We start from the raw sequence: 144,179 nt of genomic DNA, 5'->3' as shown, positions 1-144,179 counted from the left end.
AATGGTGTCTGTAACAAACGTGCGTGCCAAGCAGAGAGCTATCATTGAGTTTGTTGTGGTGGAAAACCTCAGCATCGCAGATATGCAGATATTCACAGTCGCGTGCAGAATGTCTATGGAGACCTGCTAGTGAACAAAAGCACGGTGGGTCGTTGGGCGAGGCGTGTGTCATCATATCAACAAGCTCGTGCAAACCTGTCCAACCTCCCGCGTGCTCGACAGCCGCACACAGTTCCTGCAATTGTAGAACTTCCAGACACTCTCATTCGATGCGATCAATGGATCACAATCAAACACATCGCTGCACAACTGGATGTTTCAGTTGAGAATGCTGACACATTCGATCACCAACTGGGGCATTCAAAGGTGCGTGCCTGCTGGGTTTCTCGCATCTAACGGAAGACTTTAAAGTGCAGTGAAGGGTCATCTGTACCAAATTGCTTGCACGTTACGAGGCTGATCGTGATTATTTCTTGCCGAACATCGTCACATGCGATGAAACATGAGTCCATCACTTCGAATAGGAAACAAAACGCCAATCCTTGGAATGGCACCGCACCATCTCTCCTTCAAACAAAAAATTCGAAGCAGCACCCTCCTCTGGTAAAGTCTGGGACTCTGGAGGGAGTGTTCTGTATAATGTCCTCTCTCATGAGTATTGTGCTACACTCAGGAGATTGAATAAACGACTTCAGTGTGTCTGTCTCCACAAAAATGTGAACGAACTTCTCCTTCTCTACGACGACGCAAGCTTCTCACAAGTCTGCGCACCCGAAAGGAGCTCACAAAACTTCATTTGGCCTTTCTTCCTCATCCACCCTACAGCTTGGATCTCGTCCCTGCCGACTTCCATATGTTTGGCACAATTGGAACAATGAAGGATGCACTCCACATGAAGCAGTACGTGGATGATGGAAAAGTTATTGACTTAGCAAGACGTTGGCTCCACCGTCGACCAGTAGAGTGATACCATGCTGGTATTGCTGGCATACAGCTCCTCCCACCAGCATGGGGTAAGCCATAAGACAGTGTGAAACATTTCCTATGACGACTGCCATTATCCTCATCACTCACATCGAGTACACGCCTTATTACCTACGAACTTGCCCCTGCCGCATTGGTATTGTCACTGGTTTGTCGCAGAGGCCACGACAATGCTGAGATTTGTGTCATCCACGCTATTCATACATGAAGTTACTTTTACGTAAGTCAATATCGTCATTCTGCACAGCACCCACCTGTGGTCTATGGAGAATTTCCGTGGTATGATGGCAGCAAACCATCAGCACCAGTTCAGTCTCAATGCGTGGGCAGGGATTATGGTCTGTCTTCTTGTACAACCAGTCAACCTTCCACAACGCCTCAAGGCATATCTGCACGTCCCTGGGTAACCGTGTCTTCCCTGCTGAAAGAGTGCCTTGGGTGATAAGCTTGGTAACAAGGCTACTGCATAATGGCGCTCCAGCTCACTGCATTCTTATGACTGGAGCTAAAACATTAGTACAGACAGAATATGCCCACTTGCCTCATGTGTCCTCATGTGTGTTTTCGATGATTGAAACCTACACTGTCAATATCATGTGTCCATATGACCTCCTTTTGCTTCTTATACTCCCAGAGATGGTTTCTCCCAGTTTTCCCATTTAGTAAAATCATCCTGTCCATATAAAAAAGTTTATAATTTCTTTTAGTGATGTAAATAATGCAAAACATTTCTCCACAAGTACAAGACAACAGACAGCCTCCCTGCCACAGCACTGTCTGCCAAACAGACAATGCACGTAATCCATCTGTAGCTAAGGACATGGGCATTGAAATGCGTAGTGGTTGTAAAGTAAAAATAAAAATGACTGAAGTAGCTTACCAGTAACTGTTTGATTTCAGATACGTCAGTACTGTAACCAGCTGCATTATTTATTCTATCCATCCCTGGTGCTCAGCCCATGACTGTTTTGCTTACAAAACTGCTGACAGCGCAGGGCGATGTCTTTCAGTACTCACGGACTGCTTTTCTGAATCGTACAAAAGTTACACACTTACAAGGGTAATTCAGGAAGTAAGGTATACTTTAGTATTACAGACTAAGGAACTTTCATCGATTGGTGCACTACAGTTCAGAATGACAAAGATACATAACACTTTTTTCAACATAGTCGCCAAGTCTCTGTAAACAATGGTCACAAAATACCACCAATCGCTAAGCTCCTCAACATTGGAAAGCTGGTCTCTGGCCGTAGAGTAATTAAGGAACTGCTGTGTGAACGCCCCCATCATCATTGTGGCCTGTGGTCGATGCAGACAGCCCTTGTCCCAAATCAGCATCATCCATATCTGTGCAGCCTTGCTCATACTGTTGCCACTCTTTGACTGCGTTGGGAAGCGACACTGAGTTTGGTTCATATATTGCCAGAATTTCGTGATGAAGATGTGTCAGATTTAGATGGTTTGCCTACAGGAATTATACTGTCTCACATACTTTAGCTTTGGGGTACCATGGCAATTAGTGCCGTATGTGACCAGGAAGTGTGGCCATTTAGCGTTTGCCTGCCGTGACAGGTACAGGTGATAACCTGTGTACTGTCAGGTGGAAGAGACGTTGGATCCTAGGGTGATCAAGCAGACATGGTTATAATTAGTTCTATGTTTCCTAGATCTGCATCAGTTTTGACTTCATAAAGGTTTTATATTTACCATGTCATTTGATATGGATATGCAAAATGTATGCAAGTGACGATTGGCTTGATGCTCGAATGCCAGTCTGACAATATTTTAGATGGATCTCTTGGTGTACAGCACGATGGCCTTCAACAAATACTTAGAACCTGCAGAGAAAAATCATACAAGATTTTCTATATCTTGATAGCAGCGCAGGGTTATAAAGCATTCTCCACCGGATTATATTTCTCGACATTAACGTGAGTCTGTAGTTTGCTGTATTTTGCAAAAGTCAGAGTGAGATTGTCAGTGAAAAGAGATACAGTGTAGCAATACATCCAGGGATTTCAGTCCTGAACTCAACAAATTTTTTTGTAGTAGCTTCAGTGCAAGTATATTTTCTCAGAATTTCAGGCTGCCGGTTAAACACGGAAGTGCTCAGAAATGAAGCTGTCCTAAAGAGATAAGTTGTAATGAAACCAGAACTGATTTCAATTTGGGATACACTTTAAATAATGTTTGAGTGTCCGAAGCTAAAGGTTGAACATGAAAGATAAAAAGATAAGCTGTAATTCAGAAAATAATACGCAGCTAACAATGGTTTATTCATAAAATATGGGTCACCATGTGAGCTGTTTTATGAATCTTTGTTAAACATATTGACATATATTAATATATGATATGCTGATGTTTAAAAAAATTTAGATCACTACAATTCTGATAAATGGGAAAAGTTGCCAATGTTGAACCACCTCTATAAAATTCGTATCTCTTCTGCTATCCAACATTTAGTATGGTGAGTGTGAATTACGTGCTTCTTGGAGCCATATTGTCGGTGTGAGTTCTGTATGTTAAGGAACATACAGTCTGAAACCAGTATTGATTTTAGTGTAGTTTCCATATAAATTTTTTGTACCTGTACGTGGTGAAGAGAATTACTGTTTCAAGTCAAGTGCTAACATAGTGTTTTATTTATAACTAAATATATGTAAAATCACCTATGTTTTCAGACAGTCGTAATTTGCATTTGTTGTGATTCGTTTGTAAGAAACAGACAAAGAGAAAATGGCGACATTGCCTCTAATCTACTACTATAACTTTCTGGTATGTAAGGGTGGTTATAATTAATCTTTCCCTATTTAACACTTTGTAACACGGAAACTAATGACCGTACGAGTAGCAAACATGGTAGCATTAGTGTGCACAGTAAGGGGTGCATGATCTCCTTGCGTCACAGTGCCACCGTCCAGTTCCAACTATGGGCACCAGGTGCCGTGATCAGTCATCGTGATGCACAGTCTCACACACCTGACCAGTCGCAGTGCACTTGTTGATTTGTCAACACGAGCTTGGACAAAAGGAACAGGGCATTATTAGTGAAGCTCTGTTACCAAAGCAACAGTAATTCTGCAGCTAGACTTCGAGGATATCGCCGGATGAAAGGATTACGGAAGGTTCCTGTTCTCCACCTGCTGTGCGTGGCTTGATGAAGAAGTTCGAATCAACTGGAGAACTGAGCGTCGCTCTGAGAAGTGGCCGACGGTCGGTGCACCACAGGTGGTTGATGAAATCACTGTTGCTACGGCAGACATCTCTGCCCGCAGTTCCCAATCTTCAGACAGTGCGCGTAGTGTGTCACTTTCAGCTGAACATCCCGTGATCCACTATGCGGAAGGTGCTTCGAACCATTCTCAGATGGTATCCGCACTAGATCCACATCGTGCAGCAGCTTGCACCACAGGACGCACAACGACCTCTTGACTTCGGTCTCCACTTTCTCGCATGGTAATATTGAAGTTGACGAGGGCTGGCTCTGGGACATCCTAAGGGCAGACGAAGCTCATTTTTCTCTGATGGGTGAGGTGAACACAGAGAAATGCCAGGTGTGGGGATCTTTACCTCCAGCCACTGTGCATGAAGTTCTCTGTATGGTGAACGTGTCACCATATGGTGTGGCTTCACGGCTACATTCATCACTGGCCCATTCTTTTTTGAACAGACTGGCTTTCAAGGAGCAAAGACGTGCAATGTGACTGGCCAGCGTTACTGCGATATGCTTCGCTAGCATCTCATACCCGCACTACAGGAAAGAGATGCATTGAATTCAACAGTTTTCATACAAAAGGGGGCTCACCGCACATCACTCGTGAAGGTCACCCGCTTCTCCGAAACATATTTGGAAACGACCGAATTAGGAGTCGATCGTTTCCAAATGCTTTGCTGGTTCGATCACCTGATTTCACTCCCTGTGGTTTCTGGTTGTAGGGCTACCTGGGGTTTACTAGGGGAACATTCACACATGTGCTTATCTGGAGCGCAACATATCACGAAAAGTAGCCAGAATACCTATGGACATGCTTCGTTCTGTTGTGCAGAATGCAATCCTGCGGTTTCAGACTCTTCTAGACACTGATCAGAGCCATATGTAACCCCTTTTGTACCAGTAATGGTACCAGTATGTAACGGTATGATCTACCGTGGCAGCACTGCATTATTTCTCTTCCCCGTGTCCTTGACATTAACGCTACCAAGTTTGTTACTCGTATGACAATTAGTTTCCGTGTTATAACGTGTTAAGTAGGGAAAGTTTAATTATAACCACCTCGCTTGTACAATTTAAGAGACTTGATCAGATAGTGAGCTGTAAAAAACTGTGGTAAGCATTATTAGTGCAACATAATGTTTAGAAGGGATTGGTGAATTTTCTAACACATTCCTATCCTCAGTTTTGTATTGTAGCGTTGCAACTGGAAGGTGTTACTGATAGTAGAGTGCAGATTAATAGTTTTTAGCTGTAGCAGTATATCAAATTGGACACAATGGATTAAAAAAATGTGTACTTACCTATCTCTAAATTTTTAAAATTTTTTAAACTTGTCATCCTTAATTTTAATATTCTTCTCCGACTTATTTACGGTGTACTGTACTGTACAGCCTTCTGATCAAGGCCACTAAGTGCCTGAAACCCATTAAGAATTTAAATTTCTTTTTGGCAACTGGTTGCTGATTATTTCGACATATAAAACTACAGTTGCTGAGGAGGGAAGTGTCTAAAATGGTCATTATGATAAGTGGACTTGGAAATTATGAAGTTTATTATGAACAGAAACACAAAATATTCATTCACTGAAAAAGACAAACAGAATATTAATAATTACTGTTTACACAACTGCAACACTAGTGTGCTGCCTAATTTACAACTGGAGAGTGTTTTTATCCACATTGACGAATGGCTACAGAAACAAAAAAAATGTAATCCCAAAAAGACACAATAAATGTTTCGATTGCCTTCTGTCTAAGCAAGTGACACCCAATAATACTTACGTACTTACTCTGAACACTGAATTTTGTAGTAGAACTGCTAATAAAACTGACATTTTATTCAATTATAAAGAATCTGAATTTCTTGACAATGGATTAATATATAATATAAAACCAACACACGATCAAAATAATGTTGTAGAACTGATTTCTAGTGCCAAACTATGAGTGACAACAGATAGACAAGAACAAACTAAAGTGTCATGCAGAACTAATGATATTGTTGACAGGAATGTGGATTCTAGAAGTAAGAACACCTCCCTTGCCCAAAGGACTTAGAGTGACATTAATAAGATACTTAAAAATAACGATTCACTAGTAATCAAAACAGACAAGGGAAACACAGCAGTGATTGTGTATAAAAAGGACTATGCAGCAAAAACACAGGCTTTTTTAAATGTTAACAGCATTAAGCTAACAAACAGTAACTGGTGGATATATGTAACAAAGAAATTATGGAAGGACCTTCAACATCGCAGCACGTCAGCAATCGTTGGTTAATATATTAAAAAACTAATAACCCGCCTCGATTGCGATAAAAGCACCTAGTGTTAAGTGTTCTACATCTACATGATTACTCTGCAATTCACATTTAAGTGCTTGGCAGAGGGTTCATCGAATCACAATCATAATATCTCTCTACCATTCCACTCCCAAACAGCGCGCGGGAAAAACGAACACCTAAACCTTTCTGTTCGAGCTCTGATTTCTCTTATTTTATTTTGATGATCATTCCTACCTATGTAGGTTGGGCTCAACAAAATATTTTCGCATTCGGAAGAGAAAGTTGGTGACTGAAATTTCGTAAATAGATCTCGTCGCGACGAAAAACGTCTTTGCTTTAATGACTTCCATCCCAACCCGCGTATCATATCTGCCACACTTTCTCCCCTATTACGTGATAATACAAAACGAGCTGCCCTTTTTTGCACCCTTCCGATGTCCTGCGTCAATCTCACCTGGTAAGGATCCCACACCGCGCAGCAATATTCTAGCAGAGGACGAACGAGTGTTGTGTAAGCTCTCTCTTTAAAGGACTTGTTGCATCTTCTAAGTGTCCTGCCAATGAAACGCAACCTTTGGCTCGCCTTCCCCACAATATTATCTATCTGGTCTTTCCAACTGAAGTTGTTCGTAATTTTAACACCCAGGTACTTAGTTGAATTGACAGCCTTGAGAATTGTACTCTTTATCGAGTAATCGAATTCCAACGGATTTCTTTTGGAACCCATGTGGATCACCTCATACTTTTCGTTATTTAGCGTCAACTGCCACCTGCCACACCATACAGCAATCTTTTCTAAATCGCTTTGCAACTGATACTGGTCTACGGATGACCTTACTAGACGGTAAATTGCAGCATCATATGCGAACAACCTAAGAGAACTTGTAAGTAGGCTGTTTAGGTTTTTTTTATTGGTAACGCCACCTCTGTATGAAAATCACTGGCTGTGCTGTATGCAGTCTGTGGCTGCTTTGCATTGTTGTAATACTCGCCATTGTAGTGTTAGGCAGCTGGCTGTGAACAGCGCGTAGCATTGCGCAGTTGGAGGTGAGCCGCCAGCAGTGGTGGATGTGGGGAGAGAGATGGCGGAGATTTGTAATTTGTCATGAACTGCTATATTTATACATGATGATATCAAGGTAAATACATTGTTTGTTCTCTACTAATATCTTTCATTTGCTAACTATCCCTATCAGTAGTTAGTGCCTTCCATAGTTTGAATCTTTTATTTAGCTGGCAGTAGTGGCGCTCGCTGTATTGCAGTAGCTTGAGCAGCGAAGATTTTTGTGAGGTAAGTGATTTGTGAAAGGTATAGTTTAATGTTAGTCAGGGCCATTCTTTTGTAGGGATTTTTGAAAGTCAGATTGCGTTGCGCTAAAAAAAAAATATTGTGTATCAGTTTAAGGACAGTCGTGTATAATTGTCAAAAGGGGACGTTTCAAACTGCTTAGATTGACACCCAGGTCATTTATATAGACCAAGAACAACAGAGGTCCCAGGACGCTTCCCTGGGGAACACCTGATATCACTTCAGTTTTACTCGATGATTTGCCGTCTATTACTACGAACTGCGACCTTCCTGACAGGAAATCACGAATCCAGTCGCACAACTGAGACGATACCCCATAGGCCCGCAGCTTGATTAGAAGTCGCTTGTGAGGAACGGTGTCAAAAGCTTTCCGGAAATCTAGAAATACGGAATCAACTTGAGTTCCCCTGTTGACAGCGGCCATTACTTCGTGCGAATAAAGAGCTAGCTGCGTTGCACAAGAACGATGTTTTCTGAAACCATGCTGATTGCGTATCAATAGATCGTTCCCTTCGAGGTGATTCATAATGTCTGAATACAGTATATGCTCCAAAACCCTACTGCACACCGATGTCAATGATATAGGTCTGTAGTTCGATGGATTACCCCTACTACCCTTCTTAAACACTGGGGCGACCTGCGCAATTTTCCAATCTGTAGGTACAGATCTATCGGTGAGCGAGCGGTTGTATATGATTGCTAAGTAGGGAGCTATTGTATCAGCGTAATCCGAAAGGAACCTAAGCGGTATACAATCTGGACCTGAAGACTTGCTCGTATCAAGCGATTTGAGTTGCTTCGCAACCCCTAAGGTATCTACTTATAAGAAACCCATGCTAGCAGCTGTTCGTGTTTCAAATTCTGGAATATTCCATTCGTCTTCCCTGGTGAAGGAATTTCGGAAAACTGCGTTCAATAACTCCGCTTTAGCGGCACAGTTGTCGGTAACAGTACCATCGGCACTGCGCAGCGAAGGTATTGACTGCGTCTTGCCGCTTGTGTACTTTACATATGACCAGAATTTCTTCGGATTTTCTACCAAATTTTGAGACAATGTTTCGTTAGGGAACCTATTAAAGGCATCTCGCATTGAAGTCCGTGCCAAATTTCGCGCGTCTGTAAATTTTAGCCTATCTTCGGGATTTCGCGTTCTTCTGAACTTCGCATGCTTTTTCCGTTGCCTCTGCAACAGCGTTCGGACCTGTTTTGTGTACCATGGGGGATCAGTTCCATCTCTTACGAATTTATGAGATATGAATCACTCAATTGCTGTTGCTACTATATCTTTGAATTTGTGCCACATCTCATCTACATTTGCATAGTCAGTTCGGAAGGAATGGAGATTGTCTCTTAGGAAGGCTTCTAGTGACACTTTATACGCTTTTTTAATGAAAATTATTTTGCGTTTGTTTCTTGTGGATTTGGAAGAAACGGTATTGAGCATAGCTACAACGATCTTGTGATCACTAATCCCTGTAGCAGTCATGATGCTCTCTATTAGCTCTGGATTGCTTGTAGCTAAGAGGTCAAGTGTGTTTTCGCAACCATTTACAATTCGCGTAGGTTCGTGGACTAACTGCTCGAAATAATTTTCGGAGAAAGCATTTAGGACAATCTCGGAAGAGGTTTTCTGCCTACCACCGTTTTTGAACAAGTATTCTTGCCAACATATCGAGGGAAGGTTGAAGTCCCCACCAACTATAACCGTATGAGTGGGGTATTTATTTGTTGCGAGACTCAAATTTTCTCTGAACTGTTCAGCAAATATATCATCGGAGTCTGGGGGTCGGTAGAAGGAGCCAATTATTAACTTAGTTCGGCTGTTAAGTATAACCTCCACCCATACCAATTCGCACGGAGTACCTACTTCGACTTCACTACAAGATAAACCACTACTGACAGACACAAACACTCCACCAACAATTCTGCCTAATCTATCATTCCTGAACAGCGTCTGAGACTTCGAAAAAATTTCTACAGAACTTATTTCAGGCTTTAGCCAGCTTTCTGTACCTATAACGATTTCAGCTTCTGTGCTTTCTATTTGCGCTTGAAGCTCAGGGACTTTCCCAGCACAACTACAACAATTTACAACTACAGTTCCGACTGTTCCTTGATCCAAGCACGTCCTGTATTTGCCATGCACCCTTTGAGATTGCAGCCCACCCCGTACTATCCCGAGGCCTTCTAACCTAAAAAACCGCCCAGTCCACGCCACACAGCCTCCGCTACCCGTGTAGCCGCCAGCTGAGTGTAGTGAACTCCTGCCCTATTCAGCGGAACCCGAAACCCCACCACCCTATGGCGCAAGTCAAGGAATCTGCAGCCAACACGGTCGCAAAACCGTCTGAGCCTCTGATTCAGACCCTCCACCCGGCTCTGCACCAAAGGCTTCGGCGTAGATGACAACACTTTCTTCAGAACAACGAATAAAACCCACAAGTGCCTAAGAAGACCTTTGTCAATGATTAAAAGAACACCATAGCTATACATTTATAAACAAAAAAGAAAAGGAAAACACAAACAGTACATATGCACAAAGTCAAAACCACTACTTAATGATGTACGCTCCACCTCACACCGGCCTATGTTCGATGGGCCACTGCCCGCAATAAACTGCAGCTACGAACGTCCGCTCACTTCGGCATAAAGTAACTCGATATTAACTGGAGGTTAACCTCATGCCAAGGTTAAGGGCTTAAAACTGGATGTTTTGGAAGAAATGCAGATCCTTAAGCATCTGCAACATGTTAAAGACAATATCCTCAATGACCAACTCCTACTAAGAAATAGAAAATTTTTTGAAGGTTTCGCGCCTTTACTTTGTTCTTCATACTTGTAAATCTGATGATCTGGGGATTATCACATGCGCGCGCTGATTGGCGAGCGCGGTTGGTCAAGCTGTTCATCTTCTTTCTTTTTATCCACATTTTCCTTTTACGATGAAGGTGATTTTAGCCCGTTGAACACCTCACGTTTTATCCCTATATTCTTTCTTACCACGACATCTTTACATTATGTCCCCTCAGCCCCCTCCCCCCCCCCCCCCCCCCCCCAAGCTAACTACTGGCTTTAGGTATAGTTTTCACGAGTTCCTCCTGTTGTCACAGGTAGCTTCATATATAAGTTTCTTTACTAGCATAAGCAACCATGTGCGGTTATTTTTAGGTTTCATCTCCTATTTAGCTCGTCTCTTGTTCTATCCATTTCATTTTTTGATATACGTTGATCCACGGTTGGGAATATATAGGCTATTTAGCCTCGACCCAAGTATAAACTTTCTCGTATTCGTTTGCGCATGCGCATTCAAGTAACTTCCCTTGTCTTGCGCATGTGCGTAGATAGCGGGTCAGGCTTGTAAGTGAGCGGCCGTTCGTAGCTGCAGTTTATGGCAGGTCATGGCCCATCGAACATAGGCTGGTGTGAGGTGGAGCGTACACCATTAAGTTAAGTAGTGGTTTTGACTTTGTACATATGTACTGTTTGTGTTGTCCTTTTCGTTTCTACATGTATAGCTATGGTGTTCTTTTAATCATTGACAAAGGTCTTCTTAGGCACTTGCGGGTTTTATTCGTTGTTCTGAAGAAGGTGTAGTTATCTACGCCGAAACCTGGGTTAACACTTAACACTAGGTGCTTTTTTCGCAATAGAGGCGGGTTTTTAGTTTTTTAATAAATTATGGAAGGAATTAATGCTAGTGAGCACCTATTTCAACCTAAACAAAAACATAAATATCTTGACTGAGAACTCTTTCCCTCAAAGCACAAGTCAAGATTCATAAACTACATTAGTTCATTAGACCAATGGTTATTTCTATGGATACAGCTGCTTATCAGTATGTAAAAAAATTTAAGTTTTATTACACAAATTTTGTAAATACTAAAACACTTATACAATCAAAAATCTTAAATGATTTACTGATGCTCTTAGCAACATTAGACAGCAGAAAAACTCTATATTAGTATAGTTTGATACTGAAAATTTGTATACCAATGTGCCTGTCGTAGAAACCATCCACATCATTGAGAGTAATTTTAAAGCTCAAAATATTTTCACAGATGATGAAATAGATTAATTTGTTAGTTTATTGCACACTGCACTTAAATACAATACCTTCTTCTTCAATAATAAACTATATCAACAAAAAGTGGGATTAGCTATGGGCAGTTGCCCGGCTGGGTGTATGGCTGATATCTTCATTAACATGCTGAAAAATAAATTTCTAGTGACTTCTTAACATTTAAAAAAATATCATCTCATAAATTTAGACTACATTGACTATGGAATGCAGTGATTTGTCTAATACAACAGTTGAGAATTCAATAAGATTTGTTCAATATTACTGGCTTTATGGCTACATCATAAGCCAAACCAGTAATAATAAACAAATATTATTGTGATCGCAATTGTTGTTTTAATCAAAGTGTCATCCTCTATAAATGGTGCACTGATGATATCTTTCTTACACACCAAGGGCCACCTGCACATATTCCATACATGCATAAAAACATCAACTTCATCCATGAACTGTAAGTTGATGCAGTATTAATTACTTATATTTGTCCATCAAGATCAAAGACAATAATATTTCCTCTGATATATTTAGGAAACCTTCTGGTATTAATAGTATTGTTCACAGTACCTCTTGTCATCCAGAATGTGATAACTTTTTCAGACAAAAGTAAAAAACACTCTGAAAAATATTGACATCATACTGGATAAAACAGATCAGTCCCACTTCAACTGTCCTGTGAAGCCAAACAAAAAAGCCAACATGTCAGTGCCAAAAACAATAGAAATCATAGATAAGAGTCTGAAAACTTAGTCAACTCCCCAATGAGCAGATTAAGGAAATACACGCAACAATAAAGCTCATGACAGAACAAAATTACTTACAATTCAATAATGAATTTTATTTACAAGAAGATGGATCAACAGTAGGGCCCCCAGTTTTAGGAGCCTTAGCAAATATTGTTTTAAACCACATTGAACAGATTATTTTCACAAAAATAGTAAGAAAAGAATACAACATATTATACTGGTTCAGGTATATGGATGACATCCCTTACTTAATAGATGAACCACAAACAGAAATAGAAAAGTTACATACTGACATCAACAAGACACATAAAAATATAAACCTTACAACTGGAAGAGAACAGAACAACCAAATTAACTTTCTAGATATAACAACCCAAAAAATAAAACAATAAGCATAAGTTTTATATCTACCTTAATCCCACAGCAACAGATATTATCATTCCCACAATTGTCAAACCACCCACACTCACAAAAGCAGGCAGCACTTCGACACATGCTCCATAGGTTCAACACAATGCCACTCGCCAAAGAAAGAACTGGGCATAATAATCAGATAGCATAAAATAATGGGTACAATAGTAACATAGTCACAAAGCTTAACAACAAAATTAAAAGAAAAACAAATGAAGAACCAACCAAACCACAGAAAACAACACAACAGAGCCAAACACAAACATGCAGTCCCATAACAACTACACAGGATATTAGAACAAGATAAAAGAAAACACAAGATGGTACACAACGACATACAAACACAAACTCACCCATAAAATCACCAACATTTTCAAAAGACAAGGGATAAATATAGCATACACTACAGACAATGCTATACAAAGATACACCCCAAAACTAACAAAAAACAGACATATACCAGAAAGCAGGTATATATCAACTACAGTGTAACACTTCTGAAGGCAGATACATAGAACAAATGGGCAGAACATTTTATGTCAGATACAAAAAACACATGACAGCCTGGAAATATGGGACAAACCACTCCACTTTTGCAGAAAACTAAGAGAACATGAACACAAACAAACCACTAGAGAAAATGACATGAAACTAATTAAAATCGACAATAAAAACACCTCCTAACCCAGCAAGAAAATTGCCACATACAGAAAACCAAAGCAGAAAGGAAAACCCTGTCGAATGGTCAAGCACACATGCCAAGCAATTCATTGTTCACACTAAGGGATAAAATAACAGAATAACTCTCCCAAAGAGGATTAATATCACAATACCATCCAATATAATAATAATACCACCTAACATCTTTACATTCACTTATCCATGAACCCCTTCACAGAATATTGAAATGAAAAGTCAGATCAGCTGTTACCAAAGCTTTCAACCACTCGCTAGCAGCTAGTACATTGATACTCAGCGCCATACAATTCAAACTTCCAACCTCCCCCGCATTACAAAAAAAGTTCTTCAGCTCTCTCCCTCTCTCTCTCTCTCTCTCTCTCTCTCTGTCTCTCTCTCATACACACACACGACATAAACATCATGAATACAAGTTAGTTTTGAAGATATACTTCGTTACGTTTGCAACAAGTAGGTAAACACACCAAAGAGGAGAAAACACGTAATGGAATCGCAATATTTACGTTGTTAAAAGCAGTGCCCGAATAAATAGTTATATCGAGTGGCAAGAGGACAATAGTACACCACAAAAAAGAAGGAGAACATGGTGAACACTGTGAAAAAGGTCAGAATGCAAAGTTGTGCTTATATATCGGTAATAAAATGGCAGTGTGACCTCCAGACCAGATGAGAGGAAACGCAGATCAGCAAATCGTAAGTAATTAGCTTTTCACAAAAAAAATCGCGACGTGAACTGCTCAGTAATCTAAAAATAACAAAACTGAGTCGTTATACATCCCACTGATGATGCCTTAGAACAAGAAAAAGGAGAAACGCGTCTGAGATAAATAGATTAAGTGGCAGCAGGAAAAGGCGGTTTTATTTACAAAACAAGTATTTAATGGGTATGCCGCAAATAAAAACAATAATGTAAATGGGGATGTACAGAGTTTTCGAACGAAGCTGAAAACTCAGTAGAAGAACGTATTTTTAAATTTCAAGAAATGATTGGTCTGGCATAAGTAAACTTGTTTTCAATATGTAGAACAAAGCGGACTGCTGCATAATTTCGATGTAGAAGACGCCGTAACAGGCCAAAAATAGGCCATAGGTGTCCCTCCGAAAGTATCGGTGAATCAGAGGAAAATGACGAAGAAGAAAGTTAGCCAAAGCAAAAGAGGATAAATGTCGAACTATAGAACTACAGCTTCGCCTGTTAAATGGAAAAGTTATAGAGACTCCGCAGGGAAATCACCACAAAAACTCATACGTAAAACAGAGGAATGGTACTGTGAGTTGTGTGAGCAAAACTGAATGGAAAAAATGATCGGATGCATGACATGCAAAATGTAGATTAATGCAAAGTGTGCAAGTGTTTGGAAAGGAGAGAAAATGTTGTTTTCAGTGCCTGCAAAAAAGCAGTGTAAGAACTAAAATACGTAACATTTCGTTAAACTTAAACTAACACTTATCTTCAAGCTCAGGGTCATAGTTTATAAGGATGGTACTATTTATTCAGTCACTAGTGCAAATCAGGAATTTGCGCCACTTGCAGATATTTATAAATTAAGTATATTGTGTACATTTTTCTTAGAATTTCGGTTTTTAAATCAGATGCCAAGAACAACATCCTGCAACTGAGGGTGGCATGGTTAGATAATTTCGTAACTTATTGTCTAGACTGTAATAAATAAAATCTCAAAAGTGGTAATGTGTGCATGTTTCATAATATCCTCCGTCATTTCATGACTTAGCGTCATCGGCTCTAATGTTAATTATGTTCTTACGTGATCTGGATTTGATTAATTATTCATTTCCTCTTTCTGTTAGCGATTGTTCTACTCTGTATGGGACGCACACCGTTGTGCGATTGCTGGTATTTGAGCCTTGCAGTGTCTGCAACAGACACCCTAGCGCAGGTACTAAATACGAGCAGCGTGTTTTGTCGTCCTTTTTCTAATTTTTCATAAGTAATTACTGCAGTTACAGTGCTAATCTTCGACATGCAACGGCGTTAATCGTCGGCACGCAAATGGATAAGTTGTCACGTTAAATTTTCACGTTTGTGTCTTCCTGTCATTTTTCGACATAGTAACTACCTTCCAACGTTTTATCGCCGGGAGACCATACGCGTGTACGATAACAGGTAAATAATGTCTTACGTGTATAGAAGCATAGTATCTGAACCTCTTTTTTTTTCCTACTAAGTCTTCCGACCACAAGTTGGTGTTAGTAGATAGCGCCTTACCCACAAGTTTCGAACAACTGTTGCTTCGAAGAATAGCATGAGTCGTAAAAAACAGACCGCTGTAACCATTAATTTTTACGTGTATTGGTAACGAAATTACTTACTGGTTGAGATGGTGAACTAAAGGCGGCCTCTGTGGCGGAGCGGTTCTGACCACTTCAGCCCGGAACCGCGCTGCTGCTACGGTCGCAGGTTCGAATCCTGCCTCGGGCATGGATGTGTGTGGTGTCCTTAGGTTAGTTAGGTTTAAGTAGTTCTAAGTCTATGGCACTGATGACTTCAGAAGTTAAGTCGCATAGTGCGTATAGCCATTTGAATTTGTTGTACTAACATGCAGGGTTTGGGCATCAGATCTCAGTCTGGGCATTCTGTTTTAAAATCACTTCTAGCGAAGGATTGTAACATGGACATACCATTCCACGTAGTTCTCCGTCTCTCTCAAAGACCTTGTAAAAATAACTAGAGTCCCCGAGGGCGCTGCAGGCGCGGGGTATTTTGAATCTTTGGTTGGACGCCATTGTGCTCGCAAGAAGTCTCGTCACTGACTACTTTTTTTTTTTTTTTTTTTTTGCAGTAGCTGCTATTTTGACAGTACTGGTGGACGTGAGGCTCAAAACGTTTCATTATTGTGGTGCTGTAAAATAGCTCAGATGTCGGTGGGAACACCACACAGTCAGGTATCAGGATCCTCCCGAATAGTGAATGCAGCACAGGGCACGAAACGGTAGTAATATAGTTTACCTGATACCGGAAAAATCGTGTGATTAGACATTTCACTTCAGAAGTATAGAGCGCTTAACAACTAAATACTGAAAGTTGAGGTCATACTAATGTACTAACTTGCGTTTAGCTGTTAACAAACAGTTATGGCAGTTTCGAATAGTTTGCAAAGAAAAACTCGAGAAAACCTGGTTGCTGTTTGTTCGTAAATTAAATTGCTTTCTTGCGGTTACACATTTGAATGAGACACGTTTGTGATGTAACTGAAGGGAAAGTGTGTTATAACGAAAGGTGGGTATGGTTCCCACCACAGTGAATGCTGAACGGACTTTCGCACTGTCCGCTGTTCACAATAGACCATTTACGGGATTCCGGGGAATTGGTCTCTCATAATCCAGGCGCCGATCAGACGTTATGCTCCAAAAATCATTCTTCTTCCCTTGTCAACATCATCAAAACGTAAGCCACTTGATATCCTCTGATATATGAGGCTGTGTTTCAGACTCTACCATTTCTTACGGTCTTCAACGACACCCATCCATGTTGTTTGTACAAGATTCCTAATATCGTCTGCAATGTGCAATCTATTGAAATTAATCTTGTGGTAGTGAGGTGTATTTAAAAGCAGAATAAATATATTCTTGTTCTCTCTGTCTAGGCAGTGAGACACGTCATTTTACTTGTATGCCACATAGTGATATACTCTTAAAATAAGTCACGAAGTAGCAGATTCGAAAATTCGCCGAAAGAAAATGAGCTTTACACGACTCGACCGGTAGCTACGCCAGACATACAAATGCGTCACACATTCTGTTTAACCTCTATCACAAAATTCTTTTCGACACTCATGATCATGAGAAATAAAATACATTTGAAATATACACTGGTGTAAAAAGCATGTGGAAGGATGTGACGTTCGTATCTGTCACTGCCAAGTAATATAGCTCGATGAAACTTGGTCCATACAGAGAAGGTACTGCTGCAGTACTGTACACTACTAACGGTAACTGAAAGAAATACATAATCAGAGGAACAGAAATGATCTATTCAAAGACTAAAGTCACTGAGATTTATGATGGTTGCCTCGACATTTGAAAAGGCGGGCCGTGGTTCTTAATGCGACATACAATCAGCGCGGATGGTAATGTATGTTCTGCTACGTGCTCCCATGCGGGCCACATGGCTGGTAACGTGTTCTTATGGCAGAGCGTTCCATTCCTCCTCAAAAGCGGTTCACAAATGCTGGGTGGCAGTTGGTGCATATGGACGTGCTGCAATATGTCTCTCCGAAGCATTCCACACATGCTCCATGGGATTCAAGAAGGGGAAACGTACAGACCACTCCACTCGCCCAATATCCCCTCTTTCCGAGAGCTCCCCCATCTGTCTACATCCATCTCTACATCCATACTCCGCAAGCCACCTGACGGTGTGTGGTGGAGGGTACCTTGCGTACCTCTATCGGTTCTCTCTTCTCACGTATTGTTGGTGGAAAGAAAGATTGTCGGTATGCTTCTGTATGGGCTCTAAGCTCTCTGATTCAATCCTCATGGTCTCTTCGCGAGATATACGTAGGAGGGAGCAATATACTGCTTGACTCCTGGGTGAAGGTATGTTCTCGAAACTTCAACAAAAGCCCGTACCGAGCTATTGAGCGTCTCTCTTGCAGAGTCTTCCGCTGGAGTTTATCTATCATCTCCGTAACGCTTTCGCGATTACTAGATGATCCTGTAACGAAACGCGCTGCTCTCCGTTGGATCTTCTCTATCTCTTCTGTCAACCCTATTTGGTACGCATCCCACACTGGTGAGCAGTATTCAAGAACGAACAAGTGTACTGTAACCTACTTCCTTTGTTTTCGGACTGCATTTACTTAGGATTCTTCCAATGAATCTCAGTCTGGCATCTGCTTTACCGACGATTACTTTTATATGGTCATTCCATTTTAAAACACTCCTATTGCTTACTGCCAGATAATTTATGGAATTAACTGCTTCCATTTGCTGACATGCTATATTGTAGCTATGTATTCGCATCACATTACACTTGTCTACATTGAGATTCAATTGCCATTCGCTGCACCATGCGCCAATTCGTTGCAGATCCTCCTGCATTTCAGTACAATTTTCCATTGTTACAACCTCACCATATACTACAGGATCATCCGCATAAAGCCTCAGTGAACTTCCGATGTTATCCACAAGATATATATATTGTGAATAGCAACGGTCCTACGACACTCCTCTGCGGCACACCTGAAATCACTCTTACTTCGGAAGACTTCTCTCCATTGAGAATGACGTGCTGCGTTCTGTTATCTAGGAACTCTTCAATGTGATCATACAATTGCAATGGTCTTACTTTGTTCATTAAACGACAGTGGGGAACTGTATCAAACGCCTTGCGGAAGTCAAGAAACACGGAATCCACCTGGGAACCCCTGTCTATGACCCTCTGAGTCTCCTGGACAAATAGCGCAAGCTGGGTGTCACACGATCGTCTTTTTCGAAACCCATGCTGATTCCTACAGAGTAGATTTCTAGTCTCCAGAAAAGTCATTATACTAGAACATAATACGTGTTCCAAAAAATTTTACAACTGATCGACGTTAGAGATATAGGTCTATAGTTCTACACATCTGTTCGACGTCCCTTCTTGAAAAAGGGGTTGATCTGTGCCCTTTTCCAATCTTTTGGAACGCTACGCTCTTCTAGAGACCTACGGTACACCGCTGCAAGAAGGGGGGCAAGTTCGATGCGGTCGCGCATTTTCACCCACAAATATGAAGTCAGGGCCGAATGCACTCCTGAAAGAAGCGCACAGCGAAAGGCGAGTGTAGGGTGTTCAAGGTTTTGGAGGTCGGTACGACCGTGTAACATTATGCATCCCCAGCCATAACACTTGGACGACAAAAACAACCATATCTGACAACGTTCCAGGGTGCATTACATGTTACCACTTCTCAACATATGAGGGTATGTCCAGAATTATCAAACATGATTTTTTTGGTGGTACGTGTTGAGAGATGGCCACCCTTCCCGGCTAGTCACATCTCACTCGTGAGCAGAGATAGAACGGATTAACACGCCAGTGACAGAATGAATGTGACGAAGGCACATAACATCCGTAAGATCAGACATGGCAGTGATTGCAGAGGCAGTACTCACTATCTGTGCTTCTTCTTGCTGTACTGGGATACTATTCCTGGAGGTTTAAGAGGTGGACACTGGGCCGTCCGGGGCCGACGAGAACGAGGCTGCAAGGGCCCGCCGTAAGGGTCGCTACGTTGGGACGCAACGTAGCTGGGCCGAGAACTCACAACAGGGAGACAGTGGCACAGCAGGCACTGTGTGGGTGGGTGGTCGGGCGCCGATCTCGGTCCGTGCCAGTCTAGGACAACGCCATAGGTCGCAGTTACTGCGTTAAAAATACGAACCACCCCCCCCCCCCTCACTCCCCATTGTTTCCGCCAGTCTAGCCTGCGGACGGTGCAGAGTGGACGCAGGTGGACAAGGAAAACACGTCGGTGGCAGGCATGAGAGAATTCAAAGAAACGCTATTCTAGGCGTGCAGGAATGTAGGCTCCAGACGTAAATAACGCGTTTACAAAGCTGAACGAAAAACATCACCGCCGGTGCCGTTGTCACAGCGCAGGTGACTCTCCAAACTGACGCTGAAAGGGCAAAACCTATTTTTTCCTCTTCTTTTTCCAGTGTTGCGAAATCTAACTGGTGGGAAGAACATATTTCCGTTGATAGTCGGGTTTTGACGCACGTCCCGAGTTCCACTTTTTGAACAGAGACGGGCGCAAAAGATGTCGACTGGGGGAGAAGTTTTAACATGATCGACGAATGTAGTAGGACAGACTTTATGAAATTATGCTATTGGCTAAGGCTAGGCGCAAATTGAGGCGCGTATGGCGCGTGTGGCGCGACTCAGCGCAGCGCGCTTTTTTGTAACATCGCAGTTTCAAATGGGGCCGCGCAAATTGCGACGCGACGCGACTGGGACGCGACACGCGCCTGCGCCAGGTCGCGCGGCGTTGTGGTTGAGGCACAGTTTCTCGCGCCGCGCGTCGCTCTTGCCTCGCTAGCATCGTGGGAAATTTGAGGCGGGGAGCGGAAAAGTAGCCCGGCCATATGCTCACATCGGAACTGTGCATATGAGCAGTGGTAGTATTGCCCTTACGATAAATTTTGCCTTACTGTGAACTAAATTTCATTGCCTTTGGGTAGTGTTCCGTTTTTCGTCATTTAAACGCTCCAGCTTTCTTCGTTAGTATATTGTACAGGGTTATTACAAATGATTGAAGCGATTTCACAGCTCTACAATAACTTTGCTATTTGAGATATTTTCACAATGCTTTGCACACACATACAAAAACTCAAAAAGTTTTTTTTAGGCATTCACAAATGTTCGATATGTGCCCCTTTAGTGATTCGGCAGACATCAAGCCGATAATCAAGTTCCTCCCACACTCGGCGCAGCATGTCCCCATCAATGAGTTCGAAAGCGTCGTTGATGCGAGCTCGCAGTTCTGGCACGTTTCTTGGTGGAGGAGGTTTAAACACTGAATCTTTCACATAACCCCACAAAAAGAAATTGCATGGGGTTAAGTCGGGAGAGCGTGGAGGCCATGACATGAATTGCTGATCATGATCTCCACCACGACCGATCCATCGGTTTTCCAATCTCCTGTTTAAGAAATACCGAACATCATGATGGAAGTGCGGTGGAGCACCATCCTGTGGTACGTTTAGCTCCCTGCTTGCTTTATTCGTCGACTTCTGCGGGCTACGCGTGAAACTTGCACGCACGCGTTCAACCGTTTCTTCGCTCACTGCAGGCCGACCCGTTGATTTCCCCTTACAGAGGCATCCAGAAGCTTTAAACTGTGCATACCATCGCCGAGTGGAGTTAGCAGTTTGTGGATCTATGTTGAACTTCGTCCTGAAGTGTCGTTGCACTGTTATGACTGACTGATGTGAGTGCATTTCAACCACGACATACGCTTTCCGGCTCCTGTCGCCATTTTGTCTCACTGCGCTCTCGAGCGCTCTGACGGCAGAAACCTGAAGTGCGGCTTCAGCCGAACAAAACTTTATGAGTTTTTCTACGTATCTGTAGTGTGTCGTGACCATATGTCAGTGAATGGAGCTACAGTGAATTTATGAAATCGTTTCAATCATTTGTAATAGCCCTGTACTTTGCTGTTATTTATATCTGTATAGTTTAGTTTTGTTTTTCTTCTGTCAAGAAAACGCATACTTCAGTAACTGGTGAGCCATTGGCCGCTGGAATTGTATCATATTCCTCCGCGATGTTTTCAGATCGCAAGAAGCGACAGAGGGTAGTGAATAAGGAAGCATGGAATATTACAAAATCATATGATTAAGAATCAAGGTAGGAAAGTAAAACAAGGTTATCTTCTCGCTGGCTAGTATGCTGGGGTATCTGTATGATCTGTTATAAAGATTTAGAAATGAATAATCTCCACAGGTGTGATCCCTTTGTGCTCCTGGTAAAAAGCGTCCAAGATCTGAAGTATAGAAGTCTCACTGTTCTTACTCTGATATGAATGTAATAATGTAATACGACACACTGTACTACATGCATGTGAACATCACATTTCCACTGCAAGCTAGAAACAGTCGAAAAGCAGTCACAAATAACAATGTTTTAATTGGTTCGCCGTGATGAGAAAAAGCATTTCAATTGCTGCATGCACATTATCAGCATTAATAAACTAATTGTACAACAGGCTACACAAATGTAGGAATTGGTCGGTATTATTGCGAAAGTAGGAATATCCTAAAGAGTGTTATGATTAGATGTATTTAATTTGTTGAAGTTTACTGCTGACTACTTTCATGAGAATGTTTTTCGAACTCCAACTCACAAGGCACACATGGCTAGCTTGTGCATTCCTGTCGCACGCATTATCCTCCGCTGCTGACAATACACTGACCATTGTGTTGTGCAACAGATCATTTGTTTATTTTTCTCAATAACAACTATTTAATTCGCGATCACACATTGTCAGTTTGGCAAGCGGTAGGTGAGTAACTAGTATGTGGCATGTGCCTATGATTCCGCCTGAAGGAACGCTCGTCATTATTTTAATACCGCTCAGATCAAGAGAAGGAATAACATCTTTTGGTAAGTTTCCATTCCAGTCGCTCAGTGTTAAAAATACGATGGGTTACGGGGATTCCACCAAAATTCCAACGGAATTGGCAATCTGTTTTTGTGTGAGTTGTTAACCTTTTCTCATTCGAAGAAGCATCACCGTTTGTGAGTAACGGCCACATTTCTCTTGGTGGCTGGTTTAATTGTACTTCCTTTGTCACAGTGTAATTTGGCAAACTCATCTCACAGCAGCTATTGAGACAGAATTCCGAAACAGAGTGCCTCATTAAACAAGTAATTGGCAATCACAGAGCTCAATAGCTTACGAAAAACCCCATAGTGTCGGTTTGCAGTAACATAAGAGAAGAAATTTCATGCTTATTTTCGCTCTAGGAACCTCTTGTTTCACTAGCTGCCGATAACTCTTAAAAACTTACAGTCACTGGAGTCAAATAAATAAAAAGGGAAGTATAAGTAGTGATATATCGCCATAGATAAGAAAGTTCCGTGTGTTTAAGAATTGGCGAAACACTGCCCTCCTTGTGTGCTATCATTCGCCAAACTTTCGTTTCGATGTCTCGAGCGGTTTAGGAGATAGAGAGATGTTGCATTTCATTCTCGCGGGCGTGAAATCGGAAGTGAGCGCGCTACATAGGATCCATTTTCTCGAGATCGGAGGCAGATAGAGACCTCCCAAGTCGAACCAAAAATTCAACTAAATTTCATACGCAGCAACATATGGTGTAATACGCACCAAACGCAAAATCATAGCGACCCCTAATTTTCGATGCAAACTTTTTGAGTTTTGTGTAGTGTCTTACTAAAATGTGCACATCACAATAAGAATGGTCATTAGCGAGGTGATGGGCACTACGTCACGAAGCTGACATATAACACTACAAGTAAGGCAAAAATCATATATTTTCAGTGAATAGCTTCTGTAAAATCGTTTGAGAAATGTAACAGGTTGCGCGCGCTGTCAGTGCAGAGCGTCGCCAGTCGGCGCGTCCGAAAAATGGTGTACGCGTCGCAATATGCGCTGCACCCGCGCGACTCGTGCGGGACGTGCGTGTCGCGCTGTAGTGTCGTGTCACGTCACACGTGCTATACGCGTCTCAGTTTGCGCCTAGCCTAATGTTGGCGCCAAAACGGGAGGTTGGTCAGAAAATCTGAGGCGTGTGAAAAGTTGTAGCCCAGAACGGAGGAGTGCACGGTTTACAGACATTCAGATCCAGGTTTCGGAATCTACATCTACATTTGGTTCTCAAAATTAAACTTCCTCAATAGATTTCCTCAAAAAGAACGTATCCTTTCCTACAGGGATTGCCATTTGAGTTCCTGAAGCAACTCCGCAATACTTGCGTGTTGTTTGAATCTACCAGTAACAAATCTAGCAGCACCCCTCAGAATTGCTTCGATGTCTTCCTTTAATCTGCCGTAGTGTGGATCGCAAAGACTCGAGCAGTACTCAAGAATGGGTCGTACTAGTACTTTATAAGCGGTCCCCTTTAAAGACGAACAGCACTTTCCTAAAATTCTCCCAATAAACTGATGCCGACCATTCGCCTTCCATACCACAACCCTTACATACTCATTCCTTTTCATTCCGCTTTGCAGCCTTACGCTAAGAAATTTAAGAGATGCGACTGTGTCAAACAGGACACTAATAATGCTGTATCCGAAAATTATGGGTTAGTTTTTCCTACTCATGTGCATTGCTGTACATTTTTCCACATTTAGAGCTAGCTGTCATTTATCACATAAACTAAACATTTTGTTTAAGTCCTCTTGTCCTCTTGTATCCTCCTAAAATCACTCGACCTCAACACCTTGTCATACATTACAGCATCATCAGCTAACACCCCCATGTTGCTGCCTACAATGTCTGCCAGATCATTTACCAAAGTAGAATATAATAGCAGCCTTCTCACATCTCCCTTGGTCACTTATGACGATACCCTCGTCTCTGATGAACACTCACTGTTAAATACAACATACTTCATAAGTTTTCGAGCTACTCGCATATCTGGGAACCTATAGCATAAGCTTGTACCTTCGATAACAGTTGCACCGTGTCAAGAGTGTCTAAAAATATGGCACCTCCTTGATGCCATCGTCCACAGTATTACGCATAAAAAAACGGCAAACTGATATTCGTTCAACATACATGCACACGAGCTATTCATCATCATCGACAATTCTTCTATTGGAGCTGAAATTTGCATTAAATCGATATTACAACTCGAGTTCACTATTTTGCTCGTCCGTATTTTATACTTCTTATGTACAGCATTCAGCTGCGAGTTTTTCCAGTCGCTTGGGAGTTCGTGCTGGGCGATAGATTCGCGATACATGTAAGGGGCCAATACCATAGAGTACTGTTTGTAAAACGAAATACCATCTGGACTGGGTGACTATTTGATTTCAACTTTTTCAGCGTTCCTCTGCGCCAAAAACGAGTTTCTATGTCGCCCATATGGGACTCCATGCGATGGTCAAATGGTAGTATGTTTGTACGATTCTCCTGTGTGAACGATTTCTTAACCTCTAAATTTAAAACATTCGTTTTGCTACCTCCTACTGCCACACCAGACTGGTGAACGATTAACTTAATGGAAGCCTTAGACCCCCTTAGCAATTTTGCATAGGACAAAAATTTTTTCGGGTTGCGTGGTGCCGGGATGGAGAAGAGTTTGTACCTCTTTAATTCAGACGAATCTTGCATGAGAACGAGACATGTACTCGACCCCCTCCTTATCTACCAGCTAATTAATTATTCGCACAACGGTAACGGAAGGAAATGATGGTGGACCGTGCTAGTTGGTAAAATAAGGAGTGCACACTCACAATAATTTAATAAAAATGGTAATCTACTCAAAAAAGAGAACTTTATCATAATAAACACAGGAAATGGGATTCTGCCTATATCCACGAAATGATATGCGGATTAAATATTACAATGAGATCTATTATATGTTAGAACATAAATGCACATGATTGTCGACACACACACAGTAGGTTAAAGGATAAGGTACACTGAACTATTATGAGAACAAGAGTTGGCTCGAGAACAAGGGGCTCCTACTCTCTGTGATGCAATAGATCGACGATAATGACTGGAGGTCCTAATGAATCAAATATTAATCTTCCAACTATATACCAGTATCACAATTAGTAATGAGAGATCAAATGGGATCACATGGAGAAACAAGCAAGGTGGACTGGTAGCAAAGCGAGCGCGCGTGCTGCTGAGGGACTCAGTATAAAATTGATAAGGTCATACAATGCCGGAGCCGCAAAATACTCTACCAGCACTGAAATCTGCAGCACGTCGTCGGTAGGCAGCGTCCTGATGATGTAGGCACCGACTTGTGCCGTGCAGCGACTCTGTGTCAACCCCTGGCCGCGAAGGCTGTCCGAGAATTCTAAGTTCTTCCGAAAACGAGCGACCAAGTCGCAAGACCGTCCGACTCCGAGGAAGATCAGATCCCGAATCCCCAGCCCGCGCAACGAAAGAGCGTTGCCAGCATCGCTCTACTCCCTAATCTCCTGGAAAACTGCGAATCAGCATTCAGTTCTGATTCCAAAATTCCCCCACACTGTATCAGAGCATCATTCGCTCCAATAGCGACCGTTCCCTCCAATTTCGAGCAGGGCTTTATGACGTCAACTAGCCTCAGTTTAAGTCGACCAATCATGCCTCTGCTACTCAGCTGAGGGCACTGAACTTGCCATTTGACCGGCTACGGAAACAACCTGCCTAGACCACCGGCCATCCGGCGCCAGACAGTCGCACACAGCAGGGCACAGTCCACAAGTATTCTCAGAATCAAGAGGACAATGCAGTCAGTCAGTGTCAGCAATCTTCATTCCGGACGCGGGTCGTTTCGCCTAGGACCGACGTCAGTCGTTCCGCCAGGCACTTAAGCCTACTGTACGAACCCTTCAGGATTCAGGGAAGTGCAGACCCCAGCCGGAAGTGCCATGTGCCGCGTCCTAAGATGCTTGTCTCGCACAGGCCACCCAGGGAAGTAACTCAACATGTTTAACAACCAAGTGAAAAGTATTTTTTGAGCTCTCAGTACAAATACTCTCATTACAATAACCTTATTCCGTCTGTTACCACCGTGCAATGACATAGAACATTAATAAAATTGATGAAAATGAGAGAAGACATGCAAAAGAGGACATGGAACCTCTCAAGGTTCTCTACTAGATCTTTTGCCAAGGTATGACGGTCCTGCCTCTTTGTAGCTACAAGGTCTAAGATATTTCCACTGTGTGTGGACTACCGGATTAGCTGCTCAAGACAGTGTTCGGAAAACATGTTCAAACGTACTTCACAAGATTGCCTTCCTGTACCCCTTCTAATGAATCCATGTAAGTCCCAGTCTGTACACAGCAGGTTAAAGTCGCTTCCAATAAGTACCGCAAGATATGAGTATTTATGCGCTACTGACCATAGCCTTCATTTGAATGACTGTAGAACTGTTACAGTGCAATTGGGTGGCTGGTAACACTATCTGACAATTACCTGTGTTTCGCCTAGACCTGTTATAGGCGGCCAGATAACTTCAATGTCACACTCAGTTTCACCCTCAATAGAGACAGTATATCGTCAACTACAATGAACCCTCCACCTCCTATGGCGTCCCATTTACCTTTCCAATATAAGTTCCCAGCGCTTTCTACTTCGGGTTTGCGCCATCTCTCAGTCCTAAGACTAATCTGAGTGTGAGAACTCTCCTGGAGGACAGTAAAGTAGCGAACTTTGTTAGGAATACTTTGGCAATAACTGATAAAATTGCGATATTCGAAGCGTCTTTACTTTGAACACATCGTGGTCTCGTTGTCTGCATAATGACTGGCAAGTGTTCATCAGAGTACCTCAAACCCCCAAACTACCGGTACCATCTACCGTAATAAACTCCCATGTGCAATCCACAGGTACTATGCTACAATAGTAGCTACTGCCTGTGTGGTGCACCTATCAAGGATAGTCCTACAGTTCCCAACTCGATAATGAAGGTACAGTTATCTGCAGCCAAGACCATCACAGAGTCGACCAAGCCTACGGATGAGACCCCTCCACCAACTCCAACCAAAGGAGCCCGATCAACACTGGTAACAATGCTACAATCGCGAGCTATGCTTGCACTCAGCACACGAGGCCAGCCTTCACCGCCTCCGCCAGCCGCCTGTATGAGCTGACGGTGGCCTCAGATTCCATCGAAAGTCGTCACTGGTGCTGATGTGAGCCATTACTTGCAGACGACTAAATGCTGCAGCTATTATAGCTGCAGGCGAGGTCTCCTCCATATCTCGGTTGAGGCCCCCTGGCAGACATTACGAGTGTACATTGACTTTCCTTCCAGCCCTAAACGCTATCTTCCTAGGACGCCTCATAACGCGCCTAAAATTGGAACTTCCACAGCTGCCCACGTGTGTCTGCTCAGTCCCTTCTGAAGGAACCCGTTCAGTCACAGGGCGAGTAGGCGAAGCCAGACGACCAGCCTCCACATTGATCATCCAACTCAAGCGACACGAAAGCGTTCCCACCCGCCACTCACCCTGCTTTGAGGGCAGATCCACTGCATAGGGTGCGTTGTAGAAGGTGCCGTGGAAGCAGAGCTCGTGAGTGAGGTAAGATACACCAGAGATGTTCCATGTGACGTTGCAGACACTCTGCCACACCGATGCAGCAACCGAAGGCACCAGATCGTAAGCCGGCCGGAGTGGCCGAACGGTTCTAGGCGTTACAGTCTGGAACCGGGCGCCCGCTGCGGTTGCAATTTCGAATCCTGCCTCGGGCATGGATGTGTGTGATGTCCTTAGGTTAGTTAGGATTAAGTAGTTCTTAGTTCTAGCGGACTGATGACCTCAGCAGTTAAGTCCCACAGTTCTCAGAGCCATTTGAACCATTTTTAAACCAGATCGTAGCTAAAAGCGGAGTCAACTATTAGTGAACTGTGGCCAGTTCCTGAATACGCACGCAGCATGCACACATCGAACCTATCTTAGAAAGACTAACTGAAGAAGTAAACTACAAAAGCAGACAGAAACCTAGCTATGCAACCTGCTACCCTCCTGACGTACCATGACAGACGCTGTGCCTTAATTAGCTGTGTACCTGGCTGTTCAGAAGATACGAAAACTGCTCTACAGACGCCTGAATTTACACTTGATGCTAAAAACGCGAGATGAAACCTCTTAAACAGAAAAACACATACAAAAATTAAGAAATATATTTCTATGAAAACATAGGAAAAGCTAAATATGTAACTTGCCGAAAACATAGGAAAAGCTAAATACGTAACTTGGCGCTATGGAGATGTGTAACAGGTGACAGCTGGGGCCTGACTAACTGGCTTACTAAACGAACGAACACTTTCCATCAAGTGAGCGAGCAAGTAATTTTGGAAACAGGGTCGCCAGAATGGGAGCACGTCGCAGAGCGTGCATTAGCGTCCTTGGTGACCACACAGTCTATTAAGAATCGTGTCCTGCCTTTTCTAATGTCCAGGGGACCATCATAAATTGCGGCGAGTTCAGTGTAAGTATTCTCTTTGAAACTGTCATTTCCGTTTATCTTATCGCGTATTTCTTTGGTTACCTGCTACATTACACTGAAAGTGTTCTTTCTGTGTATTGCCCAAATTTTTTCGAATTACTTGGCAGTGACACATCATGCGTAAGTATGTATTTATGAAGCGTATCGTAACAACAGCAGAATGGGATATGCAAATTAGTCTTTCATTCTTATATAATTAAATCTCGTAAAACAGCGAGCGAAAGAGAAGGGTGACAAAGAATCATTTTATGTCGCGCGAATAGCGCCTCTGGATTCTTACGTGACCATCAGCAGAGATCACTAACAGTGCAAATCGCTATCCTAGACACGAGATATTACACGTCCAATCACCGACAATTGGACTACCGTCTCATAGTTTTCTTACATCCTTACTCTATCTTCCAGTTTTTCGTTTGGCTCTATGTCCCACTCCCTTCAATTTTATTTTCATGCTAGTCCCCACTACTCCCACAGCAATCTATCTGTTATCTTCTCGATTAACTAGTCATTCTTCCTCCCGAATTTGCAGAATGAATCTCGTCATTGGTGGTTGGGCAGCTATGAGTTTTTTAATTGTTTTCGCATTTGAAGTGAAACGTCCCCTTAGCAAAATTAATGAATGACTGTGCTGATAAACCTCTTACATTATTTGATTTTCAAACAGCTGAGCAGAACTGAACGTACTCAGACATTTCGCTCTTTACCTATTCTGATCAACACTAAACTGACACACAATATTTTTAGCGCAACGCAACTGACTTTCAAAAATCCCTACAAAAGAATGGCCCTGACTAACAATAACCTATAACTTTCATGAATCACTTACCTCACAAAAATCTTCGTTACTCGAACTACTGCAATACAGCGAGCGCCAATACTGCCAGCTAAATAAAAGATTCTAACTACTGAAGGCACTAACTACTGATAGGCATAGTCAGCAAATGAAAGATATTGATAGAGAACAAACAATGTATTTACCTTAATAATGTTCCAAAGTCATCATATATATATATATAATCAGTTCATGATACCCAATATTACAAATTTACTCTTTCTGATAGACACACGTTCAGATCGTCCGCTCTCAAGATTCTGCCATCTCTCTCCCCACATCCACCACTGCCGGCGGCTCACCTCCAACTGCGCAACGCTACGCGCTGTTCACATCCAACTGCCCAACACTACAATAGAGAATATTTCAACAATGTCAACCAGCCACAGACTGCACACAGCACAGTCAGTGATTTTCATACAGAGCGCTACGTGGCGTTACCAACATAAAAACCTAAATAGTCTACTTACAGAAGGTCTCGGCACTCTGCCAAATACAAACTTTGTAATACACGTTGAAAGACTGAAGGTTTTTCGACTCCCCCTCCTTCCACTATATTCACTCAGCTGAAATGATAGTCACATGCTCTCTATGATCAATGAGATTATTAGAGAGGGCTGACAGTGGCTGCAATACTGAATCCAGTCGTAGCTGGATGCCTGCAGCTGCCTGTGTTGGAGGAGACGAGCGCTGTTTTCGGTCCGGCAGTCACAGCTGCAGCAGGAGGAACTTAACGGTGCCAGTTCTCAGAAGGGCAGTCTGGACGGCGATTTTGCGTGGCAGAAGCCAAGGAAGGAGGTCACTGGCCGGAGGGAGCGAAGAGCGAGGAGCGGGGGGTCGTCGGGCGTGGCCAGTACTTGGATGGGTGACCCTTCCCGGGTAAGCCACTTGCTGTGGACGATTTGCCCTTTGCCTTTACGGCAGAAGGGACAGCAGGGGAGGTGGCCTAAAGTACCTAATCACCAGTCTTTGCACTGATGGCGCGGTTTAATTTCCAAACATCTCCGCAACGTTTCATGAAGTAAATAAAATGTAAACGTCCTGTGACTAGGGCCTGCCGTCGGGTAGACCGTTCGCCGGCTGCAAGTCTTTCGATTTGACGCCACTTCGGCGACTTGCGCTGTCGATGGGGATGAAGTGAGGGCATGCGACGCTGTTGACGCTGATCTGACCGTCGGATGGAGACGTTAAGCCCAGTGGCACCATTTGTGTTCTTCGAGAGAAGCACCAGCTTCACCCTTTCCCTTCTCTCAACATCTCCAACACGAACACCGAAACTACACTGTAAGTACAAACACACACACGCACATTTGACGCACTTACATTAACAAATACACTTCCTCATAACGATCTCGTACTTTGCAAAGGGAAGGTGCTGCGGGCGCAGAGGATAGTCATTCATGCCAATACGACTTTACTCTCGAGATATCTTTGCGTAGTGAATGGTCTTTACATTGCACAGGAAAGCATCGAATGTAAAGCGCATGTCCGAGGCTGAAACCGACGTAAAGGCTATTATGAAGTGTGTCACACTGATCTATTTTGACTACGTGTGCTGTTGGAATAGCAGCACTTCACACTTCATCGTGTAAGTTAATGGTTTCAGAAGCGAGACGAATGCCGTCCCCTGTAATTAATTACGCTGTAATAATTTATCATGTTTTTGCTATTCACATATCATACACTATGTGAACAAAAGTATCCGGACACCTGGCTGAAAATGACTTACAAATTCGTGGCGGCCTCCATCGGTAATGCTGGAATTCAATATGGTGTTGACCCACCCTTAGTCTTGATGATAGTTTCCAGTCTCGCAAACATACGTTGACATTCGGGAGGACGACGGTTCAATCCCGCGTCCGGCCATCCTGATTTAGGTTTTCCGTGATTTCCCTCAGTCGCTCCAGGCAAATGCCGGGATGGTTCCTCTGAAAGGGCACGGCCGACTTGCTTCCCCATCCGTCCCTAATCCGATGAGACCGATGACCTCGCTGTCTGGTCTCCTTCCCCAAACAACCCAACCGAACATACGTTGAATCAGGTGCTGGAAGATTTCTTGGGGAATGGCAGCCCATTCTTCAAGGAGTGCTGCACTCAAGATAGCTATCGATGTCGGTCGGTAGACCTGGCACGAAGTCGGCGTTCCAAAACATCTCAAAGGTGTTCTACAGGATTCAGGTCAGGACTCTGTGCAGGGCAGTCCATTATAGGGATGTTACTGTCGCGTAATCAATCCGCCACAGGCCGTGAATTACGAACAGGTGCACGATTGTGTTGAAAGATGCAATCGCCATCCCCGAATTGCTCTTCAACAGTGGGAAGCAAGAAGGTGCTTAGAACATCAATGTAGGCCTGTGCTGTGATAGTGCCACGCAAAACAACATGGAGTACAAGCCTCCTCCATGAAAAGCACGAACACACCGTAACACCACCGCCTCTGAATTTTACTGTTGGCACTACACACGCTGGCAGATGACGCACACCGGGAATTCGCCATACCCACACCCTGTCATTGGTTCGCCTCATTGTGTGCCGTGAATCTTCACTCCACGCAACGTTTTTCCCATTACTCCACCGTCCAATGTTTACGCTCCTTAAACCAAGTGAGGCGCCGTTTGGCATTTACCAGCGTGATGTGTGACTTACGAGTAACCGCTCACCATGAAATCCAACTTGTCTCTCCTCCCGCCTAACTGTCATAGTACTTGCAGTGGATCCTAATGCAGTTTAGAATTCCTGTGTGATGGTCTGGACAGATGTCTGCCTATTACACATTACGACCCTGTTCAACTATCGGAGATCTCTATCAGTCAACAGACGAGGTCGGCCTGTACGGTTTTTTGCTATAAGTGTCTCTTCACGTTTCCACTTCATTATCACATCGGAAATAGTGGACCTAGTGATGGCTCAAATGGCTCTGAGCACTATGGGACTTAACTGCTGTGGTCATCAGTCCCCTAGAACTTAGAACTACTTAAAGCTAACTAACCTAAGGACATCACACACATCCATGCCCGAGGCAGGATTCGAACCTGCGAACGTAGCGGTCGCGCGGTTCCAGACTGTATCGCGTAGAACCGCTCGGCCACTTCGGCCGGCACCCAGGGATGTTAAGGAGTGTGGGAACCTCACGTACAGACGTATGACACAAGTGAACCCAATCACCTGATCACGTTCGAAGTTCATGAGTTTCGCGGAGCGCCCCATTCTGCTCTCTCATGATGTCTAGTGACTACTGAGGTTGCTGATATCGAGTACATGGCTGTGGGTGGCAACACAATGCACCTAACATGAAAATCGTATGTTTTTTTTTTGGGGGGGGGGGTCCGGATACTTTTGATGACGTAGTGTATAAAGTGGCGCTAAATACTCAAATATTCGTGTGCAGTGCAGGAGTAGGCGGAATGTTTCTGAGGAACAGATGAATGTAACCCGTGGCAGTTCATGAGTATAACCCTGGGTATTCACAAATTTAGATAAATTTGAGAGGGTGAAATTAATAACATCTGCTACAAAACAGTTATGCTTATCTACAAGATTTTAAAACTACAACCACTGCCAATAATATCAATAATAATAACAGTAATAATAATAATATGCATGACTTATCAAACAAAAGAAATTATTGTGGAATTTTGTTGTTTTGTACATAATTAAGTACAGTTTCGGGCAAATACAGTTTAGGGCAAGACTAAAATAATGTTTAAGCTCTCGCAATTCTCCTTTCCCCATTTTCTTGTAAATGGCAGTTCCATGCTTTTCCTTTTTTTCGGACAAATGTACAAGATTCCTAACAGATGTATTAGTCCACGAATCTACTTCCGGGCTGAAAATTAAATATTCTTACGTTACACCCCCGCAACAACTTACGATAATTGTAGACTTCCTTGTTAAATGTTCACTTGTTGTCACGATTATTTGATCTCGTCCAACTCTCAGTGAGCGGATCTGGCCTCGGAGGTCACAGTTCCATTGCTACTAACCTTTCCTGGTAATTTACTTTTCTGTTCGCAGAATGAGATTTTCACTCTGCAGCGGAGTGTGCACTGATATACAACTTCCTGGTAGATCAGAACTATGTGCCAGACCGAGACTCGGACTCGGCACCTTTGCCTTTCGGGGGCTCTACCGACTCAACTACCCGAACACGACTCACGACGCGTCCTCATGGCTTTACTTTTCTGTTAGCATTTGAAACATATTCAACATGATGAGATTTTCACTCTGCAGTGGAGTGTGCGCTGATATGAAACTTCCTGGCAGATTAAAACTGTGTGCCCGACCGAGACTCGAACTAGGGACCTTTGCCTTTCGCGGGCAAGTGCTCTACCATCTGAGCTACCGAAGCAGGAGAGCTTCTGTAAAGTTTGGAAGGTAGGAGACGAGATATTGGCAGAAGTAAAGCTGTGAGTACCGGGCGTGAGTCGTGCTTCGGTAGCTCAGATGGTAGAGCACTTGCCCGCGAAAGGCAAAGGTCCCGAGTTCGAGTCTCAGTCGGGCACACAGTTTAAATCTGCCAGGAAGTTTCATATCAGCGCACACTCCGCTGCAGAGTGAAAATCTCATTCTGGAAACATCCCCCAGGCTGTGGCTAAGCCATGTCTCCGCTATATCCTTTCTTTCAGGAGTGCTAGTTCTGCAAGGTTCGCAGGAGAGTTTCTGTAAAGTTTGGAAGGTAGGAGACGAGATATTGGCAGAAGTAAAGCTGTAAGTACCGGGCGTGAGTCGTGCTTCGGTAGCTCAGATGGTAGAGCACTTGCCCGCGAAAGGCAAAGGTCCCGAGTTCGAGTCTCGGTCGGGCACACAGTTTAAATCTGCCAGGAAGTTTCATATCAGCGCACACTCCGCTGCAGAGTGAAAATCTCATTCTGGAAACATCCCCCAGGCTGTGGGTAAGCCATGTCTCCGCAATATCCTTTCTTTCAGGAGTGCTAGTTCTGCAAGGTTCGCAGGAGAGCTTCTGTAAAGTTTGGTTGGTAGGAAACGAGATACTGGCAGAAGTAAAGCTGTGAGTACCGGGCGTGAGTCGTGCTTCGGTAGCTCAGATGGTAGAGCACTTGCCCGCGAAAGGCAAAGGTGCCGAGTTCGAGTCTCAGTCGGGCAGACATTTTTAATCTGCCAGGAAGTTTCATATTCAACATAGTTCATTTTTACTCTGCACGCACAGTACTCCAAACACAAACTGCCGTTTGGAGAAATGATTAATTCAAGCAGTAATGTCTACGAACATCGTTACTTGACTAGAATGCAAATGAGGCGCTGAAATCCATAAGGGCCAAAAGCACACCGTCGCCAGTTCCAGATTTAAGTTAATATTGGAGAAAGTAGTGAGACAGCTTTTCGCCATCTTCATATTTACAATGTCTGCCTACAGCACAGATGAACCTGACCCACATTAAGATCAACAGATTTCAGAGGCATGAATAAATTCTACAGTCTCACAATCAGCGGTGACATGCTTTTGGTCCCTATGATTCTCAGCACCTCAAGTAGATTACCATATGATGGAATTCAAAACTTAATATACTCACTCAGACACCCATAAAATAGGTTTTTCTGTTAGTACAACTAGGACATATAATGACGTCAGATCTAATTTTGCTACAAAGTGAGTGAATTAGCATATCTGAGGAGTGTTCTATCATTTAGCTGGATTTATGCCGAGCGAAAGGGGATAAAAGTCTGCCACAGTGAGGTACCGCCTGCTGGCACTGATGTAAACTGCTAGTTGAGTAGCAAGGGCCAGCTGTGGCCATCGTGAACGGTGCACGTTGTTTCTCAAATCCGTATCTATTTGGCCTATAAGGCAATTCCGTCACCCCAGTTGCGCATGCGCAAAAGCTTCTTAAGCCGTGCACAATTGAAGGTGTGCTCGCGACCCTGATACCAAGTTTAACGGAGTCTAGAAGAGCAGCAGCGCAGTAGATTTAAGCGCCATATCTTTCAGATTGCCGCTTCTACAGGGGATAGGCAAAATAATGTGAACTTGGGAATGGTTTGTCAGTTAGGGTTTGGACCCCCATTTGCCCCTAATAAAGCTGCGATTCATCTTGGGATAGTGGCATACAATGACTGTATATTCTTCATTTGACTGTTAGGCCACTCTTCGATCAGAACCTCCTCTAACTCCTGTAGTGACGAGGGACGCGGAAATTCGCTCCGAAGTCTGTGCTCCAATATCGCCCACAAAGGTTCGATAAAGTTCAAGTCCGAAGACGGTGCTGGCCAGAGAAGACGCTGCAGTTCAGTTGCATGCTCCTCATACCACGATTGTACTGTCCTGGTTGTGTAAATGGGTGCATTATCGTCCTGAAATATAGCACCATCGTTGGGGAATAACATTTGAATCATGGGGTTCAGCTGATCACCTAAAATGCTCAAATAAACTTTGGCTGTTCAACATGTTCAAATGTGTGTGAAATCTTATGGGACTTAACTGCTAAGGTTATCAGTCCCTAAGCTTACACACTACTTAACCCAAATTATCGTAAGGACAAACACACACACCCATGCCCGAGGGAGGACTCGAACCTCCGCCGGGACCAGCCGCACAGTCCATGACTGCAGCGCCTCAGCCGACCGGTGTGGCCGAGCGGTTCTAGGCACTACAGCCAGGAACCGCGCGACCGCTACGGTCGCACGTTCGAATCCTGCCTCGGGCATGGATGTGTGTGATGTCATTAGGTTATAGTTAGGTTTAAGTTCAAAATGGCTCTGAGCACTATGGGACTCAACTGCTGAGGTCATTAGTCCCCTAGAACTTAGAACTAGTTAAACCTAACTAACCTAAGGGCATCACAAATATCCATGCCCGAGGCAGGATTCGAACCTGCGACCGTAGCGGTCTTGCGGTTCCAGACTGCAGCGCCTTTAACCGCACAGCCACTTCGACCGGCTAGGTTTAAGTAGTTCTAAGTTCTAGGGAACTGATGCGTTCAGAAGTTAAGTCCCATAGTGCTCAGAGCCATTTTTTTTGCAGCGCCGTAGACCGCTCGGCTAATCTCGCGCGGAGAAAGTTTACATTTTACCAAAAAAAAGCGCGAATGTTTTATAGCGTGAGTGACGCCGAGAGAAGACTGGACCCCGAATAAAATATTTGACAGCTAGTGGCAGTGGGGCACTTCAGGGAGAGACAGCGGACAGCCGTGGACGACGGTTGCAAGGCGTCGGCGCTCTTACCTCGGCGTCGGCGTCGGCAGCGGCTTTTGAGCTGTGGCGTCTCGTGCCGGCCGGCCGTTAGCCGCTGGCTGCCGCGCTGTTATAATTTGCCGGCAACAAACGGCTGGCGGCCGCAGCTGAGAAACGCAGCCACCTGGCGGAATATACGGCCTAGCCAGCAGGAGAGGGCCACAGGCGAGCCGCCCTGCGTACAACCGTCCCGTGTCTGCCGGCACGCGACGGCAAAGCCACGAGCTCGGGCTGCCGCCGTCCTCTGCACTCGGGGCCGTAACGTTATACGTGACGAGACGGACCTTGGCTCCGCTCCTTGCGCGTACTTTGGCTGACGAACTTGGGAGACGTCATATTGGATTTCGGTGTCTCCACCTGAACCTCGTATTTGGTGTGTTTTACATTATAATTTACGTCCTATGTACATACGCTGTTTCAAAACACCAGCAAATTGAGGCTCTATCGAAATGGCATCGCCGTTGTTGCAATTAAAGGTCGGATGACGACTTATCGGCGTTCAAAGCTTTCAGGTGGCTACAACACAGTCCGGAGCCACAAATTACCACTGAAGACCCAAAGAAACTGATGTTGTTGTGGTCTTCAGTCCTGAAACTGGTTTGATGCAGCTCTCCATGCTACTCTATCCTGTGCAAGCTTCTTCATCCCCCAGTACCTACTGCAGCCAACATCCTTCTGAATCTGCTTAGTGTATTCATCTCTTGGTCTCCCTCTACGATTTTTACCCTCCACGCTGCCCTCCAGTACTAAATTGGTGATCCCTTGATGCCTCAGAACATGGCCTACCAACCTATCCCTTCTTCTAGTCAAGTTGTGCCACAAACTCCTCTTCTCCCCAGATCTATTCAATACCTCCTCATTAGTTATGTGATCTACCCAACTAATCTTCAGCATTCTTCTGTAGCACCGCATTTCGAAAGCTTCTATTCTCTTCTTGTCTAAACTATTTATCGTCCATGTTTCACTTCCATACATGGCTACACTCCATACAAATACTTTCAGAAACGACTTCCTGACACTTAAATCAATACTCGATGTTAACAAACTTCTCTTCTTCAGAAACGATTTCCTTGCCATTGCCAGTTATATCCTCTCTACTTCCACCATCATCAGTTATTTTGCTCCCCAAATAGCAAAACTCCTTTACTACTTTCAGTGTCTCATTTCCTAATCTAATTCCCTCAGCATCACCCTATTTAATTCGACTACATTCCATTATCCTCGTTTTGCTTTTGTTGATGTTCATCTTATACCCTCCTTTCAAGACACTGTCCATTCCATTCAACTGCTCTTCCAAGTCCTTTGCTGTCTCTGGCAGAATTACAATGTCATCGGCAAATCTCAAACTTTTTATTTCTTCTCCATGGATTTAAATGCCTACTCCGAATTTTTCTTTTGTTTTCTTCACTGCTTGCTCAATATACAGATTGAATAACATCGGGGAAGGGCTACAACCCTGTCTCCCTCCCTTCCCAACCACTGCTTCCCTTTCATGTCCCTCGACTCTTATAACTGCCATCTAGTTTCTGTACAAATTGTAAATAGCCTTTCGCTCTCTATATTTTACCCCTGCCACCTTCAGAATTTGAAAGAGAGTATTCCAGAAACTGATACACCTGCCTAATATTGTATAGCCCCCCCCCCCCCCCCCCCCCCCCGCGAGCACTCATAAGTGTCGCAACACGACGTGTCATTGACTCGATTGTCCGCCCCGGTAGCTGAGTAGTCAGCGTGACAGACTGTCAATCCTAAGGGCCCGTGTTCAATTCCCGGCTGGGTCGGAGATTTTCTCCGCTCAGGGACTGGGTGTTGTGTTGTCCTAATCATCATCATTTCATCACCATCGCCATCGCTGGTCGTCAAAGTGGCGTCAAATCGGAAGAGCTGCACCAGGCGAACGGTCTACCCGACGGGAGGCCCTAGCCACAAGACATTTCCATTTTTTTATTGACTCGATTAAATGTCTGAAGGAGTGCTGGAGGGAACTGACACCATGTATCCAGCGGGACTGTCCGTAAAATCGTAAGATTACGAGGTGGGGGAGATCTCTTCTGAACAGCAAGTTGCAAGGCATCCCAGATATGCTCAATAATGTTCATGTCTAGGGAGTTTGGTGGCCAGCGGAAGTGCTTAAACCCAGAAGAGTTCCTGGAGCCACTCTGTAGCAATTCTGGACTAGTGTGGTGTCGCGTAGTCCTGCTGGAATTGCCCAAGTCCGTCGGAATGCACAATGGACATGAATGGACGCAGGTGGTTAGACGGTATACTTCCGTACGCGTCACCTGCCAGAGTCGTATGTAGACGTATCAGGGGCGAATATCAATCCAATTGCCCACGCCTCACACCACTGCAGAGCCTCCACCAGCTTGTACAGTCCCCTGCTGACATGCAGGCTCCATGGATTCATAAGGTTGTCTCCACACCCGCATGCGTCCATCCGCTCGTCACAATTTGAAACGAGACTCGTCCAACCAGACAATATGTTTTCAGTCACCAACAGTCCAGTGTCGGTGTTGACGTGTCCCGGCGAGGCCTTAAGCTTTGCGTCGTGCAGTAATCAATGGTACACGTGTCGGTCTTCGGTCCGAAAGCCCATATCGATGATGTTTCGTTGAATAGTTCGCATGCTGACACTTGTTGGCCCAGCACTGAAATCTGCAGCAATTTGCGGAAGGCTTGCACGTCTCTCAAAAAAATGGTTCAAATGGCTCTGAGCACTATGGGACTTAACATCTGAGGTCATCAGTCCCCTAGAACTTGGAACTACGTAAACCTAACTAACCTAAGGACATCACACACATCCATGCCCAAGGCAGGATTCGAACCTGCGAGCGTAGCAGCAGCGCGGTTCCGGACTGAAGCGCCTAGAACCGCTCGGCCACCGATGCCGGCCCCGTCTCTCATGTAGAACGATTCTCTTCAGTCGTTGTTGGTCCCGTTCTTGCAGGATCTTTCTCCGGCCACAACGATGTCGGCGATTTGATGTTTTACCGGATTCCTGTTACTAACAGTACACTTTTGAAACAGTCCTATGGGAAAATCCCCACTTCATTGCTACCTCGGAGATGCTGGGTCCCGTCGTTTGTGCATCGAGTGTTGCACCACGTTCAAACTGATTTAAATCTTGATAACCTGCCATTGTAGCAGCAGTAACCGATCTGACAACTTCGCCAGACGCTTGTCTTATGCAGGGTGTTACAAAAAGGTACGGCCAAACTTCCAGGAAACATTCCTCACACACAAAGAAAGAAAATACGTTATGTGGACATGTGTCCGGAAACGCTTACTTTCCATGTTAGAGCTCATTTTGTTACTTCTGTTCAAATCACATTAATCATGGAATGCAAACACACAGCAACCATAACGTACCAGCATGACAACAAACACTTTGTTACAGGAAATGTTCAAAATGTCCTCCGTTAGCGAGGATACATGCAGCCACCCTCCGTCGCATGGAATCCCTGATGCGTTGATGCAGCCCTGGAGAATGGCGTATTGTATCACAGCCGTCCACAATACGAGCACGAAGAGTCTCTACATTTGGTACCGGGGTTGCGTAGACAAGAGCTTTCAAATGCCCCCATAAATGAAAGTCAAGAGGGTTGAGGTCAGGAGAGCGTGGAGGCCATGGAATTGGTCCGCCTCTACCAATCCATCGGTCACCGAATCCCTTGTTGAGAAGCGTACGAACACTTCGACTGAAATGTGCAGGAGCTCCATCGTGCATGAACCACATGTTGTGTCGTAATTGTAAAGGCACATGTTCTAGCAGCACAGGTAGAGTATCCCGTATGAAATCATGATAACGTGCTCCATTGAACGTAGGTGGAAGAACATGAGGCCCAATCAAGTCATCACCAACAATGCCTGCCCAAACGTTCACAGACAATCTGTGTTGATGACGTGATTGCACAATTGTGTGCGGATTCTCGTCAGCCCACACATGTTGATTGTGAAAATTTACAATTTGATCACGTTGGAATGAAGCCTCATCCGTAAAGAGAACATTTGCACTGAAATGAGGATTGACACGTTGTTGGATGAACCATTCGCAGAAGTGTACCCGTGGAGGCCAATCAGCTGCCGATAGTGCCTGCACACGCTGTACATGGTACGGAAACAACTGGTTCTCCCGTAGCACTCTCCATACAGTGACGTGGTCAACGTTACCTTGTACAGCAGCAACTTCTCTGACGCTGAGATTAGGGTTATCGTCAACTGCACGAAGAATTTCCTCGTCCATTGCAGGTGTCCTTGTCGTTGTAGGTCTTCCCCAGTCGCGAGTCATAGGCTGGAAAGTTCCGTGCTCCCTAAGACGCCGATCAATTGCTTCAAACGTCTTCCTGTCGGGACACCTTCGTTCTGGAAATCTGTCTCGATACAAACGTACCGCGCCACGGCTATTGCCCCATGCTAATCCATACATCAAATGAGCATCTGCCAACTTCGCATTTGTAAACATTGCATTGACTGCAAAATCACGTACGTGATGAACACTAACCTGTTGATGCTACGTACTGATGTGCTTGATGCTAATACTGTAGAGCAATGAGTCGCATGTCAACACAAGCACCGAAGTCAACATTACCTTACTTCAATTGGGCCAATTGGCGGTGAATCGAGGAAGTGCAGTACATACTGACGAAACTGAAATGAACTCTAACATGGAAATTAAACGTTTCCGGACACATGTCCACATAACATCTTTTCTTTATTTGTTTGTGAGGAATATTTCCTGAAAGTTTGGCCGTACCTTTTTGTAACACCCTGTATAGGCGTTGCCGGCCGCAGCGCCGTATTCTGCCTGTTTACGTATCTCTGTATCTGAATACGCATGCTTATATCAGTTTCTTTGCCTTTTCGTTGTGAGTATGAGCCGGCCGAAGTGACCGTGCGGTTCTAGGTGCTACAGTCTGGAGCCGAGCGACCGCTATTGTCGCAGGTTCGAATCCTGCCTCGGGCTTGGATGTGTGTGATGTCCTTAGGTTAGTTAGTTTTAAGTAGTTTTAAGTTCTAGGCGACTGATGACCTCAGAAGTTAAGTCCCATAGTGCTCAGAGACATTTGTATGAGCACGGTAGCGTAGTGAATGTAGATGTGCAGTTATGATATCGAAAGAACTGTCTCGGTCCTACCTGCCGCAAATATTTTTTTCACTTTGTAACATTCTGGGACTGAATTAATAGAAGCATGTTCCGCAAAATTCGATTTTATATATGTGCAGGGTGAACATTAATAAAACAGACAAACTGTTGATACGGATTCCTGACTGGAAATGGAGGGAAATAAAAGGTCCTATGTGTTGTATCCTGCCCAGTCGTCAAAAATGGAGTGTCTAGGAAACCTGCGTCTCGGATCGCTTTACAACAGTTCTTGTAAATCGTATTAAAGAGTTTTATTACGAAATGAATCAGTGACAATGCTTAACTTGCAGTGACACAGGATAGATGGGTCTCAAGCAAAGGGTGACATACAATATAATCGTTGTCCTTCAGTATAACGATTCCAATACAAGTGAAGTAATACAATGGATGCTTCTATCTAGGTCGCTGGTCTTCAGGCTTCTGCAGAACTGAGTCGCGACCATTTTTTTCTTTATTGTTATTTTGACACCTTTTACAAAAGGTGGGCCGGGAGTGACAATATTACGCCGCTCTTCGGCCACAGTCAGTACAAATAGAAACAATGAAGACACAGAAAAACATAACATAATGGTGGACAAAAAACAGTAGACATATGAGTAAAAAACAAGGAGCCATTCACAGGTGTAGTAAAAAATAAAAAACGGTCAGCATTGTACACGAACACTGATGACTGAGATAACACACGTGAACGATGGAGCGTGGGGCGTTGAAAACACTGAAGCAGTAACACGACAGTACACACACAGAACCAATGGCGATGATCTCCGGCGTGCGAATGTTCACTTGACGTGTGCGAGTCTGGGAACCTGCCAAAAGGGGAAAAATGTGGGGTAGGAGGGAGAGGGGAGAGTGTAGATGCCAGTGGTAGTGGTGATGGGAGGGGGAGGAAAGAAGGTACGGGGTAGGGGAAGCCCGGGGCGAGGAGTGAGGGAGGAAGGGAGAAGGGAGAGAGGGTCTGTAAGGAAACAGGGAGGGGAAGGGAGGATCAAAGTTGATAGGAGGGGTAGATGGAGGGGATGAGGGCATCATCAGGGAGGAGGCGTTGGTAGAAGCCACCTTGGGAGAGGGTATGGAGAGTGGAGAGATGGAGAGCAGATGGGGCGTGGGGCGTGGGAACACAGGCGTGGCGGGAGACGATGGGAGAGACAAACGGGTGAGGGCGATCAAGTTTACGGGAGGTGTAGAGGATCCGTATCCATTTGAGGAAAAGGAGGAGGTGTGGGAACGGAATAATGTCATACAGGATCCGCATGGGGGAGGGGAGATGGATGCGATAGGTGAGGCAGAGAGCGTGGCGTTCTAGGATCTGAAGGGATTTGTAAAAGGTAGGAGGGGCAGAGATCCAGGCAGGGTGGGCATAGCAGAGAAGAAGGCGGATGAGGGATTTATCGGTGTGGAGGATGATGGACAGGTCCAGACCCCATGCGTGGCCAGAAAAGAGCTTGAGGAGACGGAGTCAGGAGCGTACCTTGGCTTGGACTGTCCGGAGATGGGGGTTCCAGGAGAGGCGACAGTCAAGGGTGACGCCAAGGTACTTAAGGGTGGGGGTGAGGGCGATAGGACGGCCATAATTGGTGATATAGAAATCGAGGAGACGAAAGGAGGCGGTGGTTTTGCCTACAATGATCGCCTGGGTCTTAGAAGGATTGGCCTTGAGCAACCACTGGCTGCACCAAGTGGTGAACCGGTCAAGATGGGATTGGAGAAGGTGTTGGGAGCATTGCAGGGTGGGGGCGAGGGCAAGGAAGGCGGTGTCATCGGCGTACTGGAGAATGTGGACGGGGGGTGGGGGGAGAAGTCGGGGCGCGACCAATCGGCGCGGCACTTATGTTCTCTTTATATAGATGCCCCAGCTGTCACGTTGTTGTCCTAGAGAAGGGACTGTCAGCGTGCAATTGGCTGACGTCTTCTTCACAGCCCTCTCTGTTTTCTCGTATCGGACTGGTGTTCCAACGCTTGACTTCATGCCTTAAGACTATGAACACGTGCCCGGAAAAGCATCTTTGACACGGTAGATGGCCCTGACGAAGTAAAGTTTCTCTGACCGCATGCCGTGTGTTCCTTGTGTGTTGCCGTCTCTGAGATTAACGCAGCGCAATGTAAGCACCACACCACAAGGAATTGTCTTTTATGGAATTTTTGTCACTTTTACTCTTTTGACACGGAATCTTTGGTTCCACGACAACATTGTGGTGAGGATGACCTCAGATTATTAAGTGATTTTATTTTTTACACCAGATGATGTAACTGTAACTGTTCTGAAGCCTGTTGTGTATCCAATAACAGTTTGTGGATTAAGCAACCGTCCTGCATTTATCTTCATTTTACAAAATGATCTTGTACAGTAGCGATTGCCCCACGAGAAGAACTGGCCTGATGACTGCGGAGTATAGTTTCAGATTGGTTTTTCTAATCAGGAATCTGGAACACAGAGGTTTCTGGGGAGGAAACGTAAATTATTGTTGTGTTCCGTAGTCTAATTTGGTATACGACTTATCTTCTATTGCAGTCATTTACATTTACGCCAGGGTATTTGAAGCTGCAAATGTGCTTGAAAGTGTAGTTTCCTGTACGAATATCATCACGTTGTTAGGTAGTTGTGTTTTCACTTTGTGTGATCATGCATTCTGTCTCTTCTTCATTACTTTTTAAACTTGTTTTCATGGCGCTATCATTTAGTTTCTTGAAAACTGCTTCAACTTCACTTCTGCAAGTACAACATTTAGGTAGTCCAGTATATTTGGTTGGTTATCTCTAATGTTTTCATTTGTTGCTTGTTTCCTTTCTCTCACTACTTTTCCCGTGATAAGTTTGAAGATAAGTTAAGATAGCGCATCAGCTTTCTACTGTCCGGCCGCCCTGATTAACGCCTATTGGATGGGCATGACAGTACTAAATTTATCTTTCAGAGATGTTCTCCTTCAGGAATGTAACCCAGTGACGACCCATGCTAAGAACCTGACGGGTTTGCGTGAATTTCTGTAACAGCTTTTACCACATTAACAATCCTTCATTGCACGTATCATCCTCATGTACCTTACGGTCATCTGATCACACCCAATGGGAAGAAAAGATCTTATATTACTCGATACAGAGTATCTCGTTATTCATTCTGAGAACGCACAGTGCCTCATGCAAATGTCCGAAATTTCTGGGGTTAACTTGGTTGAGGTGAAAACTCGACTAGAGCAGAGTACTCTCCTGACTTAGCATCAGTATTTACACACATCTAGAACTTACGGACAGCTGAGCCTAGCCCCGTATTGAAAAGCCTTGTGGACAAGATAACCTTTAGTAGATTCGTTAAAATAATACAGTCAAAAATGACATAAGACTACTCAAATGTGTGACGCACTACCAATCGACAGAATAAAAGACATTGGGTGGACCAACAAAGCGACATACATCAGAACGGTAATTCTTGCCTAAACCGTGATTTGGAGAAGGTGATGAGGATGTATATATTTATTATACCTGACGATGTTATATGATAGGGCCCTTTCTTTCATTTCTCCAACATCGTCACTATCTATAATGAAGAGTGATATCATAAATTATCTAGCCGAAAACTAAGTGCCAATTCGACTAAAATATAATCTTAATTTCAACATAAAACATTATTATTTGTTTGTTATTGTGGCTAATGACCTGATGAAAGGCATTTTTTTCCAGTTGACGCCACTTCGGCGGTTTGCATACCAACTGCTATTGGTGGGAAACGTTCCTCATACATGGAGACTTGGGGAGCTGTAAACGATCCTGGCAGTATAGGCTAATGGAAACGTTCTTACTAATCACTTAAGAGGTCACATGAGGAGAAAAACAGCCTGACAGGGTCAGTTAATTTAAGCATAGCCGTTAAGGGGGTGGGGAAGGGTCGGAGAGACTAACGAAAGAAAACTATCTTGATAGGGTAAGCCAACTGAAACGCTATCTGCCATCTGGAGAGAAGTTTCACAATAGAAATGTCAAAAGAAACGTCGGTCATACAGAAGTATTGCTGACAATCCTGCTTAACCCTTGAAAGGTGGCTACACTGAGCCACAGCGCCAGAGATTGCGCCAAAGAGTTTTATTCTGCCGCCTCCACTGGCAGTGCGTGTCGAGATGTGGCAGTAGTCAGTGCTTATCGAGATGTAGTAGTAGTGAGTCGGTGTTGAGATGTCGTCGTAGTGAGTGCTTGTGCAGATCTTGCTGAGAGGATATTGATAGCTGTGCTATTTGTGGCCATGTTGTATGCAGTTGTTTGATGGGCTAGACAGCAGATGTTGTTCGAATGGAGATATTGTAATGATCAGAGTGCTTTTCGTCAATATATATGAAGGTAAAAAAAAATTCCTTTTTTTTCATTATGTCTTAAACAATGCCTCGTCACAGGTTCAGTCAACAAAGCATCTGGCTCGTGTTCTTGTATTAGAGTGTAATTCTGGTTTCCTTACGCAATTATAGTATTTTTATTTTTTTTAATTGCTTCAGTATAAATGGTGTTCAAAATATCTTGTCTTATTGACGAAGAACCGTGCCAGATGTGTACGTTGAATCACACTTCCACATACAGAACAGTTACACTTGTGCTTTGGTTTCGTACGTTTTATAGTTGCTGGGGACTTAATTAATTAATTGTGTTAACGGAAATTTTCTTTCATTCTTTGTTGTTATTCTATGCAGTCAGATTGCGTACTAAAACTAGTCAGGGGCAACCGTTTACGAGACAGCGTAACCGGACAGACAGCTACTAAAAATTAAAAATATTTGCATTCATAATATATAATTAAGCCCCCATGCACCCTCACTCAACGAGTGACAGAGCTTAACTACCTACAAAAAAATAGCAAATGGAATTCAATTACTGCATATTTATTTCACAATATTCTACGCATATGGGGGAAAGCTAAACATAGCGAACATCTACGTTCAAAAATAACAAAATGCACATGAAGCATTAACGGTCGTAGTTACACATACTGCACACGTGACCAGCCCGTAATACACACATGAGTGGCAGGCAAGGTACTGGTAACCAGCAAGACGTGGTCACACCAGATTCACTGTTAAAAGACTCCATTCCCTAATCGCGAAAGAATTGAAATAACTACAACAAGAAAAATGAATATGGTTTTAAGCAAGCTCTAACGTTCTCCTAACGTTCCTAAAATTCACACAGTGCCAGTCTCGGTTAAATTCAAACGTCGAAGGAAGACCACTTACCAGTCTGCACAACAACGGGGTCGTAGCTCCATCTAAACTGCTCCAGAATCGGACTCCGAATGCTTACTACTCAAGATAATTTTGACGTCCTTCCGAAAAAGTTCGTGAAGACTCAGCCTCTGACAACAAGAGCTCGTGGCTGTTTGTTGAACTATCAGAGAAAAGGAAATTTTCCACTGGAATTGCTTCTTTTTTTGTTAGGTCCCCGAAAAAATCCACGCCATAATATTAGCGAACGATCAGACCCCTATGTTCGTTGTTGGCCTATGAGACAACAGGAAGCTCTTGTGCCTTCGCCTTCTGTTTCGAGTATTTTTGGAATGTCTTGGCCAGGCTAAGGACGGGCTTTTGCACGGCACACAGGCGTCGGCGTGCCCGCCGCCTGTCAGAAGAATGGCTTCTCCGCTGCGTTCCAGCCCAAGATAGAGTGTGTCGACCTGCTGCTTCGCTTGAAAGTATAGGGAGGGACTCTCAGTGCCACAATGACGCCTGTATACATTACGTGGAAGGCATATCCTTTGAGGATCCAACAGTATGGTCTCGCAAGAGACACACGGAAAATACTATTAATAACATCTGACTTGCTTATTCCTTGCCATGTTGAGAGAAGAATTTAATTATGTATGAAATGCTGTAAAGAAGCTAGCTATTATTCTATCTGCTATTACTTCTGCTCTGTCTGATATCTCCTTATGCTTACATTGAAATGAATGGTGAAACACGTATGTTGTGTGGCGGCGATGGCGAGGCATTGCAGAGTCTCTGACCAGAGAGCCATTTATCGTGGCTAGTCTGCGCTTGACCGCGCGAGAGTTGCGAGCGGTACTCTGTCAGTAGTAGTCGTGCAGTACAGTTGCGAGCAGTACTCAGTGGGCAGTCTGTGAGCAGGGCACTCTGTCGGTAGTAGCAGCCCAGTGCAGTTGTGTGTGAGGAGTCGGCGGGCGTCGACATGGCACTCTGGTCAAGATTCAGGACGAGGTATATTATTTTTAAATGCGCTCAGCTAATAATGTAAATTAACTGTAACTAATTTGTGCAACAATCGCCCCAATAATAATTTTGATTTCAAAGCAATTTTTAACAAAAGAACTATTTAATTGAACGAACGATTCCCTTCCATTTCCTTTAAAGAAAAGTTTCAGTTAAATTTAAAAAAAAAAAAAAAATATTACTTGCGATGCAGTTCCTCCAAGCCGTGGCCAACAATAAGAGCAGAAATTTGACATGCAGCTTCAATGAGGTAAGAAATTAATTGTGATTTTTTGCACAGGGCCAAACACCGATATTTTGGTTTAATTGAGTTTACATTGTCACTGAAGTCTCATTAGCATTGAATTGTTTTTCATTATTTTCGTGACAGCTTACACCTTGAGTCAGATTGCGATTCTCATTTTCATTGTCATTAAATTTATTTGCTGGGAGGTTACATTAGGTTGTATTCTAGTTAACATTCAATTATTGTGTTTCAAAAATTACTCTGGGAGGTTACACTTAGCTCAATGTGCATTAGCATTTAAAATAATATCTTTTAAATTTTTGTGGGGAGGTTACAATGGCAGAAATTTAGCTTAAACGACTTTTCGTCACAGCAAGGGGTTGTCTCACCAAAGGTGCAACAGTGAGACATACGCCAGCAACTTCCTATGTTCAGTTTATTAATTGTTCTCTTTGTTATCCGTTGTCGGAGTGAACGATAGTCTCAGCTACTTCGGGAAAGGAGTAAGGAGTGCTGATCCATATTGTTATTTATTGATCATGAAAACAGAATGACGCACTTCCTCCACTGACGGTTTACTGCCTTTCCAAACAGGTAGCGAGTGAGAGAGAAAATAGCAGTCAAAGAAAGCAGAAAGACTTGTTAAGCCGCGGCGCCATTGAGTTTGTTGTCTCTGGCGCCACCGGTCCAGGTGAAGTACGACTATCCCTCTTGCGGCCCCATTGCCAATCTCTATCAGAAAGGGTTGGTATCTGTGGGTTGCGTCCTTAGAAGGTCTTTGCATGTCAGGGTTATACGGGGTTCGCTGGCCCGAGGAGCGGGCACCGAGTTTGTGAACTGGCAGTAGAGTCGCGACAAGAGGTGGTCACGAGGTCCGAGCGACCGAGGCCACGAGCTGCGCAAGGAGGGCCCGCGCAGAGCGAAGATATCGGAGTACTTCACCGGGGTCAGCGCCGACTACAAGCAGCAGGCCGACATCCCGTCGGCTGCCTGGCAACATTCGTGTCGCATGACTGCTCGTAGCTTGGCTGCCCGCTTCTACCTGGCTTTCGTCGGCACCACTCAGTAACCGCTGCGACGCACCGTGGATCCATGGAACTGCTTGTTGCTAAAGGGAAGTAACATTCTGTAATCCTCGTGGTGATTTGTGTTACTGTCTACCTGCCCTCATTATTTTCTGGTTTGTACCCGACCCTCAAGAGTTTTACTAGGTCGGCTCTTTGGTCGTAAATACACTCCTGGAAATTGAAATAAGAACACCGTGAATTCATTGTCCCAGGAAGGGGAAACTTTATTGACACATTCCTGGGGTCAGATACATCACATGATCACACTGACAGAACCACAGGCACATAGACACAGGCAACAGAGCATGCACAATGTCGGCACTAGTACAGTGTATATCCACCTTTCGCAGCAATGCAGGCTGCTATTCTCCCATGGAGACGATCGTAGAGATGCTGGATGTAGTCCTGTGGAACGGCTTACCATGCCATTTCCACCTGGCGCCTCAGTTGGACCAGCGTTCGTGCTGGACGTGCAGACCGCGTGAGACGACGCTTCATCCAGTCCCAAACATGCTCAATGGGGGACAGATCCGGAGATCTTGCTGGCCAGGGTAGTTGACTTACACCTTCTAGAGCACGTTGGGTGGCACGGGATACATGCGGACGTGCATTGTCCTGTTGGAACAGCAAGTTCCCTTGCCGGTCTAGGAATGGTAGAACGATGGGTTCGATGACGGTTTGGATGTACCGTGCACTATTCAGTGTCCCCTCGACGATCACCAGTGGTGTACGGCCAGTGTAGGAGATCGCTCCCCACACCATGATGCCGGGTGTTGGCCCTGTGTGCCTCGGTCGTATGCAGTCCTGATTGTGGCGCTCACCTGCACGGCGCCAAACACGCATACGACCATCATTGGCACCAAGGCAGAAGCGACTCTCATCGCTGAAGACGACACGTCTCCATTCGTCCCTCCATTCACGCCTGTCGCGACACCACTGGAGGCGGGCTGCACGATGTTGGGGCGTGAGCGGAAGACGGCCTAACGGTGTGCGGGACCGTAGCCCAGCTTCATGGAGACGGTTGCGAATGGTCCTCGCCGATACCCCAGGAGCAACAGTGTCCCTAATTTGCTGGGAAGTGGCGGTGCGGTCCCCTACGGCACTGCGTAGGATCCTACGGTCTTGGCGTGCATCCGTGGGTCGCTGCAGTCCGGTCCCAGGTCGACGGGCACGTGCACCTTCCGCCGACCACTGGCGACAACATCGATGTACTGTGGAGACCTCACGCCCCACGTGTTGAGCAATTCGGCGGTACGTCCACCCGGCCTCCCGCATGCCCACTATACGCCCTCGCTCAAAGTCCGTCAACTGCACATACGGTTCACGTCCACGCTGTCGCGGCATGCTACCAGTGTTAAAGACTGCGATGGAGCTCCGTATGCCACGGCAAACTGGCTGACACTGACGGCGGCGGTGCACAAATGCTGCGCAGCTAGCGCCATTCGACGGCCAACACCGCGGTTCCTGGTGTGTCCGCTGTGCCGTGCGTGTGATCATTGCTTGTACAGCCCTCTCGCAGTGTCCGGAGCAAGTATGGTGGGTCTGACACACCGGTGTCAATGTGTTCTTTTTTCCATTTCCAGGAGTGTATATGCCTTAGTATTGTACTAAGAAACTAGTTGTAGTTTAAAAATTAATCCCGCTATTATATTTCCTTTCCTTTCTGGTAGTACCCAATCATTAATGTTCTACTGAACCAGCTCCTCGTCGCAAATACAGCCGGAACAATTGTACTTAGGTATAGGTTGCCGTTAAACAAAAGAGGGACCTTGTGGTTAGATTTAGATGTTAACCGGTTCAATTCTTTGATTGTAATTGCATTTCTCAGTCAGTAATCTGAACAACTTGTACTAAGCTGTGCGTTGCTGTGTTCTAAAGACCGGGTCATTATAGGTGCGTTTTAGCTGGATCTTGTGGTTCTGCGGAGTGAGTTCTCTTGTAATAAGTATTCAGACGTAATGTTTTAAGACGTTTCTTCAGACTGGTCTTAATAACTGACAATCAGTCTAACTTCGAAAATATTAACAGCCAACCGTCGTCAGGGCTTTACTCAAAAGGGACGGTTTTGGGATCAAATGGCTCTGAGCACTATGGGACTTAACTACTGTGGTCATGAGTCCCCTAGAACTTAGAACTACTTAAACCTAACTAACCTAAGGACATCACACACATCCATGCCCGAGGCAGGATTCGAACCTGCGACCGTAGCAGTCGCGCGGTTCCGGACTGCGCGCCAAGAACCGCTAGACCACCGCGGCCGGCGGTTTGGGGTCCAGTCGCACCTTGGTTGCCGATTGAAATTAAGAGGTTGGCTGCCTTGAAGTAAGCTTTATCATTGTCATATTGTTTCGTAATCTGCTTAACCTTTAAGGACAGGTGCGCCTCTTAACCCCGAACTTTTCGACATACAGCTTTCAAATTAAAAGTTACGTCATCTGTTTTGAGTAACTGAATCACTCTTGTCATCAATGGTGCTTATATTGTTTTCATGTGTTGCAGATGGGCATTTAATAAAAGAGACTGGGTCCAGTGCGGCAGTAAACAACGCCGTTTCACCCGATATCGAGCGGGCTGCAGGTCCGGCCGTCTTGTAATCATTGTCATATTGTTTGCTGTTTTTAATTCTTTTGCAAAGGTTTATTCATCTTTAAGTCAAGAGAATTTTGCAAATTTGTTCATTTCATTAAAGAAATTGTTATATATATATATATATATATATATATATATATATATATATATATATATATATATATATATATATATTGATAAATAAATAGGTTGTGTGAAAAGAAAGGTATATTGGTGGGTCCTCCCTTCCACGTTTTCCTTAATTCCAGTAAGTTCCACGTATCACTTGTGAAAGGGTTGTGATGGATCTCTCTCAAGTGTATCTATTGAACCAGTAAACACAGTCCATAACGAATCACTCAGCGTCTTGCTGCAGAGTGCTTTCGTTATCTTAACTGGTAAATATATAGTTACGATACAAAATTCACAAAGAATTCGCAAACATCATTAAGTGTAAAGTGTAACTTTCTAGTGCAGGTGACTGCGATGAGAAGATGCTGTATACAGTGGAGTGTCATGATTTTAGGTGACGCTGAGAAATGGGAAAGTGGTGCCATGTAAACTAGTGCTCGTCTTTGGAGGCCTAGGAGTCGCTGTTTAAACTCCTGTCTTCAATGGATCTTAATCAACAAAAATGTAAAATGCCCCCGTAAACGAATGAAAAATGAACAGTACACCTGCACATAAAATTGTATGCATGAAGTTAGTGTGATTAACTTGGAGTAGTTATCAAGTACCCATGAGTGACATCGAATGAATTCAGAGACACGTTGATGGGGCAGTAAAAGGTCGATGAAGTGAGTTGAAACAGAGATGCTCAGGGAACATAAGCGGGTATCTTTGGAACAAATGTAGCATTTAGCGAAACCCTGTTGCGTACAGAGAGAGAATCTGCATTCCAGGAACACTGTTATACTTCTGCTGCCAGCATCATATATCTGGCGCAGACGTAACGAAGAGAAAGACAAAGAGATATTGGGTCACGCACAGAGACATATGTTTCTTCCACTGTTGCGTCGGGAAATGATCTATTAGACACTGCTGGGGAAAAGTTAAGATATCTCGCTCGGGTGATGCAAGAGACCGCTTAAGTGCTTCAGATCAGAGCAGACCGGAAGTTATTGCATCGTGGGCTACTTGCTGATACAACAAGAGCTCCGCTACGAAGCCAGGCGGCTACTGCGTCGCAGGGCGCAGCCTGAGTGGAAATACCACCAACGCAGCAGGAAGGCAGAGCCACTACAGTGGTTATTTCACGTCCGAGCCACGGAATGGCTTACACGCTCGAAAAGGGATGCGGTGGTAAAGTATGGACGGTCAAGACCATGTAGACACTCGTCATTTTTCGTCAAAGATATTGGAGTCTGCAGGCCACCACTCTCGAGGAAGGACCACTTCGGTGCATGGGCTCAGCAGTTCGCGAGTCCCCGTGTCTACGTATAACCCTACATGGCTTAACCAGCCATCCCCTTCAGACTTTACTGCTACTAGCTGTGGCTCTGCTGCTGCTGACAAGTCCGATAGTGTGGACTTGGCACTCACCAAATAGCGGGCCACCCAAAGAGTCTACTTCAACTGCTACTGTCTTCCAACCTGAATGTCTTTGGTTCCCATCCAGGGACGTGCAGTCTCTCGTCCGCCATCGCCTGTGGAAGCAAACTTCTTGTTATGTAAATTGTGAGTGAGGGGGGGGGGGGGGCGGGGGGGGGGGAAGTACACTTACTTTCATGTGACCAAACTTCTTGATGTGTGAGTGGTGCTTTAGATTACTTCTGTGCACATATATATAAGGAAAGTGCTTCATATAGCATAACCCACCACAAGGAAAGTTCGTGATATGGGGGAATAAAAAGTGAAAGCTAATGTAAAATAATAACAATAATATAACTGCGCTGTTTAAATAAATAAATAGCGGTATAAAAAGTGGTTGGTTGGTGTTATCTTCTCTGCAAAAATCAATCCTGTACAGTGTGAAAGCACTTCACAAACATATTACGTCACGAAGTGGTTCCATTAAAACTACACAAAACCATGAATACGGTTTACTGTAACAACAGTACCAGATGTTTACTGCATGCAGTTTACGTGGACAGTAACAGAGATAATTATCCTCATTTGTTTACTGGATGCTATAAGCAGTTCGTAATAGCAAAGATCTTGCAGTAAAATAGATGTGTTTCACAGTAACTAAGATGTGCACGTGATGATAACTCTTAAGGTATGAAACTTTGAATCAACGTTGACTGGACCTCTTTGACTTGTTTTGGTCCATAGTGCAATCTCTCAAAATACGAAATATTTTTCCTTGCTGCCTTAACTGGGACAATACATGTGGGATACGTTGTGGAATTACGAGGCTGAGAGAAGAACAAAACGTCTGACACCAAGTTATTTCATTCTCAAATAATTCAGAATAAATACGAGTATCCAACTGACACCAGTCACGCGTTAAGTTGACAGAACAGCTGTCACCAAAGTAAAAACGTAGACAGTGAAATAAAACAATCTACATTAGTGCAGTCCGTTTATCCATGTTGCTTGCACGTTATACGAAATCCTAGACAATGGTCTCCAAAATGTAAACACCTACATGGACAGATTGTGCATCACAAGTACGGAATATGGATGTTAACGTTCAGGGTCCCGTCGACGATGAGGTTATCAGCGACAGACCGTAAGCGCCTAAAGGCCATATCCTTGTCAGAGGAACCATCCCAGCATTTGCCTCAAACGAATTATATAGCCCACGGGAAACCTAACATTGAATGGTTGGACGGGAATAGTAACCGCCATCTCACCTAACACAAGACGAGTGCTTTAGTATTGCACCTCTCTTCACGGTGGTAAAAAAACGGAGCCAAAACTGATGGACACAGCGACGTATTAACTGCTCGTGTCTATGATGATACGCCAAAGTGTCAGAGTAGATCCAGAGAAACGCTGATATATTTCATAAGCGTAACGCACAATGTGAGAGAAGAGCTGTATGTAGACATCGTCCTCATGTTTCTCGAAGCTATTTCAGTCTGTAGCACTCTATAAGATAGGCTACCGAAAATATTTATGTTTCAGCCAGTGCAGGCGTTTCTTACTGGGCGCTGCATGTCACATGATGGGTTTATGTTATAATCGCTGTTTCGTTTGTGTGCGCTGTGCCGTTGATTGTCAACTCATTACCAACGCATAAACGGTAGTGGCTGCATTGTGGAATACGGAAGAGGTAGTGGGACAGGGGAAAAGTTTGGTTGCAATACAGTCAACGGTACTAGAATGTATAAAACCGGAAGGAACTGTACGGCGGTTAGGTCCCTTACTTGTGGCGCATTTCCGCCGGAAAAGCCAGCTGGGCTTGCCTGGCAGACTGGTCAGTTGCTCGCATCACAGTCCAAACTTCCCCCCTCCCTCACCCCACCCCCTCCGCTCACCCCCCAAATTCTCACCATTTCTCTACCCACAAGACCCTCCAGAACACAGACCCCATCTACAATATCCAACACGCAGTTAAATACGCGTCATGAATGTTGTTGCAATATTCGTTTGCTGATATTACTATTTGAGAACGGTCATTCGGAGGTGTATGGAAGTGGGTATTTATTCTTCCTCCATTTGAAGAACCTACTAAAGAGTCTGTACATCAAAACAGAACAGAACTTTGGGCTTGTTTTGGTGCAGTGGATGGACGGAAGGCACGTCCGTGAAATATAGGGCGGGCAAAATGATATTGGCCCAGAGAATATTTTGCGCACCTTAAGACAAGCAACTCATCTTGTGGCTCCAGATGCAAGTGATGTAAGTTGGATTGCATATCTTAAAGTGAGTATAATATTTTCTGGGACAGTTTCATTTTGCCCACCCCACAATATTCGCATACAGAAGCGGAGTTTATACATCACTCTACAATGCATGATAGAGATTCTTTGAATTGCGCGATACCATTAAACATTCATGTTGGTGCATTCATAGACTAGATAGTATCTGGAAGTACTTTTTTTTACAAAAATTTTCCCGAACACATAGTCGTAAACAGTAGGTAGCAATTTGCTTACCTTCTAAAAGGCTTCTCAGTGAAAATATTCTCCCTAAAACATCGCAAACAAGATATCATGCGATAATTCGGACATCCACTGAGGAACCAAACATTATGACCACCTGCTTAATTGCATGTTCGACGCTTTTGGATCGCAATACGGACAAATAGCAATACCGCCTTGCATAAGTTCAAGTTCTTGGTAACTGTTGATCCGCTGAGGACATGGGACAGCTGTTGGTCAAGTATTCAACAATGAAATTCGCCGTGCAATTGTGATATTGTTTTATTTTATTTTAAATACTAGTTTGGCATTCCGTTATACCATCTTCAGGCCCCGTATACATCTCTCGAAAATAAACGATAGTGAATTACTGGAACCATACGTTCCTGGATGTTGTGAATTCTAAATCGTATCCCAAGTGCTTCCTTTGAAGACATGATTGCAACTAGTCTTCGAAGAAAGCACTTAGAATACGGTTTAGAATTCATGACAACCAAGACCTCATGGCGCCATTATGCCAACACTGTTTATTTGCGAGAGATGCATATGGGCCGGCCGCGGTGGTCTCGCGGTTAAGGCGCTCAGTCCGGAACCGCGCGACTGCTACGGTCGCAGGTTCGAATCCTGCCTCGGGCATGGATGTGTGTGATGTCCTTAGGTTAGTTAGGTTTAAGTAGTTGTAAGTTCTAGGGGACTGATGACCACAGATTTTAAGTCCCATAGTGCTCAGAGCCATTTTTTTAGATGCATATGGGACCTGAAGACGGCATAATGGAATGTCGAAACTAGTGGTTAAAATAAAATAAAATAACATGTATATAGCATGGCTGTTGGCGAATTTCACTGATAGAAAAAAGATCTACATAAGTTTTCGAGGGAATGTGACACCAGATGTCTACGTACGTATCAAGCGATGCTTGTAAACTTGGTTTGAGGACGCACCCCATAGCGTCCCAGAGGTGTTCTGTCGGATTCAGACGAGGCGAATTTGGAGGTCAAGAGGGGTCATCTTGAGTTCATTGTCATGCTCCTCAGACAACAGTAGTAGAATTCTGGCTTTGTGACGCGGACAGTTACCCTTTCTGAAAGATGCCGTCGACGTCGGATAAGATCTCAATAATGAGAGCATGCAGTTGGTCAGCAACAATGCTGGATTTGTAAGCTGGGACTCATGAAGCAGATGGAGCTGAGGTAATGATATCTCGATGTAGTCTCTGAGGATTCCAGATCGTGTGGTCCCAAAGATGAACCGGTGATGCGGGAGCAATAAAACAACAGCTACAAATGGAACTACATATATGCCACTTAAGAGCATGCTCTGCCTAAAGCGTACCCCGGCTGTTAGCAGCCGAAATACGGATAACACCGTATCCAAGTATTTAGGAGTTTTCCTCGGCGACAGAAGGAACTTTTCTCGACATGTAGCTATAGTTTGTCAGAAGTGGGCTAGAATCATGCACAAAAAGCCAGCGCCGGCACATTCAGCCAGAACTTATCTCTGGCGGCTGTAGAACTTTTATCGAAATGCCATAGATTACTGATTGCCATTGCGAGTTCTGTAGCGGGTGCTTTGGCTAATCGGTGCCATCTGGTAAGCCATGGAGCCACCCTAATACGTTCTAGTGACGTTGCACCAAAGAGCTGCAGAAGCCTTAAGCAGGAGCTCTTGTCATTCCGTAAAAATATCGCGCTGACGTTATAGTAAAATATCATGCCTCAACATATTCGCTTTTAAGTAAATTACTAGAAATTACAATTTTTTTCTTGGGTTCATAAGGTTCATTCGTTCATTTCCGCTCTCCATGAACAGATCGAAGTGCATTAGACTGAACCATATTGATCTGTTGTTGTGCCACGCGTCATACGTTGCGAAATGGCGTCTGGCAACATAGATCTTGTGTGACAGCAGTGTGACAAAAACTACGAGTGTCAGGCCGCAAACGTTTCTGGGAAGCTTTCAGCACGCGCTGCTGTTCCACCTGCAGCACTCCGCTGTTCGTTCCCGGAATGGCGGGCTCTATCTGCAAAGTGAACGCACGTGCCGAGGTCGCACATGGCACGCCGTTCAGTGTCTCAACTTTTTTTAAGTGTTACTTTCAGTGTTATCGGACTTCTTAGAATATTTAAGGGCCAGTTGTTGTCATTAAGACACATAAAGCAACGAATCAAACTGATACCTTTGGTATGTCATTTCTGTTTGCTACTTTGAGCTAACAGCCACTACTCCCTCTTGTGCATCCCTTTCCTCACTTCTGCTGACAGGGTTCAGATTCCGGTCCAGTCATCCAGATTCAGGTTTTGGGCAGTTTCCCTAAATCGATTAGCGTTACTGCTGGACAGTTCCTTTAAAAAGGACAACGTCGATGTTAGCCACCTAACTTCTGGATTCATATTCTGTGGGTGAATGGGGCAACTTCATGTAAGGCATAGAGTTTGGAAAAGACCGTGAGAGTAAACAGTGTAACACATTGTCTAGGCTAGCAAAACTCTATATTAAGCAGTGATTTATGTCTTTGTTTGACTTAATCACGTATATAGTGCATGAGATTCAATATTAGTAAGTTTAACCTACTGCGTATAACAAGGCGAAAATCCCCATTATCGGGCATGGATGTGTGTGATGTCCTTAGGTTAGTTAGGTTTAAGTAGTTCTAAGTTCTAGGGGACTGATGACCATAGATGTTAAGTCCCATAGTGCTCAGAGCCATTTGAACCATTTTTTGAATCCCCATTAATGTGCGAGTATAAAATAAATGCCCAATATTTCGAAGCGATTACATCCGTCAAGTATCTGGGTGTGACTATTCGAAATGCTCTCAAATGGAATGATCAGATTACGCAAGTAACGGACAAGGCGAACTCTAGATTGCGTTATAAAGGTAGAATCCTGAAGCGGTGCAGTCCTTCACCAAAGGAAATTGTTTACAATACTTCAGTTCGTCCAGTCTAAGAGTATTGCTCGTCTGTATGGGACCCTTACCAATTGGGTCTCATACAAGAGATTGAAAAGATCCAAAGAAGAGCGGCACAGTTCATGACTGGTACATTTAGCCATCGCAAGAGCGTTACAAACCTCATAGAAAGTTTGAAGTTGGATACACTTGCAATTAGACGACGCGCTAAACGGAAGGGGCTGCTCACTAAATTCCGAAATCCGATCTTCGCCGAGGATGTAGAGCATATATTATTACCACAAACTTTCAAATCGCGCAGTGATCACCATTCAAAGATAAGGGAAATAAGAGCTTGTACTGAGGCGTCCAGACAGTCGTTTTTCCCTCGTGCGATCCGCGAGTGGAACAGAGGGAGGAAAATATGACTTAGGCGGCAATTGTGCCCTCCGCCACACACCGCTTGTTGGCTAGCGGAGTATATAAGTAGATGTAGGCATGTAGACGTAGATGAGATTTTGCAGACCACGAAATGAAGCAAAAGTGGTGAACTCCGTTGGGCGTACTAGAAAGTAGTACCGGCCACCGGTGTTTTTAGTGAAGAACGCAAATCATCGCCAGAGCAGTGGCAAGGACGTGCCATAGTGGAAACAAAATCAATTCATTTTAATAATAATTGTTACCTATATGACATATCACAACAATTACGTTAGTGTAAAATAGGAATAGGATTTTGTGTGTGTGTGTGTGTGTGTGTGTGTGTGTGTGTGTGTAGCTATTTCATGGTGTCAGTCGTTGTAAGGCTATTATATTGTACCCAAGTAATGTGGAACTGGTTTGAGGCAGTACTAGCCATAGAACAGAAAAAGTAGAAAGGTTTCACAAATGTGAAATACAGCAGAAAAGTGGTGTATGTATGTAAAGCAAAGTTTACCAGTATGTACTTCCGATGAAAAGCTGTCGTGTTATCACTCGGGAAGTAGTGGCAAAAACACTGCAACGTTTCGACGACTGTATAATGACCATCTTCCGATATTTGCCATAGAATCACGGAAATCCTCCCGACGCTTAGATTCGTATAATGCTTTTGGACTATATTTCTGGTTGTCACAGAAAGGCCCTGTCGTTCGGACAACCTTCTTCTAAAACATTGTGACCAGTTGCTATAGTTTGTTGGTACACCTTTAAAACGCAATATAGTAGCGATTCTGAGTGGCGTGGATCTTAAACGTCCTTGAGAGGTTTTCGGATGTATGTAATATCGAGTGTCTACGCGCAAGTCCCACAATTAGGGGTCGGTGCTTTGTGGACACAGAGCTGGTGCCCGATAGTACCCCAGATGTATCCCATCGCGTTCAAATCTGTAAGTTTGGTAGCCGATACTTCATCGTGAGCTCACCATCATGCTCCTCAAAGCAGTGTACCACATTCTGGTCTTTCGACACGAACAGTTACACTGATGGAAGCTGCCATCCCCGTCGGGGAAGACATTGTGCGTGAAGAGACGCAAGTGGTCCACTGTAGCGTTCACGTGCTCCTCGCTCCCGGCCAAGAGAAGTCTACTAGTATCAAACAGCGGCCTTAAGTAGTGGAAGAAATTTCTAAGAATATACATTTGGAGCACAACATTGTATGGTAGTGAGACGTGGACTGCCGAGAAACTGGAATACAAGAGAGTCGAAGCATTTGAGATGTAGTGTTGCAGAAAAATTTTCAAATTTAGGTGGGCTCGTAAGGTAAGGGATGAGAATGTTCTCACAGAATTGGCGAGGATACTGTATACAAAACACTGACAAAAAGATGGGGCATGACGGTAATGCATGTGTTAAGACATCACGGAATAACTTTCATGGTACTAGAGGACGCTGTAGCCGGTAAAAACAGTAGAAGTCACAGACTGACAGATTGTAATACATCCACCCAATAACTGAGGACGCAGGTTATAAGAGTCGAGGGACATGAAAGGGAAGCAGTGGTTGGGAAGGGAGTGAGACATGGTTGTAGCCTATCCCCGATGTTATTCAATCTGTATATTGAGCAAGCAGTAAAGGAAACAAAAGAAAAATTCGGAGTAGGAATTAAAATCTATGGGGAAGAAATAAAAAACTTTGAGGTTCACCGATGACATTGTAATTCTGTCAGAGACAGCACATGACCTGGAAGAGCAGTTGAACGGAAGAGACAGAGTCTTGAAAGGAGGATATGAGATGAACGTCAACAAAAGCAAAACGAGGATAATGGAACGTAGTCGAATTAAATCAGGTGATGCTGAGGGAATTAGATAAGGAAATGAGACACTTAAAATAGTAGATGAATTTTGCCATTTGGGGAACAAAATAACTGATGATGGTCGAAGTAGAGAGAATATAAAATGTAGACTGGCGATGGCAAGGAAAGCATTTCTGAAGAAGAGAAATTTGTTAACGTCAAGTATAGATTTAAATGTTAGGAAGTCGTTACTGAAAATATTTTTGTGGAGTGTATGGAAGTGAAATACGGACGATAAATATTTTAGACAAGAACAGAATAGAAGCTTTCGAAATGTGGTGCTACAGAACAGTGCTGAAGATTAGTTGGGTAGACCACATAACTAATGAGGAGGTACTGAATAGAACTGAGGAGAAGAGGAATTTGTGGAACACCTCGACTAGAAGAAGGGATCGGTTGGTAGGACATGTTCTGACGCACCAAGGGATCACCAATTTAGTATTGGAGGGCAGCGTGGGGAGGTTAAAAATCGTAGAGGGAGACCAAGAGATGAATACACTAAGCAGATTCAGAAGGATGTAGGTTGCAGTAAGTACTGGAAGATGAAGAGGCTTGCACAGGATAGAGTAGCATGAAAAGGTTGGTGCAGGATGTGTGCCAGGTCGCAGCAAACCAGTCAGAAGACTAACGACTAAAAAAAAGAAAGAAAGAAAGAACTCCACACCTTTTATGCTGCCTACGATTACCATGCCTTACATTACTATCAAGGTCCTTTAGAAGCGCAGGCGAATGTCCTCCACAGTATAATACCCGCAGTGTCAATGGCGTAGTGCGTGTTCCTAGCAGCCGTTCGCCTGGATGACGCCATATCCGAACAGGACCATCGATCTGGCGTAACAGACGTGACCCATCCGGCCAGCTGGTAGTCTAAACTCGATGATCTAGTGCCCACCGTAACAGGAATTGCGATGCCGTTGGGTCAACATGTGAACACTTAGTGGTCGTCTGCTGAGGAGCCCCACATTAACAATGTACGCTGAAGGGTGTGCTCCTAAACAGTTGCGCCTGCACCAGCCCCGTACTGGGCAGTTAGACCTCCGCAAATCGTCGCCTGCCCTACATTACAGTGCGTTCAAGCCTCCGACCTCCACGATATGTGATGAAGCGTGAACGTTTTAACGTCTTATCGCCAACTCCTCGTTTAATCGTCCTTCAGCCACTTTCCTTAGATACTCATGACAGTAACATGTGAACAGACATCCATCTTCGCCCTTTCAGAGATACTCGTTGCCAGGGGCAGGAACATGAGTAGCTTCCCTTTGTCACAGTAGGATGTCTGTGGTTTTTCTCCCATTTGCGGCCGATACCGTTGCTAAGTTGGTTACCCATTGATCTCTGCCCCGCGTATACACTTCCCATACCTGCCAGGGGCAGGAACATGAGTAGCTTCCCTTTGTCACAGTAGGATGTCTGTGGTTTTTCTCCCATTTGCGGCCGATACCGTTGCTAAGTTGGTTACCCATTGATCTCTGCCCCGCGTATACACTTCCCATACCTCGCTGGAGGCCCGCGGCACCATGAGGCGGTACTGACGCAGTCAGTTTCATGGTGAGCAATGGTCATTATTATTTTGGCTCGTAAATGTAAGTGTGTGTGTGTGTGTGTGTGTGTGTGTGTGTGTGTGTGTGAGAGAGAGAGAGAGAGAGAGAGAGAGAGAGAGAGAGAGAGATCGGATTCTCTTGGTTGCATTGCAGGGCAAATGCCGGGACTAAAGGCCCTTTCCCAAATTGGGGGATCCCTCATCCCTCACCACCCCGACCCGTATTTGGCCGAAAGGAGCTGTGTTCTTTGGACACTACAATAGTTCTGATATGTAGCAGTTTGCTATATAGAGCATAAGCGTGTGTTATTATGATGGTGTGACTATTAGCTCGACATTAGCGGCTGCCGCAGTCGTGACATCGAGCAGTTCGCTCTCCTCTCCAGTGTGGCGCATAGGTTCATGTTATTATTATAATGGTGCGGCCGATTGCTAACTCGACACTGGCGGTTGTGTTAACTTGTAATCGCAATTCATGGGATTTTTATCGTTACAGACCTACGATAACTAGTGGCTTGACACTTTAATTCGTGAACGACGGGCGCCGTATGGCAGTAATCGAATTGTCTATCAGCGGGCGAAAATCGAAATGCTTGCTTGAAAGTAAGAGTACTTCTATAGCATTTTTTTGTCTTTACCAAGTAAATCTGAAAAGACGATGGCTAAAGAAACTATTATTTTGCACAAGACACCTGTAAATTTCAAGATACAGTTTGACTCACAACCACAATGAGGCAACTGTAGATGATGTGGCTGTATTGAAACCATAAATGAAATTTTAAAATATCTGGCATGGTGTAATATATGAGATCAAAGAGAATAATTCGTTGAAATAGCTGCATTATCTGTTAGCTCTTCCCCATCTCCAGATAAAAGCTGTTTTACCTGAAGACCTTCTATTTCCTGACCAAGGCAGAATCAGAGATGGAAACTACAGCAAGTGTTTCAGCCAGTTGAAGTAAAGGAAAAGGGGTAGGAATAAGGCCACAAAAAAGTGGCAGAAAAGAAGTAAATCAATGGAATAATTATATGTTGTCTATTTAAAACGTAGTAAAGTTCGAGGTAGCCTTTTACAGCATGGGACGATAACAATACGGATTGCTGGATAACTCACTCCGTAGCCAGTCCTCTACGGGAATGTTGGAAAGTTGTGATAAGGTCCTATGGCACGAAACTGCTCAGGTCATCGGTCCCTGGGCTCACATACTACTACTTAATCTTAATTAAACTAACTTACGTTAAGGATAACACACACACACACCCATGTCCAAGGGAGGACTCGAACCTCAGACAGCGGCAACCGCGCGAACCGCGACAAGACGCCCTAGACCGCGCGGCTACCCCGCGCGGCCGTCTAAGGGAATTATAAGTTACAAGAGGAAAAAAACAATCAAACGCGAAATAAATATGTCTGCAGACTTACGCGGTCGTTGTCATTGAAGGTAAGATCTCCTGTGTTGTTAGGCAGTGTCATATTTCTTCTGTACTATCAACGTTTCGACCCCTCTGCTGGCATCTCCTACAGGAGTTAGTAGTGTCTACGATTATCTGAACGGTCGATTCAGGTAACCGCGGAAACCGCAAGATTCTGAAGAAGATCCCAGCAGAGGTGACAAAACGTCAATCATAGCGAAGAAATGTGAAGTTGCCTAGCAATCCAAAAGATTTTACCTTCAATGAGATAAATGTTAATCCAGCCCCTAACGAGTTCTAATTAATAAAACGTGCGATATCGTCTTGAGGAAAAGATGGGAGATATCATTGACCATGAGAGATAAGAGATTCGACTAGAAAGGGCAGCAGGTACAACAAATCTTATCCAGTCAACAATGTTGACAAGTGTGCAGTCAACTTACAGAGTTACCTGAGCGCAGACGAGGTAGGCGCGAGCACTCTCTCGTGGTGCAACTGTACTCTTGCCGATGTGATTCTGCACCTGACTGACTCCAAGGTAATGGATGCGAGTACATGTCAAGCTAAGACTGCGACAACTGCCACATTAATTCTTTACGACAGCTGAACAGCATTGTCGTGTAGCTATATCCAAATGGGCTTCGTTAATGACCTGAGTGACATGGGGCTCAGAGAACACGTTTCTGTTGCTCTATTATCTCGGAGTAGGCATAGTAAAGTGCCTACTCAGGAAAAAAAGTCATTCCTGTAACCATGCTTACCGGGGAGCAGCGCTGACAATTCCTGCAGCTTTTTGGCTGGACTGGGGAGGAAGATTCCGTGATACTCAGTTTGATCTCCCTGCTGTGGCACCAGGTGGGTAGTCCTTTAAAAAAATAATGTTCTCCCTCAGCCGTGTGTGTCTGCGTCTCGCATTTGAATTCGGCGGTTCCGTTATAATATTGTTGGTTTAATTTTCTATGTAAGCAGTGATGCTAGACAATAATAGCGGTTTAAAAGCTTTGAGCTATCTGGGGAAGTTAATCTTGCATTACTGAGCAACTGTTTCACCAGGTATCCTGTCTAGCTTACCAAATTCCCAACCAGACGAACATTAATTATAATCTTTTAATAGTCATACGACAACCGGTGATATATATATAAAAAAGAGAATTTAAAAAAAAAGAAATAAATCAGTTTATATTTGGAAATTTATTTTAACATTGATCATTGAAATTTCAGCATATTAAACGTGAGTCATAACTGAGCTGGTGCCTTATTTAGGACTGTGAAAATGTGAGTTTGTAATCTTACGGAACACATCAAATATGGAGCCAAGATTGGGAGACTGCATACAACACTGCATTCATAAAACAACACACAAAGAACGTTGAAACATATGCAAGAGAAAATTAACCACTACCAACCGATTCAATTTTCACCCAAAGAAGTTACGTTCGTAGCACAATCCTGTCCGTCATATAATTACCACACACTGGTCTACTAAATTCATACTAACTCTCTGTGAAATCTTCCCAAAAAGAATAGCTGAGGGCTACTTTGATGATTACACCACATACTTCACGTGGTCAACTTGGTTTACACAAAGCGTGTAACTCCACAATAATTTTGATAATTAAAATAAATTAGATCGAAAAGCAATTTACAAAAGAAAAACCTCGAACTGGTTACTAACGTCTTACTATTAACCTGATGGGTCAAACAATAATATAAGCACGTGGTAGTGGTCTCACAAAGTACACCCCACGTGGGTTGAACAGAAAGAAAAGTTGCTATATTGAAAAATACTGTCAAGACGAGACGTTATAATCTCACGCACATTCGCATTTAAGATTGATGATCTTAGAGTTACTGATCAACACGTGGTTCCACTTTACTCACAAAGTAGTGACAAAGCAACTACCGGAAAATAATCTGAACTTCACACGCAAATTACACTGCGTTGCAATTTAAGATAACATTAGATATTTTAGAGCTAAACCTGAAATAAAGGTGATTAAATTTTCAGTTAGGCTGAACTTAAGAAATCCATTGTCCTACGGACTTAGCAGACACGCGCTTAGCCGGAGATCTTACCACTTCAGACGCTCGCCACGGACAGACTGACCTGGTCCCTTTCTGAGGGGGGCTCACAAATACAAACGGAAGTGGCCAGAGGGGCAGCTTCCTATACCAACATGACAAGCGACGGACAGGAACATACTAAGGAAAGAAACCTCTTTGCTTTTAGAAAGCGTAGCTACCTGTTCCGACGTTGGTCCTACTGTTCTCTAGCAGACAGGCTTATCTGCTACCCTCAAGCATGCAACTAGAAATACATTTGCTCATTCATCCCCTCACACAGAAGGGAAGGGGAATGACAGTATCTTATCATATACAGTATATAAAAGAAAGCTGATGTAGGTTCCGTATGAGACTGTGTGACATGAATAACATATAAACTGTGTTTTAAAGTGTAGTAGTGTCACAGATCGTTCTTGTTTATGTGTAAAAGTAACACGTTCCACTACTCAGTCTCCTCCCAGATAGTCAGAAACGCCACAGTAAATTTAGAAGAGGAATTTATTCCGTAAATGGCAACATATTTCAGAAATCAACATGAAAGGAATCCAACAGAGACCTTTCACCGTTCTTTAATGATTTGCACCATTTTATGATTTTCTTCAATTATATGTTTGGTCGATATTTAAATTACATGGCCCCATCGTCCGATGGACGTGTATCTGGCTGACACATCAGATGATCCAGAAAAGCGAGAAAAATTCATATTAAAACGTCTCAGAAAGGTCTCAGGTTTGCAGTGGGAGAAGGCCCGTTAAAAATCTTGGCATAAGAGAAATAAAGTATCTGCATCCTTTATTTTTTTAAGAAATATGATCATTTTCATGTATTAAATGACATTTTTGTTCATGAAAGTTTTGTTTCTGTTTCCAGAATGAGATTTTCACTCTGCAGTGGAGTGTGCGCTGATATAAAACTTCCTGGTAGATTAAAACTGTGTGCCGGACCGAGACTCCAACTTGGGACCTTTACCTTTCGCAGGCAAGTGCTCTACCAGCTGAGCTAGCCAAGCACGACTCACGCCCCGTCCTCACAGCTTCACTTCTACCAGTACCTCGTCTCCTACCTTCCACACTTTACAGAAGCTTTCCGCTAAAATAGTTCACACTATAAACTGTGATGCTTATTACTAGAGTACATCTATGGTGTCTTATCCATCCCATCCATCCACTGGTATGCTGTTGATTATCACATAATGATTGACTGACATCGCTTGTTTGAGTTGGAGAAAGAGCTTTATTAGAGGGACAACACCTTCGGGGGATGGCTGGCTAGCACCAAAACAGTGATCGCGTACATGACTCCAATACGAGGAATCAGTCGAAATGGAATGCAGAACCACCAGGTAGTCCGTCACCATAACAGATGAGTTTAAATGTAGAGGTCATCAATCACCTTCGGACAGCAGTTTGGAAACTCTCCACAATGCCGCCGAACTCTTCCAGTTTCCTTTTCTTATAACTGTCTTTTATTTAAAACCATCCAGTGTGTGTGGTATGCTATGGTAGTCGCAGTAACAACGTGATTTACACCATACGACAACTAGTTTTCAGCAAGAGGCAATGGATCAGAATGTGTTAATGTCAGATTAGAACCTGACACAGACGTCAAAGTTGTGGCAGAAAAACAAAATGTATGGCAGTGTAGAAAGCGTGTTACGGCAGAAGAAAACAATGCTACAAACAACAACACCAGGTCACAGGGAGTGTCTCTTGCGACTTATATGGTCATCCTCCTACAGTACAGGTGATGAAACTTTAAACTGGTCTGTGCAGTGGATCAGTACCTGTGTATTTAATAGGATCGTCACATGTGCTCGATGAAGTTAGTGGAGCTTTTATAGTTCGTAATTTTTCTCTGGTGGATGGTATAGAATAACAACGATAGAATGTTGGGGTGATAGACAAGAATGGGCCATGAGGGACGTGGATCTGTAGTACCTGTTTGTAGGTTGCAGAAGCACTACAATGCACTAGCAAAATCCACGTCCTTCCCCAAGTTCTCGTATTGTCTTTTATACTACCTCATGTTGGAGGAGCATGCTTCATTTCCATCGAATAGTCAAAACACAGTTCTGTCATAGTACTGCAGCTTAGCCTGTTTCTACTAGGATGGCAGAAGGTGGTAGATATAGCTTTTCAAACTTCTACTCAGTTCCAACTTACATTGGAACGATCACATGCGCAAAGCTACAGGGATGGTCTTGCAGAGTCTGAGGGACAGTTGCAAGATAAATAGGGATTACCTGAAACCGCATTGGAATTTTACTGCAAGAGATAGGTTCGAGAAAGGTGACTTGTTTCTAGATATGAGAGTACCAGCAGTATGATCACTAGTGGTCTTTATCATTAAATGATTTCTTCATTGGATCCAATGCAGGTATGTGACTGAATGGAAAGACTTACAACCTCAATGAGCTCACCATCTACTACCTTCACCTATAACTCAGTGGATAGATTGCAGAACCTCTGACATAGCATCAAGACAGAATACATTACAAAAACTGGAGAAATATCTAGCGGTGGCATGAGGGAGTTGCAAATACTGGCTTCATACCACATTCCTTTGCCAAATCACTTTCTAAATTCGGTAATTTTATCATGTGGGTGCACCACTGGTGACATGTAACCACACTGGTGGTCTGATAATACACAGTCCAGCGATCACCATCAATATTCAGTGTTGCAGTATTTGACTGCAAAAACCACTTCATTCAGACATAATGCCATAGCTTCGATTTATAAAGCCAGTATAGCTTTGAACAAGGATTCTTGTGTGCACCTGTAGAACCAAGACCATGTGTGATAGTAATATGGTCGTGTTTTTTAACATCTGGAAATTTGTAAGACGATTAGATCTCTCTTTCTAAGATACAGTTGTACCACTTGCAAGATAAACTTGTGAGACACATTCACCCACACTGGTTTTTGGTGAGTATTATTTTGTATTGCCAGCAATCAGTTATTGGTGAAGTATTATACTTAGTGGTTGGAGACCAGTTTCACACTCTAATATTCATGCTCACATCCTCAGGGGCAAGGCAGTGTAATTGAGTAAGAGCCTTTCCACATTTGACGATCTGTATGCCACTTTGCAGGGTTTAATTGTTGGTGCAATATGGTGATATTTCAAAATAGTTTTTGCTGCTGAAAGACTCGTCTGCAGAAAGGGAAAAAAAGGTGGACAGTGCTCCCACACAGGCGGTATCAGTGATTCGGCGGGTAAATTCAACAAGAGCCAATCACAATGCTCCATTTATTCACAAGACATCTTTTATCCCAGGACGTAGGAGAATCTACAAACTGATTTGAACAAGATGGAGGCAGGGTATCTATGGAAAGTCCTGAGAAAGCAAGTGTGTAAAGACAAGTTGCAGCAGATCATCCATCTCTGGTGGGGATGCCATCACTCATCCACCACTGTGGCATTAGGACATCTCCAGACCATTAGCTGTAGGATACCGAAAATTCCTGCCATCTCTCTCTTCTGTAAGACAGTGCTTCGATTTCTGTTTGCGCAATTGTTCTGACTTCCCCCCCCCCCCCCCCCCAATCTGTGCTTTGACAGTACTCTCTTTCCAAGCAACAACAATACTTTTATGATTAACGGTGATTTCAAGAGTGTGCACAGACATGATGAATGCTGAGACGTATATTGACAGCAGGACGAACATTTCATGGCAATGCATCAGCCACGATAGGCAGGTAAGGATGTGTGCATCGCTAGATGCAGCTTGCCTGTCCTGTTAGGATCGCTAGGAACAATGCAGGCTGTGTTATTCTGGGAAGCATTGCCACAGATTCCTATAGCATGTCCAGAGGTGGTACTTGCTGTTATTTACACAGATATGTGATATCGGTATAACACTGAGAACCTTTTAGCTGCTAAGCAAACATCTATCAGCGCTGGACTCACACTACAGCTATGTGTCATCGTGACAGCAATGGTGCCTTGGTGAACACGTATTTCGACAGGAATTTCTCAAGTGTCAAGTAGGAAAGGGATGCTGCCACCTCATGCTTTCAGGACTTGAAGAGACACCTGTTTGTCGGCAGCTAACAGCCAGCCAGTGGCTGTCGGCGTACCTTGGCTCCTGGGGGCACATGCGGAGTCGGAGCCATTGGCATCAGACATCAGGTGGCAGGATGAGTTTTTTTATTAGTGATCTTTTGTTTACACTATATACCATCGAGTTCACCAACCAATAGGATACTGCAAATAAATTAAAAAAACAACCCCATACATGTGAAGATTATCAATTTAATTAATTTGTATAAATTTTTTAGATCAAAGTTAGTAGTACAATAGTTAAGGGGAGGGTGTGCGTGAGTGGGAGACATGGAGCAGCAGGTTAAGTGCAGAACACTAGGTTAATTTGCATAATTTTTGTGTAAAATATAGTACATTAGTTTGAGGGGGTGGGTGACAAAGAAGAATGAACCAGAAATGTCATTCACAAGCACGTGAAATTCGAGAAGTGTACCAGAAAATGGTGGGAGGATATAACTAATTACTTCATATGGTATCAAAGGCGGTACAATAGTTTAAGGAAATGGGGTGACATGGAAAACCACTGAACAGAACGATAGGTTAAGGGCCAACAAAATGACGAACATTAGGTTAAGGCACATAGAATACAGTGCTGAACATTACGTTATGCAACATGTTTGCCCCATGTAATTACTTCGTACAAGACCTACATGTTTCCAAACAGCAGAAAATGATGAGCAAGAGAAATGCAACCCCCTACAAATTGAATTTCTTGTAAATAAACAATATACCCTTCAATTCCTGTTATGAGACCCTTCCTCTCCACCAAAGAGCCAACAGTTTCCATGTATTCCATATGCTGCCTTGAATCCCATAAATTGTTTAAATAAACAATATTTCATACATATTCTAAATTGTTGATACAATATTCCATACACAGCAATCGATTTCTGGAGAAATTAAATTATTAAGTAATTTTCTATACATTGTCTGCAACTGAATTCGCTCCAAATGACTGTTAAACTGTGTCTTTTTCCTGCCAATTTCCGAGAGGGAGGGAGGGTGGGAGGGGAGGGGGTTTACTAGATAGAGAGAGGTTAATTAATTGATCAGTTTAATTAAGTAGTCAATCAAATTGATAAGAGAGGGGTTATTCCAGCAACTCAGACCTGAAAGTGTACCTGTAGCAGCGAGGGGAGAGGGTTCCTGATAGTGGAGGGGAGTGGGGGGGGGGAGGGTAAGTTAAATGCGCCAGTCAAAAGGAAGGATCGTTTTAGCAGAACAATAGGTTAAGCACCTGTCAATCAAAGGAGAACAATAGGTTAAGAACCTGTCAGTCAAAGGATAACAATAGCTTCAGTACCTGTCAATCAAAGGAGAACAACAGGTTTGCCCCTGAGTGCATACCTGACCATAATGTAGGCAACCCGCAATAACAAACCGTATCATCTCTCTGTTTGTCCTTCTACTAACGATGACAACTAAGAAGAAGAAGAAGAAGAAGAAAAAATTTCAGATGACGATTTTCTGATATTTTAAGGTAAGTTCGGATTTATTGACTAAGAATTTTTTTAGTTTGGCTTTGCAATCTAATAATTAAAATGGTAAAAATGTTATTTTAAAAACTGCTAAAATTAAGTTGCGTCTTATAGTTTGTAGCGTCTGGTACTCCGTAAAATACGGTAAGTTACCTGGAACATTTTCGATCTTCAGTCAATGTGCAGTGTGAGATAGCCAAGATAAGCTACCCAAAATACATCCAGAAAGAGTAAATTTATCGAGATGCGGTTTTCGCTGAGTTACAGCGGGCAATGTGGCGATATTTCTGACGTACGCAAGTAACTGGTGAGTTATGATACCGAGTTTGTTCCTTTTAAAGATACCATATCCTTGTTTGTGTAGCATTAGAAAGAGCCCTCAACGAGAACAGTATTGAAGTGGTTGGAACACACTGGAACGGAACAGGTCCTGGAAAAGATCTGGATAATGTGATAAATGTTGCTTTATGTATTCTCTGCTACTACTGCAGTCTCGCTATACGGAAAAAAGTAATACGTCCACGCGTTGTCCTTATCAAGGTGCATACTTTCCTATTTAGTTTTGTTTCAATTACCTCATTGGAACTACGCGTTAACATTTCAGTCACGAAAGAAGAACGTACGACAGCACAGCAACTTCTGTTTTGGAAGAGATGACTGAATATGAACTTCATGTGTTAACATACGAGGGACGTTCAGAAAGTAAGTTTCGTCGTTGTCGTTTAAAGAGAAGATGGTACACCAGGTGACACAAACAAACGCCAGATGAATTCACACCTACTGCTGGTTCAACGAAGGAGGAGCATCAGGAGAGGAAGAATGACGCATGCGCAGAGCGCCAAAGGAGAGAGAATAGCAGCAGACCGGTGTGCCCGTGGTTTTCTAGTACACGTCACAGTGGTAGGCGGACATGTACTGACAACGTGGTCGCCAAAGGAAGGGTACGATCTGGGCTAGCAGAACTCGTGTGTCTCCAATCCGTGAACGCCTACAGGTTGTTTATGGCGAAGAGTTCATTTCTTGTCAAATGGCTGGTCGCTGGTGTTGCATGCTCAGAGAAGGAACGCTGAGTGTGGAGGATGAAGGTCGAAGTGTGTGTGCCTCCACATCCAGCAACGCAAGCAGCATTGCTAAGGTACAGGACAGGTGCACAACCGTGTCGACTTGTCAGCCACACTGCATATTGGCCATGTTCAGGCCAGTGGCATGCTCCGTGATGCGTTACTAGAAAGTGTCTGCAGTATAGGTGCCGAGAAACATGACCCCTGTTACAAGAAGGCAAGAATGGTAATCGCCTCGACCACTTGATGCGGTATGCGTGAGAGAGAAATTAAGTCTTGTTGAGAATCATCACAGGCCGCGAGATACGTGTGTGCACCACTTTACCCCAGAACCCCAGGTCGCTTCAGTGACGTGGAAGCACACCTGTTTGCCAGTGAGGAAAAAGAAATGACACCCTCTGCTGGAAAAGTTATGACAGTGATCTGGGTCGGGTGTGATTCTCCTCTATTTCCTCCAGCAAGGGATCATCAATGCGGTATGCTACTCCGACGCCCTCATCAAACTCTGGGCGTCAATTCGACGATAGATTCCAGGGCTCTTACGTGAAGATGTTAAGCACTTGGACGACAGTGCAAAACCACACACAGCAAGGCTCACACAGGATAACAGCATGCCAGGCTCAGGTAGAGCACGCTGTGTGACAGTTCGATGCATCGAAGGGCTCCTCCGAGTTCTAACATAATGGTTTCCTCAAATTGGTTATACGCTGCGACAGATGCCTCAATGTCGATGGTGACTACTTCTAAAAATAGTGCTACTGTATTGTTCATGATGCTGTGGTGTATTTGATTTTGGCACTAAAGAGTATGAGTTAAAAGTGGTGACGAAAGTTACCTTCGGAATGTCCCTCGAAGGCTGCATCAGGTAAATTTAGGTTTCCTGTTAAATAGTACCCCATTTGTCATCTTGCGATTTGGCCCATCACAGCTGCCTGATACACATAATTGTTTTCGATAGCAACTTTTCCTTCTCCAATCTGCAGATTCGTCAATTTTCAAGCATAAATTGCACACACACGTAAAAGTTTTACATATAAATGATCTTCATTGGTGACGGAACAGACGCGTCTTCGCATTTGTAAATAATTTTTATTCAGCTTTGCTCTTTCTAGCTGGGATACTTCCCTTTTTAGTGCTTATTTCACTTTCGAAGGACTACTTGCGGCATCATTTAGTTTTTCTGTCGCTGGCGGACAGGAAATTCGCCACTCATTTCACTGTAAATCATCCACGGAAACCACAGCGTAAATGATGTGAAGTAGCCGGAAGATTCTGCATGGTGGCCCTGTGTACGGTAGACCTGTTCGATTCTGCAGTTTTCTCAGCCATTTCCATCTGCAGGGGGAAATCGGGTTTTGTTCGGTCTGAAGACGATGGGACACTCTATCCATAATCCAAGGCACAGTAATTTACCCTTGGCCAGTGGCCTTGCCAAGGTAAATACCCAGTTCCTGTCAGATCACCGAAGTGAAGCACCGTGGCTAGGCTAACGCTGGGAAGGGTGACCGTCCACGTCTGCCGTGCGCTGTTGGCAAGCGAGGTGCCCTCAGCCCTGGAGCTACTTGATTGAGAAGCAGCAGCTCCATGTCACGAGATCTGCCAACGGCCGGTACAACGGTGTGCTGGACGCATGCCCCTCCATATCCTCATAAGATGACGGCTTCGAGCTAAGGATGACACGGCGGTCGGTCGGTGAGGCTGGGCATTACGAGACCTGTTCAGACAAAGTTTAGAGGGTTAACTTCCTCTTGAAGACCGCTATTCGCCAATTCCTTGATGACCCATGTTTGCCAACACCAGCGTCAGTCCTTAAAACCCGCGAGGAAGCAGCATTTTTACAAGCACTGTAAGCAGAATCAGAAAAAGGTCCATAAAAATTCCCACATTCCGCTCCTGATCGTGTTTGGCTCAAACGTCTGTGACCTAAACAATTTTCGTGAATCTGTTTTGTAGAGGGAAAAATCGAGGAATAGGCTATCAGCTCTCATGTGGCTTAGAAGTCATTACCCTCTGTCGCGGATAATGTGCTTCCGTTGCATATTTCTGAAATCCGGAGTAGGTGGTCCTTTGTGAAATGCCAAGGTGTGGAATTCTGTTTAATCACTGCCGTGTGATGCAGATTAGTGGGCTTGGCTTCATTTGGGATAATATACAGGGCGAAGAAAAATTCGGGCGACCGGAATTTGCATTGCGATTCCTTACGTGCTGACAGTACCAAAACGTCTGTCACAAAATTTCGTCCTGCGCATATTTCGGGCAGTAAATGTACGTTAAAAATTGCCAATCTGGCAACACTGTAGTCACGCGTACTGTAACTACTTCTGTCAGAAGACAGAGCAATGCTGTGCGGTTGGTGCAGTGGGTGAGATTTTGGGTTAGCATGCAGGAGGTCGAAGGTTTGATTCTGAGTCGAAGCGTGTTTGGTTTCATTTGCTATAAACAATCTGTGTGGTTCGGTATTTGGCGTCTTAAACGTCATACAGCAATTACAGTGGGTCTTCTTCAAAACATTTGCAGCTATGCACTATGAATACAGAAATGGAACTACAATCACTGTCATTAGTCAGCTTTTAAAGAATCCTTTTGCGCCTCGTGGACGCGAACTGTTTCGCGTCACTCCATGTACTGGTTTCCAAACCCGTGTTCTGTGTACCCTCCCCCGTGATCCTATCGATTAACGGCGAGGGTCATTGTGCAGGGTAGCCTAGATGGGTTTTTAAGTCGTTTTCTACATCGGACTGGGTGAATACTGGGTTGGTACCCAAGTCCCATCTGAGATACACAAACATTTGCGCAAGCATAAATACAATTATTTCCTCAGTTATGCAAACATTTAGCAAACAATCCCACAAATTCACAAGGATTACACTACACGCAGACAGTTTCGGTGCACATATATGCCCCTGTGGGGGTGATGGGCTGGTGACAGGAAGCGTAGCTGGCCATCCCTTAAATTAATAATGCTAAATCCGAAGTTAATCCTAAGTTAACCATGCCAAGGCCGAGTAGATGCAGGTCAAAGGAGAAAGAAGAACACGAAAAAGAAGTAGAAGGGAGTTTAACTATCTCTCGCAAGTAAAACCTAGGCTGGTGACGCTTATTTAGGAGGATTCGTAAATGTAGCAGAGCAGAGAGCTAACCCGTGTCCACTAATAAACGTTTCTATGCGTATCCGCAGAGCAGTGGTTAGGTTAGGTTAGGTTGGGTTAGGTACGTCGAATATGTCTCATGCGCTGTACATCGTTAGGAGGACGTGGATCTGAACGTGGCTGCGTTTGTGTCTTGCACGACACCACAAAAGATCCAATCCGCGAACAGAAGGATGGTTTCATCACCTAATGTCGTTCTCACAAGGGACGTGTTTCTGAACGTAAGTATCGCCAAAACTGGTTTCCATCAGGTTGCTGCATGCTTACAAGGGAACCTCCCCATCGCACCCCTCTCAGATTTAGATATAAGTTGGCACAGTGGATAGGCCTTGAAAAACTGAACACAGATCAATCGAGAAAACAGGAAGAAGTTGTGTGGAACTGTGAAAAAAATAAGCAAAATATACAAACTGAGTAGTCCATGCGCAAGATAGGCAACATCAAGGAGAATGTGAGCTCAGGAGCGCCGTGGTCCCGTGGTTAGCGTGAGCAGCTGCGGAACGAGAAGTCCTTGGTTCAAGTCTTCCCTCGAGTGAAAAGTTAATATTTTATTTTCAGTCAATTATTATCTGTCCCTCCGTCCGTCCGATGCGAGGTAACTGCGCCGTAGTATGGGGACGCTACACCTAAACAAACGTTAAAAACATATATTTTGACGGAGCACACGGAAAACTGCGCGACTGTGAAACTGTTGCATTCATTTGTTGCAGTTTATGTGACATACTCTTACGCTATCATCACTTTTTTGGGAGTGATTATCACATCCACAAGGAAACCTAAATCGGGCAAGGTAGAAGAATCTTTTTACCCATTCGCCAAGTGCACAAGTTAGGTGGGTCGACAACATATTCCTGTCATGTGACGCACATGCAGTCACCAGTGTCGTATATAATATATCAGACGTGTTTTCCTGTGGAGGAATCGGTCGACCTATAACCTTGCGATCAAATGTTTTCGGTTCCCATTGGAGAGGCACGTCCTTCCGTCTACTAATCGCACGGTTTTGCGGTGCGGTCGCAAAACACAGACACTAAACTTATTACAGTGAACAGAGACGTCCATGAACGAACGGACAGATCATAACTTTGCGAAAATAAAGAAAGTAAATTTTTCACTAGAGGGAAGACTTGAACTAAGGACCTCTCGTTCCGCAGCTGCTCACACTAACCACGGGACCACAGCGCTGCTGAGCTAATGCTTTCCTTGATGTTGCCTATGTTGCGCGTGGGCTACTTAGTTTGTGTGTTTTGCTTATTTTTTTTCATAGTTCCACACAACTTCTTCCTGTTTTCTCGAGTGATCTGTGTTCAGTTTTTCAAGGCCTATCCCCTGTGCCAACTTATAACTAAATCTGAGGGGGGTGCGATGGGGAGGTTCCCTTGTTAGTAACAATCTAGTAACTCATACGGAACATGCTCCTCAACGTCATATGAGACCGCAGCGCTCTTAAACGGAAGTTGTCGGTTGTATCTGGAGACAAGACAACTCAGTTTGCTTACAAAAGTGAACACGCGTAAAATAATTATGTCAGTGGTAACTGAATATGAACAGAGGAAATCACGGAGGTGATTCTGAGCGCAACGCTGAGTTTGACAACGAATTGCTGGTACAAAGCTGCAGTGTTACCTTCCCATTACACAAACACTGTTCATGTTTCACACGGCCTATTACAATACAGATTTGCTCCCTTGTCCATACGCTATCCAAGTTATTCTGTCTGAGGCATACAATGTAGCAGTCTTCCACAGCATGTTCATAAAATCGCACGAACTCTCTCCTGAACAGAGTGTCCTCTTTCATAAATATCACGTCGAATATTTGAGAACATATTTATTTCATATTAAAGCCACAGAATAGTTTTTACAAACATGAAAACAAATAAAATATCATTTGCAAAACGCAGGACACGTACCTGTAAACTTTTAGTTCGAAGATTGGGTCTCTATCCATTATAATGTACTGGAGATGAGACGCGTTATTTGGATCTGTGTCTTTCACACTGATAAGCCAGAACATTATCACCCCTGGCCTACTGCCAATATAAACCCGTCCGGGGGATAGTAGCATCACCTGGCGACGAATGACTACTGGTCAGACACACGCACAGTGTATGTAGCATAACGACGGTGCTGCACGTGTGTAGAATGGGAAAGGCGTCTTCAACACGTGGCGAAACCAAGGTGAAACCACGTCCAGACCTCGTAGGGTTGTGCGCCAACCCATCGTTACAGATGTCGGACGTCGTAGGCTGGGGAGACTGGTGAAACAGGACAGGCGGCGAACTGTGGTGGAATTAACATCAGACTATAGTGATGGGCAGATTACAAGTGTGTCTGAACTTTCAGTGCACCGAACACTCCTAACTTGGGTCTCCGCAGCCGACGACCGATTCATGTACCACTACGAGTGAAACCGGCACGTGACCATCGGCACTGGACGTTGGCGCAGTGGCAGAGCGTTGCATGGTCTGATCAATCCTGATACCTTCTTCATCATGCCGATTGGAGGGTGCGAATCGGTCGTCTTCCAGGTGAACAGCTCCTTGACACCTGTACAGCGGAACGGAGAAAAGCTGGTGGTGGCTCCATTATGTTACGAGGAACATTCACGTGGGCATCAGTGGGGTCCAGTGGAGCTCGTGCGAGGCACTATGATACTCAAGGTGTATCGTACGCTGGTTGCAGACCACGTACACTCCGTCATGACAGTCATTTTTTCCGACGTCAGAGGCATTTTTCAGAAAGATAATGCGCCATGTCACAAGGCCAGGGGTGTGATGGAATGGGGAACGCAGTGGCGAGTTCCACATCTGAACTCAAATGGTTCAAATGGCTCTCAGCACTATGGGACTTAACATCTGAGGTCATCAGTCCCCCAAGAACTTAGAACTACTTAAACCTAACTAACCTAAGGACATCACACACATCCATGCCCGAGGCAGGATTGGAACCTGCGACCGTAGCGGTCGCGCAGTTCCAGACTGAAGCGCCTAGAACCGCTCGGCCACACCGGCCGACGATCTGAACTCTATAGCACATATCTGGAATGTGATTGGACACGGTGTCCGATCTCGTCGCCACGCCCCCTCCACGGAATTTTCGGTAATTAGGTGACTTGTGTGTGTAGATGTGGTGCCAACTCCCTCCAGCACCCTACCAAGACCTCGTTTCTTCCATGACAGGTCGCGTCACCGCTGTTATACATGCCAGAGTTCGACATTCCGGGTATTAGGTAGATGCTCACAATGCTCTGGCTAGTTAGTGTGTGTTACGAAGCTCTAAGAACATTGTCGTAAGATATGTTACGCCTGACATTAAAATATAACAAATCGCATCAAAAACGACACTTTTTTTTACATTTATGGATGCACCTGTGCCTTGAAACGGCATACGTTCGTAATACGCAGGTTGTAATAGGAAAAACACCAAACAGGAAAAGGCTTTAAGGACAGATATATCGTTTCTCCAAGTTTTGTGATAAAATAACGTACCCATAACAACGTGTTTTTGAGATTACCTCAATGTGCCAGTGCTTTAAAACAACATTTTCATGGCACGTAAGAAATAAAACAAAAACTGCAAAGTACGTGCTTCAACCGGAAACGACGTAATTCAGTAATAAATCCTGTAAGTCTGCTTCCGACATAAAAGCGATCTTGCACCCCATAAGCGAAACGTTCCTTTCTACGAAGCAAAATATGACGTGTCTGATCTACATTCCAAGCTAGACAGCGCTCTACAACGTGAACTCAACGTTGTGACAGCACAGAAATCGACCAGCTCTGCGTCCGCGTTCGCTTCCGCGTCGGCTTCCACGCCGCGTGTGAGTTGGGGCTCTAAACCCGTGCAGCAGCCACGGGACATTCCTGAGCAGCGCAGTGTAGGCCGTGCCCGAGTTTACAGCGATTAAAGCGCCGTCGGCGGACCGCTCTGTGCGAGTTTTTGCAGCTGGCCGCTTCTGCGAACCGTCAAGTGGATACGCCGTGCCTAGCGTTGTCATCAGAGTCGTAAATTACGCCGTGGGAAGTGTTTTTACGGGGCCCTGGCCGGTTGCACGCATCCAGCGCTGCATAACGTAATTTATTCCCTCCCGTTACGGCTCTGCGCGACACGTCTCGACTGCATCCATGTGATACTCACCAGACGGGGACTGTATCGGCCTCTTACCGTGCTCTTAAATACCCACTAACTGTTTCACTCGTTTCCGTCAGTACTGGAAAGAGAAATTCAAATGACATTGTACTTAACTGAAGAAATTGTGACATTTGGTTGCGCTATTACTTTGTGAAACGCGGAAGTACACTGCCTAACCAAAAAAGTGAAGCAACCAGAAGACAGGTTCGGATGTCAAGGCGACTTCGTGCACGTACGCACCACCGTCGAGTTGTAAATAATTAGAGCTGCTATTCTCTGTTACAGGTAGAATGGCTACCTGTGTGATACAGTGTTATTGGTGTTTAGTGTGTTTGCCATTCTTGCTATGGTATGCAAGGGGCTTCAACAGCGTCAGATGTTGACTGATTACTGTGAATAATGCGGAAATGCCACGTACTCGTAGGAGACGGCGTTATCAGCACCCGACAGAGTCTGAACGAGTCCTCATTGTGGGTCTCCATTTAGCTGGCTGGCCGAATCGTGCAGCAGATGTGACAGCTGCCCATTGTTGGACTGCATGGGAATCTGAAGTCAAAGTTCCGCTCGACCACACCTCATCACCACAGGGAAGGACCGTGGTGTTGTGCACAAAGCACATTGCAACTCCTCCATAACCAATTCTGCCATCTGAGACTGTGTAATGGATTCCCTGCACATTCTGTCATTTCCCGCCATTGGTTGGAGACTGGCAGCAGCCACACTCTATATATAAAACAAACACTATCCAAACAAGTCTTGTAGACCCAACGGTACCGACCGGCCGCCGTGTCATCCTTAGCCCTTAGGCATCAACAGATGCAGAGAGGAGGGGCATGTGGTCAGCACACCGCTCTCCTGCCAGTTGTCAGATTTCGTGACTGTTACCGTTGCTTCTCTGTTAGATAGGTCCTCAATTGGCCTCACAAGGGCTGAGTGCAGCCCACTTGCCAACAGCACTCTGTGGACCTGGACGGTGACACATCCAGATACTAGTCAAGCCCGACAGCACTTAAGTGCGGTGATTTGACTGGAAGCTGTGTTATCACTGCGGCAAGGTCATTGGTGGACAATATGTACAGGTTACAGTTAACACCACAACACAAACGGCTGTGTGTGGAGTGGTGCCGTAACTGGGGAGAATGGATGGCGTTGTGTTGTGTTCAGTGATAAATTGCGATTCTCCACTGACCCAAATGACCGTCGTCGACGATTATGGCGGCGACCTGGGGAATGGTACCACTATTGTCATGTTTTGGAGCGGCGAAGCAGTGTTACTTTGTGTTACAGCGTTCGGGAACCATCAGGTATGACTTCATGTCATGGCTGATACTGACTGAGGGAGCTCCGACGGCACAACAGTGTGTCAGGATGTCGTCCTCGTGTTGCAATAGTCAAGGAGAGTGTGAAGAACCGTGGTGTAGGCAGTCTCTCTTAGTACAGATCTGCTGCATCTTCGAAGTATCGTGGAAATAAAATGTGGTACTGCGCACCTGATTTTCGGTACAGACTAAGGCACCGACTGGAAAAACGTTTATGGAGCGGGTAATGGAGAAAATATGTGTTATGCATAGCACATGAGGGTTTAACCAAACGTTGGCTGCATACTGGAGCCTCTAAGCTGCAGTGGGAATGTCTCAGGTCCCTATTAAAGAAATTACTTCTACGTTCCTGTAGCGTGCGTAGAGCAGATATTACATGCACAATGATGAGCATAAAAGAGATTGCCTGCTCCAATCTCTCTTACCTTATTCCTGTGGCGCCGAAGCGAGATATACAACGATAGCGATAGAAAATTATTGTCAAGTCTATCTCAAACGCCTTTCCCTATACTAATAGGCCTGCTGGAGTACTAGCTATTATTCATGTTTTAATATCTCTGTTGATACAGATCAACTAAAGGAGTATCACACTAGACTAACTGGGCTCCGCTGTAACTATACCCGTGTACAACTTCGCCTTAAAATTATGTTCTTCTTTATGGAAAACAAAGCAATGCTTTCCGTCGGCAGAATGAGTAGTATTTGTCTGTGCTGACTCCACCTACAAACTGCAAAAATGAAATAGCAAATATACACCGAAACATCTCAGAAAATGCATCTAATGCCACTTTTAAGGAACACACTTGTGGTGTGCGTACTGTTAGACCTTCGGTACACACACCGTCAGATTATTTGACTTGTCGCTCTAACGAAGTAGGCGAGTGTCAACAATATGTCTCGTGGTCTTATCGTGGCGTGTTTATCCTCTGCCGTTAGGTCAGACGATAGAAATGCCACTTGCACCCTTAGAGTAGCAGATTGACGGTGACCAACTTCAAACAGAACTTGATTAATTTTCACACACATTTATTAAAATAATAACAAGCATAAAAATTACTTAACTTTGTTCTGGATGCTATTTACAATTGACAGTCTGAAGTTCCTTTGGTATTGGTACGTTAATCTTATTCTCACATATATCTCTGATACTTGACAAAAGTGTCTATACATTTATCTTCATGGCTATGTACAGGAATATGGTAATCTTATTAGGCGCAGACTGAAACTTGACTATAGACTGGTACAGACAAATGTATATCTCGTACAGACTAATGCAGACTGGTACAGACTAATGTAGACTGGTACAGACTGGTGCAGACAAATGCAGACTGGTACAGACTGGTGCAGACAAATGCAGACTGACTAATCGGAGGTCTGTACACTCATTATAATACCTCGCGCGTTCATGTATCACTGCGTGAATGTGATTCACGAGGAGAAAAGGTTCTATGTAAGCCGCAATCTCATTGGCTACGTTACATATTAATACGCGGATCGGCGGAAGCAGAATTTGGTCCGTCTCTATGGCAGCGCCATCTCGTAGTGCGGAGACAGACGAGCACTGCGCCTGCGCTGTTGTGCTTAGCGGGGTGTGCTCTAGTAGGAAACTTGCGTACGCGCTGACTACGCGGAACTATGTACACAACAACACTGCATCTCCTATCGCTAAGATAGTGGTATCATTATGGGTAGGGGTCCAGATAGTTTTGATCAGATAGTGTATGTAGAGTGTAGTTTGCACATTGCTAAATGTGCATTTGACTAGAAAAAAGGACTGCTTTTTCTCCAGAGTAGGATGTGAGGGAGTGCATAATCTGTGTATGCAGGTGTGGATGCCGCTGCCTGGCGCATGTCCCACTGAACCGCGTTGGTGACGAGGTGACGCTGGGCCATGTGGCCTGTGGCCCCCATCCAAGTGCAGTGCTGGAGAGGACTTCCCATATTTTCCTTGTTTTTAATTCAAGACAAAATTATTGTCCCCACCCTGTCCCAACCCCGTAGTCCTTGTAGTAACAGCTTAAGCGTGGAATATTAGCATAATTTTGAGGTGTTGTGTGTGTGTGTGTGTGTGTGTGTGTGTGTGTGTGTGTACATACATGCCTATATAAATTTCATGCGTGGACCTTTTCAATTCCCCACTGTTTCCTTACAATTCCACAATAACGTCATGGGGTCAGACTCCTCTTGGGTGGCCTGATAGTGATTTAATAGTGTATTGACCATTGTTTTCTAACACACTATTAACGCAAGGATGAGGTCCTCCCAATGAAACATTGACTTGATATGTTGTAAGACTGTGTCTATTTAAGTAACGCAATGTGGTAATTGTTAAACATGAAACCGTGGGATGTTGGTGTAATTTCAACATAGAAAGAGTGTGTTTGTTTAAATAATGCCATGCGACAATTGCTAATCATTTAAATTTTCGCATTCCCGATAACCTAAACAAATGTTTTTGGATGATGATCATGAAATGCAGTTGAAATGGCTATTTGGAACACTGGGAGAAAATCGACAAGGTTTCTGCAAAGTCGTAACAAATTCCCCCAAAACTGTAAATAGCAAAAGTAGATTATTATACACCAATGGCCTTACCACAGTGGTAACAACAGTTCCTGTCAGATCTCCGGAGGTAGCACTTGGATGGGTAACAGTCTGGTCTGCTGAGCACTGTTGGCAAGCTAGGCGTACTCAGCCTATGTGAAGCAAATTAAGTATCTAATTGACTGAAAAGTAGCGACACTGGTCTCGTAAACTGATAACGGATGGGAGAGCGGTTTGCTGGCCACATGCCACGTATTGGCATCCAATGACGCCTGTAGACTGAGGATGACACGGTGGTCGGCCAGTACCGTTGGCACTCACGAGGCCTGTTCGGATAGAGTATAACTTAATTTAGTTTAGATGTTTGTATATTGATATGCTTCCAGAAAATGCCATTGTCTGCAACACTCTGCTGCAAACTGCAAAAATATACTTGCAAATATCTTTTTAGTTTCATTTGTGTATCTCCTGGGGGCGGTAGCTGACCTCTGCTGCAGCTGCTGATACTTCATGGTAACTGACAAGCACAAATAGCAAGTCCATCTCATGATAGTGCCTACCATAAACCGATGAGTGGTAGGGGTCCTGGTGGTGGTTGTCAAATCCCGCCAACAGGACAGTGCCTCCATCATCCAATAGGCCTAGAGGAATGGGTGAGTAGAAGTGGCCATGTATTGAATCATAAATTATGGTCATTAACATTAGGCTAAAACCATTTGTCATAAATGGGACTTGCATAAACATACCTTAAGAACAGAGGTATGATTTTTGATTACATATTATTAAAAGCTCCTGGTGGCCATTTTTGGTAATAGATTTTGGTACTTAAAATTAAGCTACAAGCATTTAGTCACAAATTAGACTTACGTAAACATAACTAAGAGCACAAGTCTGCAGTTTCTTTACATTAGAGTCATAAACAATCAATGGAGTGACTTAGTGGAGCTCAGTTCGTTTACGTAGGGAAGTTAGGAAAACCAGCTGGTTTGGTTACACAAGGAAAACAATGGACCACCGTGCGGGATTAGCCGACGATCTTAGGCGCTGCAGTCATGGACTGTGCGACTGGTCCTGGCGGAGGTTCAAGTCCTCCCTCGGGCATGGGTGTGGATGTTTGTCCTTAGGATAATTTAGGCTAAGTAGTGTGTAAGCTTAGGGACTGATGACCTTAACAGTTAAGTCGCATACGATTTCACACACACAAAACAATGGACCTATTATTATTCCAGAGTAGTCATAGCTCCACTTCTAAGAAATTATCAGAAATAGATTACACACATACATAGCAGTATACCAGTGCATGGAGATATTTCTCCATTTACGAAAATAATTGCACGACCAACAAATGGTGAGATGCATAAGTCTTCTGTCGCCAACGTAGCTACCCAGTTACAGCAAATGGCTATATTCTCTGTAATACAAGTCACGATGTTATTACGTGTGCTGTACTTGTTTATGTTAACTAGGGTTCCCGGCGGGGTCAGGGATTTTCTCTGCCTCGTGATAACTGGGTGTTGTGTGATGTCCTTAGGTTAGTTAGGTTTAAGTAGTTCTAAGTTCTAGGGGACTGATGACCATAGCTGTTAAGTCCCATAGTGCTCAGAGCCATTTGAACCATTTTGTTAACTAGGGTATCTTCAGTCCAGATGCCTATCTGTCCCAGTATCCGAGGATTTTGTAGGATATTAGGTCACTCATGATACACGCAGCTCCAGCCTAGGGATATGCATCTCCAACTCATCTTCGCCACCTGCATGTAACACATAGCAATCAACCGCAAATGGTTCAAATGGTTCTGAGCACTATGGGACTTAACATCAGAGGTCACCAGTCCCCTAGAACTTAGAACTACTTAAACCTAACAAACCTGAGGACATCACACACATCCATGCCCGAGGCAGGATTCGAACCTGCGACTGTAGCGGTCGCGCGGTTCCAGACAGTAGCGCCTAGAACCGCTCGGCCATTCCGGCCGGCAATCAACCGCAAATCAGAAGGACATGTCCACGGTAGACGCGCACTTTGGATGTCCACAATGGATACTGTCTCAAGACTCTCCTGCAGATATTCAAGAAACTTGCCACATGACTGTACAAAATCACGAGAAATTCGAGTAACCCGTTCGTCTTGAACCTGGCAAATTACGAAAATAACAATATTTGGTAATATTACAGACAAAACACGCATTCTCAGCCAAAACTGAATACCGATCGTAAATTCAAACCCAAAAACGTAAACAACATGATGTTGGCGTGCCTGTATATTTCAACGTACTTGACTGGTCCTGGCAGCTACACCTACTTATTCACTCAAACATCAGGCTGCCACAGGGCAGAAGACAAAATGTATATCAGAAACAAAATCCACGCGAAAATGTAACTGAGTGGCCGACTTTATAATGAAACTGACCTTTCTGGTGATTACTTAGGTTTTTACAGGTAGAATCTATGCCTCTGGAGACAGACTTCCAGAAAATATCCACACAATCTTGATTACAGCAAGGACAACGAGAAAAATTGCAAAGCCGCCTTAACAGCTCATACATCAATGTGCTGGCCAGAATAATATACAGGTGAATTGAAAACAAAATTGACGCTCTGACAGATGATCAGTATGGCTTTAGAAAAGGTAAAAGCACCAGAGAGGTGGGTCTGACACTGCACTTGGAATCAAGCTTCAAGACAAGTCGTGATGCGTTCATATGATTTCAACACCTAGAAAAAGCGTTTTAAAATGGAAAATAATGCAATATATTTGAAATTATCGGGAAAATAGGAGCGAGCTATAAGGATACGTAGGTAGTATACAAAATGTGTAAGAACCTAGAGGGAATAATAAGAATCGAAGACCAAGAAAGAAGTGCTCAGATTAGAAAGAATATAACAGAAGGATGTCGACTTCAACCCCTACTGTTCAAACTCTTTATCGAAGATGAAATAACGGATGTAAAAGAAATTTCCAGGAGTGAGATGATACACTACTGGCCATTAAAACAGCTACAACAAGAAGAAATGAAGATGATAAACGGGTATTCATTGGACAAATATATTATACTAGAACTGACATGTGATTACATTTTCACGCAATTTAGGTGCATAGATCCTGAGAAATCAGTACCCAGAACAACCACCTCTGGCCTTGATAACGGCCTTGATATGCTTGGGCATTGAGTCAAACAGAGCTTGGATGGCGTGTACAGGTACAGCTGCCCATGCAGCTTCAACACGCTACCACAGTTCATCAAGAGTAGTAACTGGCGTATTGTGACGAGCCAGTTGCTCGGCCACCATTAACCAGACGTTTTCAATTGGTGAGAGACCTGGAGAATGTGCTGGCCAGGGCAGCAGTCGAACATTTTCTATATCCAGAACGGCCCGTACAGGACCTGCAACATGCGGTCGTGCATTATTCTGCTGAAATGTAGGGTTTTGCAGGTATCGAATGAAGAGTAGAGCCACGGCTCGTAACACATCTGAAATGTAACGTCCACAGTTCAAAGTGTCGTCAATGCGAACAAGAGGTGACCGAGGCGCGTAACCAATGGCACCCCATACCATCACGCCGGGTGATACGCCTGTATGGCGATGACGAATACACGCTTCCAATGTGGGTTCACCGCGATGTCGCCAAACACGGATGCTGCGATCATGATGCTGTGAACAGAACCTGGATTCAACCGAAAAAATGACCTTTTGCCATTCTGGCACCCAGGTTCGTCGTCGAGTACACCGTCGCATCGCTCCTGTCTGTGATGCAGCGTCAAGGGTAAACGCAGCCATGGTCTCCGAGCTGATAGTCCATGCTGCTGCAAACGTCGTCGAAATGTTCGCGCAGATGGTTGTTGTCTTGCAAACATCCCCATCTGTTGACTCAGAGACCGAGACGTGGCTACACGATCCGTTACAGCCATGCGAATAAGATGTCTGTCATCTCGACTGCTGGTGATGCGAGGCCGTTGGGATCCAGCACGGCGTTCCGTATTATCCTCCTGAACCCACCGATTCCATATTCTGCTAACAGTCATTGGATCTCGACCAACGCGAGCAGCAACGTCGCGATACGATAAACCTCATTCGTGATAAATTACAATCTGACCTTTGTCAAAGTCGGAAACGTGATGGTACGCATTTCTCCTCCTTACACGAGGCATCACAACAACGTTTCACCAGGCAGCACCAGTCAATTGCTGTTTGTTTTATGAGAAATCGGTTGGAAACTTTCCTCATGTCAGCGAGTTGTAGGTGTCGCCACCGGCGCCAACCTTGTGTGAATGCTCTGAAAAGCTAATCATTTGCACGTCACAGCATCTTCTTCCTGTCGGCTAAATTTCGGGTCTGTAGCACGTCATCTTCATGGTGTAGCAATTTTAATGGCCAGTAGTGTATAACGTACATGTGGTGCACAGTGTTGTACGAGATGAATCATAGGCTGCGGGAAAACAGAAAAAGAAGAGAACTGAAGCGTTTCAGATGTGATGCTGTAGAAGGATGTTGAAAATTAGGTTGTGAAATTACAGTCACACATAGGTAAGCGATATTGTTTCATTTTCTGCCACTAGTTGGTGGTTATTTTATTGACAGGACTGAGAAACAAGTGCGCTGGGGGGGGGGGGGGGTAGAAGGCTTTGCGTTTTCCGTGCAGATGTGGTCTCGGGGTCCTTTTGTTAGCAGAAAGCAGGCACTTAGACTAATCTCATTAGGAGAGGCGAACCTTCCAACGGAAAAGGGAAATGTTCGCAAAAGTGAGGCGGCAACCTGGTTTGGGATTTTGTGAGCGCCCGACCTAACTTTGAGCAGGGGGTACCGTACCGCTACTGCCGTCCCCGGAGAGGAATTGAGGTTGACATTTCTGTCATTTATGCACAGAGGTCAGAGTTCGGGATGCTATGATGACGCCTGGTCAATGTTAGAATAACGGTTATTTTCGCTTCAAACTGCTGCTCAATCGTGCTTGGGATGAAGAAGCGGACCAGTCGAGGGGACACAGCTACAGCCCAGTACCAACCTTATGTTAGTTAATGGGTGGTTTGTAAGCCAAGAGCACTAGGTTTCTGATGTGTTCCACAGTTTTTTTTCGTGAAATAAGCGATACTATCCTCCATCATATTGGCAATAGCAATGGTTCATCCTCTCGATGTAGCATTTTCAAAAATTTAGGCAGTTGAAAAACGAGAACTAAGATTCTGGACTATTTTGCTCCAGGTCACGGTGCTGGGTGTTTCCTCTGCGCTGTCTGGTGCTGATCGGCGTACGCTAGTAATTTCAGAAAGAATGGCTGACTTACAAAATTGTTAAGGCTTTCGTGGCCACTTGTTGACAAACTGCCTATTGGCTTCTGTCTCGGGTTCTTCGGCCGACGTTCATCTAATGATTCTTCTGACGTTCGCCAGCACGAGTGGCTGGCATTGTCAGAGCTTCACCCTACATTGCCGGTGGCGAACTGGAGCCGAGCTCGCGGCCGGCACATACAGTCTGCGGCCGCGAGCTCGGCTCCAGTTCACCACCGGCAATGGAGGGTGAAGCTGTGACAATGCCAGCCACTCGTGCTGGCGAAACGTCAGAAAAATCATTAGATGAACGTCGGCCGAAGAACCCGAGACAAAAGCCAATAGGCAGTTTGTCAATGGTTGATATGTTCAAAAGATAAAGCTTTATAAATAGAGCATGTCAATAACGAGTTGGTCCAACTCTGACCCTTATGCAAGTAGTTCTTAGGCTTGACACTGATTGATAGATGTCCTCCACCATGTCAATAACGAGTTGATCCAACTCTGGCCCTTATGCAAGTAGTTATTAGGCTTGTCATTGATTGATAGATGTCCTCCTGAGGGGCATCGTGCCAAATTCTGTCCAATCGACGGATTAGATCACCATAATCCCAAACTGGTTGAAGGCCCTTCCCCTTAATGCTTCACAGGTTCTCAGTTAGGGAGAAATACAGTGACGTTACTGCCGATAGCAGAGTCTGGCAAGTACGAAGACAAGCAGTAGAAACCATGGGCGGGCATTATCTTGCTGAAATCTAACCCAGGACGGCTTGTCATGAAGGGCAACCAAATGGGGCGAAGAATTTAGTGGGCTTGTCGCTGTCTTGTACGGACAACCAAAGGGATGCTGACATGAAATCATGCGACGCCACAGACGATCACTGCTGGCTGTCGGGCCGTATGGCAGACGACAGTCAAGTGGTATCCCACCGCTGTCTGGGGCTTCTCTAGACACGTCTCCTCTCGTCTTCGGGGCTCAATTCGAAGCGATACTCATAGCTAAGGACAATTCTAATCCATTCAATGAGACTCCAGATCGAATGTGCCCGACACCCTTACAAATGGGCTTGTTGGTGTACAAATGTAAATGGTAATCGGCGCGAGGGGGGCTGTGAGCATAGCCCGCTGTATGTGGCCGCCTATCAATAGTCCTTGTGGTCACTGAAGCGCCAGTTGTACGTCGGATCGATGATAATGATGAATGCAGAGCTCTAAGTGCCTCTCTTGTAACAGCTCCGTCCTCTCGTTCTGTTGTCTCTCTAGTCTGACCACTTCCTTCCTGCCGCTGTATTCGGGCTAGCGATTCCTGCCAACATCATCGAATAGTGGCATCGCTGCTATTCAAATGTCGAGCTATTCGCCGATTACTACAACCGGCTACTTTGAGTCCCACTACACGTCCTCTCTCAAATGCTGACATCTGCGTGTACTGGTCACGCGCTGGCTGCGAGGCATTGTTGCTGTCCAGCTGAGTGCACGGAATGAAAGTTGCGAAGACTCTTTGCCCTGGCACTGACGTGTCTTCTGTTTATTGTCCTTGCCAGTTGCGCGGTAAAACTACTGTGCAGCGTCACACATTCACCCATCGGCCGCCAAAGTTTACAATTTTGGATTATCCAGAACGACACCTGCATGAATATAAAGTTGTGACAATTTGCATACCCCTTGATGGTGTGTCTTTTTTTCTTTCCTTTTTTGTCTTTAAGAGAAATTTATGGCTTTTTGTTCTATCATTAACTTTGATTTTGCAAGGTGCCCAGATGATAAGATCTTGTTGCGGTTTCTCTTTAGAGCCTTCCACACATTTTGGTACCTCCCCACAGTGTTAGCGCAATTTGCAGTTTAGAGGACTTTATTCTCTGGTATGTTTATTGTCATATACGTCAGTCATTATAGCAAATAAATGTCTTTTAATCTCGTTCTTTACTTAGATTTCAAGATTCTTTAAATAGCCTACAACTTTTGCATGGTTGCGCGACCAACTAACAATTCGAGTAATTATAACCTAGTGAACACAAAACTTTGTTGTCTTTACGGTGGCGGCATTATCGTTGTGCAGAGTGGCTGTCCTCAACGAACGTTGTCTTATTATTCAGTGAAGGTAGTGACTATTGGACTCATACGCCTTGTTTAGTTATAAATCTGTTTATTGACTAGGGAAAGCTGTATCGATCTGTGTGTTGTTCCATGGCTATTTGGCTTATAATTTCGTGGTATTCGTTTTGTAGCAACATCATAGCGTAACACAGGTCCAGTGGGTCGTTCTCAACGGAATCAGCGAAGAGAGAAACATGGGAAAGATATTTATGAGAAGGAGGGGTGGAGTTATAGAACTTGTGTTGAAACGTGAGGAGGTTCTCCGCATAATCAGTGAAGAGAGAAAGATGAGGACATTTATCGAGAAGAAGAGACAGAGTGTTCCGACATTTGTTAAGACATTGAGGCTGTGCGGAGTGGCCGCGCGGTTTGAGGCGCCACGTCACGAATTGCGCGGCCCCTCCCGCCGGAAGTTCGAGTCCTCCCTCAGGGATGGATGTGTGTGTTGTTCTTCGCATAAGTTAGTTTAAGTACTGTGTAAGCCTAGGAACCGATGACCTCAGCAGTTTGGTCCCGTAGGATTCACACATATTTGAAAATTTGAACATTTAAGACATTAAAGAACAATTTCCCTATTAATAGAGGGATCCGTAGAGAGTAAAAGCTGTAGGGCAAGACAGAAATTGTAATATATCCATCAAATTATCGAGGACGTAGATTGCAAGTGCTACTCTGAGGTAGGGAGGATGGTCCGCCGCATCAAACCAGTCAGCAGACTGACGACAACAAAAAAGGACTCTTACATTTAAGACAGGGTGCACGACAGTTATATTCCACATCCATTAACCCAACATGATGTGGGTTGCAGAGTGACGAGCAAATCTTATAACAATTGAATGAGGACAGTAGCCAGCAACATCAGTAAATTCCCCACGACTTACCTATCCTTGAAACTTTGTATGGATCGCCACAGCTGGCTGTATAAAACTCCAGCAGCTCTGCCATCCGTCCAGACTGTTACTGAAGGGCGGCCACTCTGAGGTCATAAAACTCCAGAGCACGGCTGCCTCGGGCCACTTCTCCAGACTTCCAACGGATGCCGTTTGCAGGTAAACGTGGAAGAAGGCAGCGCAAAAACCTGACAGCTCTGGTTCTTGCCGCCTGGGGCCACGATATAATTTTAACGTCCGTTACCTTGGACGGAAGCTTAAAATGTCGCCCACGATCAAACGCTATCGTTGTGACACGGTGATTGCAACTGCATCGTGCAAGAGTGATCTGCCAGCCTACCATATGTCGCAAACGGACGCCACCCTGTGGCACGAGTAAGAAATCACCGCAACTGCCCTCCTCCCCCTATGCTGTATCGATCGTTTTCTCATGTGTTTAATTTTATACGTCTGACCAGTCTTGAGATTATCCGCTCACTCAACGGTGAGGAAGCAGAATCTGCCATCGGTGTTACAGGATGTTGTCCGTCACCCTATGTAACCGCTGTCCAGCTTTAGTAGCGTATCAGTAACGCCAGCTACTTTTACGTAATTATCAAGTTGGGTTTAACGCTCAGCGATATTGGGATCATTATGTAATTATCAATGTATTGTATATGATTTCCTGTGCTAACTTCTTGATCAATTATTCAAAATGACAGTCACAATCGCATTACTTATTTTGCCGCCAAGCCGGTTTCAACCCGCGATGGGGTCATCTTCAGGGAAATTTACACCATTGTTACCAACCGCGCACAGGTAGGGTGACGACTCCAGCCAGCGACCAAATGGTGTAAATTGCCCTAAAGATGACCCCATAGTGGGTTGAAGCAACACCACCTAGAAGTACAGGCCTGCACGCACACTTGTGACGTCACATACTGATGGCCGGGTCTGTATCGGAACGCTCCTGTTAAGCACTCTGCAGCTATACGGACTTAACGAGTTTTAGAGATGAGACCGCATAGGGATTCTCGTGCTTTCCTCTTCTACATGGCCTTGTAATGAAAGTATGGAAATTTATATCATTGCGTGAAGTAACTGAAGAAAACTGCCCTATGTTATTTCAAGATGCAAAATTATTTTGACGATTTGCCTTAAATACGATTTTCTAGGCTTCAATACAAACTGTAATTTTACATTCTTTTACCTCAGGAGCTACGTTTTCTTGCAGTAAAAAATCGGCAATATACAATAACAAGCAGACGTTTTCGGTTTTAAATAAAGCAGCTGGAGCTCCTACAGAATTTACGAACTTGTTTACCTGGTTATTTTCGTAAATTTTCCTCTCCACTTCAAAATTTGCTGACCTCACACGAAACTCAAATCATTCGGCGAAATGGAGCACCTCCTGACATAATGTTTAATAACACAAAAAACCGGAAAACTTTAGAACCTTAAACATGAAAAGACTGTGTCTCCTATATCCTTGACTGAAATTCGTCTCACAGAGTGCTGTTAATTTAACCACAATCCACTTACATCGAAATTCTGCTTTCTATACTGCTTAATCTGTCGAACACTGAATTCATTAAAGCAATTTTCTAAGGTAGTTTACTCAAATTGAAATTATTTCCGAATAGCTGTATATGTGAAACTGAACAAAATCATTCTACAGCTCTTCCAAATAAAAGTACTGGAACCTCAATAATCTGGTAGGAATGATAAGGAACACTAAACAGTTTCGAGCCACACTAATTAATATAACTATTCTGTGTGACAATAGTTGCAAATATGAGAGACATTTCACAGCCAGCTTCGTATTAACCTCGCAGCAATGGTCCAGAATTCTGGCTCTGGCTCTGAGCACTACGGGACTTAACATCGATGGTCATCAGTCCCCTAGAACTTAGAACTACTTAAACCTAACTAACCTAAGGACAGCACACAACACCCAGCCATCACGAGGCAGAGAAAATCCCTGACCCCGCCGGGAATCGAACCCGGGAACCCGAGCGTGGGAAGCGAGAACGCTACCGCACGACCACGAGATGCGGGCGGTCCAGAATTAAGAAACAAATTATACTGGTACATGACATATAACTGCTTTTAAAAACAATTGGCAAATGTGGTGGAATGGAAACAAATAAGACGCTATAAATTTTATGTCATTTACTTACCCCTGAATGATGCGTAGATACAAATTCCTGTCTGGGAATAGCTGCAATCCAGTGATTTCTCAACTTCACACATTTGTGAAATCGAAACATGTGCACTTTCATTCCTTTTTGGGATTTATAATTTCCCTGGCAAAAAGGAACGCAACACTTGTATCCCATACTTCGAAGAACTGAAGGCGAATACTGTATGAAATATATATCACTTTCACGTGGCACACACTTTCAACACAACATACACGCCAGCAGGACTGCCGACTACAGATAAGATGGCCAACAGTTTGTGACGTCACGTGCCAATATGGCCGCTGTGCGTACGCCTTGTATCTAGAAGGCTTTGGTTGAAGCCGGTTGGCGGCAAAATAAATAATGCGATTGTGACTGTCATTTTGAATAATTGATTATAACTAAATTAATCGCTGTTTATCTCCATACAACTATGTTGTCTAAAAACTTAACTTCTTGATGACTTCTTTAGTATTCCTCTCGTGAAAGTAGGATCAGTACATTTGGAGAGGCTGCCCTTAGCAATGTGCGTGAAGTTCATTTCAATACAGGCAAGTTTAATAAAGGAACCGATTTTTCTGCGTTGTAATCTTTGGCCGCCCTTCTCAGTTTCCTAAGTAGCTATACTGGAACCCTATGCACTTACGTATGAAACCGATACCTTTACACGCTCGAGATTGAGCAGGAAATTAAATTTAATTTCCTACTGCTCATCCATATTGGACGACACCCGGCCAGTATAACTTTATGACCAGCTGGACCTGGTCACGGTTTTTAGATGAAGCGAGGTAAGTGTTATGTTCATCAAGGCAAGTCTAGCGCCTAAACCAAAGATAGCAGGTAGCGAACTTCCCACCACAGAATTCGTAGTTATACAAGCTAGCACTCTTCCATGCTTTGCAAGGTATGCGATCACAGGGCGTAATATGCCAATAATGACGTAAAATAATTTAAAATTCCCAGTTGAAATCTGAAAACATTTACATCAATTAAGTCATGTCACATGAATCACGAGCTAATGAGCTCAAGTCAGATGCAGTAATTAAAGTTGAGATGTGCAATAAAACTGTAAAGGTGAAATACATTAGGCTGTTGGACAAGAGCAGACGCCAAACTAAAGGCACAGCATCTAGCTACGGTGCTTACATAAACTACAGAGGCCCACATGTAGCGAGCTGATGCCGTAATAGAAAGCTCAATTGTAAAATATGTACCATTTGCTGCATCGACATACCGTCGTAACACACATATTGTAATTTATGTTGCACCAGTATAAAACAGCGGAACAGCAATGACATAATGACAGCCAAATTAAAATGAAACTTAATAAAGATACCAGTTAGTCTTAAATGAACTAACTATAACATTTTTCCACAATATATAGGTCTAAAAACATTACATGAAATAATCAATTACATGCTTCTGTAATGAAAAATTATTCAGAAAATTAAACCTCTGAATACGACCCTCCCTTGATGGGTTAGCCTATCATAGAGTAATGTTATCCAGCGAAACTAAAGGAAAGATATTGCCACACCTTTTGTGAAGGAAACAGCGCTTACGAGGAGGAAGTGATGTTGACAAACAAGGTACAGCGGCAAAATATTTACATAGTAGCAAGTAACGGTTTGAAACTGCTAATGAAACCTCCATTTCTCTGTTCTAAATTTTCATTTAAAAGAAGGCCATATTTTCTTATCGTGTACCTAAAAATCTTCAATTCTTCTAATATATCTATCTCTATCCTTTCTTTACTTTATGTAAGCTCGCCATTTCTTTGGCTCTTTTTGGGTTGTCTTCTGACGTTAACAAGTGCTCTGCGAATGTAGAATTTTGCATATTAGCACATTTTTTGTCTAAAAGGTGTGCTTTATATCTGATATTAATTGCATTTCCAATTTTTCCAATATAAAATATGGGACATCCATCGGATGTCAGCTTGTAAACGCCTGGGCTGCGTAAAGGGTCATTTGCGTTTCTCGTATTGTGAATTAAGTTTTACCCTAGGCTATTGTCAGTGGATAATGCTACTTTGCAACTATACGTTTTAACCAACAAGGCTATGTACGTTTCAGTAAGATTGCCCTGCAATTTGTGGGAAGACCTTCAGTTATAAGAGCGAATGGATCCTCTCTCCGGACAGGCAGAGCTCTTTACACTAGCACGTCAACTGTACAGTCTTGATGCAATACATTCAAGCTATCTTTTTCGACGAATAAGGGATGAACTATGAGTTCAACATTTTCCAGACACTGGTGCTGTCATTAAACCAACAAGATCGTGGCTTGCCACCGCTGGTTCCGTTTTACGAAGGTACCGTACAAGCTCTTGGCCATTGTTGGCAAGAGTATGTAATGAATGGTGGCGACTGTGTGAAAAATGAGAGTATCTAGCTGAAACCTTGCTCCATTTGAATGTGCTATTGGACTTTCTGTATCTTTTGTAGTAACCACAAAAATAAATCCCAGACAGTCCTTACGGAATTACCCTGGCATATTTTTGCTTTCCACGATTTATCACTCTCCTTTTGCGTAAATATTGTGATCAGAAAATCCATTTAGAATGGCCATGTTGATTTCAAATGCTACCACTCGCAAGAGATTGGGCTGAAATTTGTCTTCCTCAGTCGGAAGAAGAAGCAGTGCAGAAATACATCGTCAGCTTGATTCGCCTTCTAGTGAAAATATGGTGAATAGGCTAACTATGACAAAACACTATAGAGGATTTGGAGACGAAAGAAATGACAGTAACCAAGTAAGAATGACTGGAAGGCCATCCTCAGTAACTGATAAAATCGTGTAAACTATTTCAAAGAAGATTCAAGACTACAGGCGCTTAGCGATGACAGAAATTTCTTGTTAAAGGCGTCTGAATTTGGATCTTCTCTGAAACTGATAGAGTTACGTGTCTAATGATTCGTATTACGTATCGTGTATGTGGGTAACAAATTGTAGACCTACAACTAATTCAGTGCATTCAAATGCCACTGGAAGTAGCTCACAGATTGCCGGTTCTAGTCACATGCAAACTGCGTTTATAATAAACTGACTGACCGAGGTTAAAGGAGTTAGAAGGATTTAAGACATACTAAAACAAAAATCTCTAGAAAAATACCAAAATAATAATCGAATAGACTGCTAATCAAGCGATTCCACTTCATCACATCATTAGGAAGCTGAAACTGGATTTTGTATAGATAGGCAAACTATTGCGAAATCTGTGCTGTTGTACAGTATTGCGAAATCCATTGCTGCACCTTAACCGATATTTTAATTAACTAATAGTAATTAAAACTTCGTCTTTTAAGTGAAAACATCTATCGGAATCTGGGTATATTGATCTCTGATTTCGATTGAAAGACATCAAAAGGCTTATCTAAAAAAACATAAAAAGTTAGATGAACAGTTCTCACATCAGGATCTGCAGAATTAACTAATGGACGGCATCGCTCACAAAACCTACCCCGTCATTGCGAATAAGAGGTACTTCTGGTTTCCAACACATGTTAGAAAACCTAGAGATAGTTTCTGAAAGAGAAACCAAGTACGAAAACTTCAGCCGCGCGGATAAAGCTATTAAAGTAAAAATAAGTAAAATACTGGGGAAGAGATGGATAATTTCAAATAAGTTTTTGTAGTGACCGAAGGTGTTTGTTGCCGGCCAAGTGGCCGCGCGGTTAAAGGCGCTTCAGTCTGGAACCGCACGACCGCTACGGTCGCAGGTTCGAATCCTGCCTCGGGCATGGATGTGTGTGATGTCCTTAGGTTAGTTAGGTTTAAGTAGTTCTAAGTTCTAGGGGACTTATGACCACAGCAGTTGAGTCCCATAGTGCTCAGAGCCATTTGAACCATTTTGAAGGTGTTTGTTGCGTTACATCAGAACCAACTCTTATCACACAGAATTTAGATTCTGGCCTAAAAAGCAGTGCGACCATGCCATGCCTGCATTGCCGCTGGGGGACGCCAATTTGGACAACTGGTGTAAGTAGGTAAGTTGAATTCGTTATCACTACACCGTAGTCTCAGGATTGTCGCTCTCTCTGACATAAAGTTACATGCACCGTTACTATTCCACCTATAAGGAAAGTTGTCTGAGGGTACTGAGGAGTATTCAAACGGAATTCTGTACGTCATGGTCAGCGGTCGGAAGTTGGGACCATTATCATCAGCGCTTTGCGAGGCTATGGCGAAACTTGAGTAGATTTTCGCTTATACCTTTTGACTCTTGTTTCCGCACCACGGTCCCTTATCTCTAACGGATACATATTCTCGACACATAATCGGTGGGCAGCGAACAATGCAATACTTCAGTCTATAGTTGCAATTTGTTTATTTTGCCTGCTGGTTAATGGCTTCGATACAAAGTACGATCTTCAGATTAACCCCTCACAGGCATTCGTCACACTCGCTTTCCAGGTAGGTACGTCAAGCACTCAAATTGATACATTTACCCTTCTCCATTACCCCTGAAAGTTTGTAAAATCATCACATAATAACCCTGTATGTGAATATTTTACAAAATACAAGTTCCGGAACTTTATAAGAAGTCTTTCGCCGGAGAATTGGCTTTATCTTCAAGCGTCTGTCATTAAAGGGCGTCACTGGAATGCTCAAAAATATGAACTGAGTCAAACAACCGTGTGACCGCTCATGCCGCCCTCCTATGTATACGTTCAATGTCACCTGTTAGTCCTACGGGTCATAGGGACTTCGTAAATATTCTAGGGTGGGACACGCAAGCGATATGTAAGCTGTACGCTTTGTGGATTCCCTATATCCTGCAAACGAACCGAAATAAGGGCCAGTGTAATCTACGACTGAGTGTATTTGTTCTTTCCATTTCGCATCCCCACGAATTGTTACACCTAGGTATTTATATCAGTTGACCGACTCCTCCTGTGACTCACTGATATTGTAGTCATATGATAATACACTCCTGGAAATGGAAAAAAGAACACATTGACACCGGTTTGTCAGACCCACCATACTTGCTCCGGACACTGCGAGAGGGCTGTACAAGCAATGATCACGCGCACGGCACAGCGGACACACCAGGAACCGTGGTGTTGGCCGTCGAATGGCGCTAGCTGCGCAGCATTTGTGCACCGCCGCCGTCAGTGTCAGCCAGTTCGCCGTGGCATACGGAGCTCCACCGCAGTCTTTAACACTGGTAGCATGCCGCGACAGCGTGGACGTGAACCGTATGTGCAGTTGACGGACTTTGAGCGAGGGCGTATAGTGGGCATGCGGGAGGCCGGGTGGACGTACCGCCGAATTGCTCAACACGTGCGGCGTGTGGTCTCCACAGTACATCGATGTTGTCGCCAGTGGTCGGCGGAAGGTGCACGTGCCCGTCGACCTGGGACCGGACCGCAGCGACGTACGGATGCACGCCAAGACCGTAGGATCCTACACAGTGCCGTAGGGGACCGCACCGCCACTTCCCAGCAAATTAGGGACACTGTTGCTCCTGGGGTATCGGCGAGGACCATTCGCAACCGTCTCCATGAAGCTGGGCTACGGTCCCGCACACTGTTAGGCCGTCTTCCGCTCACGCCCCAACATCGTGCAGCCCGCCTCCAGTGGTGTCGCGACAGGCGTGAATGGAGGGACGAATGGAGACGTGTCGTCTTCAGCGATGAGAGTCGCTTCTGCCTTGGTGCCAATGATGGCCGTATGCGTGTTTGGCGCCGTGCAGGTGAGCGCCACAATCAGGACTGCATACGACCGAGCCACACAGGGCCAACACCCGGCATCATGGTGTGGGGAGCGATCTCCTACACTGGCCGTACACCACTGGTGATCGTCGAGGGGACACTGAACAGTGCACGGTACATCCAAACCGTCATCGAACCCATCGTTCTACCATTCCTAGACCGGCAAGGGAACTTGCTGTTCCAACAGGACAATGCACGTCCGCATGTATCCCGTGCCACCCAAGTGCTCTATAAGGTGTAAGTCAACTACCCTGGCCAGCAAGATCTCCGGATATGTCCCCCATTGAGCATGTTTGGGACTGGATGAAGCGTCGTCTCACGCGGTCTGCACGTCCAGCACGAACGCTGGTCCAACTGAGGCGCCAGGTGGAAATGGCATGGCAAGCCGTTCCACAGGACTACATCCAGCATCTCTACGATCGTCTCCATGGGAGAATAGCAGCCTGCATTGCTGCGAAAGGTGGATATACACTGTACTAGTGCCGACATTGTGCATGCTCTGTTGCCTGTGTCTATGTGCCTGTGGTTCTGTCAGTGTGATCATGTGATGTATCTGACCCCAGGAATGTGTCAATAAAGTTTCCCCTTCCTGGGACAATGAATTCACGGTGTTCTTATTTAAATTTCCAGGAGTGTATGTCAACGGCCGTGCTGAGGTGGATACACTAGTTCCCATCAGATCACCAAAGTTAAACACCATCGAGCATGGCCAGTACTTGGATGGTTGACCCGCCCGTGTACGCCGCGTGTTGTTGACAATTTTTCTTTTGCCTTTGCGATAGAGGGGACAGGAGGCGTGGTGCCACAAAGTCCCTAAGAACGAGCCTTTGCTCCAATGTCCGGAACTAAATTCCAAACCTCGGCGCATTGCCTCATAAAATGAGCGCATGCAACACTACTGATGGTGACCCGTACGTCGGATGGTATGTCAAGGTCGGCGGCCCCCTTTGTGCTCTTCGAGAGGAGTAGGCAATGTGCCGGTACGCCTGCCGGAGTGACAGAGTGGTTCTAGGCGCTACAGTCTGGAACCGCGCGACAGCTACGGTCGCAGGTTCGAATCCTGCCTCGGGCATGGATGTGTGTGATGTCCTTAGGTTAGTTAGATTTAAGTAGTTCTAAGTTCTAGGGGACTGATGACCTCAGCAGTTAAGTCCCATAGAGCTCAGAGCCATTTGAACCATTTTTTTGTGCCGGTACCGGGATTGGCCTTCTCCCTTCTCTCATCATCTCCAACACGAGCAAGACACTACACTATACCCACAGGCATTACAGACACCTATACGTAACAGATGAAGTTACGGACAGAGTTCTCATCTTCGCGAAGGATATGTACTTGGGTGCGTGAAGGATACGAAGAAACATTTGCAACTAAGCTGCTGAAACTGCCCTCCCCAAGCCTTTCATTCCATATGACTTAACATTACTCTTCTTTATAGCCTATTATGTTTTCTTTTTCGATTCGTAAAGTGCACAATTGTACGGTTCTGAGCATTTAAAGCAAAATGTCAATCCTTGCACTACTTTTACATGTTATCAGGGTCTAACTGGATATCTGTGCAGTTTAACTATCAGCAAAAAATCGGAGATCGACAGTAATGGTAACTGTCAGGTCATTATCGTACAATATGAACAGGAAGGGTGCCAACATAGTTCCCTGGGGCACACCATAAGTTAGTTCTGCTTCTGTCGTTCTCTCTTCCTGGAGATTTACGTGCTGCGCCTACCCTGCCAAGAAATCCTCGATGCGGTGACTAATTTAGTTTGCTAGCGAACGTAACCGTACTTTTTCACTAAACGTTTGTGTTGTAGCGAGTGAAATACCTTTCGGTAGTAAAGTAACGCTGCATCTGCCTGTTTACCCTGGCTTTCATATGAACGTAATGCGGCCGAAATCCGAACTAATTTCATTCAACACTCAGTAGTACTGAATTTTACAAAAATTCCCATTTTGAAGCTTCCGTAGCTCAATCGGTAAAAAAAGAACCCTTATTGGATCACTTCACTGTCCGTCCGTTTGTGTGTCTGTCTGTGTGTTGAAACCCCTTTTTTTTCAGAAACTGGTAGACTTATTGAAGTTGAAATTCAGATCCCTTACTAGCATCTACAGTTTCTTGGCGACGTAAAATACTGAAGCTTGTAAGTCCATCCAATCAAAAGATACGGCCGTTTACGTCACATATTTTGATTCTCGCAGAGTTACTTAACAAAACTTGCAGGATACTTACTAAGTCAATGCACTCAAAAGATTACGGCCATTTGAATCACAAATTTTGATATTCGCAAACACACTCGTTAAAAGCTACGAGTATAGGGCACGTCCCGTTGACGTAAAATCAAAGGAAGGAGATCAGTGTTTAACGGCCCGTCGACAACGAGTTCATTAAAAACGACGCTGAAGCTCGGATGAGGGAAGGAAGGAGAAGGAAATCGACCGTGCTCTTTCAAAGGAACCATCCCCGCATTTGCCTGAAGCCACTTCGGGAAATCACGGAAAACCTAAATCTTGAAGCCTGTACACGGATTTGAACCGTCGTCATCCTGAATACGAGTCCAGTGTGCTAACCACTACGCTACCTCGCTCGGTGGCGTGGAGTCACGAAATTTTGCAAGAAGCAAGAAATGACAGTAGAAGTACATGAAAATCATCAGAAAATTGTTAATTTGTGATTATATTACACGGAAACAATATTCCTTTTGTCATTTCTTATCCGACTTCAAACGTGAAATTAAGTCACTCTCGAAAGTCCCGGAATCCTTGGGGCCAATACCTTACGCGCATCAATGACGATAACAGGCAAAAATCTTCAATATTCTCCATTCCCGGAATGAACTCTCTATAGACATAATTGTGTTTGTACGGAACCCTCACAGCGTGACTCCTACGAGGTGCGTTTGAAAAGTCCGTGCAAAGTCCGAGAGATGGCACCACCGGCGCTTATAGAGGTCATGTTTAGTTAGTAGCATCTTTGGAAAGAACGCACACAAAGTTTCAGCCATATTGGTCTATTTCTTTGTGTTTGGCATTCGTGTGAACCAAGAAAGTCGAGTGATTGTCATAAAATGGACGAAAAAGAATTTCGTATGGTGATGAAACAGTTTTTGAACGGCAAAACACCTCAGGAGACTAAAGAGAAGCTTGATAAACATTACGGTGACTCTGCACCTTCGATTAGAACAATTTATAACTGGTTTCAAAATTTTCGGTGTCGCCATATGGGCACAAGTGATGCTGAACGTTCTGCACGCCCTGTGGAGGTTACGACTCCATAAATCGTTGACAAAATCCATGATATGGTGATGGATGACAGAAGAGTTAATGTGCGTGAGATTGCTAGTGCTGTGGGCATCTCGAATGAACGGGTACATAATATTTTGCATAAACATTTGGACATGAGAAAGCTATCCGCAAGATGGATTCCGCGATTTCTCACGCTTGACCAAAAACGGAATCGTGTGAAGTGTTTGTAAGGATGGTTTGCAGCTGTTCAGGAACAATCCGTAGGACTTTAAGCGTCGTTTCGTCTCTGTGGATTAAACATGGATACATTACTACACTGCTGAGACCAAACAACAATCTAAACAATGCGTTACCAAGGGAGAATCTGCACCAAGAAAGGGGAAGACCATTCCATCGGCCAGGAAGGTTATGGCGACTGTCTTTTGGCATTCGCAAGGGATAATCCTCATCGACTATTTGGAAAAGGGTAAAATTATTACAGTTGGATATTATTCATCGTTACTGGACCGTTTGAAAACCGAGCTGCAAGAAAAACGCCGGCGATTGGACCGCAAAAAAGTCCTTTTCCATCACGACAATGCACCACCACACACCTCAGCAGTTGACCCCCTATTCTCCAGACTTGGCTCCCTCATACTTCTATTTGTTGCCCAATTTGAAGAAATGGCTTGCGGGACAAAGATTTTATTCAAACGAGGAGGTGATTGCTGCAACTAATAGCTATTTTGCAGACTTGGACAATTCCTATTTTTCTGAAGGGATCAACAAATTAGAATAGCGTTGTACGAAGTGTATATATCTAAAAGGAGACTATGTCGAAAAAATAAAAAAGGTTTACCCCAAACGCGTAAGTAGTTTTTATTTTTGCACGGACTTTTCAAACGCCCCCCGTACTTGCACCTCGCTAGTTGTTTGTGACTGTCGCCCCGTGCGGTAAGTGAATTTAGCCGACCGAAGCTGGCCAGTGTTTTCGTTCTACGATTGTCCCTCAGTTTCTCACCGCACGCGGCATCACTGAGCTCGCCGGTCGGCATGCGAGACCTCGGCTGCCGTGGCGGGCGCCAGTCTGACGCTCGCCACAGTGAGGCCGGCGGCTTTTATTTCAGCCACTGCGCTGCGTCTGGCGGCGGCGGTGCGCGTCAGGCAATCCATCCATCAGGCGGCCGCAGTCGGTCCGGCGCGTATCGATTGTGCGCGTCCTCTCACACACACACACACACACACACACACACACACACACTGGCCCTGCTCTGTACACACAGCACGCGGCCGCCCGCCCGTGTTTACATCGCCGCACGCCCACACCAACAGCAGCAACAACAACAACCCAACAAGCAGAGGCGGCTGCCGCCGCGCCATGCCGGTTCCCACGCGGCCGCAGCGCAGCGAATAAAAGTTGCTGGTCCTTCACATGGCTGACGGACTGGTCTGCTTTCGTGTTTACCGCCAGCCGCCCACTGCCTTCAAAGTTCTTCACGCCACACATAAAACGAAAATAATCATCTGCCACTTTTGCCCACGACTTTGATAAGCAGCCAATGCCTCTCGTGGCATATCTTTTTTCATATTTTTTTCATGACAGGTAATAAATAATCTTCATATAAACTGAAGAGCCAAAACGAAACTGGTACACCTGCCTACGTGTAGGGCCCCGGGGAGCATGCAGGAGTGCCGCATCACGACGTGCCATGGACTCGACTGATGTCTGAAGTAGTGCTGGAGGGAACTGATACCGTGAATCTTGCAGGGCTGTCCATAAATCCGTAAGAGTACGAGCAAGTGAAGATCTCTTCTGAATTTCACGTTGCAAGGCATCTCAGATATGGCTCTGAGCACTATGGGACTCAACTGCTGTGGTCATAAGTCCCCTAGAACTTAGAACTACTTAAACCTAACTAACCTAAGGACACCACACAACACCCAGCCATCACGAGGCAGAGAAAATCCCTGACCCCGCCGGGAATCGAACCCGGGAACCCGGGCGTGGGAAGCGAGAACGCTACCGCACGACCACGAGATGCGGGCATCTCAGATATGCTCCATAATGATCATGCGGTAACGTCCATCGGATCTTCGGTCTTGGCTAACATTCAGCGGTACAGCAATGAGACTGTTATTTCTTATGTATCGGTATCGACGTTACAAACAGAACATTGATGAACTGAACTCGCGACTTGTGAGAGATATTTACTTCAGCAAATGTCGTAATTAAATAGTTTATAATCGATGGTTTATCAGTTGCTATTTAAATATTAATGATAAGTTCATATTAGTTCCAGCGACACCACATTCCCTATAGATTCGTTGTAATCTCAAATCTATAATCAGTCGTAGCAGTGTTATTAATTCCTATCGTCAAGGAGTTCATATATAAGCGCAGAGCGCTTCACTCAAATAATATCGCAGCACGTTATCTCTATAAATAATATTGTAAAACTTGAATGATAAATGTGTGAATTGACGCGATATGCTGGTTTATTACACAATGCCGACCGTTGTGGCCGTGCGGTTCTAAGCGCTACAGTCTGGAGCCGAGCGACCGCTACGGTCGCAGGTTCAAATCCTGCCTCGGGCATGGATGTGTGTGACGTCCTTAGGTTAGTTAGGTTTAATTAGTTCAAAGTTCTAGGCGACTGATGACCTCAGAAGTTAAGTCGCATAGTGCTCAGAGCCATTTGAGCCATTACACAATATTAGTCACTTCCTAACAGAGCCGTGAGGAAGAAGTTTTCCCAGGTGTTGGGGGGAACTATAAATTATATGTTTCGTAACTATCGCCAAGTACCATAGCCCATTAGTTATTACGAATGAAATTGTCTATCTGTGTTCACTTTCTTGTTTATCACACAATATTAGTCACTTCCTAACAGAGCCGTGAGGAAGAAGTTTTCCCAGGTGTTGGGGGGAATTATAAACTATATGCTTCGTAACTATCGCCCATTAGTCTATCTGTGTTCACTTCCTAAATAGTGTTAACTTCAGGTTATCTAATTAAAAGTCACTTCCGTCTAATATATGCAAGTCCTCTATCTGAATTCTAAATAACGTAATATTTTAAGTCAAAGTATCGTTTCACTGCGTCATAGTAGATGGCAATAATCAATTCCGAAAAAACAATCTAATTGCGTCTACATATACGAGCATTCAAAAGTATGACATGCTTCGGCTAACTCTCGTAGCGTAGTGACAATGGACTGAATTATCCTTAGCCATTACTCACGAATCTCAAAGAGTACTCACACGGAGTATTCTTTGGGAACGTTGGTTCTACTTTGCGAATTTTAATTATGATTTTGCGATTTACTATGATTTTAAATTTAAAGTTTGATTTTACTGGAATCCTATCTTTCTTTCGTATGTTAATAAATTACTAACTATTAGATTCCTGAATCAATTACTGATTAATATTCAAATAATAGTGTTAACTGGAAATTTGTTTGCTTGTTCATTTTTCATGGAATTTGGAACTTGTTTTGGGAAAATCTTTGGGAATTTTGGAGCTAATTTTTGATTTTCATTTCTCGTCCGAAGAAGTAGCATTACAATGCCTGGGGAGTTTGGTGGCCAGAGGAAGTGTTTAAACTCAGAAGAGTGTTCCTGGAGCCACTCTCTAACAATTCTGGACAAGTGGAGTATCGCATTGTTCTGCTAAAATTGCCCAAGTCTGTCGGAAAGCACAATGGACATGAATGGATGCAGTTGATCAGACGATGCTTACGTACATTTCACCTGTCAGAGTCGTATCTAGACGTATCAGGGGTCCCATATCAGTCAGCGTGCAAGCGCCCCACACCATTACAGAGCCTCCACCAGCTTGAACAGCCCCCCTGCTGACATGCAGGGTCGATGGATTCATGAGGTTGTCTCGATACCCGTACACGACTATCCGCTCGATACGATTTTGAAACGAGGCTCGACCGACTAGGCAACATGTTTCCAGTCATCAACAGTCCAATATCGCTGTTGACGGGCCCAGACGAGGCGTAAAGCTTTGTGTCGTGTAGTCATCAAGGGTACACGAGTGGGCCTTCTGCTCCGAAAGCCCATATCGAAGATGTTTCATTAAATGGTTTGCACGCTGACACTTTTTGATGGTCCAGCATTGAAATCTACAGCAATTTGCGGAAGGGCTGCACTTGTGTCACGCTGAACGATTCTCTTCAGTCGTCGTTGGTCCCGCTCTTGGAAGATCTTTTTCTGGCCGCAGCGATGTCAGAGATCTGATATTTTACCAGATTCCTGAAATTCACGGTACACTCGTGAAATGGTCGCACGAGAAGTTCCCACTTTATCGCTATCTCGGAGATGCTCGTGCGCCGACTGTAACAACACGTTCAAATTCACTTACATCTTGATAACCTGCCATTGTAGCAGCAGTAACCGATCTAACATCTGCACCAGACACTTGTCTTCTACAGGGTGTTACAAAAAGGTACGGCCAAACTTTCAGAAAACATTTCTCACACACAAATAAAGAAAATATGTTATGTGGACATGTGTGCGGAAACGCTTAATTTCCATGTTAGAGCTCATTTTAGTTTCTTCCACCTACGCTCAATGGAGCACGTTATCATGATTTCATACGGGATACTCTACCTGTGCTGCTAGAACATGCGCCTTTACAAGTACGACACAACATGTGGTTCATGTACGATGGAGCTCCTGCACATTTCAGTCGAAGTGTTCGTACGCTTCTCAACAAGAGATTCGGTGACCGATGGATTGGTAGAGGCGGACCAATTCCATGGCCTCCACGCTCTCCTGATCTCAACCCTCTTGACTTTCATTTATGGGGGCATTTGAAAGCTCTTGTCTACGCAACCCCGGTACCAAATGTAGAGACTCTTCGTGCTCGTATTGTGGACGGCTGTGATACAATACGCTATTCTCCAGGGCTGCATCAGCGTATCAGGGATTCCATGCGACGGAGGGTGGATGCATGTATCCTCGCTAACGGAGGACATTTTGAACATTTTCTATAACAAAGTGTTTGAAGTCACGCTGGTACGTTCTGTTACTGTGTGTTTCCATTCCATGATTAATGTGATTTGAAGAGAAGTAATAAAATGAGCTCTAACATGGAAAGTAAGCGTCTCCGGACACATGTCCACATAACATATTTTCTTTCTTTGTGTGTGAGGAATGTTTCCTGAAAGTTTGGCCGTACCTTTTTGTAACATCCTGTATAGGCGTTGCCGACCGCAGCGCAGTATTATACCTGTTTACATATCTCTGTATTTGAATAAGCATGCCCATACCAGTTTCTTTGGCGCCTCAGTGTACATTTGACACAGATTTTAACTGCGTACCAAACTAACTCCAACCCAGGTCCCTAGCTACTGCTCGCTTTTCGCCGGTTATTACGCAGTTTGGCAGCCCGCTCAACGTTGAACACATTGTTACACAGGCCAGGGAAACAAATTGACCATCTTGTAAGTATTTTTACAAATACCGAGTGGTTATAATTAAAGCACATCTAGTCACAGAGGTTAAGTGTGAGCTATGATTATCGTATGATAGATATTCTAATGCGTTAATGCAGAACTGGTTTACGGTGGAAAAAAGTAGATCTAATTTTGGCCACCAGATGAAAATCTGGTGCTATGAACGCAAGAAAGACGTACAGATACGTTTCCATACACAGTGGATTAGGAATGTGACTAGAAAAGGTCAAAAAGTGAGAACGGCATAATGTTGACTTTATTACTAAACTGCCGTTTACAGTCTTTGTTCAATATGAGCACCAGAGACATCGATGAGATGCCGTACAGGCCAGATTTAGACTTGGTGGCCAAAATTGGAACTAATTTTTTCCTGTATAAATTTGTTCCACATTGACATATTAGTATGTTACCAAGTTCTGCTGCCATATCAAAATTACTGCCCACATTGGACCTCCGTGACGCCGCACTTCAATTGTAACCTCCCGGTATAAATTTCGGCTTCAGGTGACACAAGTAGTGTCATTACCTGTTTCGAATTATTAGCAAATGATCATGAGATACTTTTCAGTGTCAGTCCACTGAAACGCCCCTCAGAAAGTTCTTCTGTCCTCTGCGAAAGAGCAAGTTTGAAACTTCCCCTTTCGAAAAATTATACACCTGACTGGGCTTAAACTGACACACAATATTTTTAGCGCAACGCAATCTGACTTTCAAAAATCCCTACAAAAAAATGGCCCTGACTAACATTAACCTATGCGTTTCACAAATCGCTTACCGCACAAAAATCTTCGTTACTCGAACTACTGCATAAAGTGAGCGCCACTACTGCCAGCTAAATAATAGATTCAAACTACGGAAGGCACTAACTACTGATAGGCATAGTTAGCAAATGAAAGATTTTGATAGAGAACAAATGATGTATTTACCTTAATAGTCATAATATATATAGCAGTTCATGGGATCCAGTCTTACAAATTTCAAAACTCCCCCATCTCTCTCCCCACATCCACCACTGCTGGCGGCTCACCTCCAACTGCGCAACGCTACACGCTGTTCACATCCAGCTGCCGCTGCCCAACACTACAATGGCAGACAACAATGCAAACTAGCCACAGACTGCACACAGCACAGCCAGTGATTTTCATACAGAGCGCTACGTAACGTTGCCAATAAGAAAACATAAACAGCCTACTCACAAGTTTTCTGTCATGTGTTCTCAGGATGCGGGCCTGGGACATCGTCCATATTTCAGGGTGCTGTCAACCATTAATATGGTCCCATCTGGCAGACTGTGGACTAAGGCTATTGAAGGATAGTGGTTTAGAGCTGAGGGGATGGGGGAGGGGGACGGGTTGGGAGAGAGAGGTGCCACACGAAGTCGACCTCAGAGAAAATAGATGGCGTACCAACTGCGGGGAATTGCAGTGGCCACGTTCTACCTGCTAGGTCACAGAACGTGATATTCCTCGCCTTGCCACGGTACCAACCGATGCAAGTGCGGGTGATTTTTGCGTTATTGAGCCTCCTCGAAGAAGGAGCCATTTCAGTTGCTAGAGGATTTTAACAGTAGTCACCACCAGAGAGAAATGCTGCCGGGCCCGTGTCTCTCCACACAGGGAATCAGAACATGGGCCGGTGGGTGGATGCGCCCGTAACCGGGAACAACCTCCCTTGGTACAGGGGAATCCTCACCTACAACGAAAGAGCCAACAAGCAATGGAAGACGCAAATACAACCACAACGACCTCCAAGCGCCCATGGAACTGGTAGGGCAAGGCTATGGACTGAGGAGAGATGGAGTGCACTGTAGAATGTGAGACAAAAGGTGAAGTTATTATAACAGTAGTAGACATAGATTTGGTAGTAGGTGCAGTCTTCATTCACAGCAGAGATACTTTTTCATATTAATATTGTTATTATTAGTATTGTTTCGGCGTAAAGTGAAGCGCCGGCACGCCAGTCGGAAACGAGAGAGCAGACAGGTCTGTGAAGAAGACGTCAGCCAGTCGCACGCTGATCGATCCCTCTCCAGGACGACAACGCGACGGCATCGGCCCCTAGGTAAAGAGGACATAAGCGCCGCGCCCGACTGGTCGCAGCCCAGTTCTACAGCAGCGTCACGACTAGCAACTAGGATAGAAGCGCCAACACTTTTTACTTCGCTTGTACATTCTATGTAGCTCAGACTTGGAATCATTGTACTGAAGAACATTGATAATTTTGCGAGTCGCTCTTTGTTTGTAACACATGTGCATAATTCTCAAAGTTAAATATTGTCATTTACTTTTCGTAATAAAACTCATTAATACGATTTGTTTGAACTGTTTGTCTAGCGATTAGAGAAAGCAGGTTTCCTAGACACCCCATATTCGACGACTAGGCACGATTCAACAATTAATATTATTACTATAAACATCAGAAATAGATATGGTGAGGGTAGGTACTATTGTGTAGAATAAAATTAAGTATTAATGTAAATTGCATAATTTCTGCAAGAACCAAGATGGCCTGTGTCTAAATCATAGGTAACAGGCTACAACGGAATGGAATAAGTAAATGAAACAGATAAAAAATTGTCGCCATTTCAATGAAATAGGTAAAGCTTGTCATTTAGGTTGTGTAAGAAATCGGATTCAGGAACAATGCTCTGTACTACACAATCAACCCGGTTATTATTGTCTCCAGTCTCTCCAGTTTCTTTTCTAAGGAGTAATATGCATATGAAGTTTCAAATGAGGAAATAAAATCGGCAGCAGAAGAGATTTACCACCATGTGAATGGTGGGGAATCAGTCCAGATTCTGCAAGAACAACAATGGATTTTTAATTACTTGGGGTCTGTGTCTTTGCTAAGGCCTCACGTGAATGCACATGTACGCGTCTCGACACATGGTTCCTGTGTCAATGTAGGACAGTTCGGTTAAATATTGAAACGAATTGCGTGTCCTCGAGAGTGTTGTGAGGCCTGGCGCGAACGTGTTGCAAGTGGAGTACGTCTTCTTTTCTGCCGTGACCCTGGAAATGTGAGCTTTCAGGCTATTAAGTGTCACCTTGAAGCGTTAGCAACCGAAAGTGATTTAGGTTCCAGTACAAAAAGAACCCACCTCCTCACCCCCCCCCCCTCCCCGCTTGTCCCAGAAGACTGTGTACACCACTTTACTCGGAGATGACTGTCTTGAACTTGTTCTTTCTAGAATTGGCATGTGACCACTCTGTGGACTGAAATTATAATGAAATTCAGGCCTTTAGCTGCTTACAGGCGTTGATAAATATCAACGGGGACAGTTGAAAAATGTGCGCCCCGACCGGGGTTGGAACCTGCTTACATGGCAGTCACACTGAGTGGCGCAGTCGGTTAGAGCGTCTGCCATGTAAGCAGGAGGTCCCGGGTTCGAATCCCGACCGGGTCACACATTTTTCAACTGTCCCCGTTGATACTTATCAACGCCTGTAAGCAGTTAAATGTCTGGATATAATTAAAATTTCATTCTTTGAGAGCTGCAAGATCACCAATGGTATCTGTACGGATACCAGCTTCATACTCCGTCGACTGTCTTTCGGATTTCGACTCGTGGTCAGTCCTAGTGATGGTGCTGAGAAGATAGTCGCCTCTAGTCTCGTATTGGTCCAGAAGGTCCCCACAAATGCCCATTCGATGATTTCGCTTGTTTTCTTGCAAACAATCCATTTCAAATGCCTAAGGCATTAAAGCGAGGTTCAGCCGTACACACAATAGCTCGATCGTAGCGCTCATCGCGAGTGAGTTGATTGAGAAGCTATTTATTGTAGGGGATTCCAGCTGTGCAGAGCCGACTAGGCTGTGGTTTCACTACTACTGATAAGCAGTAACTACGACCTCACACTACTCACATCCACTGTACCCTATTTGTTGTGCCTTTGTTCCGAAGCAGCGCAGTGTTGGCACGGTTGTTTACTGACTTGGCAAGCGTGATTTAAGGGATGGCCGGATGCCCTTCCTGTCGCCACCCGGTATCCTCCCCCCTTCCCTCCCCCCCCCCCCCCCCCCCCGCAGCCCCCCGGGACGAAATATGTGTACACGAACCGTCAGCGGGTACTGCTATTCGCGTGAAAGTGAGCGAAAATTTTCTGAATGTCTGACGCAGGGATTGGTACAAGATCCCTTGCCACTCCGGGAAGTCTTACATTGGGCAAACAATGCGGACCATTCAGGACCGATGTGCTGAGTTCCAGCGGCACACACGGTTGTTTCAGCCTGAGAAATCTGCAGTGGCGGAGCACTGTCTCACCGAAGGACATAGAATGCAGTATGACGAGACACAAATGGTTGCCCCTGCATCTCGCTATTGGGACTGTGTTTTAAAAGAATCGATTATCTGATAATCTCATTAATAGAGACAACGGTTACCTTTTAAGTAAGACTTGGAACCCCGTGTTATCAGACATTAAAAACCAACGGTCTGTATTTCGATCCTCGGAATAATGTTTATTTTTGATAGCGATATCTCGATTTCGCCTGTTTCCACCGCTGGCGGCGCGGTATGTTTACTTGCGCTAGAGGGCAGTTACGGCACCTTCTCGAGCACGCGTTGTGGGCCTTCTGCGGCCTGTATAGGGGCCGCCGCTTGCGCTTGTAAGTCAGTTCTGGCGAGATCGTGTACGAGCACTCTCACCTGAAGATGGCGGCCACTTGGACCGCTGAAATATTGTGTCAAGATGACGTTATGATCCGGCTGCATACCCGAGAAGAATATCATCAATTATTACGCCTGGAAAGCCTTCGTAATCACGTCGTTATGACCTTGATAATAGACGAGATGGCGTAAGATAAAAAGATAATTCTTCTCCCAGTTTCATTAGATCTGAACCCTTACCTAATGTATAACTTGCTCATGAACGCAGAGAAACCATAGCCTCCACGCACCGCTAACCATCTCTATGCAAATGACGTACACCTCTTGTTTTGCCTGAAACGTGTGCGATACTCGACGCAGCACGTCCCATGTGACAGCGATAGGATCGCCACGCCGAGAGCGTTGACCGCTGGAGCGGGCCAAGTAGACCCCTTTCTGGTGTCGAGCTCCGGCTGTCAGGTGAAAAATATGCCGAATATGTTTACGCGTGGGGCGGCCGTGTCCCGGTCGCACGCCGCCGCTATCGGACAGAACCTGTTTGAGCCCGGCGGCCCGGCCGCCCGGCGAGGTACCTTTTATCGCCCGCGGACAATGAGGCCCGTTCTTTGAGCGGCGGCACTATCTGGCGCTCCCATTACGACGTGGCGCCGGTATCTCGGGCGTCGCTTCCCGTCCCCCCTTTTGTCCTTTGTGCGCGAGCGTCGGTTTAATGGCCGCCAACTGCAGCCTCGGCCTCTAGCTGGGTCCGGCCTGCTTGCCTGCCCTTAGCTGTGAGGATGGAGATTCCCTCCTCCAGCGCTCCACGAGGATGCTACGGAAAACTCGTGTCTTTTCCAGACCGTGAGCAAGGGATTGTCGGAGGAGTAATTATTGTATCAGCAGAGAAATTGCGCGTGCACTAATTGAGGTGTCCTTAAGAATGGCGCCAACCTCAACGGGATTTTCGAAAGGCGTCCCGATCAGCACATGACCAAAAAGGCATCAAAATGGAGGAAGACAGAGAGAAGCCAAAATAGTAAACGCCTTTTTCATATTTGCTTCACTGAGGAACGTCGTGCTGGGGCTCTTCCCTCAACCCAGGGCTGACCACTGCGTGCCAAACCGCACATGCGTCCGAAGTGTCGGCGCTTTTTACTCTTCGCTACTTGTTCGTGGACGTTCACAAGTCGATGGGCTGTTTACACAAAAGGAGGCAGTCTAGCGATCTGTTGTGATAAACCTTTAAAAATGAATGGGAATGACAAAAGAGAGGGGTGAGAACTCTCAGTATCTATTATGCAGTCGCATAATCAACAGATACCCCAAATCTGCTATCAAACGACATAACAACACAATGATGGAAGATTTTAAAGATTTAGTTGACAATGAAAGAGCAAATGATTACAATCGACAGACGAGATTCATTGTTCTGTACGTCAAGTTCGTGTTAACTTTCTTCTCGACCTTATCGCTCTTTCTGAACAGCAAGGCAGAAACATGCGTTGCCGGCCGGGGTGGCCGAGCGGTTCTAGGGTTACAGTCTGTAACCGCGCGACCGCTGCGGTCGCAGGTTCGAATCCTGCCTCGGGCATGGATGTGTGTGATGTCCTTAGGTTAGTTAGGTTTAAGTATGTAAGACGTGTATATTTCTATTGTCAAATCACAATTTATGAAAGATGTGATTCTTGAGTTTCTCCCGGCGTATTTGATAATCAAAATATCCACGGGTGTACTGCCGGTCTACAGTGTCCAACGGGCACAATATTTCGGCGATCATACATGTCGCCATCAGCAGGTGAACTGACGGACTGAGCTCCTGTGAACGTGCCGGCACGGAGATCCGTACGCTATGGCTGCTCAGAGGGAACTGGGTTCCGTCGCGGCGGCGGCCGATTTAAATACCCTCCGCCCGCGGCGCGCTCACTCCGCCGTCCGCGCCCCGCGCCACGGTCGCGCGGTGGAACAGATTGCGACGGCGTCTGAGATGACGTCGGTGTGATGGCTCTGTCCGCCGTGGTCGTCACAACTATACATTTGCTCGATTTACTCTTGATTAACCCAATCGCTGGTTCCCAAGCCTTGCTAAGATTATAGCCACAGTCACGGTTTATGAGGTCGTCATTGGTGCGAATTTCGATGGCCTCTCTAACAACGCTGTCCCAGTATCTCGACGTCTGTACCAGAATCCTCCTGCGTTCATACTCCATAGCGTGATTTTCCGACAAACAATGTTCAGCGACCGCCGACTTGCTCGGATACATCAGTCGAGTGTGCCTCTGGTGTTCACGGCATCGATCCTCGACGGTACGCATCGTCTGACCTCCGTGTCAATGTGGCAAGTCGTATATTGGTCAGACGATGCGTACCGTCGAGGATCGATGCCGTGAACACCAGAGGCACACTCGACTGATGTTATCCGAGCAAGTCGGCGGTCGCTGAACATTGTTTGTCGGAAAATCACGCTATGGAGTATGAACGCACGAGGATTCTGGTACAGACGTCGAGATACTGGGACAGCGTTGTTAGAGAGGCCATCGAAATTCGCACCAATGACGACCTCATAAACCGTGACTGTGGCTATAATCTTAGCAAGGCTTGGGAACCAGCGATTGGGTTAATCAAGAGTAAATCGAGCAAATGTATAGTTGTGACGACCACGGCGGACAGAGCCATCACACCGACGTCATCTTAGACGCCGTCGCAATCTGTTCCACCGCGCGACCGTGGCGCGGACGGCGGAGTGAGCGCGCCGCGGGCGGAGGGTATTTAAATCGGTCGCCGCCGCGACCGAACCCAGTTCCCCCTGAGCAGCCATAGTGTACGGATCTCCGTGCCGGCACGTTCACAGGAGCTCAGTCCGTCAGTTCACTTGATGATGGCGACATGTATGATCGCCGAAATATTGTGCCCGTTGGACACTGTAGACCGGCAGTACACCCGTGGATATTTTGTTTATGAAAGATGTTTATATTTTATTAATAGGATTAAGTAGAAATAATTAATATTTGTCATGTTGGAAATAATTGTGGTAGCAGGGAATGTCTGCACCAAAGTATTGTTGGCAAGAGAGACCGCAAATTGACATAATTTTAAAAAGGGCGGGAGAGACCGTGTATGGATACATTTTAAGGAAAGAGCGGGAAAGACCGCGCATTGACACATTTTGTAATGGTAGCAGGGACTGTCTGCACCAGAAAACATTGTTGGCAGGAGAGACCGCACTTTAGCGTTCGTAGGAGTCAGTAGTAAGCGAGAAGTGAAGCGAGTCGGTAACACGTCTGAAGCGAGAGGTTGAGAGGAGCAGTGTGCCTGCCAGCCACCAGCTATGATTTACAAGAGATTATAAACGGATGTACAGAGACTTCAGCTTACTATTATAATAAGAGGATCTAATATTATTGAATTAATTTTTTGAGAAACTCAAGACTACTGAAGATATGTTTGCGCATTGGTAGTTGTAAGATTATTGTAAAAAGTAAGTCCCATTTGAACGTTTGTAAAATCATTTCATTCAGAATATAATTAACTTTTGCCAGCAATATTGCATTTCTAATTATAATCCATCCCAAAAAACATCAACGTAAAACTTTGCAAAATTTTATTGCTGTCAAGAAAATGTTTAACTATGAATTACGTAACTTCAGTCAAATTAATTAAAGAATAACGTCAGCTTTGCTATTAAAGAATAACGTCAGCTTTGGTGATAAATACAGCCACTTATTATGAAAGCCCACCAGCAGCTAATAGAGTATAGTAAACCAGAGTAAGTATATTCATGTCGCAGTTCGATGTAGCAAAAAAATGTCTCTGAGCACTATGGGACTCAACTGCTGTGGTTATCAGTCCCCTAGAACTTAGAACTACGTAAACCTAACTAACCTAAGGACATCACACACATCCATGCCCGAGGCAGGATTCGAACCTGCGACGGTAGCAGTCCCACGGTTCCGTCGATGTAGCAGTCAGATGGCGATCCAGTAACAGTAAAAAGGTAAGAAACAGTTTTGGGTTATTGCAGATAACGACTGAGGGCCACACGACGACGACACATTCTCTGTTTCGTCGAAATAATCCGAAAATCACTTTTAAAAAGCAGCAATTAAATTTGTATGCGAAGACTGAGAAAGAGAATAAATTTCAAAGGGAAGATTTCATTTGTTATTATTAAGCAAGAGATAGAAATCCTAAGGAAAGGTTTCATAGTTTATTGTAAGAGGGAAGGTTATCATTAGACAAAAGAGTTATAGAGGAGACGGGAAGGTTTCAAGTAGTTCTAAGTTCTAGGGGACTGATGACCTCAGAAGTAAGTCCCATAGTGCTCAAAGCCATTTGAACCAAGAAACATGCGTTCCCATCAGAGCAAAGTCCCTTCTGTCTCCCTCAGTCATTCAGCCACTTTTCTTGAAGTCCTTCTCAGTAGCAGGAACCCGCTCCGATAGTAAATTAGGCAACTGAATAACATCTCCAGCTTCAAAAGACATTCAACAACATACCTACTAAAGCAACAATAACGATTAGCATTGCCCCTGTACGCACTCGTTACCCCTGAACATCTTTATTTCCAACCACATATCATCATTGCCCAGTATTCTTAGCTGGAGCAGTTTCCCTAAATTCCCTTTCCACGGAAATCGTATTACCAGAAAACATTGATTTTGTACACTTAGAAATTGTTTTGTGTCTGCCTTTACCGTTATTATTATCATCATTATTAGTGCCAGTAGCTGTAGTAGTAGTAGCAGTACTGCCAGTATTAGCTTTATTAGTCATAGTCAGCATACACTGTCACTACAGACAGTGAAATTGTTTAACTACTACTCGTCATTTTAAAAACTGTTATTTCTCTGGTAACTACGATGTAAGTTGAGGATTATACGCATGAAACCGTGGTTCGACGTCAGATCGGGTTAAATCAGATCAGGTTCAGCAAACAAATAATTGAATAAATAAATCTGCAAGCGTGGAGCGCGTGACGGAATTGATGGTATGAACAGTAAAATTTCTGAAGTAGCGCGCATTATTCCACTTCCAGTTGCAACAGTTTTCGATGGAACTGGACGAAGAGTATGGTGACTGTAACGAACATAGGTTAAGTAAAAGGACGTGCCTGTCACTATTTTTCGATTTAAAACCCACTGATTTTCAATGTACGAAGAAAAAACGAATGCAGAAATGAAAGTTAGAACATATGGAATGGATTACAGACCTCGTATATTAAGTGGACTTGACTGCACACCGTCCAAGATAAGTAAGACATTACATGGCGAGAAACAACTTGTTTCTGATTTGATAGGGATGTTTTTAAAAATACAGTCGCCTTGTAGAACGTACAAGTTCTAACAAAAACGCGATCCAGTTTCCTAAGCTCGCTGGTGTTAAAGAAAATACGAGGTTTGAAGGATTAATTATAACCTAGAGAGAATTACGAGGATAAATTTCTAAATGTTTTGAAGACACTGCCAGTCTGACATCCGTTACCGGGCTGTTTTCGAGGCCGTTTGCAGTCTCACTTGAAAGAGCCCCTGTGCATCTGAAAATGGAACTGACTGACATGCAGTGTAATTCCCTTTTTATAGACAAATCCTTTTACTTTAAGTCTGTCCTGGACGTCTACGTTGTTTCCCTCGGGTAAAGTTTGCACGTCTCCATAATGTTGTTGCAAAAGTGACACAATATTTCGATGAACTTACTTATGTAAAAGAACTTTTTTATATTATGAAATTAACTAAATCACGATTACGTGGCAACTTCAGTTCGCGTCTGTCCGTATGCCGACAGTTTGTACCAGATAAAAGGTACATTATACGAGGTGCATTCAAGTTCTAAGGCCTCCGATCTTTTTCTTTCTAATTAACTACTCACCCGAAATCGATGAAACTGGCGTTACTTCTCGACGTAATCTCCCCTGCAGACGTACACATTTTTCACAACGCTGACGCCATGATTCCATGGCAGCGGCGAAGGCTTCTTTAGGAGTCTGTTTTGACCACTGGAAAATCGCTGAGGCAATAGCAGCACGGCTGGTGAATGTGCGGCCACGGAGAGTGTCTTTCATTGTTGGAAAAAGCCAAAAGTCACTAGGAGCCAGGTCAGGTGAGTAGGGAGCATGAGGAATCACTTCAAAGTTGTTATCACGAAGAAACTGTTGCGTAACGTTAGCTCGATGTGCGGGTGCGTTGTCTTGGTGAATCAGCACACGCTCAGCCCTTCCCGGACGTTTTTGTTGCAGTGCAGGAAGGAATTTGTTCTTGAAAACATTTTCGTAGGATGCACCTGTTACCGTAGTGCCCTTTGGAACGCGATGGGTAAGGATTACGCCCTCGCTGTCACAGAACATGGACACCATCATTTTTTCAGCACTGGTGGTTACCCGAAATTTTTTTGGTGGCGGTGAATCTGTGTGCTTCCATTGAGCTGACTGGCGCTTTGTTTCTGGATTGAAAAATGGCATCCACGTCTCATCCATTGTCACAACCGACGAAAAGAAAGTCCCATTCATGCTGTCGTTGCACGTCAACGTTGCGTGGCAACATGCCACTCGGGCAGCCATGTGGTCGTCCGTCAGAATTCGTGGCACCCACCTGGATGACACTTTTCGCATTTTCAGGTCGTCATGAAGGATTGTGTGCACAGAACCCACAGAAATGCCAACTCTGGAGGTGATCTGTTCAACAGTCATTCGGCGATCCCCCAAAACAATTCTCTCCACTTTCTCGATCATGTCGTCAGACCGGCTTGTGCGAGCCCGAGGTTGTTTCGGTTTGTTGTCACACGATGTTCTGCCTTCATTAAACTGTTGCACCCACGAACGCAGTTTCGACACATCCATAACTCCATCACCACATGTCTCCTTCAACTGTTGATGAATTTCGATTGGTTTCACACCACGCAAATTCAGAAAACGAATGATTGCACGCTGTTCAAGTAAGGGAAACGTCGCCATTTTAAGTATTTAAAACAGTTCTCATTCTCGCCGCTGGCGGTAAAATTCCATCTGCCGTACGGTGCTGCCATGTCTGGGACGTATTGACAATGAACGTGGCCTCATTTTAAAACAATGCGCATGTTTCTATCTCTTTCCAGTCCGGAGAAAAAAAATCGGAGGCCTTAGAACTTGAATGCACCTCGTAACTTCAGTGCGCCAATAACAATTAAATAATACTCAATTTTTTTTCGTTTGTGATCTGTGTTGTTGAGAAATATGGAATATGAAACCAAGTCCTCTGCTGTCCTTGAGGTAACCGATTTTTGAAGGTCGTTGTGTCACTGTGATGCCAGCTGCTGCTCAAATTGCCGCTGTAGTTGCAGTTACTATGTGCCAGAGCGATACGCCGAACACGATCCGGTCTTCTTGCGACGGTATATTCTCCTGACCACCGTTGCCAGGAGTCATGCACAGTGAGTACATTCCTGCCAAGTCTTTCTGCAATATCGCAGAAGGAACATCCAGCTTCTCGTGCCTCGTTATACCACCTTGTTCAATCATAGTGACGTGTCGGCAATGGCGCCTTTGTCGCCTTAAAGGCGTTCTTCACTAACAGCAATTCAGCACGTCCAATCTGAAAGGTGACTAACGCTCAAGGTTGCACACAGTGTAAAGCAAACCTGATTTACATCCTCGTAGTGGTGCCACTAGCACCAGTCTTATGTGACTGCCGTGAAATTTTACTGGACGTCATCTTTCAGAGGTAGAAACACGGTTACCAACTTTCCTATACACCGCACAACTCCTTTGTGTTCCGATTTTTTTTTCCGTGAGCGTGTACATTCACGAAAGTTTCTCTGGTAAGTATGATTACCATTTGTATGTTTCTAAGTAGGTTGGCTTGAGATATCTGCGCGTAAGTGAGTGATAGTATGAACATGACCGATTCTGTATGAGGCGCGTATCTTCAGAGCTGGTTTTGTTTTCAGCTAGCGTTTGTCGTCTGTGGATTTACTGTTTCGACGTATTCTGGTATAAACGACGGTACGTGTAATTCACAGTAACATTTGGCTCTGAGTACTATGGGACTTAACATCTATGGTCATCAGTCCCCTAGAACTTAGAACTACTTAAACCCAACTAACCTAAGGACATCACACAACACCCAGTCATCACGAGACAGAAAATCCCTGACCCCGCCGGGAATCGAAACCGGGAATCCGGGCGTGGGATGCGAGAACGCTACCGCATGACCACGAGCTGCGGACACAGTAACATTTCCTACATTATAAAGTACAAAATGAATACGAGAGTTGTGTGTAAGCATATTTACAGCTGTTTTTTCTTCTGCACCTTCCATGGAAGCGCGTAGGTCGTTGTGAATTCATCTCCTAGCTACATTCAGTTTTACTATTTATGTGTTGCTTAATGTTGCTTCTAATGATGAATGAACATTGCAGATAATATTGTTTCACAAATTATCTCGCAAATGTTAGCCATTGAAATACCATAAATTATTTCAGCTGACTGTGGACAATACTGAAAATACGTAACATAAGAAAAAAAGAGTTTACGTACACACTTGAATCCAACAGACACATTATTTACTCACTTTTGGTTGGTTTTCTATAGTAAGATGGATCTTACTTTCATTCGTTAACGTTTCTTTTAGATATGTAGGGAAGATATCATGGAGATGATGTAGTTCCATGACAAATGATGTTCTGGCTGATGGTGGAATGAACTGCTGTGAAGAAGTTACAGAAGAGCACACAGAAGTTTCAAAATTTCGAGGAGACACTGGCGCAGATGATGAAGCTTCTGTCTCTACCGTCTGAAACAGTACTACAGTAACTGGTGGTAGTCTGGATAATACAGTATCTATTGGACCTTCGGGTGAAAGGTATAGTACAGATTCAGCAGGTAGCGTAGACTGGTTGACTGGGCATGAAGAAGCATTTCATGAAATTCGTGAAACTGGCTCCGATACTGAAGTGGCTGCGAATGTGAATTTCTATGCATTTTGATTGTGAACACATTTCTTGTGGGATACGTTTTCCTCCTGAGGGCATTACGTTTACTAACAAAAGTTGACGTCCATAATTTCCTGAAGATCTTTTTTCGAACTTACCGTCATGTACAATTTTGTGCTCCTGATTCATTGCCATGAATATTTAACTTGCCGTAACTCATGTTGTTGGTGGAAATACATAATAAAATGAGCAGTTTTGCGGAATACTGTTCCCAAAGAGTATATATTGATATGTATTTTATTGTTCTGGTGGCTACGCGATTTGACACTGCAATAGTTAAATCGTCGCATGAAGGTCAAAATGATAGATATCTAAATAAGTAACTACAGGTTAGAAATGCTATCGAAATGAATCAGTAGAGGAAAGGCCACTGGACCTTATGGGTTACTAATACGGTTCTACATGGAGAATGCGAGGAAACTTACTTCTATTCGTGCAGTAGAGTACCGCAGGTTGCTGGAGAAGCGAAGCATACGTACTGAGTGGAAAAATACGCAGACTATTTTCGTTTTAAGAAGGGTCTTTAAACAGACCGACAAACATATATGACTATAACCGACGTCGAACTGTTGCAGAATTTTGGAACATTTTTCAGGCTCGCGTGTTGTGATATTTCTAGAGACCTAAACCATGATCGTGTGAAAGCCAGCTAATTCTGTTCGTCCACGCGACGCAGAGAACAGCAGACTGCGCCCAGGCAGATTCCGTATTTGATGACTCCCAGAAGGTGCTCGAAACAGTGCCGCAATGGCGCCTAATGAACAGAATACGAGCGTGCGGAATGTCGGACTCCCTGCGTGATTGGACTGAAGAGTTTCTAGCAAACAGAACACAGCATCTCATTCTCAATGGAGAGAAATCTTTAGAAGTAAAATTAAATTCGGGCGTACCCCAATAGATTGCTACTTGACCATTACTTTTCACAATATACAGGGTGTCCCATGTAGGAGTCGTCAGGCGTCTTTTCCCTGTGTTTCGGCAGATGTTGACAACGTCATTATTGTAATGTGTAGGGGGGGGGGGGGGGGGGTCAGCCGAAACAAATATGTTCACCACGTCGTGTGACTCCCAGGGTCGACGGAAAGCGTCCGTTTGTCTCCCGTTACAAACAAAACTATTTTTGAAGCGGAATTTTACCCATCCATTCGATAGAAAGGTACCGAAATAGTCTAGCGCAATTTCGTTCCATTGATATTAGCAGGGACGGTAATACACCAAGAATAACCAATGCCTCCAGCAGCGACAACAACGCTCTGATCCTGGCTGATTGTTACAGCCATGCAGCAGCGTTTCTCCGTCGTTGCTTGCGTACAGACTATTCTTCACGTTTTATTGTGGCTGTAAATACCTATCGATAATACCGGATTACACCAATTTCTGGCCGCTCGCCGGCCGCGGTGGTCATGCGGTTCTAGCGCTGCAGTCCGGAACCGCGGGACTGCTACGGTCGCAGGTTCGAATCCTGCCTTGGGCATGGATGTGTGTGATGTCCTTAGGTTAGGTAGGTTTAAGTAGTTCTAAGTTCTAGGGGACTGATGACTTAAGATGTTAAGTCCCATAGTGCTCAGAGCCATTTGAACCATTTTTTCTGGCCGCTCGATCTAGTGGGTATGCAAAATTCCGCTTTAAAAATAATTTTATTGGTATCGGGAAACAAACGGATGCTTTTCGTCGACACTGGGTGTTGCATAAAAGGCGTGATGAACAGTATTCATTTGGCCTGTCTTCTTCCTCACACAGAAAAAACGATATTGAAAATGTCTGCCGAACATGAGAGAAAATGTGCCTGACGATACTTAGGAGGGACACCCGGTATATAAATTGAAGTATCTGCGCTAGCAGAGTAGAAATGCGGAAAACCCAAGTCCGAAACATTTTATTGGACTCACCAAAACCAAACAATAATACAATCTCCAAAGGAACAAAGGACTCGATCCCAGCTGCGGATCGTCAGAAATATAAAATAACAAATAATAATAGAAAAGAGACGACTCTTCGTCGACTATACCATGTCCGTCTGCAAGAGATCGGCCAGCTAGAAGAGGCTCCTGGCCGCCGCGGCCGGGGCGGCACCTCCGCACACTTGCATGCGGTGCGTCGAACTGCCCTTTGCCGGCAGTGCGCCGCCCTATGAAGCCCGTTTGGCGGATGTATCTGCCGGAACTATTTGCGGTCACGTGCCTGGTGTGTCAAAGTAGTTCCTGGGATAGCTGCGACCTCTGGTGAAGCTCTTCTGCAGGCTCCGCGAACGGGTAGCGGTCCCTGGCGGCCGTTGGTGGAGACCTGATGTTGTATTGTGTTGTGGCCGCCGGTAAATATTTGTGTTTCCTGGTGAATATACGCACTGTGATGCAGGCGTCCCGTGTTGATCAAGTGGGATGCCGGTGCAGTAGGCGCTGCGATGTCCTAAGTGGGTGGCCACGGTATTAATGGCATAGGCCAGGGGAACTGTCCGAAGTTCCTTGAGGTTTTTCGCTGGTGGAGCTCTTGTATATGGACACGTGACAATGGTAGCAACTTGGACAGAAATTCTGGAAGATCTGCAGAGTGCGATTTATAGTGGAACGACGACACGAAACTAATCGCAGTTAAGGTAGATGCCAGACTGAGATTCGTTGGACGAATCTTCAGGAAATGTAGTCCTCCTACAAAGGAGGTAGCTCACAAAACCCTTACTCGACTATTGCTTGAGAACTGCTCGTCTGTCTGGGATCCGTATCAGATACGACTGACATAGGAAGTTGAGATGATCCAGAGAAGAACGGGGCATTTCATTACAGGTTTATTTACTAAGTACGATAGCGTCACGGTGTGGTCTAGCGGTTCTGGCGCTGCAGTCCGGAACCGCGGGACCGCTACGGTCGCCGGTTCGAATCCTACCTCGGGCATGGGTGTGTGTGATGTCCCTAGGTTAGTTAGGTTTAAGTAGTTCTAAGTTCTAGGGGACTTATGACCTACGATGTTGAGTCCCATAGTGCTCAGAGCCATTTGAACCATTTTTTTTTTTTTTTTTTTTTTTTTTTTTTATAGCGTCACGGAAATGCACAGTCAAGTCCAGTGGCAGACGCTGCAAAAGACGCATTCTGCATCACAATGTGGTTCGCTCTTAAATATCCGAAAGCGTACATTCCTAGTAGAGCCAATCAATATATTGCTTCCTCCAACGCAGAAAGACCACGAAGGAAAAATTAGAGAGGTCGAGCTCCCAAAGGAGATTCACCAACAATTGTTTTCCTGTAAACCATTTGCGAAGGGAACAGGAAAGCGGTCACGTTGAAACGTCCCCTTTTGAAGAATTATACAAGACTGTCCTTAACCTGACACACAATATTTTGTTAGCGCAACGCAATCTGACTTTCAAAATTCCCTACAAAAGAATGGCCCTGACTAACATTAAACTATACCTTTCACAAATCACTTACCTCACAAAAATCTTCGCTGCTCAAGCTACTGCAATACAGCGAGCGCCACTACTGCCAGCTAAATAAAAGATTCAAACTATGGAAGGCACTAACTACTGATAGGGATAGTTAGCAAATGAAAGATATTAATAGAGAACAAACAATGTATTTACCTTGATATCATCATATATAAATATAGCAGTTCATGACAAATTTCAAAACTCCGCCATCTCTCTCTCCACATCCACCACTGCTGGCGGCTCACCTCCAACTGCGCAACGCTACGCGCTGTTCACATCCAGCTGCCGCTGCCCAACACTACAATGGCGAGTATTACAACAATGCAAAGCAGCCACAGACTGCACACAGCACAGCCAGTGATTTTCATACAGAGGTGGCGTTACCAATAAAAAAACCTAAACAGCCTACTTACATAGCCCCCATGCTCCCCACAAAAAAATTTTACAAATTGGTTTGGGCAGTGCCCAATACAGATTTGAAAAAAATTTTCATAATTACAATAACAAAGATATCAAATGCACACACTTATTGATACAACGTTGGTCAAAAGCTCAAATTTTCTCACAGTCCATAAAGACAGTCCTAATCGTACATAACAGTAGAAAAGCAGTGTTTTTCTCAAAGTCTGAGCAGTAAAAGAAAATGCACACGGAAGTAGTGGATTTCCATGCAGTCTTGAAGAAGTAGCGTTGTCCTTCCAACGGAAAGACAGTGCTGACTCTTGACATGCTGACAGGTAATGGGCCACAACAGAGCAAACCCACAGCAGAGTCAGTCGTAGTTTGGAAGAATATTGGTAGGTAGGTCATCATAGAGCAGACCCACTGTAGTCCTGGTAGAGAGTGTGGTATTGGTGGGCCACCAGAGGTGCAGACCCACTGTAGTCCTTGTAGAGATAATGGTATTGGTGGGTCATCGAAGATGCAGACCCACTGTAGTCCTTGTAGAAATAATGGCGTTGGTGGGTCATCATAGATGCAGACCCACTGTAGTCCTTGTAGAGATAATGGTACTGGTGGGTCATCAAAGATGCAGACCCACTGTAGTCCTTGTAGAGATAGCCAGCAGCCATCTGTTGTGACTGTGCAGGTGCACAATCACCATTGAAGAGTCTTGCGGATGATATAGCAAGTCCATAAACCACCACTTGTGCACTCACAAAGTTTTTGAAATTGTCCTTAGAACAAGCAATGCTGTCATCCAGTCCCTTGCTGAATTAGTAACACACGTGCAAACACTAACAGTCCCAACTTCTCACATATTGTCCATATACTATGACCAACAGAAACGTGTGCAGTGAAATGTAACTCACAAGTTACTTAATTTGATGAACTGGTGTCAAGTACAATTTTATAACATCAGAATACAATTACAAAGATACAAAATACATCATGAAAGAACATAAACAATACAGATAACATTTGTAGTAATATGGGCTTTACAAAAGAATCGAACTAACATATACGTCAGTGTTCCAGGAATTATGACATGAGTACATACACAAAAGATCAGAATAACTTTCGAAACACCAACTTCACACATGAACATTAAGACAGAACAGAATAAATAATGTATAAACATCTTTACAAAGAAAATAACATAGTATTTGAAAAATTCGACAACATAAATCTTATTAGCTAAACACATAAAGACAGGAAAAACACAAATACACAAGGGTACACAAACATATAGAGGGATGACACAAAAGGGAAAGGACAGGGTTTGTTTTCAGTGTAACATTTGGTACTGCAGTCCAACCCAAAACTTCATATATCTTTCCTCTTATTTCATCCTTTGTTTCCACCAAAAAAAATTCTATCTAAGCATGCTTTCTGTATTTATATGTTCACACATTTCTTACCCCAACATTTATTTCCAAGAAAATCCTGCCTAAACCTGTTTTCTGTACTTTTTTTCGTATAACTTCTCTATGCATTTCTTCCAATTCATCGAAACTCAATCTCTTAGAGGCTACCCCCTCTTAAGCTAACTTAAATCTACTGAGCTCAGATGCTAAACTAAGGGACAAGGCAATGCAGCAGCACATAACAAATTAACACAAACAGCAATGCAAAAAAATGGAAAATTGCAAAGCAAACTACAGTAAATCTAAATTACCAAGCAATGCAACATTACAACTAATATGAGCCAATGTACAGTAGCAAGAAAAATAAGTCAGTAGTAAAATTAGCTTAACAGAGTAACACAATTTAAAATTCAGTAGCACTATGCCTGGCAAACAGCAGCAGCAAATATAAAAAATATAAAAAATATAAAACTTATATCTATACGTGACAAAGCTCAAGCATAAAAAATATTACAGTAAAAACAACAATGCAGATAAGGGAAATGTATATTCACATCTTAATATCTATGTAAATTAAAGTGGTGCACCACAACAACTGATTGTAAAAAGAAATATTACCATGTACTTGAAAAGAAAATTATGTGTTACTGTTACTAGTTCCTTCTTATTGTTCTTTCCTTTCCAAGTGCTCCTTTTTTAAAGAATGTGGATCATAAAATAATTATTTAATAGATCTGTTGACAGAAAGTGTTCCATTAGCAAATGCATTTTATTTTATAAAAGCAATGCTGCAACACAGCTGGAAACCAGATATCAAGTGAAATAAGCAACTACGAAAAGCAAAGCATAAAAATATCATTCAATAGTCATGTGGCATTTCGTAAGTCAGTAGCTCTCAACTCTCATAGAAAGACACTTGTCATAATCAGGTGTGCAGACGTACGAATATTTCCCATCAATTCATAAGCATTGCAGTAATTAGCACAAAGTACGAGTAATCATATGTTTTCAGGTAATGAGCGTGTAATATTTGCGATGCTTTCTACAAAGGAATGTCAATAGCAAGGTTAATGGAAGTAATGAGGGTGTCGCATTGCAATATTTTCTCTAAAGGAATGTCAATGGCGAGGATAAAGGCCTGCCTTTTTTCCTTTTTTTTTTTTTTCTACCTGTGCTTCCGGAAAGGCACACCCTAATGGCTTGTTCTCCAGGTGTTTGACACAGCTGCGTGCCCACGACGCATTACGTGCAGGTGGTCACTTAACTTTCTTATGGAAATATTTACGACACCAGTTTCCGCTACAGTGACAGTCTCACATAAAAATATTTTACAGGTCAAGAATTAGCGTTCCAAATCTGTAGAAAGAAAATCCTATAAATATAAGTGTCCAAATAAAATATTCGTCAGCATTGTGATACAGTCACGCATTTACGCACATTTCATAACTCTTAAGGTACGATTCTTGGTTTCCAACATACTTCTTATTCCTCATATACGGTAGCATCATCTTATTGATCATAAACATATCTCAACAGCATAGTACACATCGTCGTCGTAATAATAACATCATAACACCTCAGTCAAATCTCAAAAACGTCGTAACTTCCTCCAATAATTTCTAAGCCTAAAAAAATTCTCTGCTCATGTCAAAAGTGTCAGCTGCCTCAAACGTACTTTAAAAATCATGATCTCATACCAAATATATCATTCAAAGCTCTCATAGTATCACAATGGTTCCGAAAAAATATGAGCATTTCACAAAGTACAGACAAAATACAATTTCATAAGTGTGAAGTTATCCAACTGTGTAATTGCGTAAACATCTGTCACTGATGTAATAAAAAAAAGTTTAGATAGCTGCGTAATTTGTGTGTTAGAGAAATATGGTACCGATGTGTAAAGTTGTATAAGCAAATACCATATTAGCTAGGGCTCCTTATGCTTGCCAAACACATGGTACACAAAGTAGGCATGTACCCCCCTGAGGATTAATGTAATTATACCCTCAGGTGTTACAGATTACAGCAATGGAATGAAATGTATCACGGAAAACTTTCTTTGTAATTCAAAAATCTTTAAAAATAAATGTTTTAAGTACAACATTAATCACTGAAATGCGTGTCCTGCAGCGCTAAATGTGCATCTTGTTGTAAGATAATCTCTGTGGAAGTGTCGTAGTTATCGTCCTCCAAACGCTAAGTTCTGCAGAAGCCAATGTACTTACCTCATGATAAACAAAAGTGAAATGCTTTGCGTATAGATATCTTAGTTATTACGCTTATTGTTGTGATGAAGAAATTACTGTGCTGTAACGTATTGTTGTGCTACAGAAAAGGCTGTCTCATTGTAGCTATACCACAAAAGTTACTATTAAAACATGTTTTACTTTCCAGAATAATACAGAAAAACTGTGCAGATATAAAACAGAAACACTGCAAAAGCAACATTGTAAATTTTCACTCATTAGTAGCGTCGTGATAAAACCGTGTAGTTGTCACATAAACTAACCACTGTGTCGTCTGGTATCTCACATAAAGTACTTTAAATCCAGAATGTATTTTCAAGTAAACCAAAATGTTGCATTAAAATCTCATTAGCAGTACTGGTAAATGTTCTAAGTATGTGAGCCTTATAGTCGTTACGTAATCGTGCAACTAACAAGCAAGAATGTACAAATACAACACTGTGTCGTCTGTTCACTACAACAATGCATTCGTAATTTCTGTTTAAAAATGTTCCCTAGGTTCTAGACTGGATATTTAACTTCAAACATAGTTGTATGTTAACAGTTTCTTAAGTCTGACACAGCATACTAGTAATGTAAAGTGAAAAGTTATATGACAAAGACAAAGTTAAAAAGCAGATTATCTTTCAATAAACGGTTTTACATGTGAAATGTGGTGTAAACCTTTACTCTTCCTACTGCACAGAGTTTCAACTTCAAAGCAATTATCATGTTGTATACATCGGTAAAGAATGCTAAAATTTTTTTCAAGGCTAGCGTCTTATGTTATTTTCCTCGGAGCGAGCGGGCGCACGCGGCTGCCTGCGGCGCGAGTCATTGTCTGTCTCTTTGTTGGCGCGCGCCGTTATTGGGATTAGGAGACCTAACTTCTACAAATTCGCCTTGCCGAGAGGGCCCAGCTCTGTTAGAATCCCGCCAGTTCTGATAAAATTCACGTCTGTCGTTACGATCACATCGTCTGTCGTCATGTCGGTAGTTCCTGTAGTTTCTTTCTCGTCGGTTAAGTGGTGGAGAATTTCTCCCTGAATCGTAACTGCGCGCTGGACCGTTGCGTCTAAAGTTATTCTGTCTCCCGTAATAATAATTATTTTCGTTCCCATATTGTCTGTTTCTCTGATTGTCTCTGTGATAGTCACTACCGCGGAGAGGTGATCTTTCCCTGTAATTATTACTACTCTGCAAACGGTTGTCGTACGGGTGGTGTCTATTTTGGTCACGATTTGCGTTGTAAGAATAGACCTGTCGTGTCCAGTTATTGTTTCTGTCGTCACAGAATTGTGACGGAAGTGACCTGTAGTGATTGTTTTCCTGTTTCGTATCCCGCGACTGTCTGTGTCAATTTCCAGTTCTTGTAACAGTCCCTGAAAAGCTTCAATGTCGTCTTTGCAACGTCCTGCCAAAATAATGTGTCGTAAATGTTCAGGCAATTTGATTAAGCAAATGCGGATAAGTTCTGAGGGGCTGTATGGGTTTGAAAGATACTGATTCTTATGCAACATGTCTTCAAAATATTTCACAAGACTGGAAAATTCAGATTGTTCGAAACGTTTCATCATTATGATGCTATGTTTTACTCGATCTTGTGTGGCCTGAGACCAATATGCTGAGAGGAAGGCATGGTAAAACTCTCCTTCACTGTGGCAATCGTGAATTACCGACCGCATTCTTACAGCTGGTTCATTCTCTAAGTAGCCACACATAAATTCTAATCTGTGCTCTAATGACCAGTTGGGAGGAAAACAATGAGAGAATTGATGGAGCCATGCTTGTGGATGAATGTCGTTGCCAGAATTCTTAAATGTTTTGAATTTACGTGTAGTAATGAACAGCTTATAGTCAAAGTCATCATGTCGGCGAGTCGCATATCGGTCATTGTTACGTCGTTTCGGGGGTTCCATTTCAAAATTCGGTGCACCTTGCCAATTTCTTTCATAACTTCCGAAGTGTCCTGTGTTATTATTTTGTGGTTGTTCCGTATTTCTAAGTCCCTCTTCCCGTATTGGAGCGCGAGTTGCCTCTGAAATACGTAATTCTTGTATTACCTGAGTCAGCTGATCTTGTACTTCCCGGATTTCTCTTTGGTGTTGCGTATTAATTTGATTCTGATTTTGTTTGAATTTCCTAATTTGTTCGCACTCTTCTGTGTCATTAAAGACTACCGGTTTTGTGTCGTTCAGATTATCATCTACCTTCGTAGATAAGTTAGTGAACTGATCCGAAAGTTCGGCTACTTTCTCCGATAGTGAACACATTTCCTCAATGTGTTTTTCTGAACCAAGTTTCAGAGTGTCCATTTGTGTTGAAATCGATTCTACTGTGTTCTTTAAGTTTTCCTGAGTTTTTGCAAGTTGCGTAACCGAATCGGTAGATGCAACTGAGTCAAATTTAGCTTGCAAGGTCTCATGATTTTCATGAACAATAATTTGCAGTTCTTTTATGGCTGCTTCGTGATTCTGTAATGCCTTTTCATGCCGCGAAAAAATAGGTTGAAAATGCTCAAAAATTTGAGTTTTTACGTCATTACAGACTTTTTGACATTTCGATTCAATGTTATGTAACTCAGTAGTTAAATCTTCACGCGTTTGTTCAAGAGTTTGTTCCAATGAGTCTAACTTTTGAAGCTGTTGCTGTGTTTGTCTCTGATTTTGTTCCAGTGTGTCTAACTGTTGCTGTGTTTGTCTCTGATTTTGTTCCATTGTGTCTAACTGTTGCTGTGTTTGTCTCTGGTGTTGTTCCATTGTGTCTAACTTTTCAAGCTTTTGTCCCATTTGTTGCATTAATTGTAATAACAATGCACTGGTGTCTGAAACATGTTCCTCAGTGCTTTTCAGCAGTGAAGTTGCACCGGCAACATTCACATTTTGACCAGCGGAAAATGTGTCTTGACTCATTTGAGAAAACGGTGAGAACCCAAAACCTGAGTCTGCAGTATTTGCAATATTGTGTTCTGTCATTCCCGATTCCTAAGGCGAGCTGTTTCCGACCAATCGATCGATAACGCTTCCCTGTTCACTACCTGTTTCACTGTCTACACCATTGTTTGCCGCCCGCTCCACAACCCTATGCGCAATTACCAAATTACTACTTTGAACATTAGTTAATTCATTACTCTGCGGCGCTAACACACTGCTTTCATTTTCACTGTTATTTCTCAGTTTACTTTGGAGCCTAGTATTACGTTTTTCACACGCCATTATTGTCACAGTATTTCACACGACAACACAGAAAAGCACAATTTGAAGAGCAAAAATAAGAGAACACATTAACATAACACTGAAAATAATATCTAGTTAATTGCAGCTGCGAAATACTTGGTGCAAATCTACATGCATGCCACAACTGTTTTACTGTACAACAATGAAAGACTGCAACTACAAAGGAGATTTTCTCTACAATTACGCGCTAGCAATAAACAAAAGCTACACTAAATACACAAACTACAAGAAAAAATCAGAAGATTCCAGTGAGGTATCCTGGCAGGGTCGCCATATGAAACGTCCCCTTTTGAAGAATTATACAAGACTGTCCTTAACCTGACACACAATATTTTGTTAGCGCAACGCAATCTGACTTTCAAAATTCCCTACAAAAGAATGGCCCTGACTAACATTAAACTATACCTTTCACAAATCACTTACCTCACAAAAATCTTCGCTGCTCAAGCTACTGCAATACAGCCAGCGCCACTACTGCCAGCTAAATAAAAGATTCAAACTATGGAAGGCACTAACTACTGATAGGGATAGTTAGCAAATGAAAGATATTAATAGAGAACAAACAATGTATTTACCTTGATATCATCATATACAAATATAGCAGTTCATGACAAATTTCAAAACTCCGCCATCTCTCTCTCCACATCCACCACTGCTGGCGGCTCACCTCCAACTGCGCAATGCTACGCGCTGTTCACATCCAGCTGCCGCTGCCCAACACTACAATGGCGAGTATTACAACAATGCAAAGCAGCCACAGACTGCACACAGCACAGCCAGTGATTTTCATACAGAGGTGGCGTTACCAATAAAAAAACCTAAACAGCCTACTTACAACGTGACAGTGGTACACAGAGTACCTCGGCCACACACCGTAGGGTGGCTTGCGGAGTGTAGTTGTAGATGTACATGTAAATGGGGGATGGGTGGTCTCACCCTCAAGGGCACAAATCCGAGTATACGAGCTGAAGTCATACAGCTGTAATTACCCCTTTGGAAAAATCAAGTTGGTACCATGAAACTTGGTGGCCCTATTCGTAGACTTCTTCTCTAGATATTCCCCCCTATTACGACAAATTTTACCAGTGGTGGATGAATTGGCGGGGATCTTGGTCGTAGAGGTCTGTCATTCTGGGTGTTCAGGAAACGTTCCACCTAGAAGGTCACTTTCTCATTCTGGAAATACCTGTCATACTATTCTCCGTTCATCCCGGGACGGAAGAGGAATAAGTCACTTGCTGCCATATTAGGAGAATGCAGGAGATGTGCAAAATTTAACAACCGACAGTAGGAGCATTTTGTCTTGTGCAGAACGAACAGGTACACAATATCGGAGCATAAAAATCCCATTAGACAGCTTTCCAAAGACGCTTCATCTTAACAGCCTCTCGTCACCTTATCAACAAATATCACTCGGCTGCTCCTACGAACTTGCGCCTCTTACGAGCAATTTCTGTTGGCACCGCATCAACACAGTGCCAAATGACACTCATTACTTTGCACGATGATGGCTGGGGCTTTGTCTTTCTAAGAGGTGGTGAATCCACAATTTTCTACTGCTTGCTTTGCTACCTTATCTCGAGGTTATAGCGTTGTTGTTGTTGTTGTTATGGTTTTCAGTCCTGAGCCTGGTTTGATGCAGCTCTCCATGCAACCCTATCCTGTGCAAGCTTCTTCATCTCCCAGTACTTACTGCAATCTACATCCTTCTGAATCTGTTTAGTGTATTCATCTCTTATCTCTTATCGTCCATGTTTCACTTCCATACATGGCTACACTCCATACAAATACATTCACAAACGACTTCCTGACACTTAAATCTATACTCAAAGTTATCAAATTTCTCTTCTTCAGAAACGCTTTCCTTGCCATTGCCAGTCTACATTTTATATCTTCTCTACTTCGACCATCATCAGTTATTTTGCTCCCCAAAGAGCAAAACTCCTTTACTACTTTAAGTGTCTCATTTCCTAATCTAATTCCCTCAGCATCACCCGACTTAATTCGACTACATTCTATTATCCTCGTTTTGCTTTTTTTGATCTTCATCTTATATCCTCCTTTCAAGACACTGTCCATTCCGTTCAACTGCTCTTACAAGTCCTTTGCTGTCTCTGATAGAATTACAATGTCATCGGCGAACCTCAAGGTTTTTATTTCTTCTCCATGGATTTTAATACCCACTCCGAATTTTTCTTTTGTTTCCTTTACTGCTTGCTCAATATACAGATTGAATAACATCGGGGAGAGGCTACAACCCTGTCTCACTCCCTTCCCAACCACTGCTTCCCTTTCATGCCCCTCGACTCTTATAACTGCCATCTGGTTTCTGTACAAATTGTAAATAGTCTTTCGCTCCCTGTATTTTACCCCAGCCACCTTTAGAATTTGAAAGAGAGTATTCAAGTCAACATTGTGAAAAGCTTTCTCTAAGTCTACAAATGCTAGAAACGTAGGTTTGCCTTTCCTTAATCTTTCTTCTAAGATAAGTCGTAAGGTCAGAATTGCCTCACGTGTTCCAACATTTCTACGGAACTCAAACTGAGCTTCCCCGAGGTCGGCTTCCACCAGTTTTTCCATTCGTCTGTAAAGAATTCGCGTTAGTATTTTGCAGCTGTGGCTTATTAAACTGATAGTTCAGTAATTTTCACATCTGTCAACACCTGCTTTCTTTGGGATTGGAATTATTATATTCTTCTTGAAGTCTGAGGGTATTTCGCCTGTCTCATACATTTTGCTCACCAGATGGTAGAGTTTTGTCAGGACTGGCTCTCCCAAGGCCGTCAGTAGTTCTAATGGAATGTTGTCTACTCCCAGGGCCTTGTTTCGACTCAGGTCTTTCAGTGCTCTGTCAAACTCTTCACGCAGTATCGTATCTCCCATTTCATCTTCACCTACATTCTCTTCCATTTCCATAACATTGTCCTCAAGAACATCGCCCTTGTATACACCCTCTACATACTCCTTCCACCTTTCTGTTTTCCCTTCTTTGCTTAGAACTGGGTTTCCATCTGAGCTCTTGATATTCATACAAGTGGTTCTCTTTTCTCCAAAGGTCTCTTTAATTTTCCTGTAGGCAGTATCTATCTTACCCCTAGTGAGATAAGCCTCTACATCCTTACATTTGTCCTCTAGCCATCCCTGCTTAGCCATTTTGCACTTCCTGTGGATCTCATTTTTGAGACGTTTGTATTCCTTTTTGCCTGCTTCATTTATTGCATTTTTATATTTTCTCCTTTCATCAATTAAATTCAATATTTCCTCTGTTACCCAAGGATTTCTACTAGCCCTCGTCTTTTTACCTACTTGATCCTCTGCTGCCTTCACTACTTCATCCCTCAGAGCAACCCATTCTTCTTCTACTGTACTTCTTTCCCCCATTCCTGTCAATTGTTCCCTTATGCTCTCCCTGAAACTCTGTACAACCTCTGGTTTAGTCAGTTTATCCAGGTCCCATCTCCTTAAATTCCCACCTTTTGCAGTTTCTTCAGTTTTAATCTACAGCTCATAACCAATAGATTGTGGTCAGAGTCCACTTCTGCCCCGGGAAATGTCTTACAATTTAAAACCTGGTCCCTAAATCTCTGTCTTACCATTATATAATCTATCTGATATCTTCTAGTATCTCCAGGATTCTTGCATGTATACAACCTTCTTTAATGCTTCTTTTATGCTTCTTGAACCAAGTGTTAGCTATGATTAAGTTATTCTCTGTGCAAAACTCTACCAGGCGACTTCCTCTTTCATTTCTTAGCCCCAATCCATATTCACCTACTATGTTTCCTTCTTTCCCTTTTCCTACTACTTTTCTTTTATCTCATCATACATTTCTTCAATTTCTTCATCATCTGCAGAGCTACTTGGCGTATAAACTTCTACTACTGTAGTAGGCGTGGGCTTCGTGTCTATCTTGGCCACAATAATGCGTTCACTATGCTGTTTGTAGTAGCTTACCCGCAAACCTATTTTTTTATTCATTATTAATCCTACTCCTGCACAACCCCTATTTGATTTTGTGTTTATAACCCTGTATTCACCTGACCAAAAGTCTTGTTCCTCCTGCCACCGAACTTCACTAATTCCCATTATATCTAACTTTAACCTATCCATTTCCCTTTTTAAATTTTCTAATCTACCTGCCCGATTAAGGGATCTGACGTTCCACGCTCCGATCCGTAGAACGCCAGTTTTCTTTCTCCTGATGACGACGTCCTCTTGAGTAGTCCCCGCCCGGAGATCCAAATGGGGGACTATTTTACCTCCGGAATATTTTACCCAAGAGGACGCCATCATCATTTATCCATACAGTAAAGCTGCATGCCCTCGGGAAAAATTACGGCCGTAGTTTCCCCTTGCTTTCAGCCGTTCGCAGTACCAGCACAGCAAGTCCGTTTTGGTTAGTGTTGCAAGGCCAGGTCAGTCAATCATTCAGACTGTTGCCCCTGCAACTACTGAAAAGGCTGCTGCCCCTCTTCCGGAACCACACGTTTGTCTGGCCTCTCAACAGATACCCCTCCGTTGTGGTTGCACCTACGGTACGGCTATCTGTATCGCTGAGGCACGCAAGCCTCCCCACCAACGGCAAGGTCCATGGTTCATGGGGAAGGGTTATAGCGATACAGCTAGCATTTGTTTAGGGTGACTAGGCAGATAAAGAAGTGATCTGGATTGGCTTGAGGCATTAGCAACATTTCCTCTGCTACATCGGTTCGGCGGGATTTTTTGAATGGATGTGAAAAGGCGCTAAACCCAGCGAGCGGTGACGTTTGTCATGTTCAAAATGTCGTGCAAGATGTTGAAAACCGATCCAATATCGCCTCGATTGTGACACGCCGATCTCGGAGCTCTAAGGCCTCCACTTCTCTTGCGATTCCCAGTTCGTCACAGAGGCATGGTCTGCCCTTCGTTCTTCGTCATTCAGATTTATTTGACCGCAGTGGAAGCGTAGCGCCAGCTAATCACTGTCGCATACGACGGTGCATTGTTGTAGCACACTTTCAACTACTCAACGTGTATTGTTGCATCGTTGTACGCTTTCAAAGACAGAAAATGAATTAACCGCAGGATACCGTACTGTATTAATAGGCTGTGACGTTCTGTTACGTCTCCCACACCGGCAAGTGTAACGGTATTGCGTCCCTCCGATTGCATTCGATGTAAGGTCTGCAGAGATCTATCTGCAAATAAACATTATGAGGTCATTAGAAACGGAAAGCAAGATGGGACTGGTGAGGGACAGCCAAGGACATCGACCATTCTCTTTCAAAAGAAGCGTGCTAGTATTCAAGTTAAGTTATTCTAGACAAATCACCGAAGACGTAACTCTGGATTACTGGACAGGATTTGAACCGTTGTCCTGCCCGATGTGGATATATTTTTTCCGGGAACATTTTGCCGGAAGCAGCCTCTTGACCTATGCGAAGTCATAAGAGGAATCCCATTTGACACTTAACTGACACCGGAGAACGTGATAGAGGACAATATTAGTGATTGCTGGTAAATAGGTAATGCAGCCTTTCTATTCTTTCACTCTTAATTAATATTTGCATGGCCTGTAGAAGTGGGAAAACATTGAAAGCAACGGAACTGTGTGAAAACATGCAGTTGGTCAGAAGCAATGAAGTTCGCCTACCCTCAGTGCCATTTCGTAGAACGCCAGAGGTGAGGGGGAGGGGCTGGGGGTCAATTTAAGGAAATGACCGTCCAGTTTTTTCCTGTTTCTGTTTTTCACTTATATTTCGCCTTACGACGATTCTGATTTTCCGCTGAGTCTACAGGGTGTCTCAAAGTTTGGGTCAAATTGAAACCTGTGATAGTGGGTCCACAACCGGTTACATTGAGGTAGGGAAGCAATGGTTGGAAATGAATATTTGTTGTGTAGCGGACACAGATTGCGTACACCGCACAACAACAACGTAGCGCATAGAATTTGTTCAAAGTGACGATCATCAGTCTCAATGCACATATTGCACTGGCGCAGGAAGTTCTGCCGCATTCTCTCAAAGATTCCTGGTGACTGTTGTATCAGAGATAGGCAGCTTGGACCCTAGCAAGCAGGTCTTCATCCGTCTCTATGGGGGTTTCATTCATCAACATCTTGACCAAACCCAGAGGGAAAAGTCCAGAGGTGTCAAATCAAATGACTCTAAGCACTATGAGACTTAACATCTGCGGTCATCAGTCCCCTAGACTTAGAACTAGTTAAACCTAACTAACCTTAGGATATCACATACATCCATGCCCGAGGCAGGATTTGAACCTGCGACTATAGCAACAGCGCTGTTCCGGACTGAAGCGCCTAGAACCGCTCGGTCACAGCGGCCGGCATCCAGAGGTGTGACGTCCGGTGATCGCGCTGGCCGTAGGACGGGACCTTCCCTTCGAATCCAACGATTAGAAACGTGTTGTTCAGGTGTTCGCGGATATTAACATCGAAGTGTGATGGTGCACCGTCGTGTTGAAACCACATCCTTTCGCGGACAACGAGGGGTACAGTCTCCAAGAACTGTGGCAGCAACTCTCGCTGGAACACCAGGTAACGTGGACCAGTCAAATGGGGTGGCGGCAAATAAGATTCTGTTCGGCGATCTTCGACAGTTCCCGCCGCCCACTAGCAGAGAGAGGGTCGTTGCTGATGGCCACTCCAGACACGCAGTTGAGTACAGCATCAGAAGTGAATGAAGCCTCCCATGATAGTTAGTTAGTTAGTTACATCTTCCATGGATCCTTCTAATGATGTGCAATGAGTCATTTTACATTCACATAGCAAATTAAGTCGTACATACGGTTACATTCTGAACATTACTAAGTCATTTTTTTTACAAAAAGGCAAAAGACATACAGATGTGGCTTAGTAATTCTCACGTACTACTTTTTACACATTGCAGTAATAGACATTCTTCTACGTTTTAGGTGGAGTTATCAAGTAGAAATTTTCTCAGTTTGTTATCAGATTTTATTCGCTGTCTGTCAGATACTTTATATCACTGGGTAAGTAATCAAATATTTTTGTTGCAGCATTGTGCACCCCTTTCTGTGCTAAAGACAACCCTAATGTGAAGCAATGAATGTCATTTTTCCTTCTGGAATTGTACTTATGTACCTCACTGTTCCTATGAACAATACAAACTGTATGTGGTTCGGCGCTACAGCGTTGTGGTAGACAATCCATTGACAGAAGTGAATGAGGGGCTCAAAATCCGTTGGCGCCAGTGCTTGCACACGTTATTTATGATAGTATCCACTGTTCCGCCAGTACTCTTCACACCACACTCTCCGAAGTGTGCATTTCACGGGCAAGTTAACGGGTGATTGATCGTCGCTGGGTAGTAATTCGGCCACACGATCGAACACCATCTCCTCAAAGTCCCGTGATCGTGATCGGACATGTATTCGGGGGGAACCTTGGCCGGCTGTCTGTGGCGTGGACGATCCCCTCTCCTGTAAGTTGACATCTAAGGAGATGACGCCTGTTGGTAAGGCGCTCTCTGTACATTCGTGCTGCTTTACGGGCTGTACATCCTGCCGCACCGTACATCACATTTCCGTGTGCCAATTTTCGTGACGAGTAGCATTCCCTCTTCGACTATGCACTGTACATAGTGACAGAAGGCCGGCCGTTGTGGCCGAGCGGTTCTAGGCGCTTCAGTCCGGAACCGCGCTGCTGCTACGGTCGCAGGTTTGAATCCTGCCTCTGGCATGGATGTGTGTGATGTCCTTAGGTTAGTTAGGTTTAAGTAGTTCTAAGTCTAGGGGACTGATGGCCTCAGATGTTAAAGTCCCATAGTGCTTAGAGCCATATGAACCCATTTATATGAACAGTGAAAAAAAAAATGGTTCAAATGGCTCTGAGCACTATGGGACTTAACATCTGTGGTCATCAGTCCCCTAGAACTTAGAACTACTTAAACCTAACTAACCTAAGGACATCACACACATCCCTGACCGAGGCAGGATTCGAACGTGCGGCCGTAGCAGTCACGCGGTTCCAAACTGACGCGCCTAGAACCGCACGGCCACACCGGCCGGCAACAGTGACAGATATCACCATTCTCACGGCCGTCGTCTCATGACACACGTCCTATGAGCTAAAATGCTGTCCTTACGTCTGTTTGGTGATTAGGCGTATCACCTGCTGCTTGTTCCAGTGTGCAACACATTCCCGGGATCTTTGTAAGAGTGCGGTAGAAGTGCATGCGCCGTTGGAATACATGCATTGAGACTAGCTGTCGTTGCTTTGAATAGTCACTAAGAGCTACGTTGTTACTATGTGGTGTACACTGTGTATGTCCATAAATAAATAAATTTGCATTTTCTACCATTGCTTCCGTATCTCAATATAATTGGTTGTGGACCCGCTATTAACTGTTTCAGTTTGGCCCAAAAGCCTTGAGGCACCCTGTAGAATTCGGTATGGACAAAAGATTTTTGCACCGTATTTTCTTATGTCGTCCGCCTCCGTCGCCGAGTGGTCAGTGCGGCTGACTGTTATGCGCCCGACCACTGTTCAGTTCCCGGTATTGCCAGGGACTTTTCCTTGGCCTGGGACCGGATCCGTCCAGCCTTGTCACGAAAACTGAAGAGCTTCTTGAAAGAGAATCAGCGGCTCCACTGTCTACAAAGCCAACAACGGCTGGGAGAGCGGTGTGCCGACGTCACGCCCCTCCATACCGCAAGTAAATGATGCCATTAGATGAGGAGGAAATGGCGGTTGGTCGGTCCCGATTAGTCTGTGTGAGGCCAGGACAGCTGAGCTTATGCTGTGATCACAGATCAACGCATTTTAGTGTCCACTGTACGTGGTTAACCATGAGCAGGAAGTGTAATGGTGTACTCTAAACATAATTATTCGTTCCAATTACAACAGAAGAATCGAGGTTTCGTTTTTTATTGCTTCAAAAATCGCCGGCCTATGCTCGGATAATCCGTAAATCTGATAATCGGGTGCTTGCTGTATTTGATTTTGGTGTTATTTCCTGCATCTAACCTTTTAACCTGACACATTTTCTTTTTTGAGTTGTCCGAGTACACTCTGTGGAGTAAGTTGGAATCTACAGAAAGGCTTTTAGTAAAGTGTCCTTCCGGGTCCAGGACACTAATTGCCGGAAGTTTAAGTACTGACCAACTACTGTCAGCCTCCGACCCATATAGACGTAGATAGTCTTGAACTAGCTGAATTGGCGGAAAGTCATCGAGTAAAACAGAAGTGATTTCTGGCTTTCCCCAAGGTAGTGTTATAGGACCTTTGCTGTTCCTTATCTATATAAACGGTCTGGGAGACAATCTGAGTAGCCGTCTTAGGTTGTCTGCAGAAGACGCTGTCGTTTATCCACTAATAAAGTCATTAGAAGAACAAAACAAATTTCAAAACGATTTAGAAAATCTGAACTGTGAAAATTGGCAACTGACCCAAAATGACGAAAAGTGTGAGGTCGTCCACATAAGTGCTAAAAGGAATCCATTAAACTTCAGTTACACGATAAATCAGTCAAATAAAAAGACCGTAAATTCGACTAAATATTAGGAATTACAATTACGAACAACTTAAATTGGGCCGCACGGAGTTTAAGTAGTGTGTAAGTCTAGGGACCGATTACCTCAGCAGTTTGGTCCCTTAGTAATTCACAAAAAAAAAATCTTAAATTGGAAGAAACACACATAAAATATTGTGGGAAGCCTAACCAAAGACTGCGTTTTATTGGCAGGACATTTAGAACATGGAACAGATCTACTACGGAGACTGCCTACACTACGCTTGTCCGTCCTCTTTTAGATTAGTGCTGCGCGGTGTGGGATCCTTACCAGATAGGACTGACGGAGTGCATCGAAAAAGTTCAAAGGGCAGCACGTACTGTATTATCACTGAATAGGGGAGAGAGCGTCAGTAAAATGATACAGGATTGGGGTGGACACCATTAAAACATAGGCGTTTTTCTCTGTGACGGAGTCGTCTCACGAAATTCCAGTCACCACTTTTCTCCTCCGAATGCGAAAATATTTTTTGACGCCGACCTCCAGAGGGAGAAACGATCACCATGATAACATAAGAGAAATCAAAGCTCGTATGGATTGATATAGCAGTTCGCTCTTTCCGCGAGCTATACGAGATTGGAATAAAAGAGAATTGTGAAGGTGGTTCGATGAACCCTCCGCCAGGCACTTAAATGTGATTTGCAGAGTATCTATGTAGATGTAGATGTAAAGACATAGATTTAGATGTAGATGAAAGCCCTGCACGCAGGAAATTATTTGAAGGTCGCTCCTCTCAAATGCGAGTATGATGCCTTGAACAACCATAATACTCGCTCGGTCACGATAAAGTTGTGCTACGAAATGTCCACAGACTCACACAAAAGCTGCGCATGAAGATGTACGATCGAACGTAGCAAGACGCTGACTTACCGCTACAACCTTTGAAAACAAGGGCAGGAGTAGGGAATGTGTCTCAAGAAACTTCGTTGCCGTCAATTGGGAAATCGTAAAGTGGCGTAGGTGGTAGGTATTCTTCCCACACATATTCCTAACGAGTTATTATGTGTGTTGCAATCACTTTGCCACACGTAGCTTACTTATCCACAAGGAAAACAGTCATGTTGAAGCT

Source organism: Schistocerca americana, chromosome 5, assembly GCF_021461395.2.
Source record: "Schistocerca americana isolate TAMUIC-IGC-003095 chromosome 5, iqSchAmer2.1, whole genome shotgun sequence".
NCBI lineage: Eukaryota > Metazoa > Arthropoda > Insecta > Orthoptera > Acrididae > Schistocerca > Schistocerca americana.
This window is presented reverse-complemented; position numbering follows the sequence as displayed.